General features: G+C 44.6%; 1 protein-coding gene across 1 annotated transcript; it reads right to left on the bottom strand.

The window, feature by feature from the left end:
* Nucleotides 1–25,355: 25,355 nt before the first annotated feature.
* Hs3st2 (heparan sulfate-glucosamine 3-sulfotransferase 2) lies at nt 25,356–142,380 on the bottom strand. Its single transcript, XM_051145161.1, has 2 exons — nt 141,894–142,380; nt 25,356–26,788 (listed from the first exon to the last, which is right to left on the bottom strand). The coding sequence occupies exons 1-2, from the start codon at nt 142,376–142,378 to the stop codon at nt 26,170–26,172; spliced, it is 1,104 nt and encodes a 367-aa protein (XP_051001118.1). The 5' UTR covers nt 142,379–142,380; the 3' UTR covers nt 25,356–26,169.
* Between the last annotated feature and the right edge of the window lie 1,799 nt (nt 142,381–144,179).

The raw sequence follows: 144,179 nt of genomic DNA, 5'->3' as shown, positions 1-144,179 counted from the left end.
TAGAGCATTGGCTCTGTAAGTGTGCGAGCATGGGGTAGCTCCTGAAAGGATGAGTGTGGAGCCAGCACTTCTCAAATGCTCCTGTCTGGCCACCACTTGAAGGTCCTTCTTCTCATGTGCAGGCGGTCACCTTGGAGTTTGGTTGCCTGGGGAGATAATGGTATCAGGGCTGAGGGCAGAAGGATTTCTTGAGGTTTTGGAAATGATTGTTGAGGGTAGGCTTGTAAAAGGAAGCAGAGTGACTTGGAAGACTTGGAAAGAAAGGGAAGTGACTTCCCTTAGACCAGGTAAAAGATGTCTGCTGGGTTAAATTGACACAAGAGAGACATCACTAGGTTCCCATAGCAGTGTGGAGGAAGACAAACCCCGAGGAGAAATGGGTGCACAGCACATCCGTGTGTGCCCATGCAAGATTCTGGAAATATCTTTTGCATTCTAAGAGACTAGAACTTCTCATGGCCCTCACAGCCAGAGTTACCAATACACCCTGAGGTCATTTAGGACTTAAGACTGGAGCTGGGGAGATGCATCAGTGGTTAAGAGCACTGGCTACTCTTACAGAGGACTGGGGTTCAATTCCCAGCACCCACATGGCAGCTCACAACTGTCTGTAAGTACAGTTCCAGGGGATCCAACACCCTGACAAAACATACATATAGGCAGAACACCAACACACATAAAAAAAAAAAAAAAAAAAAAAAAGCCAGGCACAGTGGCGCGTGCCTGTAATCCTAGCACTCAGGGAGGCAGAGGCAGACAGATCTCTGACTTTGAGGGCAGCCTGGTCTACAAAGCAAGTCCTGGACAGCCAAAGCTACACAGAGAAACCCTGTCTCAGAAAAAAGACTTATGACTGCTCCCCTACTTTGGACTAGCCCATGTGTTTGACCTGCCTTTCAGAGAACAATGCAACAGCCAACCTCACTTGCCTTAGATTTCCCTCGGAGCCAACTTTTACAGCCAGAGCTATTGCGTGGCTGCAGACTTATATACTCTCCGATGCTCCTGACTCAGAGGAATGCAGGTGAATCATTGGGAGCGACTTCCTAAAATCTACCAGAAAGGTTGAAGGCATCCATTTACAGATATTGGTTGATAAATCGTGATGCTTGTTGTCTGGGTCAGGTGGAGCCTGTCAGTGACTTAGTCCTTTGCCAAATTCTGTCATGTATCTCATTCTTTCTCCGTGTGATGCTTTCTGTGTTGTTGAATAGATACAGAGTGAAGTTCTTTGTTAGGGACCAACAGTCACACCATTCACAGACACACAGACACACACAGACAGAAACAGACAGACAGACACAGGGACAGACACAGTCTCAACACATAGACACAGACAGACACACATGGACAGACACAGAGACAACAGAGTTTCAGACTCATATAGTAGACAGAGGACAGAAGTCATAGAGAGTGTGAGGTAGGGAATTCAAACCCGGACTTTCTCTTGGTTAAACCCCTCACGGGGAAGTGCTTTTATTTCTTTCCTTAGTGCGACACCGTCGCATTGCTGGTAACCTAGAGTTAACCACTAAAACATACGGTCTGCACATCCATATATGTAAGGCCACAGACACCTGGGTTCCCAGTCTTACTTTTGTCCCAAGCTGTGGGAGAAGTGGCAGACAGAAGCCACAGCTAAGATGGATGATATGAGCTCTCAGAAGTAACTGTCACCCAAGAGTCTCTGCTGTGTGACTGAGCCCCCTCTGTAAGATCCCACAAAGCTGAGCTGAGCTGAGGGGTGCCCTGAGAAGCAGCTGGAAGTCACAGTGAGTGCTGCAAGGCTCAGCATGAGGACTTGTCAGATGTGCCCATGTAGGTACCCTGGCTTTGGGACACAGAGCCACTTCCACTCTGTATAGTGCAGTTGGCTTGAGAATCGAGATAAGAAAGAATCCAGCAACACAGCAACGGTTTCTGGTTGGACAAGATGGGTCTGCTTCTGGGAACCTTGGCTGTTGGGGTGTCCTTAAGACACTCTCCAGATGTTGCTTCTCTCAGACTTCCATATTCATGTGAAGGCAGCAGCCCATGCCTAGCGATACCATAGGCACCGCCACACCTTTTTTTTTTAATGTAAATACTGTTTGATAAAATGAGGTGCGGGCCTGCTGTTGCAAAGAACACTTAGCTGTTAAACACTTCTGCTTTCCACTCCATTGACTTTTCCTATTTATAGCTATTCCAGCAGAGCGGTCTATGTTATATCCATTTCCCGCCAGCTGCTGCTCTCCTCGTCTTAGTTTGGGAGGGAGACCTAGAAGAACCCGGCCCAGGACTGCCTATTCTCCATGACACTGGCCTCTGCTTGGGCCGGAGGTCACTAGTGAGAATGCAGGAGGAGTCTATTATCTCTTCCACCCTGGAGGTGGTCTAGGGTAGACGGTAGCCATTCTGTGACTTGGGTTTACCTGGCCTGAGGTAATGAGGGGTGTGAACAGAGAGGAGAGAGTTTAAAAGTCTGAAGAGGTGTGGAAATAATGAGCCTTGTAAATACTGTAATGAGGATGGGGACATATTAATATTAACACCAATATTAATAGTGATAGTAACGCTGGTAGTTAATCTTTATTGAGCTCATCTCAATGCACAGAGCAAAGTACTAAAATCTTAAATGCATTATGCATTTAACCTCACCCCAGCCCCACGGGGTAAGCGTTGAGTGAACGATATTGATCCAAGGGGAGGGTGCTCATAGGAGGAGTAAGATTGTGGCTGATAAGTAAAAAGTAAAATGAATTATGTGAGTGACTCAGGAGAAACCACCGGCTACATTTTTTTTTCTGTACAAAGACAAAATGAGGAAAAAGGGCAGGTAAGATTGAGGGGTGTTTTCTATTCTTTGAATCCCTGAGAGTGGATTTTTTAAGCAGTAGAACTGATGTCGAAGTAAAGGCTGAATCTGCATAAGCATCACTTCTGGTTGCCCCAGTAACAGGACCCTTAGTTTAGGACAATAATATTATAATTGGAAAATGCAAATGAAGCAAACAGTAATGAGAGAGTTTTGTGTGGCCTAGTTAGCACTGCCTTGGGGGAAAGTAGACAGTAGATGAGGGCAGAAGGGAAACATTTGCGTTATGCTTTAGTTACCTTGAGAGAGCCAGGCATGGCGTGTACCTTTCCCCCAGGGTTGAGCAGAAACTGGAATGGAAAACAAATCATGCCCTCATTGTCCACACTTCCTTGGTCTTTCCTCCACAGTCACAGCCACCTGGGAAAGGATGAAGGACTGACTTTCTGGTGATCAATGTCTGTGACCTTGGCTTCGGTCGCTGGGGTCCAGACCCACCTGGGATCTGAGATAGCCAGGCTCTCAGATGGTTGGGCATGCCCTAAAGGAGTCATGGGAGCAGGATAGAGGCAGTCAATCTTGACACAACTTTAAAGACAAGGAAACTGGGGTTCGGGAAGGCTAAGGAACAAATGTGGGGTTAACCTTTAAATATTTGGTTCTAGTCCAAGCGTGTCAGTGTCATTCACTGCAGCGTCTCATCCAGATTTTACAGACTAAAGACACTTAAAGAGGACAAGAAATGCACACTTTATTGATGTTTCTGCCACTTAGCTTTATGTTACTGTGTCCAAAACACCCAACAGAAGCAACTTAAGGGAGATTGGAGAATTTGGGGATGGGAGACGCAAAAAAGAAGATTCTAAGAAAGGCTTTGAGTTGAATTGGCCTTCAAGTAAGTGTTTCCTCACCACTGTGGCCAGCAGTTCACTATAAAGAGAAATTCTAGTCCTACACTCAGAGAGTGAGGCATCTGCTCTTAAAGGCATCTGAGGGAGAAGGAGGCCCTGCACCAGGATGATGCAAGCTTTGCTGACACATGACCTGTGCTGTGTGACCACAGTCAGGGTGCCTGTGATTGCTGGCTGTCAGTTGACATGGGGCTTGGCTCTTCGTGAGGGAAGACAGGCTGATAGGTTGTGTGTGGCCTGTCAGCTCTTTACAGTAGCACCTGGACAGGTCAGGTTCTAACAGGAAAGACTCGTTTGGGTTGAGATGTTCAGAGTGTCCGACCCTCAAAGTGGATGGAGAGGAAGATGAGGCCGCTCAGGTCGTGGCAGTGGGAATGCGTGTGGAAGTTCCTCACTTCATGGAGGGCTGAGAAGCACAGCAGAAGCCTGGGGCAAAGTGCAACCTTCAAAGGCCTGCCTCTAGAGACCTCCTTTCACCTACTGGTTCACAGTCTTCCCCTCTCCCGATAGTATCACAAGCCAGGATCAAGTGTTCAGAACACTAACCTGTGAGGGCGTTTTAGATTTAAACCACATCCATTGCCCCCAAATGGATACAGTTATTTCCCCCTCCTCTCATACTTTTTTCCTTTCTGATGTGACCCTCAAGGTCCTTCCATTAAAAGGCAGAATTTATGTCCCAGGCCTTGGAATTGGGCTGGCCATTTTCTTGATAAGACATGACATCATGTTGCTTTATCATTTGGAAGCCCAGGGCTCAGGAACTCTGGCTGGACTCTGCCTACTTTCTAGGAACCCAGAGTTCAGGCTAGTCCCATGGAGCTGGAGGGAATATCTGGAGGTGACACAGGTTACAGGCTGGAGGATGAGGTGCCTCAGGAAGTAATGGTCAAAGACAGCAGCTCACTATATACACGAGAGATCAGCAGAAAACAGTCAAGATCAAAGGGTAGTTCCACCATGCCAGGAACTTAGGCAAAATAAGAAATGTTTCTTGCTGCATACCATTTTAGTTACTTTTCTCTTGCTGTGATCAGTTAGTTACTCTGATGAAAGCAACTTGATTGACAGTTCCTGAGGGACTCAGTCCATCATGATGTAGAAGGCATGGCAGACAGCAAGGAGAAGATACAATGGCAGGAGCAGGAAGCTGGCTCATCACATTGCACCTGCACTCAAGAAGCAGAGAGAACAGGAAGTGGGACTGTGATACACGGTTTTAAGGCCCACCCCACAGTGACGCACTTCCTCCAGCTTCATTTCTTAGATCCCACAGCCTTTCCAAACGGCGCCACAACTTGTCAAACCTGTGAGACTGCTTGGGGACATTTTACTTTCAAAAACACTTGGGCACCAATGGTATCTTGTGACTGTTGTTACATAGCATTATGATGGCGAAAGACAGGTAATTCGAAAGGCTATGGATACTCCATAATAGGAAGGTGTACAGTAGAACACCAGGCAGCGGAAAGGGACAGGTGACTTGGTAGGTCACACGGGCTCTCTGAATCCGAATCCCTGTGGGGACTGTGTACTCAGTGAGTGTTAGGATGAACACCCCACAGGGTCAGGTTTTGAAGCCTTTTCCTCAGCTAGTGGTTCTATTTACAGAGGTTCTGGAAACTTTGGGGGGTGAGGTCATGGGACAAGGCTGGAGGAGCGGATCAGTGAGGAGGAAGTCTTTGGGGCATATGTCTCTGCTACTTTGTAGTCCTTTCTCAGCACCCGCCACCGTCTTGTGAAGTGTTTTCTATTCTGGCATGCTAGCCTTCCTGTCACAATCAACTGAACCTTCTGAATCTGTAAGCCAGGAGAAACCCTTCCTCTCTAAAGAAGCCCATGCCATGTGTATGGATCCCAGTGGTAAGATACACATTGATGGATACTAAAACAGATATGAATCTAATACTAAGGCATTGCTCTTAGAGAACGGAAAAAGACACCAACGTTCTGCGCTGAGTTGCTCCTCATAGAGGGAGGGTCACATGGCCGAGACCTGATAGAGAGTGGTTCCCACTCAGGCCTGATGGATTCCAAGATCACTCCTTAATCCACTCCATGCCTTCTCAGGCATTTGTATTAGTTACCTCTTCACCTTGAAGTGATAAAATCCCACAAAAGCATCTCAAGGAAGGAAGGAAGGGTTTACTTTGGTTCACAGTTAGAGTGCAGTCCGTCGTGCCAGCATGAGCAGGAGACAGCTCATCACACTGCGTCTAAGTCAAGAAGCAGAGAGAGATAAACGCTGGTACCGAGCCTACTTTCTCCTTCATAACCAGTCTCGAACCCCAGCTGCAATAGTTCTACCCACATCTAGGGTGGGCCTTCCCACTCTCAGGAACACAGTCTAGAGCCCCTTCCCCCATTGATATGACTAGAAGTTTGTCTCCCTGGCTGATTCTAGATCCAGTCATGTTGACAGCTGATCCTGTGCTGCGCTGGCCTCCATGCTCGCTATGGGCTTTCCTAGGTGGGTTGATGAGACCTGAAAGTCCATGCGAATGAGCGTGTGGTGCTGTGCGATGAGTTTGCTTGCACTATGACATCCTCTCAGAAGACACAGTTCAGTGGCTCCCCTTGGAGTGGGCTTAGCTTCAAGGTGAATGAACTCATGACCACTTCTCCACTGGGTTCCAGGGCATGGTTGCAAAGTGAGTTATAATTAGGCTGTAGTTTAGTGAGGAACTGAACACCCTCAGCAATGTTGGACTCCTCGTCTATCTTTGGATTAGGCAAGGGCCGAACTCAGTGCTGTGTCCCATTAACCTCTGCTCTGGGCCACAAACAGAAAGTGATGCCCTGGCCAACTGCTCTATGTCTATTCTTTATTTTGCATAGTCACCCTCTGGGCTCTCATCTGGGACTCTGGACTGAACACAGAGAAACATTTTTTGTATGGTTTTTCATCTGTTTTCTACTTCCCAAGGTAACGTGTGCACTTGACGAGTTCTGTGTTGCTCCAGGGTCCTAGCATCTAGAAATCTGATGACAGATTCCAAGTATACAATGACAAGCACTTTCCTTCTAGGGCCTCATGGCTGCTGGGTCAATAGAGGCAGGGCCCATTTCTGCGGTGTTTTGGATCTGAATGTCTCCTAATAGGATCATATTTTAGCTTAGCGTTGCTGTTTGGGAAAGTTGTAGAACCCTTAGGAATGAGCCTAGCTGGACAGGAACTTGTCCCTGTCTCTGGTTCGACTCTGCTTCGTGGTCATCCATGATGTGGACAGCCTCTGCTGCAGTCTATTGCCATAAGCGCTGCTACGATGTCCCTAAGGAGATGAGCAGAAATTCCTGAAACTGTGAGCCAAAATAAAGACTTTCTCTCCTAAGTTGTTCCTGTAAAGTATTCTGTCATGTTGACATAAAAGTAACTCTTCTGGTTAGTTTAATTGTGAACTTATCACAACCTAGAGTCACCAAGAAAGAAAGAATCTCAATTGAAATTTTTTTTCTTGATGATATTGACTTGTCATGTCTGAGAGAGACTGTCTTGATTGATGACTGATGTGGAAGCGCCCAGCCCACGGTGGGCAGCACCATCCCCTGGCAAGTGGGCCTGAGCTGTCTTAGAAAGATAGTTGATTGTGAGGCAGAAAGTGAGTCAGTAAGTAGTGTCTCTCCATGGTTTCAGCCTCCAGCTCCCTTTTTTGAGGTCCTTCCCTGACTTCCCTCAATGACAGCATGCTGCCTGTACATGTAAGCCAAACAAGCCCTTTCCTCTCATAATTTGACTTTGATCAGAATGTTTTTAATCACAATGACAGAAGAGCAAGTTAGGACATTAATTAATGTAGGTGTTATCTGAATGAGCCAGAGGTCATTAGGTCGCATGTGTGGGTTCAGCACGGTGCAAAGCAAGCTGGACAAATCTAAGGACCTATGTTCTTGGTCAGAGTTTAATTTTTTAGGTGTTCTCAATGAGAAATGTTGGTACATACTCTATATTTTATGTGTGTATATGTCTGTGGGTATACGAGTGTGTGTGGGTGCGTGTGGAGGCCAGAGACAGCACCATTCTCAGGAACACCACCAGCCTCCATTTGAGCGGGTTATCTTGTTGGCCTGGAACTCACCAATTAGGCTAGCCTGGTTGGACAGAAAGCCCTGGGGATGCTCTTGTCTCTGCTGCCCCACCACTAGGATTACAATTGCAGGCCTAGCATTTGTATGTAGGTTCTGAGGACCAGTCTGAGGTTCTCTTGTCTGCAAGGCAAGCACTTTCCCAACTGAGCCACCACCTCTCCAGGTCAGTACTTACCCTACTTTTGCAGGATCCAGACCAGCTACTAGCTGTATGCTTGCTTATACACACTGAAAAGCCCAGAGGGCCAGAAACCAGTGTACAAAGTAAATTTCAAGATTCTGGGCCAGGGTAGACAGTGCAGACAGGGTGAAGCCACTACTGGAAGCCACACCAAGGAAAGATACAGGAGCAGGGAGATGGGAAATTTAATAATCACATTAAAAAATTAAACACCAGGCCCCAGTGGTTGTCGCTTTCCATCCGCTGAGATTCACACACTTGACATCCAATTATAATTGTGGGTTCCTATAAAACAGCCCATTAACTGCAACCATAAATTATTATTGCTTATGTGGAGTAGGCTGCTGGTTTAGTAGCTGAAAGTGAGGATTATGGAAATTATTAACGAGCAACAGTATCTCTTGGAGTCTTCCTGGTCTGGGGAGGATGTACAGAAGCTGGCGAGTGGAGACAGCTGCTCTGGAGTTTGGCCTGTGTATTCTGCTTTGGATTACAACTTCCTTTGTCTGTCTGTGGTGGCGGGAATTCCTTTCTCAACTGCTCCTCAGATGGAGCTCCTACCCAGTTGTTTTCCAGAGGCAGGAAGAGCAGGGCTGGAGGAAGTGGTGTGTTTTGTGCAGATGATGCCTGCTCCTACACACGCAGCCACAGTTCAGCAGTGTCGGATGCTCACACTTGCTCAGTGATTTGCACATCCCTGACAAAAAGCTGTAACTTCTCAGCAGCTTCGTTGCCTCTTCATATCTTACAGGGGTGAGGGGTGGAGATACCGTTAACCTTGGTTTATAAGTGAGGAAGTGAAGCCCAGGTGTGCTAGCTTAGCTATGGTCAGAGGGCTAGGAAATGGCGGTCTCACGTTAACCTCAGGCACTCTGTTGCTGGGTTGATATCCACTTTCCTGCACTAACACTACATCACACTACACTACACTATCGGATGCACGCACGCAAGCAGGCACGCACACAAGTGTACAAAGGTGCATTGATATACACAGAAGCACACACACATATGCATTGTGCCTCTCTTGCCAACTGCCTCTGACTGTAGGGTGAAATCAATGCTGACTCCATATATATATATGGAAATACTTAAAAACAATCCTGTTTGAAGAGCTTTCTTCACTGTTCAGCAGGCTGCCTTGGCACCTCTGCCCTCTCCAGTGCTCTCTTTCCGGTTTCCTTGAGCTTGTCTTTCAGGGGACCTGTTCACCCTAGTGCAGTGCAGACGTTTTTTTATCAGCTTCCCAGAGGTCTCCAGCCTTAGGCCCACTGGCAATACCTTTCTCCGTTTGCCAGAATCACAGGGGTATTTTGCTTTTTATCCTTTGAGTGGCATAGGGCACATGCATAGAGGGAGTGTGCAGGCCAGACTCCCCTCTAGAAAGAAGCTGTCTGTGCTTTGGAAAATATTTGGCAGTGGCTCTTTTTTTTTTTTTTTTTCACAGCAAAGAGAATATGTTATAGCCAGGTATGCCAGACATGTCTGTAATCTCAGTACTCAGGGGCTGAGGGTGGAAGGTCGGGAACTCAAGGCCAGCCTGGGTTATGTTGTATTACCTCAAAGCAAAGCAAACACGAATATAGAACTATCAACTTTTTGACAAACACTTGATCACATCTAATATGCGCTAGACTTCTATGAGGCAGGAGCTGAAGAAATGGAAGCAGAGAGGCCGTGTCCACGAAATGGACACAGCTAAAAGTATGGAGGAACCAAACCAGAAATCTATAACCAAAATGTGGTTATTGAAACACAAAGGCAGTCCTTTTTAACATAATCTACATCTTGTTTTGACCCAAAATAATTCTCTCTTTCTCTCCCTCCTTTCCTCTTCACTCCCTCCCTTTCTTTCTCCCTTCCTGCTTCCTTCTTTCTTTCCTTCCTTCCTCTCATTCAACATGGTCCCATTCTGTAACTGAGGCTGACCTGGAATTCAATTTTGTAGCTCAGGCTAGCCTCAGCAGCCCCACCTGCCTCAGCCTCTCACATGACTTCATGACCATGCCTGGCACAATACTTCTTAATTGTTCTCTTTTTATAAATGAGAAAACATAGGCTAAATGTAATAGCAAATAGGTGCTCCCGGCCCCCATATTTTTCCTTGGCTTGTGTTTCTGAAGGACCCTTTAGTATAGTGGCTTCTTAAACTCCCTGGTAGACAGGCAAATACTGGGAAAAGAGTAGACTGTGCCAGCCCTTACTGGACTTTTCTGTTTTAGTATTGAGACAATGGAAGACTTGTATTTCTGTCATTTTCTTTTTCTGAATTAGAGTTTTGGTTGTCTCCTTACAGAGATACCTTGTTTGGACTTGTCATGCTGTCTGAGGGACCACACTCTTTGGGCTAGGGTGGATACTGACCATGCCTTATCTTGGTCCTATTCTCTGAGTCCAGGGATATAATGGCTTTAAACAAAATGGCCCCCATAGGTGCACTGGAAGTAGCACCATTAAGGAGGTGTGGCCTTGCAGGGGTAGGTGTGGCTTTGTTGGAGGAAGTGTGTCACTAGGGGTGGACTCTAAGGTTGTGGAAGCTCAAGGCAGGCCTAGTGTCTCACTGCCTCTTCCTGCTGCCTGCAGATCCAGATGTAGAACTCTCCATTCTTTCTCCAGCACCATGTCTGCCTGTGTGCCATCATGCTTCCCACCATGATGATAGTGGACTAAACCTCTGAACTGTGAGCCAGCCCCAGTTAAATGTTTCCCTTTATAAAAATTTCCATGGTCATGGTGTCTCTTCACAATAGGAACCCCAACTACAACAGGGGGTTGCTGTGGTTTGGACGTGAAATGTCCCCCACTGTCCCATGTATTTGAGCAATGGGGCCCCAGCTGATGGTGATGTTTTGGAAGTTTGTGGAGTCTTAGGGGGCAGAGCTTTGCTGGAGGAATTGGGTCCCATGGAGGTGAGGATTGAGACCATTTTCTGTTCTCTCTGCTCTTTCACTGCAGCTGCAATGTAAGCAGTTACCCTATGCTTTTTCCATTTTGCATTCCCTATGGCAATGGACTGTGTGACCTAAAACCGTGAGCTCAAATCAACCCTTCCTCTCTTAAGTTGCTTCTTATCACATATTTGATCACAACAACAAGAAGAATAACTAACAAATCTCCACCCCTACCCCATGTATGAGTGTCTACAAATCTCTTTCCCTCAGTGTGTTGCTGGCTACCTTCTCTGCCTCCGAATACTGATAAGGGTCTTTCTCTACCCACCCACCCATTTCCATCTTTATTTCAGAGACCATTTCAATAAGAATTTATGAAGAAAGAAGAATTAACAGCATGAGCTAAAATGGTGATGATAATAAAAATGCAAATTTAAATTCCCTTCTTAACAAGAAAAAGGACTAAGAGGACAGATACTCAGAGGTATATCTGGGTAGTGGCATTACAAGCAGGTTTTATTCTCTGAAGTTTTTCCTATCTCTATTGGATATCCATTACTTTTACCTTGTATTTTTTTATATCTTCATATAAAAATGTCAAACACGTAGAAAATAATGTAACAGATATCCGTGTGCCCACCATAAAACTTAACACATGTTAACATTTGCCCTATTTAATGATAGATCTATTTCTTTAAGGGTACCAATTTCTTTTATAATCAAAGACGTAAGGATTAGTTACTTCGAGAAAAAGTTCATTTCTTAACAGAAAGAAACCTGGCACTGGAGTGACAGAGTGACTGTCGGGTGCTTTAGAGCACCTGTGCTGTTGGTACACCCATCAAGAAGGAAGTTTGATGGGTGTACATAAGCTCAATGCCTGGAACCACCTACATGGGAGTGCAGACCTGCATCTATGGCAGACTGCCTTCCCTCCCTCAGTAGTGTTTTGGAAATGCATGGAGCTTCCCCCACCACAATACGCTAAAGTTCAGCTTCTCATTGAGCAGGACTCAATGTAGGCCTGGGGTCTTCATCTCAACAAGCTGTCAGGTGATGTAGAGTTGGTTACCAAGATTCCAGAGGACTCTACATTATCCCAGGCATCTTGGTGGTGTATGTCTGGGATCCAGGCACGCTGGTCAGAGCTAGTGTTGCACTGGATTTAACATTTTAAAACATATGATCCTGTTCCTGGAGGAAATGATTGGCTGCTAGAGCCTTTCAGAGGTTGCTCTCAGCTTGGAGTGCTCCAATTATTATCAATTATTGTAATTAACTCTTGGAGTAGAGTACAAAGGGTAAACTCTACAATCTATTCTCAATAGAAAAAAGATAAATGTTTATATATTCGCACATTTTCTACATTCAGCATATCTGAAAACAGATGATTCATCTCACTGTTGGTTTGTAAGAGGATCTCAGCTATTGCATTGATCACATCTTACACCAGATGTGAATATTTGTTGTGTGTAATAATTAATCTTCATTATTAACCTGGCTGTATTTAGAACTTGAAAGTGTCTATGAGGGTGTTTCCAGAACAGGTAACAATGTGGAGAGTCCTACTCCATAGGCTGAGAGCCCAAAAAGAATACTCAGGAAAAGGAAAAGGCTGGCAGGGCACTCCTTCTCCTGGTCTCCAAGAAGCACACTGTGAACTGAGTGCCCCCACCGTGGGACCCTGCTACAGTGAACCAAGCCTTCTCAAGCCGGTAGTCAAAACAGCTCCTTCCTTCCCATAAGGGTTTGTCTTGCTTCTCCACTTGATTGGATCCGGTATTGAGCAAGACTCATAACTCAGGGAGGGTATTTCCTGAGAGGATTAACTGAGGAGGTGACTGTCCCCCAGAGTGGGCAACACCTTCCAGTGGTGGTTCCCATGTGAAGAGTTTTGAGAGGCAAGATGCTGCTTTTGCCTGCCAACTTTCACTCTTTGTTCTAAGTGCATCTACTCTGTTGCTGTCACTGCTGCTGCCATTCTTCACTGATATCAGAACCCAGTTTCTTCAGCCTCCTGGTGTGAACTGAACCAGCAGCTCTTCAGCAATGCCTCAGAAACTCTCCAGCAATCTCTCACCAGATCTCCTGCAAACCCCCATGCTGTGGGTGCAGTGTTGAACTACTGGGCATCTAGTTGTGTTAGCTGAGCAGGTATCCAGTTTGAAGTTCTCTGTCATGCAGACAGCCATTGATGGACTACCCAGCCCACATTGTGTAAAACTGTCTGACACACCCATTGAGAATGAAGTATGTTTATTCTCTCATTCTTATCCCCCTTGAGAACCCTGACTCTTCCCTTACAATTTTTTTTTCTCTTGAGTGTTTTGGTCATAGAGATAACAAAAATGAATAAATTTGGGGTTTGAGAGATCTGATAAGGTACAATTCTGCTTTTCCATGTGAATTCTTAGGTAGCTGGTGGGGCGGGGGGAGAAAGACACGTTTAAAACTGACAAAAGACTGCAGCTGTAGTTGCACCATTGCGATGGTTCAGCTGAGTTCTGACTTTGTGAATCAGGAGTTATTGGTGCTCTCCCACATTGTCCCTCACAGGGAAGCTTCCCTGGGGTACAGTGTGGGTCTGGGGAACACACTCATTTACCCAGGTATTTGCCTGACTCTAGACTGAGACAAGACTAGAATTTTCTGATAAATGAGCTCCTCCCAGGAAGGGAAGAGGTACCAACTGTGCCTGTGAAGATAATAGGTAGGTGATGAAAAGACATCTCAGAAACCAACTCTAGAACAAGGAGGCATTAAGGTTGTGGGGCTTTTGTTTTCTTTTGCTTTCTGTTAGAGTTGATGAAACTAATGTTTCCATTTATTATAAAAATAGAGCTCTCATTGTCAAATAATTGAGGAATAAGAGAAGTGATGACTTAAGGACAAAAAATAAGGTGCCAAAGAGATGGCTGAGTGCCTAAGAGCACTTGCTACTCTTGCAGAGGACCTGAGTTTAGGTCCCAGCACCCTCCTTCAGCCCCAGCTCTGAAGGACTGGATGCCCTCTTCTGGCCTCTGAGGGTAACTGCACACAAGTGCTCACACATAGATAAACATACACACATAAAGTACATAAAAGGAGAACGACTGCATAAATACTATGAACATGTCAAATTGTACTGATCATGTTGGAACAACTCAAATTTGGGACACACCAGCCCAGTTAAGATTCTCTGAAATCTTATCTTTACAAACTGAAGATCAGAGCTTCTTTTCTTTATATTTTTTTCATTAGGGGCAAAAGGATTTAAGTCATTATTCAACCGTTGGCCATGATTTTATTCCAGTTCATTTAATAGAGAATAGTTAGAAAAAAAATTTCAGGCCATTGATGTATGATTTCATATATAAATTTTGATTTCATTTATAAATCATTTATAAGTTGAGTCACACGATCTTATTAGTATTGACCCCGGGCTTTTAATTCTCCTTTCTGTCTCTCATCTTACTGAATCCACCATGAGAATCTGAGTGGGTAGAATGGTAAATTGCTTTTGTTTTAAATGACATGAAAAGAGACTGTGCTCTGTACAGACTTGGTCTAATTTTTTAGTAACAGGAAGCATGTCCTACTGCAGTTACAAGCAAGGCAGACGTCATTTCATCCATTGAATGTCATGGCCACATTTACAGGATCTAGGCAGCATGAAACAATGAATCCCATTGGCTAAATGTGCCAGGTTGAATAGGCAACATAGCATGAGGCCCAAACTAAAAACCTATATTTGACAGAGAACTCTTGGCATCTAAATGGGAAATATCAAATTACTCCACCTGAAATGTTCATTCACTTGGTTACTTGGGAACCATTTTGTTGCCATTTTTCCAAAGGGTTAATTGCTAAACATTTGTGATCAGAAAATTAGAGGTAGTCTACAAATATATTTTATAGAAGGGCTACAACCTTTCTTACCAAGAAAACTCTTCAGAAAAGTCAGGAGTCATTTTACATTTGAATCCTTATAACAATCTCCATATTAAAACATTCTTGAAATTATTTCGCTTTGAGCCATGCCTCACTGGTTACACAGCTTGCAGTGATCTGAGTTGATGCTAATCTTGGGAGTTTATAAAGGTCCTGCATGGACTTGTAACAGAAATGGCAGAGAAATTTAAATCAGTGAAGGCAAAGAAATTGCACCGACATTTGGTCCTCATTCTTGGTGGTGTGAACTTAGAGTGCAAATGCTGGGTGTAAGCAAGCTCTTAGATCTCTGTAACAAGGAAGTCATGGCTCCATTTCCATAGTGGAGCACCAGGGAGGTAAGTGGTCCCAGTGTTCTGGGGATAGGAACATGAGACTGGGAGAAAATCCTCATGGTGCTACTGTCATAGGAGTCTTGTGGGTCTTGTCTTTTTGAAGGAAATACTCAAGTCACGAAATATAAACAGTTTAAGCAGAAGTTTAATGAGCAAAGTCAACACTCCAAAGAGAGACTGGAGTGAGATGGGCCAAAGACGGGGAGCAGCCAGTGGACTCCACATTGTGGATTTAAAGGAATTTCTTATGGATACTTAAGAGGTACATGGTGTACCCATGGGATAAGGTGATCCTTTCTCTTTCAAAGCGTGGTGGACCAGTTTTTCGTTTTAACATATTCTTCCCATGATCCTCTAAAAAACCCCGCAAAACAGGAGGAACATCCAAGCCTCACTTTGAGTGATGTAATGGCATCAGGTCTTGTGGATGTAGCCCTTTCCTTAGCGGGCTGCAGAGAGACATCTGGCCTCCAAGGGACACAGCTATCAGGTACAGCTGCTGCTCCCTTGGTTACCTCAGATCTAACACCTTGCCTACATCAACATCACCACTCAGGGATCTGAACAGAGAAGTGTCCAGAAAACCAAGGCGGAGAGTTTCTAGATGGTGCAGCGCAAGGTCGTTAGTGCCGACACCTCATCGGCGCTTGCTCCCTGAACCAGGGCCAGTTGTGCATCCCTGTATTAATCACTATCTACTGCAAAGAGGAGCTGGTAGGTCCACCGGGCTGCAGTGCATGGCCACACATCTTAGGGCATATGACAGCCTGGAATGGACTTCATGAGAGAGGGGGAAAAAAAGAGGACACAAAGTTTGGTGGGTAGGGTAGGGGGATGAAGAGGGAAGAGAGGATCTTGAAGGAGTTGGGAGAAAGGAAAATACATTGTAAAAACATCTCAAAGAACTAATAAACACATACAGAGGACCTGAAGTTAGAGAAATATGGTGGATTTAATGAGCCTTTTCATAAAGCATGAGCAAGGGAAAAACAACATTTTATATCAGTGTATTTATCCATTTGATGTGATTTTTAAATAGGCCCTGCTCTCTCAAATAAGTCAGACAGGACATGCAGATGGCATCCTGTGCACTCTAATTTCCCAAAAGTTTGTTTGAGGAGGAGACAGGGGATAATGTCATTTTTATACCTCAAAGCAATGAGGTATTGGAAATTTCGTGCCATTCAGTATTTTAAACTTGGGTTGGCAAAACACATTAAAAATACAGCAGATCAGCTGGGCTCAGTGGTGCACACCTGTAATCCCAGCACTCAGGGAGGCAGAGGCAGACAGAATGGGATCGCTGTGAGTTTGAGGCCAGCCTCGTCTACAAAGTGAGTCCAGGACAGCCAAGGCTACACAGAGAAACCCTGTCTTGAAAAACAAAAACAAAAACAAAAACAAAAAGGAAAAAAATATGCCAGATCACCTGGATACAGCAGGCATTTGTGCCACAAGGTGGAACAGAGTCTTAACATTGGGTTCTTGGAATGTTCAAAGGTAGAGTATGGTGCTGTTTTGAAACTTAGTGGACTTAAAACATTGAAATGGCATCTCTCTCTCTCTCTCTCTCTCTCTCTCTCTCTCTCTCTCTCTCTCTCTCTCTCTCTCTCTCTCATCTATCTATTTATCATCTATCTTTGTGTGGAATATGCACCTGCATGTGTTCTTGGGCACTTGAGTGCACAAGTACATGTTATTTGGAGGTCAGACAGGACAACTTTCAGAAGTTGGCCTTCTACTTCCACTATATGAGTCCTGAGGATCGAGCTCAGGTCTCTAGGCAGCAAACCCCTTGACCTTCTGAGCCATCTCACCAGCCTAGTGTCAAGTTTTTTTAATTCCCTGAGAAGCATTATTGGAGACATGCTCCTCTCTGTGTCAGCAGTTTCTGTAGTCACCCTCCTCTCCATAGAACTTTGATTATTAACTGTCTGTTTTTCACTAGGCCTCTTTTCATATGAAGTCATTGGTGACATCAATGGTGAATCATTTGCCCACAACTAACCTAATAAGGTAATCTGTGATTTAGGCTCAAGATGGGAAAAAGTCTGATATTATTCCTCTACCAGTCCAGACTGCTGTTAATTAATAGTTGTTATACCACGCCATCTGGGCCTCCAACAGAAGCACCTGATTTGGGGGTCTCATTGCTGTACAAGGGAAAGGTTAACACGAAGATTGAGGCCAGCCTGGTGTACAGAGTAGATAACCAAGGCTACATAGAGAGACCCTGTCTCAAACAAACAAACAAACAAACAAACAAAATCCAAAACAACTACAAAGACCACCAATAATGAAAAGTGTTCAGAAGCTCAAAGCCATGTTTGAGCTCAGTTATAGGACTTTTTTCACTGTAATGTTTCTTGACATGATTAGAGTGTGTTCCCCCTTCTCTTCCCTCTTCACCTTGTTCACCCACAGCCACCACCATGCCACCTCCTCTTCCTGCTCCTCCTTGTCCTACTCTTCAAGAAGAACTCTTGCCATGCTGCCCAAATTGGCCTAGAATTCATGGCCTTCCTGCCTTCGTCTATGGAGTGCTGGGATTAAACACGTGCATACCCCAATGCCTGAATTTTACGTTCTTCTGGAATTTTGTGTGGACCCTTGGATTAGAAACTCTACTTCTTAGATGTCAGTTTTGATTCAGAAGGAGGCTTAGTTACCCTTGGCCTTGCGCATGTCCTTGTTGTCACAGACGAAGTGCCAGGCTCTGTGTCTGAGGTCTTATTCCTGTCACCACTTCTCAGATATGCCAGAGATTTGACGAGTGCTGTGAACAAATCAGTATGTATCTGCTCTCTCGCCTCAAGTCTAACAAACCTTGGTGATGGCAACTTCTTAGAAGATCATTTAAATGTTTACACTGTAGTACATAGCTCTTCCTTATAAAGACAAGGAATTTAAAGTTAGAAGTAGGTTTGAGTCCTCATTGGGGAACTCAGGTCATGTTAGGTAAATCTCTGGGCTTAAGTTTCTTCCCTCTGCAAAACAGTAATAAAGACCTATTACAAAGTTAAAATAATATGAAGTTATGTGAAAGGATCTCATTACGTCACACCAATGCAAGACTCACATCTTATTATTCAAAGACATGGTTGAACTCCCGTCTAGAATACCTTGGTGCCTTGAATTCTTCACCTCTGCCATTTCATCTTTCTGTCATCATATTATCCAGAATCCTCTTTTCTGAACACTGGGAGCCTCTACCAGGTGTTCCCAGGACTCAGAAAGTGGTAGAAGAGGCCTGTACAGTCCCTGCCAGGAGCCTAGAACTGAGCTCTCTTAAGACATGGTTTGCTTGTGTTCAGTGAGCTGCAGAACCCTACCTGGTCTCTGATACAGCCAAATAGGCAGCTGTATGTTGAAGAATTAGGTCAAGGAATGAGCTGCATCCTATTCTCTCTCTAGGTCTAGGAAGGAACAGAGCCCCTCCCTAGGAGCATGTAGGCAAGATAGCAAGGCGGCCAATAGTGATCCAGTGGTGTTCTCAGATGGGTGCTTTCAGCCAAGCTCCACACTGAAGTGTTCTGGGGCAGACCATGCCTGCAAGTCAGTCATGATCCAATTAGCCAGGTGTCATCAGTCATTTATAGTCAGATGGGCATCAACCAGACACATGCCAGTCATGCAGAGTCAAATAAAGCAGAATTGCTTTTCCCTCTGAGACTGGGTTCCAACGTGAACAGGTTAGATGACAAAGGGACATAAGCAAAATCATCTTGAGACACCCCTTCAATTCAACAGTTACTCTTTCACCTTCTGCTTTAATCTGTTCATGATGCCAAAACAAAAATGCCATGACTGAGTTCTTGGTAAACAATAGAATTTCATCTCATAGTCCTGACTAGAAAGTCCAAAGCCAAAACGATGGCAAGTTCAGCTGGTCTTTGCTTCCAAGACGATGGCTTGTAAATACCCTGTCCTTAGATGACATAATGGACAGAAGGACAAAGGGGACTGCAATCACTCCATTAAGCCTGATGACAGGGGTGTGCTCGGTACCCTAACAGCTGATGTGCCTCCCAAAGGGGCCACCCATTGCTACTTTGCAATGAGGATCAAGCATCCAAAGGAATGTTGGAGAGGACATGTAGTCAAACCATCAGTGGTCCATCAATCACCAGATTTCTGTTCACCTGGTTGGGCATCGGATGCACTGGGTGGCTTTTGTTTAGGCACACTGGAACATAGCAGTAGGTGGTACTCAATGCCAGAGCCCGTTAGTGAAGCAGTGTGCTCAGCGAGAATCACATTCATGGAGGGGAAGGACAAAAGGCCAGGGCCTCCTTCACATCGCTGTTCAGCAGTACGTGTACACTCCATCTACAAAAGTGGAAGATGAAATTGCTGGGCCATTTAAATCCTTTCTCCTTTTTCTTTCACTGACAGAATGGAGTTGAGCTTAGTTGGATCGGAGCTTTATGAAGAGGCGACTCCCCACATCGCCGGCTGAGTTACATCTCACTCAAAGCCAAAAATGCATTTGTCCAGATCCCAGGGCTCTGGTTAATTCTAGGCACCAAGTGCTTGAATACATAACACAACCAGCTGCAGACTTACTCTCTTAGGAGTTCTCTAGCCAGGGAAGCTGGGAGAGAAGCAGTTGGGCAGTGGAGTACCTGAGCTAGCTACTTCTGTCTCCTAGAGTTTGTCTACAACTCCTATCTGTATAGCCAGTCATGCTGCTGTGGTAGCTAGAAACAGTCCACAGTGGGAACATTTACACCAGGGAAACTGACAGATACTACAGCTGATGTGTCCCTTTGTCCTGCCACTACCTCCGAGCTCTGGTTTGCTAGCTTGGAGAAGAAGGTAGAGAAAATTTGGTACTGGGGTCCTCTGCCTTCAGAACTCAAGTGGAAAAGAGGAAACAAATTGGAAATCTCAAGTAGCACCAAGCACGGGGAGCACAGGGTTGTTCCTAGGTCCATTCTGAAGACTGACTGGAAAGTGTTGGTAAGTGGGGACAACTTTTCAAACAATTGGGTTTCTTTGTAACTGAGACTGTTAACTACCTTCCTGTTTCCCTTTCTTCCCAGGTATCAACATCATAGTTTGACATGTGTTCAACAAAGGACTGCATTCCCTGGCTGCAGTGAGAGGTAGCCAAGAGATTATGTGTACGAGTCACGCTTGTTGACCCAAATACAAATATCCCTTTCTGTAGAAGGGTTCTTGGGATGTTCTACAATGCAATGCCCAGGATCTTTGTGTCAAACAATGAATTGAACAAGATAAATATTACTAGGAAATAAAGATCCCTGTTTACAATAGATTAATTCTTTGTTAAACTACTGTTGCCAGCAAAGCAACCAGTTAAGAATACTGGGCTCATGGAGCAAATTTCCATGCTTACTGTACAGGAGCAGTATGCAAGTGAGTGTCAAGGCATTTATGCTTGTTCTCAAGGCCCCCAGAGATAAAAAGCTACATGTTTAGGCTGGGTTTCTTCTGAACCAGTTTTGACTGAGCCACTTGATCCTGGGTTGTAGAAGCAACCTAATTCAAGGTATGTGGGAAGAGACAGGATGAGGGAAATCGCTATGAGCTCAACTTGGTTAGAGTTGCAGGGCATCTTAGTTGGCAGGGATTGAGCAGCCATGGCAGGCCCAGCTGCCAGGGAGCAGATGAATAAGAACAAAGTGAGACCCTAGCATGTGCCAGACACCTAATCTCCACAGAAAACCTCTTACCGTGAGTACAATGTATGTCTTGAGTTGCTGATGATCAAATTGTTCCAGAAAAGAAATAATTTGCCCAAAGTCATACAGCTAAGAAAGAAGAGAGTTTGAATTTGAAGTTGAACCCCGTGGGCTCCCGGAGTGCTGCTTTCTCGTGCCTGCCTCACACAGCTTTTGGGTAGAGGCAGGACAAGGGAAGCAAGGGCTGACCCACATTCCCTTTCATGCTCACAAAACACAGTCCCAGAGCCATAGAAAGCAGCACACACCCAAAGCTTTGCTCTGTTAGGAAGAGTCTGTGTCTGGGACAGGAAGCTGGTCCTCCATACTTCCTGTCCTCTGTTTCCATAACAGACCACGTTACCCATTCCCATCTCCCTGCACCTCAAAATGAGGCCAAAGGATTGAGTTCTACTGAGACGGGAGTGGATGAAAGTAACACTGCAACCCTCAGGAGTACCACTCACAGCACCAGAGGCTGTGCACAGAAAGGATGCTGCAACCTGAAATAGAATTAGGAAGGATGCTATAGCCTCAAATAGAAGAGACACATTTCTCCTGAACCCTCTTGGGCCCTGAGAGAATGGGGTATGAAGCAACAAAGGCCAGCCATTAGGATGGCTGAACTCTGACCCATCGTCTCTGCAGTAACCCACTTGCAACAGTCTGGACCTTGCCAGGACTTGAGAGTTCCCCTTTATCTCTCCTCACTTTCAACTCAACACCAAGCACAGAAAGACAAACCCGACCCTCATACGCGTGTCCTTCCTTCCCTTCCTTCATGGGGAAGCTTTCCCCATGACCTTGAGGTTCTGCCTAATGCAAGAGTCTGTGCTGTGGTGAGCTGAACTCTGAGGCAGTAGGGCTGTTTCTTCTCTTCTAGGGTGGGCTTTATTTCTTGTCCTCTTTTTGTGGAGTGGAATGCAGAAGTCTGTTGAGCCATCTTGAATTCCAGCAGGTTGGAGGACTGCATCTCTGATATTGAAGTCCAGCCAGCCACCTGCTTTGAGGTACTATCAACAGAGAGGCGCTCTCCCTCCGCCTCCCCCTCTCTCTGCTTCTCTCTCTCTCTCTCTCTCTCTCTCTCTCTCTCTGTCTCTCTCTCTCTGTCTGTGTCTCTGTGTCTCTGTCTCTGTGTCTCTGTCTCTGTCTCTCTGTCTCTGTCTGTCTCTGTCTGTCTCTGTCTCTCTGTCTCTCTCTCTCTGTCTCTCTCTCTCTCTGTCTCTCTCTCTCTCTGTCTCTCTGTCTCTCTCTCTCTCTCTCTCTCTCTCTCTCTCTCTCTCTCTCTCTCTCTCTCTCTCTCTCTCTCTCTCTCGTGTGTATGTGTCTGTCTCCCTGAGGAGTCCTTTTGGCCTCAGATGCAACAGTCAGGCTTCATCTATTTAAACCGTACCAATTTGGGATTTTTGCAACTTTGCCCTGGGGCAGCCTGATCGAGAGGGAGCATTTACACTGGATTAAAAATCAGAGCTTGCTGAGCAGACTCCTGTACTCTGGACTTCAGTCATTTAAACTAGGATTTTAAAGGTACTTTAGCACCTTTCATTTGCATACAATGATTGATATGCTAATTACAGTAGACATCCCTATTAATTAAGATGGGACCAACTGCTGCTTAGTCTGGGTGGTCTGTGGATGCTGGCAATGTAGAGGAATGAAGCTTATCCGCACACAATGTTCAATATTTTCACAAATTCTTAGTGAAGTCTCCTCAAGTTGAGATAGACAATCACATTTTATTTCTCTTTATCAGAGGCTTCTTTTATATCCTGGTGAGATTCTGTCTCCCAGTTGCTATGGCTTTGGCCAGAGTGTGGCTTGGGATAACAGGGCTCTAAACATATTTCAATAGGAAATGCTATAGGGTGAATTATTGCTCCTCTCATGCGGCTTGACTGTCTGTTCACCAGAGGCTCAGGGTCCAGGAAGCAATGGCTGCTCATTCTTCCACATTGCATTTTCAGATCCACAGGGGAAACTGCACGGAGAAACTTCTCGGTTCCACAGGCACAGTCACCCACTGTCTGGAAGATGCTTGGTCCACAAGACCTGCCTGTACATTCAGCTAACGCATTAAACTTTTGTGTCCTTGACCCTGGCAAGTCACATTCTGCCTTCCAATGACCAACAGGCACTTTTACTAAAAAGCAGTAACTCTTCATTCAGTCTTGCAAGGCAGGATGGAAACTTGGCATCTCTGCCTTCATTTTGGACCTGGTTCCCTTTCTTGGGGTCACATGCTCACCTCTGCACACAGGCACAATAATCACCCAAGGAATATCTATCCAGAAACACTAGATATCTCGCCTATCTTATTTTCCTTCAAAGCTAAAGGCACAAAAATAAGAATCACAGAGCCTCTTACTGTCAGTGTTTTATAATGTGCTGTTCACGATCCATGAAGGGCATTGCAAGGCTGTAGTCATTGTCTCAAGTCTGCAGTTGCCTCTCATGCCAGGGACAGCAGAGCCTTGCACGAACAGACAACCTCCCAGGTGAGGAGGTTGCCCTGGAGCAGGGGTGATTGCCCCATGGTTGCCAGATTGTTCCTCCTTAGTGATAAAGTCTTCTTTTGACTGTAGTGAAGAGCCAGAACTGGGCAAGAGCATCCAGACCACATCTTGACTAGGGTGGCTTGATTGTGGTTTAGCTTTTGCCTCCTGGTGAAACTCTTCCTCCATTTAAACCCAAAGTTCTAAAGTGCCCTGAAGATGGACTTGGGATCATGTGGTCCCTTTTTCTGTTCCTCTTCCTAATGTAAATATGGACCAAAAGTCCTCTCTCTGATTTTCATCATTATTTATCTTAATTGGTTTTTGGGATAGGAGGCTGAGCATGAGCCTGCTGGGGATTTTGCCCTAAAACTCTGTTAACACTTCTATAAATGTCTAGCAGAGCACATGAATGCAGAGGCCTTTGGAAGTTCTGTAGTGCTCCCTGCCTCCGAGACCATGGAGTCATTCAGGGAACATTCAGCAGCAGTTTACCTCCTTGGCACATCATTATCCAAGGTCCTGTCTTCAGCATCTACCCACACACCTACACATTTGCTGTGAGCCTGCTGAAGGTTAGCATAAAATAGTCTTGATCTTCAGAGAGTTCATGGCATTGTCTATTTTGAAACACATTTAAATGCCTAAGTGTTATCTGGTGTAATAAAATCTGTTACTGACAAACTACCGAATAAAGTCGGAAGAGTGGGAAGATGACGTCAGCAGAGGGAGACTGCCTTACAAATGCCAAGCAAGTGGTACTTGAGTGAAGTCTTGCTGGACCAAGAAGATTATGCATATCAGGGAAGGGGGCTGTGTAGGAACTGGGAAGCCCAATAATGCAGGCCCCACTCAAAAGTGGCCGCCAATTCTTATGGCAGAGTGTTGGTGTCTTGTAGCCAAGTTTTCATTTTTCTTTTTCAAAGCATCACACTGGCCAAGCAAAATCATATCTGATGCTTCCTCAGTCCTTGGCCCTTCAGCTTGATATTTTCAGTTGGAAGTATCTCAGCAGAGATAGGATACAATCAAAATTATGCTTCAGAGATGAGCCTGCATTGCATGGCTTCAACCCCAGATGCTCAGAAAGCTGCAGTGCATGGCTTCAACCCCAGATGCTCGGGAAGCTGCGGTGCATGGCTTCAACCCCGGTTGCTCAGGAAGCTGCAGTGCATGCCTTCAACCCCGGATGCTCAGGAAGCTAAGGCTGCAGGACATTAAGCTCAAGGCTAGCCTGGGCAACTTACTTAAGGAAGCTGTACTCAAAGTGAAAAACTGCAAGGGCAGGGGAGAGAGCAGAGTTAGTAGACCTTCCCGAGGAAGCGTGAGATCCTGGGTTTGGTCACCTGCACCCAAGGTAAAAGTTGGACGTGGTGCCATGTCTTTGCAATCCTTTGGAAGTTCTGTAGTGCTCCCTGGCTCCGAGACCAGGGAGTCATTCAGGGAACATTCTTTGCAATCCTAACACTGGGGGGAAGTGGACACAGGAAGATCCCTGGAATTCTTCCTCAGCCAGCTAAGCCTGACTGGCAAACTCCAGGCCTAAGAGACTCTGCCTCAAACAAACAAACAGACAGACAACAACAACAATCAAAATGTACTGTCTACCTGAGAAACAATATCTTAATTGGTAAGTCTTGAGCTAGTGAGAAACTCTGTCTCAAAAAAGCAGTGTGGGTGGCCTATTTAATGAATGGCCCCTGAGACTGACCTCTGGACTCCGTATGCATGTGCACACTGCAGGTGCATCCACACAAACACACGCACACTCTCCTCCCACGCATGTACACAATGCACTAACACAATAAGAAAATAAATGCAAAACACTTGCCTAGCATGTACAATGGTCTGGATTTAATAGCTAGCACTGAAGATAGATAGATAAATAAATAAATAAATAAGACACATTCCTTACAGATATCTGTGCAGTATGTCTGTACCAGCATCTAACAGCTGGAACACCTCCCCATCTCCACACCTGCTTCTCCCCAACTCAGTCTTCACACTCCCACCCACCCTTAGCTGTCCTCCCAAGTCATTCACATCATTGACTGCCTCTTACACTGGGGTTGACTGGTGAATTGAAGGCCTGGCTTAGAGAGAAAGACTCAACGCTAAGGACACGAGAGAGCCATATTTATTTCACATGGACAAGCATGATTTCGTGCATGCTGAACATGAAAGCTCGTGTGAAGAAAGTACCCGTAACAGCAGAATTATGTGCTTTTTTTTTTTTTTTGTCCACAGGGAGCAGGGAGAGTCACAGAGTGCTTTTCAAAGACAGCATCCTCCAAGCACAGTGGAGACCACTGGCTTTGAAGTCACTGGTGTGTTTCGTCATCACAGAGTCCATCTCCTGGAGTGGCCAGAGAGGTGTTTTTGGCTCTGTACATTGTTGATGAGCTGTGTCCTGAGGAGGATGGAGGGCATTCCCCCATCCCACCAGTTAGGGCTGCTGGGGGAAACTAAGCTCAGGGGGTAGGTACATGCCACTTGGAATTAAGATGCCCATGGTTGATGCACAGTGATGGGACGGTCTGCTGTTTTCACAGCAACAGAACCATCTCCACTCAGAACATCTCCCCAGACACCGGGAGATCCACTCTTCTTACAGCAATTCCCCGAGACCTCTCATGGGCAGGTAAGAGCAGATTCTAGAACTGGATGGGTATGCCTGAAGCAGGTAGACTTTTCCTGGATGGAGCAGGGACCACCAGTCTCTTGGTCTTTGCTTAGCTTCCTGGTTTCAAGATGATCTATCATAGGGTTCAAGACGGGAAGAGGGGCTGGAGGTGAGGATCATGGACTCTGGGAGCAAACGTCGTGGAAGAGACAAGAGTAGAGCCCTTGTACCTCAGAGAATCACTCCCACCGGAAGTCCTGCCCAACGGTTTCATAAAATTTAATGTTATAAGGTCTATAAAATTCCCGGAGCTGGTCTATGACCTCGGGGTCGATCTGTACATGAGTTCTCCCTTTTGATTTGCCCAGGCATCGAGGCAGGAGGGTCGACTCGGGCTTTTTCAAACAAGGGAATCCTTTGGTCTTGTTGAAATAGAAGTGCTTATCTGTGATGAACCTCTTGATGCCCAGGAAGTCCTGAATGCGCCCCATCTCACCAGCCGGGTCGGTGATGAGCCGCTCACCACTGACGAAGTGGATCTGAGCCAGGGGGAAGTAGCGCAGCCAGCTCTCCAGGTGCAGCGCATACATGCCGATGCGGATGGCGTTCCAAGACACGTCCACCAGACCCAGGCTGCGGTTGCGGAAGGACAGGCCCTCAAAGGTGGGGATGTCTGGCTTCTTGGAAAGGGTCTGCGTGTAGTCAGAGATGGCTCGGGTCACCGGGTTCCGCACCACCACGATGAGCTTCGTGTCTCGCGACATGTTGAAGATCCGTCGAGGGGCTTCTTGAGTGACAAAATAGCTGGGTGTCTTCTCTAGTGTGATCTGGGTCTCCAAAGTCCTCGGCATCAGGCTCCTGGGGGCGGGGGGGGAAACAACACATCATCAGAGTGTGGCTGTTTTGGGCACTGTTAGCTCTCTCCACTTGGTGACCCGCGCAGGCCTCTCTCCTACCCCATTTGAGGTTCTTACTTGGTGAGAAACTCACTCCAACTAATGTTGAATCTTTTAAAAATATATTTAACAAGGGGTTCTTTAAGACAGAAACAAACTAAATATCTGTCACTACAGGTTAAAATGAATTGTTTAACCAAACCGTAGAGTCCAGTAAATCTATATGTATTAATATGCAATGATCTCCAGCATACAGTAAGCCTCTGTCTCTATGGGTTCTACAGCCAGAGATTAGACCAGCTGTGGATTGAAAATATTGGGGGAGGCCAGGCAAGTGGGATAGTCTGAGTTTGTGTCCCCAGAATCCATGTAAAGATGAGTATCTATGTGTCTGTAAATACTAGCACTCCTGTGCAAGGTGAGCAGAGATAGGGAATCTGCAGAGGCGCCTAGCCACCTAGCTTGGTATGTACCTAGTGCCGACCTCTCCACTTCACTGGGAACAGGAAGACAGAGACATGAACTTAGCCTACTTTGTTCTAGAACCAAAGAGAACCCAATCCATGGGGCCTCCCTGCACAGAGAAACAAAGAGACGTTGATTCAAACAAGGTGGAAAACAAGGAACAATACCCGAGTCCGTCCTTTCATGTGCACACGCATGACATGCTACACACGCACACACACACAATGCACACACGCAAATTAAAAATATTTTAGGAAAATGTGTATGTACTAAATCTATACAGCTGTTTCTTCGTACACAATATTATTGCATTGTGGACTATAAGCCAGCCATCTAGAGATGATTCAAAGACTACATGAGGGCGACTGTGGTACGCACGCACACACCACACCACCGCATATAAGAGACTTCAACACCCACAGCGTTTGGAACTGTGGGGACTTATTGGTGCTGTAGGGACAAGGATGACCCTAACCTTTATAACGAAGAAAGGCCATCTTACCACAGGAGGGAGACACAGGGCTCTGGTAACCATAGTTAGTGCTGTGGGGAGAACTGTATGTGGGTGGGGAGAGGTAGGCAATCGGGGATAAATGAGAATTACATTTGATTGTATAATCTTTTACGCTGCTTGAAATTTTTAATGTGTTTATTATGTATTCAAAAATACAAAGTAAGCCTTTGAGTATTATCCCGGCTAAAAAAATTTTTTTCTTCAGATATATTAAAATCTTTTTTTTTCCTTGAGAAGCAAAAGACTTGTTTTTTTTTTTTTCAAGAATAGCAACTGTTATAGAAATGAGTTCTGATGTCTTCTGTGTAAAAAAAAAAAAAAAAAAATCTGAATTATATCCTTTGTGTAGGCTGCACGAAACACAGACCTCTCTAGGCTGGTGGCAACCCCAGCCAGAGCCGGGCAATGCAACCCTCTTTCCCTTGCCCCCTTTTTATTTTCTGGCTCTGCTTGGGACTTCAGGGGATGAAGGCAGCAGCTCTGCAATCTCCCTTCCAGATGTCCCTCTCTCCAGCCTTGATGCAGAGCACCCCCTCCTTCCCGTTCCTTGTTGCTACTTTTTTCTGAAGGTCCTGTTTTGTCTTTAATCCAGGACTTCTTATTGCCAGCTGCGCATGGGCACTGCGTAAGGGAGGAATCTTTTCTTTCTTCCTTTCTGGTTCTCTCTTGCTTAGCTTGTTTCTTTCTCTCCTACACTTTTACTTAAATAAAGACCCTAAACTAATCAATTCAAAAATATTTGGGGCTAGGTCTGTTTTGAAGCTTGTTTTAGAAGTTCACACTTAGTTAGGCGAGTCCAAGGAGAAAACGGAGTTAGACAAACTGTGTCCCCAGCTCTGCATCACCATCCCGGAAGCATCGCCCTCACACACTACTGGGACACAGAGTTACCATTCCCAGCATTCTCCCTACGTCCTGGCACCTCCAGCTGGCCCCACCTCCAGCTGGCCCCACCTCCAGCTGGCCCCACCTCCCGCTGGCCCCACCTCCAGCTGGCCCCACCTCCAGCTGGCCCCACTCCACCTGGCCCCACCTCCACCTGGCCCCACCTCCACCTGACCCCACCTCCACCTGGCCCCACCTCCAGCTGGCCCCACCTCCAGCTGGCCCCACTCCACCTGGCCCCACCTCCACCTGGCCCCACCTCCACCTGGCCCCACCTCCACCTGACCCCAGCTCCACCTGGCCTCACAGCTTTCCAGCTTCTGCCCTGCCACCAATTCTTTTCTTTCCTCTTGATACTCTCACTCACAGCCTTGCCATCGACACTGTCAGGACTCTAAACTGTTTTGCCCGACTCTAAACTGTTTTGCCCTGAAACTTATTCTAGGGCCGGGAAACGGGTTTAATGAGGAATCTCCCAAAGACACATCCATGTAGAGCCTTCGAGCGTGGCTTTAGTGGGGAAAGAGCCCATGAGTATGTACAGGTAAAGAAAGTCCCACAACCCGGGTGTGTGGGACTCAAATCCACAGCAGCAACCTTAGACACACAGGGAAGAAGATCCGCCGAGATGTAAAGTAGCAAGCCTGAAAGCCATGAACAACACGGCTGTCACCAGAGGCTATGGGATGGGCACAGAGCGCTGCTCCTTCCTAGCATGCACAGGAGACCAGCCCTGTTAGCAATCTCACCTCCAAAACTGAGGAAAGAATCATCTATTGTTTTAATGGTACCTGTTTCCTGGTCACTTGCTGGGGAAGCCACAGGAAATGACAGATTACGACTCTGACTCTTTTCACCTTTACCACAGTTCCAAACTCACTATTCCTGTCCTCAAATTTATCTACCAGCCTCTTGATTTCGCCTCTTTCCATTTTCTGGACCCAGTGGACAGTAATTTCAACGTCGGCATCATGTGTCACATGGTCTCTCAGCATCTAGCGATGCAGCATCCCAACTATTTATCCTTTCCAATTCTGCACCCGTGTCCACCCAGAAGAGCCCCCCCGCCCGAGACTTCAGACAGTGAGTCTTCAGCTATGTGTTACATCGGAGCCCCCCCCCCCGCCCGAGACTTCAGACAGTGAGTCTTCAGCTATGTGTTACATCGGAGTCCCCCCCCCCCCCCGCCCGACTTCAGACAGTGAGTCTTCAGCTATGTGTTACATCGGAGCCCCCCCCCCCCCCCCCCCCACTATGTGTTACATCGGAGCCCCCCCCCCCCGCCCGAGACTTCAGACAGTGAGTCTTCAGCTATGTGTTACATCGGAGCCCCCCCCCCCCCCCCCGCCCGAGACTTCAGACAGTGAGTCTTCAGCTATGTGTTACATCGGAGCCCCCCCCCCCCCCGCCCGAGACTTCAGACAGTGAGTCTTCAGCTATGTGTTACATCGGAGCCCCCCCCCCCCCGCCCCGCCCGAGACTTCAGACAGTGAGTCTTCAGCTATGTGTTACATCGGAGCCCCCCCCCGCCCGAGACTTCAGACAGTGAGTCTTCAGCTATGTGTTACATCGGTTTTTACAGCACTCCATATTATTCTTCAGGGTTTCACATGCTCGCTGTAGGCTCTCAACACTGCTTCTCTTACCCACCCGTGACGGAGACTAGTCTCCCACACATGAGGGAGGTATAAGCTCTCATATTCTAATTCCTTCAGTTTCCTCCTATTCAGTCTTGAAATTGCCCTTTATCTGAGCCCATCCCCAGGCCCTCTTGCTAGTTTCAGAGAACAGGGTATGCTGGCCTCATGGTCTACCTGTGTGAGAACAGGTGTGCTGGGCTCATGGTTCACCTATGAGAACAAGGTGTGCTGGGCTTATGGTCCACCTGTAAGAACAAGGTGTGCTGGGCTTATGGTCCACCTGTATTAGAACAAGGTGTGCTGGACTCATGGTCCACCTGTGAGGACAAGGTATGCTGGGCTCATGGTCTACCTGTGTGAGAACAGGTGTACTGGGCTCATGGTTCACCTATGAGAACAAGGTGTGCTGGGCTTATGGTCCACCTGTAAGAACAAGGTGTGCTGGGCTCATGTTCCACCTGTAAGAACAAGGTGTGCTGGGCTCATGTTCCACCTGTGTGGGAACAGGTGTGCTGAGCTTATGGTCCACCTATGAGAGCAAGGTCTGATGAACTCATAGTCCACCTGTGTGAGAACAAGGTGTGCTGGGCTTATGGTCCACCTGTGAGAACAAGGTGTGCTGGGCTTATGACCTACCTGTGAGAACAAGGTGTGCTGGACTCATGGTCTACCTGTGTGAGAACAAGTGTGCTGGGCTCCTGGTCCACCTGTGAGGACAAAGTGTGCTGGGCTCATGGTCTACCTGTGTGAGAACAGGTGTGCTGGGCTCATGGTCCACCTGTGAGAAGAAGGTGTGCTGGGCTTATGGTCCACCTGTGAGAACAAGGTGTGCTGGGCTTATGGCCCATCTGTGAGAACAAGGTGTGCTAGGCTTATGGCCCATCTGTGAGAACAAGGTGTGCTGGGCTTATGGTCCACAAGGTGTGATGGACTCATAGTCCACCTGTGTGAGAACAAGGTGTGCTGGGCTTATGGTCCACCTATGTGAGAACAAGGTGTGATGGGCTTATGGTCCACCTGTGTGAGAGCAGATGTGCTGGGCTCATGGTCCACCTGTGCTCAGCTCACTTCCTCAGAATTTTCTGAACACCCATCCTGAGGCTCCACAGTCATTGCACAGTCACCTGATGCAACTGAAATCTTTGTTTCAAAACCCAAGGTCTGTACCACATGGCTCGAGCTGGAAGTTTTAATAGTTGCTCTTAGTATGGAGTGGGCCAGTTTTTAAAATGTGGCATATGAAGCCAGGTGTGGTAGCGTGTCTTTAATCCTAGAACTTGGAAAGCAGAGGCAAGAGTATCATGAATTTGAGGTTGTCCTAGGTTACGTAGTAAGACCTCCACACTGTCTCGAAAGAAGAGAGACAAAGAGAAAGAATGAAAACAGCCCCAAATGCATTTCAGTAGAATTCCTTGGGTAGAGTTTCCTAGGCATAAACTTGGTGTACGTTACAACTAGATCAGTAGGGGTTTAGGATGAGGGTAACACAACTGCATATGTAGAAACCCTCTAACAGTTTTCAAAGCTCAGTGTTATTGCTGCAAAGGTCTTCCCTGCCACAGAGGCTTGGTGCTTGGCTGGCCATCAAATCTACTTCTTTGTAAAAATCCTTTGCTACAATAAGGACTGTTTGAGAGGGGAGCTGTGGAAGCAGCACTTCCCGAGCTTTAGCAGGCCAACTGTGAACGGTCGCCCTCAGCATCCATTAGCATCTTCCCTTTTACTAGTTCGGAAAATTCCGGTCAATTCTGGTGACCTCCAGAGTAGCACAGCATCCCCCAGCTGGACACTAACAAAGGCTCTACCATTCTAATTCCTAATAGGCGCGTCAGCTGCAAAACCAACAGGAGCCGTGCTAAAATAAAGGGACCACATTAAGGGCTGGAGAGGTGGCTCAGTTTGGATTCTGGGAACCACAGAAGTAGCCAGGTGTGCTGAGCATGTGAGTAGCACCAGTGCTAAGACAGGAGGATTGCTGGGGCTTGCTGACTGCCACCCTAGCTCCAAGTGCAGTGAGAGACTCCATCTCAAGGGAATAAGGGGTGAGGTGTATCTGATAGAGCAGGATGCCCAAGGTCCTCCCCTGGCTTTGGCACACACAGACACACACACACACACACACACACACACACACACACACACACACACAAGACTGCGCCTTGAGGGCTCCCTTTCCTCCTTATGTCGCACAGGGAAATTTGCTTGTTTACAGTTGCCAGCAAACACTGCTTTACCCATAATTCGTCTCTCAGTCTCAGTCTCCCAAACCAAACCAAAACTAAAACCCGAGACTATTTATACATTTGCTACTTGGACTTACCCTCCACCCACTGTTTTATCTTGCTTGGCAAGGTTTTTTTTCCTACAGGCAGTCACAGCCTGGATTTTCCTTTGCGGAACTGCCACACTCCTGCTTTGGACAAAGTCATGATGGGTTAAAGACTGCGCATGTGCTGGAAGTCAAGCAAATGAATGCCTGTCTAGTGTCCTAAGATGGAAATTGTGTCATAAGGACTGAGGATAGAGTTCTATGAACCAGACACAGGGATCTTACCATTTCTCAGGTGTGACTTGCACACACTGTGCAAGTAAATAACTGTCTCTTAAGTGACAGGTGGCTCCTGCTGCTTGCAGCCCTGACTTGTAATCAGGCCTCTTCTCCTTTCCATGAAAGCTACCCTGACTCCTTATGATAAACCCCATGAGGGTGGGGTAGGGTGCAGCACATGTGTGGATGTGCCCACCAAGTAATGCACAAGGGACGTCTTCAACATATTCTTAAAAAGAGCCATGTATGTATGTATGTATGTATGTATGTATCTATCTATCTATCTGCCTATGTATTATCTGCCTATTTATTTATTTATTCACTTATTTATTTATATTTGTGTATGTGTTGTCTTCCTGCATGTATGTCTGTGTACTGTTGTTTTCAGTGCCCGTGGGGTCCAAAAGAGGGCATTGGATCCTCTAGAACTGGAGTTGCAGATGGTTAGGAATGCTCATGTGGGTTCTGGTTGAACCTGGGTCCTCTGGAAGAACAGCCAGTGTTCTTAACTGCTGAGCTATCTCTTCAGCCCCTCTCCATATATTTGAGATTTAAATGGAGTCAACAACCCCTCCAATCCAGGTATGCTTTGAATTCCTCAGCTTCTCTCAAATTCTCAACTCTCTGCAATCTATCCTGGATCTTCTCAACAGACTATCTTTTGTTTATCTCCTTCTACACAATCATCCTGAATGACCTACTTCCTCTCCCAGCCTATAGTCATCACCTGGGAAGTTCTTCATACATTGGTAATGGAATCTGTAACTTCAGCTTTCCTGTGTCCTAAACTGCAGTGTCTGACTGTCCGTGGACCAAACATTTCACCTCAACAACTGAAGTCATCATTTTTCTCCTCAAATCATATTGCTGTAAAGACAGCATGTCTGTCATTTTTCCTTGGAACATTTGCCTTCCCAGCCTTCCCAAGCCTCCATTCTTCTCCTACGATGGCTCTCCTACGATGGCTCTCCTACAATGGCTCACCATCTGACATATGTGCTTCCGCTGGCTTCAGTCCCTTCTGCCACCAGGGGAAATGTTCTGAAGCAAATCCAACCAACTCAAGCCCCAGTGGTTCCATAGAGTAAAGCTGGTATTCCATGGAATATGACTTCCCTGCCTACCTTTTCTAGAATCAATCCCCGTCACTCCCTGGTAACCCGATGATCATGCCACACTGAATGTAAAACCTGCTTTCCAAACACAAGTGGTTTTCATATGTGTTTTTCCTTTGCTGAATTTATTTTGGGAGGTACATGTGCATCTGTGTGTGTACACTTGCATGTGGAGGTCAAAAGGCAACCTCAGCTGTTATTCCTCATACATCTGTCTACTTTTTTTTTTTTTTTAAAGACTGGGTCTCTGTCTCTCATTGGCTTAGAGCTTGCCAATTCAGCTAGACTGATGGCCATTGAGCCCTAGGGAGCTGCCATTTTCAGTCTTCCGTGTGGAAGTGACAAGTATGTGCCACCATGCTCAGCTCTCTGTGTAGATTCTGAGGCTGAAACTTCTCTCATGTGTGGCAAGCACTTTGCTGGCTGAGCTCTCTTCACATGTCTAGATTTTTAACATTTCAAGACTTGATACTGGCTTTTGTCTTGCCTGCTCTAATGAATGCTTCCTCATTTTTATAAGTCTAAATTGAAGTCTCACAGTCTGTATCCCTTCCTTGTCGTCTCCTGGTATTTTATTTTTATCAGTATCATCCTATCTTTTGGTAATTATCTTTTATGTCTCTTCTTATTACCAAAGACTATTAGCTGTTTGGACGTGCCTCATGTCTATTTTTGCCTTTGGCATGTAACATGGCCCACCATCGTTGCTCAGTGGGTAGATCCAAAATTCATTCATTCATTAGAAACAGACCTGTTGGGAAGTAGCCTGTGTTAGTTAGCAGTCTGCTGCTGTAACAACAACATGATGCTCTACATAATCACTTATATGGAAACAGGTTTATTTTGGCTCACAGTGTTGTATGACCCAGGCTGGGGCTAACGGCCTCTATTGCTTGGGGCCTGTGGTAAGCGTGTAAGAGAACATGTGGTTGAGGAAGACTTCTACTTCACAGGCAGGAAGCACAAAAGAAGCCAGCTCTAATACTCTCTTCTAATGACCGAAGGGCGTCCCAACTGGGCCTCACCTCTTAAAGGTTCCAACACTTTCTAATAGCACCACAGGCTGGGGACTTAGTTGCTAACATATTGGCCTTCATAGGACATGGTTGCAAACTACAATGTTGCTTGCGAGTCCTCAGGTATCAGCACTGGTATTGTGTAGATGCATTGCCTATCAATTAAAGAAAAATATATGACCTATAGGAAAGGGTATAGTAGAAGGAGACATCTGGCAGGCAGAAAGGATTCTGGGATAGAGCCAGGTGAGGGAGATTCACCTGGGAAGATGTGATGAGGACAGACACATGGTACCTGAACAGAGGTAACCAGTCACTTGGTGGAATTAGTATAAATGGGTTAGTTTAAATTATAAGCTAATCAGAGAAGAGCCTAGCTATATGGCCTATGTATTTGTAAATATATTTTGAGTCTCATGAATCATTATTCTGGGAATTTGAGGCCAGGAGGAAACACATGTACCCTACTACAAAGCTTAGCATTCCTTTAGCATTCTGGCAGATGAAGGCCTTGGCAGAGTGTCATGGAAACAGTATTTTTGTTTTTCTAAAGATGTTATTGTGGCCATAGGTGCCATAGACTGAACAGGAAACCCAAGCTCTGCTCCCATCACACAGGAAGAAAAGAAGGCTTAAAGGAGCACTTCCCACAGTGCTCCAGGGTTGCTTTCTCCATTTGATCCCTAGCTCAAGGCTCAGGTACCTGGTGACCACCCTGGGAGTTCCTGAAGAAGTACTTCACCTACACCCCAAGCTAGACTAATTTACCAGAGTCCCTGAGCATGGGGCCTAGGAGCCTCTGTGTGACTGCTGATTTTTCTAGTGAGCAAGAAAGGATCATATAGAACAGTGGTTCTCAACCTTCCCAATGCTGCAGCACTTTAATATAGTTCCTCATGTTGTGGTGACCCCAACTATAAAATTATTTTGTTGCTACTTGACAACTGTAATTTTGCTACAGTTATGAATCATAACGAAAATATCTGTGTTTTCTAATGGTCTTAGGCAACCCCAGTGAAAAGGTTCTTTGACCCCCCCCTCCAAAAGGAGGGGGGTTGAGAACTGCTGGTATAGATTATGTGTTCTTGTGCCCCACAGCCTTCACTAGAGCTGTTCATGAGTCATGTCCACAATGTGCCCCTGGTGCTCCTCATACATTCCTACTCAGTGGGATTTTGGTAAGGGTCTATATAAATAGGTATTTTCAGTTTTGTTTTGTATTTTGACAGTCTCATGTATTTCAGGCTGGCCTCAAATTTGCTTTGTAGTTAAGGCTGACCTTGAACTTCTAATTTTCTTGCCTCTACCTCACAAGTTTAGGGATCACAAGTTTGTGCTATCATGTGAGTTTTTGTGATTCTGGGGATCAAACCCAGGGTGTGCACACTAGGCAAGCATTCTGTCAACTGAGTCATATGAGCTCTAGTCCCCAGCTCATTTCTAATAGTGTGTTTAGAGTCCCTACCACCATGATAGGGCTGTAAACACTCAGAGTTGGCATTGCTGTCTTTGTCCACTGTTGTATTCTCAGCACTGGGAAGGAGGTGACTCTTAGTGGGTTTCTGAAAATATCCATTGAGGAGAACAAGAGGCAGGGAGGGCTTTCATGTGGGGGGAATGAGGCAGGAGGATCACGGATTATGACATTGTCCCACACCTCAGAATTCTGTGCTGTGTCATCTAAAGGGAAAAGTCACATTTTCCACAGAGCTTACTGGAGAGGAACAAATCTAAATGTCCCCCCCCCTTTTTTTTACAGACATGAAAAGATGTTCAGGAGACCACCTTAAGGTGACGAGAAAGGGGTTATTTTAGCTCATGGTTATAGAGGGTCCAGTGTGTGGCCAGCTGGCTCCACTCTTCCTGTGCCTATGTTGAAGCAGAGCCACTATGGTGGGAGGTGGACACAGGGCAGAGCTGATCAACAGCTGAGCGGCTAGGGACCTCGAAGACCTATAGGAAACTAGACTCAGGCGTAGACCTCTCTGCTGGAGCAGGAAGCCACCAGTGTTTGTGGGAAGCTGAGTTTAGGTGCAAATCCCAACATGGGAAATGGGAGACTTCATTGGCCCACAAAGCTGCTAACACCTTGAAGAAGTAAGGCACCTTACATATATTAATATCCTTAGCATATAATAGGTGCTAAATAAATGCCTCCCCAATGAATATATAAATGTAGAGGGGGCTGCAGGGACAAGATATGATCTTCAAAATTAAGACCCCAGTGAGGAGGGCTGGAGAGATGGCTCAGAGGTTAAGAGCACTGGCTGTTCTTCCCAAGGTCCTGAGTTTAGTTCCCAGCAACCACATGGTGTCTCACAACCATCTATAATGAGATCTGGTGGCTTCTTCTGGTGTATATGCAGGCAGAACACTGTGTATATATGATAGATAAATAAATCTTTTTTAAAAAGACCCCAGTGAGGTAGTTTCCCCCAACAAGGTCCCCCATCTTCCCAGCCATTCTGTGTGAACGCAACAATGAATTCACAAACTCCCTGATGACAGAAGTGCCACTTTTACTCTGTGTCCACTCTGTAGCATGACAGTCTGCAGACCAGGCCCTCAACATGTTAGCCTCTCCAGGATAATTCCTATCCAAACCATGAGAGGTTTTCAGCATCCTGGGGCTCTCTGGAAATTATGTTTCTGACTCACGTTGGCTACCTTGTGGAACACAGAAGGCTCCCGCAGCCTCCACTGTCCACACAAGGTACATCTCACGCACACAGGAGGCCTACTGGAGCTGGGCATTATTGGGAACACAGAGTGGGCACGCCTCTGATTGTTACAGACAGAGTCTCTGGAAGGCTTCTTTTTGTGTGTTCTGCAAATTGCATTCTGGAAGGCCCAGCTGCCTGGGGGACTTTGTGATTTATTAGCTCCTAAGTGGGCAACGAGGCTCCTTGAAAAGTACCACAGTCTCCAGAGGGATAATTAGCAGTCAAGGTGGAGGAAAGAGGCCTCTTTGCAAAGAGCTGATTCTGAAAGCAAACCCTCTAAATCTCCGTGCTGGGCCAAACTCCTGACACCTGTGGCCATTTACCCTTTGGCTGAGGTAGGTCCAGTCTGGGTCAAGAGGCCCCTTCCTTCTGTGTCTACAGCAGTAAACCCTTACTAATAAGTGACCCAGGAGTAAAATACTAAATTCCAGTTTAAGCTCCACCAGTTGTGCGCTATTGACCACACAGTATTGAACTGGACAGCGCGTCTGTGGCCACTGCTTGGCCACGGCCAGAGTGGACTATTCAAAGTCCAGTCCATGCTTCCCTGGGCTGTTTCATGCTCAGTGGACTCTGATATGTGTCCTCTACAGGAAACATTTCTTGACCTGTCTAGCAGCTTGTTGCCTCTACCATGAAGCCTTTCCTGATTTATCTGCATTTCCTTTGCCTAGAGGAGTGAGGCATTTGTTTTTTATTTTTTTATGATTGCATGGTATCCAATATAGACACGACCCATTTTTAACACATTTCCCGAGTCGAGCATCCCCTAGTGTCATATTCCCTAAAGGCAGGAGCCTTGCCAGGGACTTTTCTGTATCAATCTGGCCTGGTCCTGTGGCTGGTATGCATTCAGGTAGTCACTGATTAAATAGGCATTTGTTTAGCACCTGTGGTATTCCAGGGATACAAAGATATGTCAAACGTACTTTTTTCCCCTTGAGTTAACAGCTTTGTAGGCAAACTGGGATCGGAGAGGGGGCTGCATAAGATCTTAGCTTCCCCCCAAAACTGGCCACTTTATTCTCTGGCAGAAGGGCCTATGTCTGAAACTAGTTTCCTGTAGGTCCCCAAAGTCCCCAAATCACTCTTGTTGGCACTCAACCAGCCATCTGATTACCTCTAAGCTGACAAGGCTGCTCTCTTCATTTGCCCTAATGACAGGATGTCTATGATGATCAGCACACGGACTCACAGGTGGCCATGACACAGTGAATAAGAGACTATGGGATGCTCAGCCCTAAGAGGAACATGTATACCTTGCCCCTTCCTACAAAGGCTCAGGGATCATGTCAGAACAGGGGCAGAAAAAGTATAAGAGCCAGAGACAGTGGGCGACCCCAAGGAAACAGTGTTTTCCAGACACAGCAGAGTGGCTGCACACATGACTTCACAGTGGTTGTACAGCAAGCGTGGGACCTAAGCAAGCCCATGCCAGACCAAGTCCCAGCATGGGGCGGGGGCTGGGCGTGAAGCCCCATGCCAGCTGTGGAGCTATTAGCAATTGTTGGCAGCAGGAAAGAGAGAGTTTTCTCTAAGAGTGCAGGCCCTGGAAAGTCAGCTACTCTTAAGTGGGAGATCACACACCCAAGAATATTTGGGCAGAACAAAGTAGCCTCGATAGGGGAAAAAGGGGCACAAAGCTGGGTGGGAAAGGAAGGGAGTGGGTTAGAAGGGTTAGAAGAAGAGTGACTATGACAAGCATACTGTACGGAATTCTCAAAGAACCATTACATTTTTTAAAAGAAAGAAAGCTGGTGGAGGTGTGGAGGGAAGGGATCCATCTTTCCCTGGGCTAAAACCCTGGGAGATCCGGCCCTTGGCAGACTGCTCCTAGTTATTGGGAGAAGACAGCCATGCCTAGTCTTTCTGTACTCGCTCTCAGATTCTAAAGGTCCCTAGTAAATCTATACCTTGAGCATTGTGGGACTTGTCTTGGGATCTGTTGTGCAGGTAGATACCACGTAACACAGCCATACAGGGAACCGTGGGTTTTATCTCTTTAATTTAAAAAGATTTATCCATTTTTCAAATGTGGCTCAGTTATGGATTTGTTTAGTTTTATGTTCATTTTTCACTTTAATGACCAGTCATGCATATATTTTAGAATCCAGTGGACTTTTAAATTTTATTTTTACAAAGTTTCCATAACTTATTCATAATAAAGAGTGGGTACACAGCAGATATCAGCCACGTACATGGCCAGACAAGAACAAGCCGATAGCTGACACTCAGCATACTGTGTCTTAGTCAATATCTGTTCTAAGCTCAAGGACAGAATCATCTCACTCCAACTTCAGAATAAGCCTACCTACAGGCTCTCACAGTTCCTGTTTGGGGCTGTGGAAAGTAGGGCAGCAAGAACTGAGGGAAATCACCAACGCAACACTGTCTGGCTTCAAGTGTGGCTGCAGCACTGGAGGAAAACGTGAGAACATGAAAAATTCATCTTGGCACCAGGACAGCCTTTCTAGGCATGAGACAAAACCATGGGAAAATGAAAGCACACTAGTAAAATATGTCTCTGCAATGGGAAAGCATCATGAGTGAAAGGAACATAGCATGTCACCTCGGAACACGGAGGGCCGGCTTCATCTTTTTTCATTAACATATTTTATTATTTTTTTCTGACTTCTCACAAAAAAAGAAGTATTAGAGAAACATCTAGTAGAACAAAGGGGCACAGGTCATGAGAAAAGAACTAATAGAAAAGGCCACAGATGGAAAATAAATACATGAAAATAATCTCTCGATACACTCATTTAAAGGAATGCAAATTAAAATCCTGATGAGATCCTAATTCACCTATAACATGGATCATTTATTTACTTATAATACAGTGTGTGTGTGAGTGTGTGTGTGTGTGTGTGTGTGTGTGTGTGTGTGTGTAGAAGGGGAGAGAGAGAGAAAGGGGAAAGAGAGAGAGAGAGCGAACACATGCATACATGCATGTCAGGATATATTTGTGGCAGTCAGAGGACAACCTCAGTCCTCACTTCCGTCTTGCCTGAGATGAGATCTCTTGTTCACAGCTGTATGGCAGACTAGCTGTCTTGCTTCTGGGGAGTCTTTTGTCTTCACTTTCCTTCTTTCCCAGTAGGAGTACCAGGGTTACAGATGCACTCTGCCGTGCCTGCTTCTGGCTTTGTGTGGGCTCTGAGGGTCTAAAGTCAGGGCCTTGCACTTGCTCAACACCTGCTGAGCCATCTCCCCAGCCTTAGGATATATAAATGGTGATACATTTTAACAAGAGTGTGTGAAGAATGAAAGCCTTCTTGACATGGCAGGAGCACAGATCCATGCGCCCTTGGGAGGGCAGTTAGGCGTTACCTATCATGTCTGAAATGCACATCCTCTGGGCACGGCCATCGCACTTCTGGGAATGTATCTGCACAAACGTGTAGAGACTTGTGTGGGGGATGGGGATGCTCTCTGAAGTAATTGTAGAGATGGAGAGGCATCCAACAGAGATCCCCTCTCCTCACTTCTTGGGGACCTCCTCCTTTCTGTGACCCTATTTGTACTGTTTCCACAGCTCCACAAGGTCTTGCTTTCTCCTTACCACACCCAATTGAAGACAGTGACTTGGTCTTGACAGGAAGAGTGGGTGGAGAGAAGATACATTGTTTCAAGGCCCAGGTGATAATACAATGGTCCCACCCTGTTCCCTGTCTTTACTGGTGCAGAAGATTCTGTGGCTCTTCAGTAAGTACAAGAAAGGATGGGGGTGGTCTCCTGCAACTGGGAAACACCCCCCTTGCCTCCCCTGTGAGCCAGGAACAAGCATTTGTGTGTTTGTTTGCTGTTATAGTATTATTATAGCTGCAATCAAGAACCTAACTATCACACATCTTGTGGCAAAGACTAGGACCAAGCCACGTGGCCATTAGTAGGATGTGGTTTAAGTAAATTCTAACAAGGCTGTGCCATGGGTTATAAAGCGGCCCTTAAAAGCAAGACGGATCTATTTAAAGATAGACATGGGAAGTGAGCCCAGGGTGTATTATTAAGTGAGAGAGGTAAGTTGCAGTCAGGTTAACGTGACCCTATTTGCGTTCAGAATCTATACACATATGCTGGAGGGTCTATGCTTGCACCTCTGCTGGAAGGAAGCACAGGATGGTGTTAGCACTGCTTACATTCTGGGAATGACCTTGGGAGCTCTGCAGTGGAAGGCGCTGTACAACAGGAATTTATTTTCACATTGAGCTTCATGTGCGTATGGACTTGCTTCTTTTCTTGACCCTGAGCACATGTTCTTGGTCATTAAGAAACTGTCGTTTATTAAAAACTATTTATAAAAGTCTCCATTGATGTTATTATTTTTTTTTTTTTAGGAAGATGGCTGCACTGCACTGCAGTCTGAGGGACGGAAGGTTGTTTGGAGTGGCTGAAGTGTGGGTGGGTGGCAAGGACACGGCAGGCATCTTTTCTCTGGATGTTGGTGTGGATGGGAGGCTGAGGGACCGTGGGTGTTGAGTGTTTTTGCAACTGCTTGAGCAGCCCTGAGAAATTTCCTGGCAAGTGAACCTCAATTTCTCAGGCTCCATCTGTGACTGAGCTTGGGGACACCAGGGGGAAGTAACTGCATATCTGTCTGTCTCCTCTGGGTTTATCTTCTCACCCCCCAACCCCACCCCTGCAGCCTTCCCTCCGCCCCTCCCCCTGCCACCCCCATCCTCCCATCCCTCATCCCCCCACCCCAGCCTCTGCTCTTCTTCCTGGGTTAAGCCAGTAAAATCCAGGCCACTGTGATTCAACAGTGTTCAAACTCAGTAGATGTCAGGAAGGGGCCAAGAGTCTGCATATATCTCTGACTTCCTGGGAAGCTGACTTGCTGTTCTTTGCCATTGGCCCCTCCTCCTGTCCTCTTCCCATGGAAAGGCAGGTCATCTGTAAAGACCGAAGGAGACCAGCATCATGTACCTTGCAAGTGGCAACTGGGGCCTGAAGCTGACTGCCCTCATCCTCTCCCCATCTAAAAAGGAGGTCTGTCCAAAAGCACCTTAGTCACCAGGTGCCTTCCACCAGAGACTCCTGGCTGCCAACACGAAGGACATTAGCACACACACGGCTAGTCTGCCATGCTCGTCTGGCCAACTGACTCTCCCCCTCCACACAAATGTGACTTTAGCCCTTTCCCATGCTTTTCAAATCACTAAAGCCTACCCATTGCAGAAGAGCTTGGATCATACTCCAGAGGGAGTGGAAAACACTGGGGTCAGGTAAAAATGGAGCAGCTTTGGCTACCACTCTATTTAGCCTGAGCATCCTTAACTTCACCACATTGTGTCTCCTACCTGAGATGCCCATACAACCTCCTACTGTGTGTGCTCAGATCCACTGCATAAGGACCAATCAGTACCCAAGAACTCTGAATGCTACCCAAGCACTCGCAAGCTCTCCAACCAATGACTAGACGAACCATTAAGTTTAGGATTTTTTTTTTTTTTTTTGCCCTCCCCCTCCCCAAGCTTTACAGTCTCACACAGTGTCGCCAGAGATATAAATGGATTTACAAGGATGAGGTCTGCAAGCAGGTCCAACTGTCTGCAGCCCAACAGTGCCCCCTAGTGGGGAGTGGTGCTGCTACAGCTGATGGAGTAGACACAGGGAAGGAAGTGTCTCAGGTGCCAGTGCCTGCTTTGGGAGAAGTTGACTGCTAATAAAGCAAGAGTCTTTCTCTCTCTCTCTCGTGTTTCTCAAAAGTTGTAGGTACATCAACTCATGAATTAACTTCATGGTTACAAAGGCCATCAGAGGCTGGCTTTCTGGTCATGTAGGAAGCAAGGAGAGTAGTTATTGCTGCTGCGCCCACTGAGCCGTCACTCCCCCACACAGTCCAGGCTCTGATGCTGCACATGTTGGCTGTTGGGTCTCCAGAGCTTTCTGCTGAGCTCAAGGCTTGCCTACACTGAACAAGTATGGATTCCCAGATAGCTTTGGTGTAGAACAACTCCCCTTGCTTTTTGTTGTTGTTCTAGAAGGCACTCAGCAAATGCACTAAGCAGGCTCAGATACCTCTTCTCTCAAATCCTCCAGTCTTGTCCAACATATCCCTAAGACTTCAGTATTATTTCTGTCTGGGACAGGTAACCCTATCTCTTTCCCTGGCTTACCCTTTCTCATCTTCATATCAAACGTCACCATGTTTCAATGTGGCTTTCTAGTCCCACAGTTGCTTTCTCTCATAGCTGTAAGCATGGGCATGCAAGGACTTTGCATATCTGTTTATATACTGCCTTTCTCCTCAGTGAGTCCCCTTCCCACTAAACCTAGTGTCAGCCTCGTCTCTGTGTATCTTTAATCCTTGTCCCAGAACCAATCTCATCATAGGCAAGCAAACGGGCATGAGTTACAGCCACCCAACATCTAGCTTGTCAAAAGAATAGGATGGGAAGGAATCAAGACCTAAATCAAAGATGACATGGGCTCCTGGAGGAAAGAGGTCTGCTGAAGATCTTTACAAGGGATTTCCCAAAGGGTGTTCATATGTCAGCACACAATTGATTCAGGCATGAGGTGGACTGGGTTTTTGTTTTGCTTTGTTTTGCAGTTAGGTGTCTATTTTAGCATATTCTAGGAAATTGCCAGAACATTGTAAGGAAGATACATCGTAATATTCATGCAATAGTCATTTACTGAACACCCACTGTCTGCCAGCAGCTCTGAGGTAAATAGCTGTAAATAAAACAGACATAGGACTTGCCCTTGTGAAGCTACAGGTTTGGTGGAGGTCCTAAAGTGCAAAAGAAAATATTTCATCACAACTTGTGAAAAAGGAAAAAGAGGAAACATGTAATGAAGTACTCAGAGAAACACATGCTTAGATGCAGACATCCAGATGAGAAAGATGAGAGGATAAGAAAGTGCAGGGTAGGCTATGGAGATGGTCCAATGGGCAAAGTGCTTGCTGTGTAAGCATCCGAGACCCCATGTGAAAGCCAGTCTTGGTGGTGTATGTCAGTAATCCCAGCTCTCCTGTGTCCTCCTACATTTCCACGTCCACCTAAGACATGAACCATTGCAGTGATTATGTTTCAAAGGCAAGCCAATTCAAAAGGATTTTTTTTTGTCCTTTCCAAGAGAGGAGCCCTCTTCCCAACCTAGCAGAAATGGTTATTAAATACTCTTGGAATGGTTAACTTTACTTAGTATGCCTCTTTTGGACCAACCGCATCCAGGACGCCCTGGACCAGCTAACTTGGCATATCTAGTGATGAGCAACAAGCATTGGGAGGTGAGGACTGACATCTGATGTTGTCCTGACCTCCACACACATGTCATGTCACGGACAAGGAACGCTCCTGGACACACACACACACACACACACACACACACACACACACACACACACACACACGGGGTTGGGGGCAATGAGGTAAGACATCACTGTAGAAAATCTAAAAGTTCCCAAGCACCCAAATCCATAGCCATCAAGAGCAGTGTTAGTGATACAAAAATTAAAATAAGAACAAACTTGAACCTGATATTTTAATTCTAGTGTCACAGTCTACAACAGTCTACAAAAGAACTGACCTGAGAGGCTTTGCTGCAGGAGACAAAGTACAAAGTAGTTGCAACAATGCATAATATGTGGGTAGAATTAAAAAAGAGGCAAAAAAAAAAAAAAAAAAAAAAAAAAAAAAAAAAAAAAAAAAAGAAAGAAAGAAAGAAAAAAGAAAAGAAAAGAAAGAAAGAAAAGAGAGACCTCAAACAAATTGGCCAGAAGTGTCAGGACATATTTCATAAGCAGACATTTCCAGGGAGATAAAATGGCTACATGGGGAGACAGAAAGGCTGCTAACTTACTCCTAATGAAATAAGCCACACAAACACAAATTTACGCACCCACATACCCACCTATCCACCCAACCATCATCTATCCTATAGAAACACATTGGTTCAAACATCTTAAATGACAAGTAAAAGCCAAGTGTTTTTGCAAGCATTACAGGCATATGTAAAAGTTTCTACAAAGACAAGCTGGATATGAACATCTTAGCTGCATCAAATTCTGAAAACAACAAAACAACACACAGATTACAGCCTGCAAAAGTTTATAGGGAAAATTACTCCTAATATTTATTATTTTGTCAGTTTGCTTATGAGAGCAAAAGAAAAGCATTGTAGGATGTTCAACAGCTAAAATCATCACATCCCACCCTCCAAAGCATACCCTGGAAAGAACAACAGCTGCCCAAGTGGCAGGGTGACAAAGTTTGAGACTACAGAAATTTTGCATAAAAGGACAGTAATTAGGGTTAAACTGTACTGAGGCCAATAAGTAATGCTTTTAGCTTCCACTGTCAAAATTATTCTTCTAACAAATGCCATATGCTCTCATTTACATGTCAAGCTGAAAACTAGCCCGTCTTGTAGAGGCAAAGAGCAGAATAGGGGGAACCAAACAGAGGCATGGGGGATGGGGGAGAGGGTGGCTGGTGATACAGGGATGTGATTGGACAGGAGGGGTAGAGGCTCCTCTGCTTTGAAGTGAGGATGACCAAGGATGGCAGCAATCTGCTGTGTGTTTTTAAAGGTACTATGGAGGCTTCAAATAAGGGGAGAGGAGCTCGTTCTTTGCAGTAGTGAGCAGGATCTCTAGACTCAAAGACACTGGGCACAGAAATTAGGAACCAAGACACTGGCAGGCATATAGGTATATCTAGTTGGGGTGACAAATAGAGAATTTCCCTCAAAGAACTCCTTAAATACAAAGAAATTAATATAAGTAGATGGTTAAGACTTGAGTGGCTTTAGAAGGGGTGGCAATAATGAAGGGAACTCCAACCCAAAGAGGTCAACTACACTCAAGAAAACCAAGGTACAGATAACTTCACAACAGGAAAACCAAAAGAAGACAAGCATATAAACACACCATCATCACACCACCATAATAACTAGCAATCATTGGTCACTAAAAAATTATCAACATCAATGAACTCAACTCTCCAACAAGAATACACAGGCTAAAAGAATAGATGAGTAAACAGGATTCAATATTCTTCTGCATACAAGAAACCCACCCCAGCAACAAAGATAGGCGTTATCTCAGAGTAAAAGGCTGGAAAAAGGTTTTCCAAGCAAATAGCCTCAAGAAGCAAGATGGAGTAGCCATCCTAATATCTACTAAAGTAGACTTTCAACCGAAATTAATCAAAAGAAATGAGGAAGAACTTCATTCTCAAATGGATCTAATAGATGTCTACAGAACTTTTCACCAAAACACAAAAGAATATACTTTTTTTCCCCAGCACCACACAGAAACTTTTCCAAAACTGACCATATAGTTGGTCACAAAGCAAACCTTAATTGAGACAAGAAAGTTGAATTAACGCATTGCTTTTTATCAAATCACCATGGATTAAAGCTGGACCTCAACAGAAATAACAAGAAGACTATACACTCATTGGAAACTGAAACACTCCCTGCTCAATGACCACTGAGTCAGGGAAGAAATAAAGAAAGAAATTAAAGACTTTCTAAAATTCAATGAAAATGAAAGCACAACATACCCAAACTTATGGGGTACCATGAAAACAGTGCTAAGAAATTTCATAGCACAAAGAGCCTTCACAAAGAAATTGGAGAGATCCCATACACCTGAAAACTTCAGAAAAAAGAAGCAAATACACTCAAGAGGAGTGAGTAGATGGTAGAAAATAATCAAACTAAGGTCTAAAATAAATAAATAAATAAATAAATAAATAAATAAATAAATAAATAAATAAATTAGAAACAAAGAGTATAATACAAAGAATCAATGAAACCAAGAATTGGTTCTTTGAGAAAACCAAGAAGATAGGCAAACCCCTAGCCAAACTAAAAGGCAGAGACACAGTACCAAAATTAACAAAATCAGAAATGAAAAGGGGGAAATAACAATAGACACTGAGAAAATCCAAAGAAGCATTAGGTCTTACTTCAAAGGCCTGATTCCACAACATTGGAAATTTTAAGAGAAATGAACAGTTTTCTTGATAGATTAAACCTACAAAAATTAAATCAAGGTCACACAAATGGTTTAAACAGTCCTGTATCGCCTAAGGAAATTGCATCAGTCATCAAAATTCTCCCAATCAAAAAAGCCCAGGGCCAGATGGATTCAGCACAGAACTCTACCAGACTTTCAAAGAAGAGCTAATACTGATACTCCTAAAACTATTCCACATAACAGAAACAGAAGGAACATTGCCAAACTCATTGTATGAGTTTGTCTAAAACACACAAAGAGACAACGAAGAAAGAGGATTTCAGACAATTTTGCTCATGAACAAAATACTCAATAAAATACTCACAAACTGAATCCAAAAACATATCAAAGACAACATCTACCATGATCAAATAAGCTTCATTCCAGGGATGCAGGGATGGTTCAACATATGAAAATCCACCAACATAAGCCACCATATAAACAAACTGAAAGAAAAAAATTACATGATTATCTCATTAGATACAGAAAAAGCCTTTGCCAAAATCCAATGACAAAATCTCCTTTATGATAAAAGTCTTAGAAAGATCAGGGATACAAGGCCCATACCTAAATACAATAAAGGCTATATACAGCAAGCTGATATCCAACATCAAATTAAATGGAAAGAATCTCAAAGCAATACTACTAAAATCAGGGACAAGACAAGGCTGCCCACTCTCTCCATATCTCTTCAATATAGTACTAGAAGTTCTAGCTAGAGAAATAAGACAACTAAAGGAAATCAAGGGGATACAAACTGGAAGGGAAGAAGTCAAAGTATTGCTATTCACAGATGATATGATAGTGTACATAAGTGACCCAAAACTTCTACCAGAGAACTCCTACAGCTGATAAACACCTTCAGCAAAGTGGCTGCATACAAGATAAATTTTAAAAAATCAGTAGCCCTCCTGTATACTAATGACGAATGGGCTGAGAAAGAAATGTAGGAAATCACACCCTTCACAATAGCCACAAATAATATAAAGTATCTTGGTGTAACTCTAACCAAGCAAGTCAAAGACATGTATGAAAAAAAACTTCAAGTCTATGAAGAAAGAAACTGAAGAAGATATCAGAAGATGGAAAGATCTCACATGTTCATGAATTGGTAGGATTAACATAATAAAATTGGCCATCTTATCAAAAGCAATCTATAATTTCAATGCAATCCCCATCAAAATACCTACACACTTTTTACAGATCTAGAAAGAACAATTCTAAACTTCACATGGAAAAACAAAAATCTCAGAATAGCTAAAACAGTCCTATACAATAATATAACTTCAGGAGGTATCTCTATCCCTGACTTCAAGCTATACTGCAGAGAAATAGTAATAAAAACTGCATAGTACTGGCATAGAAACAGACTGATTGATCAATAGAATCAAATCAAAGACCCAGAAATAAACCCACACACTTATGGATGCTTGATTTTTGATAAAGGAGTCAAAACCATACAATGGAAAAAAGACAGCATCTTGAACAAATAGTGCTGGTCTAACTGGATGTCTACATGTAGAAAAATACAAATAGATCTAATATTTATACCCTGCACAAAACTCAAGTCCAAGTGGATCAAAGACCTACCATAAAACCAGTTATACTAAATCTATTAGAAGAAAAAATGGGGGAAGAGCCTTGAGCTCATTGGCATAGGAGACAAATTCCTGAACAGAAAACCAACAGCTCAGGCTCTAAGATCAGCAATTAATAAATGGGACCTCATAAAACTGAAAAGCATCTGTAAGGTGAAGGACACTGTCAATAAAACGAAAAGGTAGTCTATAGATTAGAAAAAGATCGTCACCAACCCTACATCCGATAAAGGGTTAATATCGAAAATATATAAAGAACTCAAAAAAGGAAACATCAACAAATAAAATAACCCAATTAAGAAGTGGGCACAGAGCTAAACAGAGAATTCTCAGCAGAAGAATATTGAATGGCCGAGGAACACTTAAATAAATGCTCAGTGTCCTTAGTAATCAGGGAAATGCAAATCAAAACAACTCTGAGATTCTATCTTACACCTGTCAGAATGGCTAAGACAAAAAAACTCAAGTGACAGCACATGCTGGCAAGGATGCAGAGAAAGGGGAACACTCCTCCATTGCAGATGGTAGTGCAAACTGGTACAACCACTTTGGAAATCACTCTGGCAGTTTTACAGAAAATTGGGCATAATGCTACTTCACGACCCAGCTATACCACTCCTGGGCATACACCCAAAAGATGATCCATCATACCACAATGACATTTGCTTAACCATCTTCATAGCAGCTTTATTTGTAATAGCCAGAAACTGGAAACCATCCAGATATCTCTCAGCCAAAGAATGGATAAAGAAACTCATACATTTACACAGTGGAATACTACTCAGTAATTGAAACAAAGAAATCATGAAATTTGTAGGCAAATGGAAGGAAATAGGTAATATCATCCTGAGTGAGGTAATCCAGACACAGGAAGACACACATGGTATGTACTCACTTATAAGAGGATTTTAGCCATATAGTACAGGATTATCATACTGCAATGCACAGGCCCAAAGAAGACAAGTAACAAGGAAGATCCAAGGGAAGATGCTTAAATGTCAGTCAGAAGGGGAAATAGAATGGATGTAGGTAGTGGTTGAAGAGAGAGAATAAGGTATCAGAGGGAGCACAGAGAGAAATAAGGGTAGAGATCAGACCTGAGGAGAGTGGGTTGGGGGTGGGAGGATGTAAGTCCTGCAGAGAAAAGAGAAACTGTGGGTGGGGGCATCTCTGTGACAAGTCAACGTAGACCTCTGGGAGGATATAAGGGATACTATAGCTGAGATTCCTAGTAGCAGGGGCTATAGAGACTGACGAGGACACCCTCCAACTAGACAGGACTCCTAGCGGAAGAAGAACACCAATACACCTACAAAAACTTTGATCCAAAACTTACCCTGCCAACAAGAACAGATAGAGCAGAGATTGATGGAATGTTCAGCTAATGCCTGGCCCAATCCAAGACCCACCCCAAGGAAGAAGGCCAACCCCTGACACTATTAACAATGCTTGCTAGGCTTGCAGACAGGAGCCTATCAAGAGTTGTCCCCTGAGAGGCCCTAGGAAGAAGCAGTTTGAAACAGATGCTGTGACTCACAACCAAACATTGGGCAAAGCTTAGTGGAAGAGTGAAGGGGAAGGATAAAAGGACCTAGCTATGCCAAGAGCTCCACAAGAAGACAGCAGAGCCAACTAACCAGGCATCAGAGGGGCTGGTATGGACTGGACCTAGGTCCTCCACATAGATGTAGCCAATGGGCAACTCAGGCTTCATGTGGGTCCACTAGTAAGTGGACTAGGGGGGATGTTTCTGATATGAACTCTGTTGTCTGCTTTTTGATCACTTCCTCCTGATGGGACTGCCTTGCCAGGCCACAGGAGAAGAGGAGGAACTCAGTCCTGATGTGATTTGATGAACTGGCATGGGAGCCTCCCCTTTTCTGAGGAATAGGGGAAGGGGGAGGGAGGAAGAGGTGAGGGAGGGTAGGACTAGGAGGAGAGAAGGGAGGGGGTATGACTGAGATGTAAAATGAATAAGTAAATTAGTAAAAATATAACAAGGAGAAAATATATTCTTCTTTTCTCTTTTCTTCCTTTTTTTTTTCTTTCTTGTCCATCATTCATTTTGGTTTGGTGGCGCTGTGCCTCATGCTTGCTAGGCATGGAGCACCAAGCTACATTGCCAGCAGCAAATGGGTTCTGACACAGTCTGCAGAAGCTTAGGATCAAGGCAGCAGGGACCACCTGTCGGGACAGACAATGGGAGCTTGTCCTCTAAGGATGAGAAACAGGGCTGCCAGATTCAATGACACTGGGCTGGGCACTGATGATGGCAGCAGGCAGGTCGATCTACTTGGGGTGACAGGGGAGGACCCTCCCTCAAAACAAACCGGCTGACAAATCCTACCGCTCAAAGCATGTCTTAAAAACGGAACAGTCATAGGGGAGGGGAACAAGGGGGAAATGGGAGGGAGGGAAGAATGGGAGGGTACAAGGGATGGGATAACCATTGAGATGTAACAAGAATAAATTAATGAAAAATTAAAAAATAAAAAATAAAAGAAAGAAACTAAAAAAAAAAAAAAAAAAGCTTCCGGGCTGCAATGAGTTCAGTATCATTCCATTAAACACCGAGTTATAACTCAGTGTAGAAATAGGTCAAAAGAAAATTAACATCTCCATAGATTAGTACATAGTAAATTTAACGCCCATTACTAATTAAGAAAAAAATAAGCTTAAAAAGGCAGAAAGCTACATCTTCAACAACAATAACAACAACAAAGCAAAGTGCCCATCTTAACGCCTAGACACTGGAGCAGGAAGACACTGAGATTCAATCCACAGCTGGCAGTTCCTGGGAAGTTCATGGCAGGTGTAACTCCACACTCACCTCACACGAGCTAGTTCATTTAAATCTCTCAGCCGCACCAGGTATGTGTCACTATTAACTTGTGACCTTATTTTTCACTTAGGAAATTAGGTGCACAAGAAGAACCCGCCTAAGGTACTGGAAAGTGGAAGCAGCAACAGGGACTCCAGCATTTCCACTCAATGCCTCATTGCAGCCCCTCCAGGCTGGGAGCCTCATTAAAGCCAGGCAAGACAAAGATGCCCACTAACACAATTAATATTTAACACTGCTCTATAATTTATGGACAACTCAATTAAAACTTTAATAAATGGAGAGATGGGAGCTCGTAATGTTAGTAAGACATCAATTCTTCTCAAATGAACCTATAAGTCAAGTGTAATTCCAACCCAAATCCCAAAAGGACTGAAAAATTGAATTTGACAAAATAATTATAAAGTTTCTATTGGATTAATAAATTAATAAAAAGAGCCAGTTCATTTTATTAGAAGTAAGGATGATAGAGGCAGAAAATTGCCACCTCCCATATGAATACATGTATGAAAGCTGTCGTAATTAAAACAGTGTGGCTGTGGCTCGGGAGCGTATAAACGGAGTGTGAGTAAAACCAATTCAGAAATACACAGCTGTGGAAAAACAGCCCGAAACTTTGCTTCAATAGCCCTCTTTCCCTTCTTTCTTTTTCTCACTTCCTTTCTTTATGTAGTCTGTCTCTTTTCTCCTCTTTTTCTTTCCTTTCCTTTTTTTTTTTTTTTCTTATTGCAGTGTTGGAAGTCAAAACCAGGGTCTTGTGCATACAAGGCAAGCACTCCATGACTGAACTACATTCCCAGCCCCAGGGGTAGAGGTTCCAATTACCTGAGAAAATCCGGGTGATTGGGTATTTTGGTAGGCAATTAGTTAATAGTTTATGGTGTGGTGGGCTTAGATTTCTTTATTCACAGCTCATCTCAGTAGTACCCTCAAAATGAGCAGAATAATTCAATAGTAAGAAGAAAACAGTGAGATAGGTCAGTAGGTAAAGGCGCTTGCTGCCAAGTCTGATGATCTGAGTTTAATTCCTACAATCTGCATGGTGGAAGGAGAAAACTGACAACTGACTCCCACAAGTTACAAGTTACCCTCTGACATCCACATATGATGGAGCATACCCTCTCCAACACATCACACACACACACACACACACACACACACACACACACACACGCATAAACAATCAGTGAACTGGAAAAGACTTATAACCAGACTATGTGAGAAAAAAGCAAAAAGGGGGACTTTGGTTCTGACCACAACATTTCCACGTTTTACAGTAGAAAACCGCAATAATAAGTGACAAAAAACCTGAAGAGGAGGAAAGTGCAGAAGACAAGCAGGTATACAGCTCAGCTAATGTTAGCACACAATATCTTTATAAATAATTAAGAGAAACACCCTAAGTGTCGGAGAGATGGCTCAGCTGTTAAGAACACTGGCTGCTCTTGCAGAAGACCTGGGTTCGGTTCCCAGCTCCAACACAACTCACTATAACTCGAGCCCTGGGGCCTCCAACACCCTCTTCTGGCCTTCCAAGGCACTGAACACACAAGATGCATAGCCATACACCCATACACATAAAATAAAATGTGAAGAAAAAAACACCTTACTAGAAAACTGAAGAAAAATATAATTATTCAAAGATGATATAAAATTGGTAAAACATTCAAATTCAGTAGCTATCAAATACAAAATAAATGCAAACAAGATAATGTTTTGACTTCTCAGAATGTTAAAAAGTATTTATTGTGCTCTATATAATTATTAGGGGCTGCAAACACATTCAAATGTTATGGAAGGCACCCACTGAATGTATCGTGTCAAAATACTGAGACAGTCGTGGAAAAGTGTTCAAGGCCACTTAGCACACGTAAGTGGTAAAAATAATAAAGGTAACCTAAGTGTATCCAATCCTGGTGTGATTGTTTTAATGAAGTGTCATGCTAGGATTGCAAACTGCACTTTAGCGGATGTTTCAGATGGGAAGAGGCTGGTGTTTGGTAGATTTGAAGAATGATTTAGGAAATATTTTCTACCTACTCCCCCACGTGTAGTTGGATATCCAAAGAAAGGAGCTAATTTACCCCATGAGAGTCTAGCCTCACATCCTCTCCCCCCCGCTGCAGAACATGCTGCTCCTTGCCTGATATATAAACTTCCACACTTCCTCACTCCCAACACACTTATAAATTCTAAATAAAAAACAGTTATAGTCCATTTCTGCCAAACAAGTTATAACAACAACTTCAAAGAGAAAATAAGGTGTAGATGCTAAAATATATTGGATGAGATGCAAGGAGACATTAGGGTGAGCCTCCGGGAAGGAAAATTGGAGGCTCGCACGTGGAAGGAGACTTGTTTCTCATCATGAAGTATGATTCCTGAATGATCTAAACTCAGCACATTACTCAAATTTATTAGATACAAAGAGATATAATTTAAATCCCTTGTAATTTAAATTTTATAGTTAAATTTAAACTAGTTGAGTTAAAAATCAATTTAATTTAAAATCAACACTTTGTGCTTTTACCTTTGTAATACAGATTATATCTTTTTATACCTTAAATTTTTTTTTCTTCAAATACCCTCTTTCCCCCAAATGAATGTAGAAATTGAAAGTTTGAGTCCCAGTCTTGATATGTAACATTGTGTAGTCACTGGCAAGCCACTTCGCCCCCAAGCCTCAGTTTCCCCATTGAAAAGAATTAAATAAAACAGACTCTACAGAACTGTGGGAAGGATTGGGAGCAATGTGTAGAGGTGTCCCATATGTTTCTGTGCTTAGAGGGCTTCTGTTAGCTGCAGTTACTATCAGTCACCTTGTACCTCCCCGGGGCTGGCGGGAGGACCAAGCAGAATGCAGGTATCCACACTGGAGCAAAGCCAGGATACCTGCGCTGCAAAACACACAACCGACTGCTCAACCAAGACACCAGTGTATGCACAGGCGGGGGCATGGCCACGCTGCCCTTGGGCTTGGGATGCAAAATGCATTTCACATGGCACCTCTGCTTGTTCTTAAAAAAAGGTTCCACAACTAATTAACCAGTCTTCTCACCAGCCACGTCCATGTGAATTAACTAAACATCAGGCTTTTTCCTATTAAACACCGGTGATTTCTACTACATAACAGTGCCCCTGGCAAGACACCAAGTGCCAGGGAATTGGACAGTTAAAGGTAACTTTTACTTAGCCCTCTTGACAGGCGTTTCTGATATAGTAGGTCAGTTTGATGGCTCTTTAAATCAGGAAGGCACAGTATACTGCACATATTTTATACAGATTCAGAGATATGTCTGACATAGCTTCCAATCCTGCTTGTTCACATCCCGGCTGAGTAATCACATGTAAGTTATTTAACCTCAGACTCAGATTTCCCATTTACTAAACAGAGAGGTTGCAGTGACTGATGTGCGTAATAATAGATGTAAGGAGGGTGAGAGCTACCTGAGGAAAGGTAGTTTGTGTAGTCCGTGGGGACAGGAGCAAGCAGAGCCAGTCAGTTGGAAGGCTATGGAGAGGCAGGAGGGCCCCAAGTTCAAGGCCTGCCTGGGTGAATTCAAGACATGCTTGGCAGGTTATTGTGACAGTCACAAACTCAACAATAGAAAGAGGTATAGCTCAGCCATAGAGCACTTGCTTGTGTCTCCCTCTCACTCTGAGAGAGAGAGAGAGAGAGAGAGAGAGAGAGAGAGAGAGAGAGAGAGAGAGAGAGAGAGAGAGAATGATTGAGACAGAGACAGACAGACAGAGGGACAGAGACAGAGACAGACAGAGACAGACAGACAGAGATAGACCGGGCCGGCGGGGGGGGGGGGGGGGGGGACAGACAGACAGACAGAGCGACAGAGAGAAAGGAAGAAAAGAAGAAACTGCTTTGCACTTGCCACTGCTGAGGCAAAACGGAACCAAACCCAAAGATACTCATATGTTTGCCTGTCTCTCCATAGCCTTCCAACTGACCGTCTGGCAAGAAGACCTGAAGGATACTTGAAAAATGTCCTCATGAAGATGATCTAGAGAGAAGGATCTAGAAATGGGTTGCAGAAAGATGCATGTAGCCGAGATCTGTCTGTATGGATGGGGTTGTCTCGTGTGTGTGTGTGTGTGTGTGTGTGTGTGTGTGTGTGTGTGTGTGTGTGTGTGTGTTCATGTGTGAATGCACATGCATTCACAGGTGCTTTTGCTCCTGCAGGTGTGCATGTGGAGGCCACAGACTGACATCAGGATGTCTTCCTCAGCCGGGTCTCTCGTGTCTGGAGCTTGTCAGTGAGGATCAGGCTTTGCCTGTGTCGAGCCTTGCCCTAACACAGGCTACCACTCCCAGCTTCTACATGTGTGTCTGGATCCGAGCTCAAGTCCTCATGCTTGCCCAGTGAGCACTTTACTCGTGGAGCCATCCCCCCAGCCCTGTACTGAGATTTCTTTAAGAAACTTTAACAACCAGGAAAAAAAAAGGCAAAGGATGTCGATGTTGTCCTTTGTGTTAGCATATAAAAAACTGGTTTATTAGATATTCTGAAACAGAAATGTAAAAAGAACTATTAAAAAGTACAGTTCTATTAAGGTAAAAAAACATTTCAATGGGTTTCACAAAAAATAAATACATGAATTCTCTTTTAGGCAGGGATTTTCTTTAGAACCCCCACACCTGGTGTAGTTGCTGTAGATGGAGTTGCAGAGGTCCAGTTTTTCCAGAGCTCTCATATAAATGTAAGCAGGTCTTATCTACCCCTAACTCCTTGTATAGAAAGTCATTTCTGATTAGCTAGGATGTCAGAGGAGGGAGATTTGCTTCTCTTCTTGTTGTGCAAGAAGGGCCTGCAAGAACCCTGGGCTCTTCCTCATTGGATCAAAACTCTTAAAACTATTACTACTGAACAACTGCTGACTCGTCAGTCAGCCTCAAGAACAAGCACTGCCTTTCTCTCAAAAACCCACTAGTTTCCAGAAACTGACAGGTGGCTCACCAAATCTCAAGCTTCACCTCACCTCCTAATCGTGGTTAAAAACAAACAAACAAACAAACAAACAAAAAACAAAAAAGCAGTCAGGTGTGTTTATGCATAACCCCCACTACACTGTTTAAGTGTGTGGAAAGCGGCCCCGAGCTGTGATCCAGTCTCCATCACTCAACTATTAGGGTACTCGGTAAGTCTCACTCTCTCTGGGTCTCAGCTCCCATGCTTGTGAGACGAAGAAAGGAAAATACACTCTGCAAGCATTCGCAAGGGTTAAATAAAATGCATAGGCGATATCAGCACACTGCCCTGCACAAGGATGACGGAATGACGCCCTGTACTGGCCTCCATCTCTTCTTGTTGTCATGGCAACCAAGTTGGGTTTTGATTGTACATTTATCACCAAAATTCTTGAGTCAGAAGGTTCTGTTGTTCTCAGAGGTTACTGCTCTGTTTCATTCCAAGAATTTATACAATGATTTGGATTGTGTATATATCCACATTTTTGCTTTTGTCTTTTCAGCTGGCCATATCCTCATGTAGCCAGAACATAGAGGAAGGTGGGTTGGTATTGATTTTCACGATGCAGTGGCTACTGTACAATGTTGTCAACTGATTCACTAGATGGTATATGCTGTACCTTGGTGATGAAACCAAGTATTTTAAAGCCTCTTCTCTAACAGAGAAGACAAGTGTCTGCAAAGGAAGGAGAAATGCTAAAAATGGAGATTCATTCAAGGTAGTCACCTAACTTGATTCCAGAGAGTGCCAGGCTATGTTCATGAATCCAGTATTACTCAGATAAGTATGTATCTTAACACCGTGAAGTAGAAATGAGAATGTGTTTGCCAGCATGCACCAGAACTGTCAATGGCGTCTGATGCAGCAGACAAGCTAAAGGCTCTCGACAACTGGCCCTGTGTCGATGAGATCATGGGCAGTCCTGGATAAGGAAATGAGGGTAAGGGTTCAGATTTGAGCATCAGCACTGACAGAGAAAGAGAGAGAGAGAGAGAGAGAGAGAGAGAGAGAGAGAGAGAGAGAGAGAGAGAGAGAGAGAGAGAGAGAGAGAAATATGACCAGGAATTGGTGTGGAGTCTAGATTTTGCCCCCTCCTCCAAGAAGCAGACTCCAAGATGGGATTTCCATGCAATCGCTTATTTGGAAGGTGCTTTTAGAAAACAGCAGAAGGTGTGGACAGAAAGGAAGCCTGTCACAGCTGTGTAAGCAAGCCAGTTACCACTGGGAGAAGTGAAGGTCAAGAGAAAGCACAGAGCAAAAGTGAGAGCTGTCTCAACCAAGTCTAGTTTGGGTACCCACAAGCCCTTGCCTACACTCGGTTAAAGGAAGTTTCTAGAGATATGAACTCCCTAGAACTTTGGCCAAGATTGTTACTGTCAAATGACATCCACCAGCATGTAGGGGTGAGGACTGAGGCATCTCTGAGCTGGAACACTTGGGTCCTGCAATGGGTCCATGCATATGTGTGTGCAGGTTGGGATGCACTGTGTGTTGAAGGTTTGTGTTGCTCCAGAGCACTGGTCCTGAAATGAGCCTCCATTTTGATGGCAAGTGGAGGTGGGGATGGAGAAGTGACTGGGTTACAAGGTCAAAGCCCTAGTGACTTGGATTACTGTCTTTACCGGGGTCTTTCCAGAACCCCCTCATCTGTTATACCATGGGAGGCCCCAGTGAGAATACAGATCTATAGGTTGGGAGCTGTCACTCTGATTTTAGACTTGGGTCCCACTGTGAGCAATGGCCACAACTCATCCAGTTTATGGTACTTTGTTGTATCAATTTGAATAGATTATGATATTGGCTAGTGACGTGTTTATAGAGCAAGGTTACTTGTTAAAGGGCTTCCAAGAATGGCCCCAAATATTTAAGGTGAAATAAATGGTTTTAACGATGCCAGTGGAAGAATAGAAGTGTGCACACTTCACACACACACACACACACACACACACACACACACACACACACACACACACACACACGAACACCAGGGACTCGGGTGAATTGAGCCTACTTGTTTCAATGTGAGAGCCGTGCTGCAGTGTAACTGTCAGGTACAAACAAGCCAAGGGGAGTGAGTCTACTGGCACCCTCTGAAGGTCCTTCAGCCTGCGTGATTTATTTTCAACTCTACGAAGCTGGGGCTGATTTTTGTGTGTTGGAATGTGGCTCAGGGGTGTCCTTGCCTAGCATATGCTGTGCCCTGAGTCTGGCCCATTGCACTCCAAAAGGTTTTAAAAAAAACCAACAACAACAAAAAACAAAACAACAAAAAAACAAAAAAACCTTCCTTGGGCTCTCTATTTAAAGTTGTATGGACTGTCTTTTATCCAGATGCAGCCAAGAAAAAAAAATGGAGCGCAAATCAAATGTCCATTGAGTTTGCCTGGGCTGGGCTTGCCCAGGAGTGACACATTTTTCTGTCCTACACAAGGCTAGCAGTAGCCCTGGGTTTCATATGATGGTTGCTTTACTGGAGTTTGGGACAAGGTGGGGCTTCTGAAGGCTCCATGTGCAGTGGAGTGATCTAGGTGCACAGTCACCTTACAGTACATTGTCCCTAAGTTGTACTTCCTGGGAAGGCTCTGTGCTGCAAGTACCAAGAAGAGAAACACAAAGCTGTATATCAATTTGTTTACTGCAGGAAGCATCTGCTACTTTGCTATGTTTTGCAAGGAAACTTGGCATCTCATATTCATAAACACGTTGCTTTGAGTTTAATTGTACAGCTAACTGGAGCTATAAAGCAGAATTCGTGGCTGTCTGGAGAGGAGTTTGAGGGAGAAGCAAGTGAGCCCACAGGACTACTTTGCTTCGAGGAAAATCCAAGTGTTAAGCATACCCCCCAAAAGCAACACACGTTCAGCCATCAGTCTTGGGATGTGAGGGAGTGTATGCCTACTATAGGTGCCGGTAAAGGAAGGCTGCGCTCTTTCTTTCCCTCTCTCCCTCATCCCTACTCTCTTTTTCTCCTACATTCCCTCCCACTCTCTCTCCCTGTCCTTCTCTCTCCCTCCCCACTCCGCATCCCCTCCCTCTCCCTCTGCCTCTCTTTCTTGCACATGTTTCTCTCAAGACAGGGTCTTGCTGTGTAGCCAAACTGGCCTGAATTTACAATCTTTCTGCTTCTTCCTCCCAAGTAAGTAAGTGCTAGGATTACGGGCTTGTACCATCACAGCAGACATGGAAGACTGGTTTCTCTATGTGTGTGGACTCATGTGCACATGAACAGAGGCCAGAGACTGACATTGGATATATTCCACAACTACTACTCATCTTATTTTTCTAAGACTAAACTTGAATGGCTGGCCAGCAAGCCCCAGGGATCTTTCTGCCTCCATCTCCCCAGGGCTGGTATTACAGGTCTGTGATGTCATTCTTGTCTCCTGTGTTGGTGCTGGGGATCCAAGCTTAGGACTTTGTGCTTGAGCAGCAAGAACTACACCAACTGAGCATCTCTCCAGCCCTAAATATTGATTCCTGATGTGTTCACTCTCAGAACCCACATTTTCCCTGGTAGAGGGGCATTTCTGGCATTAAAAAGAACTAGAACAGTAAAGAATTCACAAGGACACATGCTGAGGCCACTCTAGGAGGAAGTGAGATTTGAGAGCCGTAGTTCCAATCTCAAATGCTCTCTTCTTCCAAGTGTCTTCATGACTCCTTTCAACTGCATCTCCAAAGACTATGGGTTTCCTTAGTGGCTGGGCGGTCTTCCTGTATTGGAGGCTTGAGGGAGTGTAGGCTGAGAAGCCTTCTTCTTCCAGTCCATCCCTGAGGGAGCTTTTGCTCTGTTTGTTATAAGATTTGTAAGGTCAGATGTGTGTAGTCTGAGAGTGAAAAGATGCAATGGTTTGGGACAGAAGACTTATCTGGCAACAAGGAGTGATGGTTGAGGTAGGTGCCTAGGTGGGATCAAAACCTGCCTGGCTTCATAGGGGATAAAGGTGACCATAAATATATCCTCCCTCCATTTTGCAGAAGGAAAAACTGATGTTAAGGGAGGTATCCAAGGTTATCCCAACTTAAACGTGACCAAGTAGAGGTTCAAACCATCAGGCTGCTTCTGTAGTGCCTGTGTTGGAATTTGACACTCCAGAATGATCGCCAGGACCCAGGGAAAACCATGGTGTGAGGATGCTTCCACCACACAGTCCTGTGACGACAGGGTGTAAGGATCTGGGTCAGCATTTGCATATTCCTCGAACACTATTGAGGTTGAAGCATTGTTCTTCCTTCTTTTCCATCCTGAGGCAAATGAACCTGCATTTGAAGGCTTGTTCATCCCCCTCCCAGTGTGCTCTTAGGCAAGCTGCTGCAGCTTCTGTTCCTTGGGTCTCCTGTCTATAAAATGGAGACATTGATAGTACCACTTCGTGGGGCTGATGCAAAGACTACAGTGCTATGAAGCTTTTAGAATGATCCATGAAACAGAATAAGCATGATGCCAGTGTTAGATGTCAAAGCTAGCGGTGTGGCATCTGGGCCAAGAGCGTCTTTGCTTCTTATTGATGCTCTACTTTCTTCCTCTTTCTCTCTGTCTCTGTGACTTGACCATCACAGCAAAGTTATGGCCCTTCTAGAGCCTCTGAAAGTCACCTTCTGACATCCTTTCATTAGATCTTAAAGCCAGTCTGATGCTCTCTTGTGACCGGCTAGGTTGGTGCTCCAGCTTTCTCATGGTCTGATGTCTGCCTGTGTGGGTTCCCATGGTCTGGTGTCACTGCCTGGGTGAATGCCCCTACTTTCCTACAGTCTGATCTCTCCCTGTGACTGGATGGGTATGTCCCTCAATTTCCTGCAAAAACAGGACCCAGCATCACTGTAGGCTTATATTCAAGACCATGGTTCAGTCTAGTATGACCACAAATACAAACAGAAGTAACATTTCAATTTCTCCCTGTATCTATACATTTTCCTTAATTTTATTTATTTATTTAATTTTTAAATTTTATTAATTTATTCATATTACATCTCAATGGTTATCCCCTCCCTTGTATCCTCCCATTCCTTCCTCCTTCCCATTTTCCCCTTACTCCCCTCCCCTATGACTGTGACTGAGGGGAACTTCCTCCCCCTATATATGCTTATAGGGTATAAAGTCTCTTCTTGGTAGCCTGTTATCCTTAATTTTAAATTTAGAACCAGGAAGTGAGAAGGGTTGTAATTAATTGCTCACCACAGGAGAAGGGAATAAGGATACAGTTCAGCCAAACGAGCGAAACAACAGATACCCAAACAAACCCCCAAACTCATGCAGGTTGCTATGACTAGTATCTCTGTTTAATTTTTTTCTGTTGCATATTTATCTAGCTATTGTCTGTGGAAGGGGTGCGTGTGCGTGGGTTCCTGTATGCCAAGGCATGTGCTCGGAGGCCAGTGGGCAACCTGCAGGAGTCAGTTCCTTCCTACCACTACATGGGACCAAACTCAGCTTGTCAGGCTTGGTAATAAGCACCTTCACCTGCTGAGCCAACCTGCTGCCCCCACAGTGTGGTGCCTTTCTAAGCACGTTCCATTTGTTTGGATAGGGCTGTCTCTGATTCCCCAGACTTCCAATTCACTCTACACAGTGCAGACCTTCCACCTTAGCTAGTGCCTATCCAGGCAGAACAGCTGCTATTCCTTCAGGCAATTTCTTTAATTTCCTTGGCCTCTCCAGTCTCTCTGACCTTCTTTTAAGGGGCATTGGGTTTTCAGGTTGCGTTGTTGTCGGATGCCTGTTGCAGGTACTGCTTGGCTAGTGAGACTCCGAGTTCCTCAGCTGTCACCTTCTGCCCCGTGGCTGTCAGAGATGGGACTTCAGTGTGCTCTGAAGCTGGAGTCCATTAAGTTGATAATACTCTCATTAAGAAATCTAGATTTTCCCCAAATGGAGCATATGGATCTCTGGGATATTGCTGTGGTCTGAGAAATTCAGTGCAGCTAAGTTCACCTCCCTTGCTTATCCCATAGGATCTCCTTGGAAATCTCCATGTATGCTGGTTTTTAAAACATGAAATTGGAAAGAAAGATTTTCCCATGCAGAATTTCTGTTTTAAAATCATCATCATCATCATCATCATCTTCTTCTTCTTCTTCTTCTTCTTCTTCTTCTTCTTCTTCTTCTTCTTCTTTTCTTCTCTTCTTCTTCTCCTTCTTCTTCTTCTTCTTCTTCTTCTTCTTCTTCTTCTTCTTCTTCTTCTTCTTCTTCTTCTTCTCCTCCTCCTCCTCCTCCTCCTCCTCCTCCTCCTCCTCCTCCTTCTTCTTCTTCTTCTTCTTCTTCTTCTTCTTCTTCTTCTTCTTAATACTAAGAACTACCAGACACATGATGAGGCTCAAGTGAGCCATGTCTTGGTTGTTGCATTCCACTGGCTGCCAGTAAGCAGCCTGCATGTCTATGGCATCATATTTATTTCTTTTTCTTCTACTGATGTTTATTAATGACTATTAAAGTGCAAGAGACTTGAGGAGATTCTTCAAGAAGAACAAGCAGGAGATCCACAGTGCTTGCTCCCAAAGAGCTTGCAAACAAATGGGGCTGAGAACTGTTGGCATACAGTCCTCCCTCCTCTTCTCATCCCTTTCCTTCCTTCCTTCCCCTTCCTCCCCTCCCCCTCTATCTTTCCTTCTTCTTCTTCCTCTTACTGAGTATGTGCGGAGTCCTGAGGTGGCCACCAATTATTTTCTTCAACCACTTCTCCATCTTATTTATTAAATGTTTAGCTTTATTTTGAATTAGCATCCAGGGTATTAAATATCATTATGACATTTTAGACTGTATTTTAGTAATCCCCTTCCTCCTCTTTGTCTCTCCCATCCCCATCACCCCTGTAACCTAACCCCAGCCTCATTTTCTCTTTCCTGTCACCTGTGTCCTTTGGCTTTCTTTCTACCGACCCTTCCTTAGCATCTGTTGAGACCAAGTATGAAGACTAATTTTGTTTAAATATCAAATAAAATGAAACCCAAGCAACTGGTCAAGCCTGTGAAGGATTTTATTGATTGGATCACTTGAGGTAAGAAGACACACCCTAAATCAGAGCTACACTTTCTGATGGCAGCCCACATAAAAAGACAAGGAAGAAGGAAGCGTCTTCCCTTTGCCTACTTGCTTTCATTATTGCTGGCAAGTTCATTTGTCTAGCCACTGAGTCATCCTTTGCTGATATTAAAACCTACTGTTGTTTTGTTTTGTTGGATTCTAGCATAGATCGAAGACTGGTGGCTCTCTAGGGCATTCTGGGGATTCCCGCACCAGGTAGGGATTGCTGAAATGTCCAGTCTTGTAACCTGAACAACCCCAGACTCTTGGCCTTGGTCTCCACAGGGAGACAACCATTGCTAGACTACTCTGACCACAGCCTGTAAGATATTCTAATAAATCATATATCATTCTATCAGTCCTGTTTCTTCAGAGAACACTGAATAATACACAAGGTCTCTCCCTTAACCTGGAGCCTGCCAGTTTGGTATCCTGGCTGGCCAGCAAGCCCTATGGATCTTCCACCTCCCCGGCACTGGGATTACAGGCTTGAGCTGCCACCCCTGGCTTCTTATGTGGGTTCTTGGGTGTCATGTTTTCATGGGGACATTACACTGGCTGAGACATCTTTTCAGGAAACATATTTTTTTTTTAACCCTATGAAGCATCTTCTCCAGCTTCCCAAGGCCATTGGAAACCTTTGTGTCCAGTTTTGTCAAGGAAGTTGGGTTCTGTCAGAGACATCAAACATTTTTCCATTCTACTCCACAATTTACAATCCATTCCATCCACTTGTTCCTAACCCCATCAACAACTGGTGGGCTCTGGCTTCTCTCAGTTGGCCTCCTTTAGGTCTTACAATTCCAACATGGCAGATGCAATGTCACATGTGAGCACTGAGGGCTTCTCTAGAGAATGGAGTGGCTGGTGGATGAAGGGAGGGGAAATCAGAAAATGAGAGAAAGTGCAAAAAGCAAGATCTGAGAGTAGGCTTTGGAGCTTGCTGTGTTTACATGGATTCTACTCTATCTTCTCCCAACAGTACCCAACATTTACACCAGCCATAGAGAGGCACAGGGAAGGAAGAGGTTGAGCCTGTCCCTGAGCATGTGTTCAGGTCAAGAGATGGCCAGGTGCATCTACAGGTGCTCTTGTCAGTCTTCTCATCAGCCTCTCAAGATATGCGCTATTATTCTGGCAGATTTTCCCAAGACCATAGAACCAGCAGATGGTAGAGATAGAGTTAGAGTGAGTTTAGCTATGTGGTCTTAAGTGACAGAAACTCAACCACAGGGGAATTGATGGTCGCACCCTGGAAGCTCAGGGATTCATTTGGCTCCTTTGGAGCCAGGGATCAAACAGTGTCCTTGGTGTCCTCTGTCTTTATCAGTTAGTGGTCCTCCTCTGCTCCTCTCTTTTTCTGTATAGCACCAGGTATGTACCCCAGGCCCATGTACAATGTCATCAAATACTGAGCTACATTCCCAGCCAGCCCCTTTGTATTTTGAGACAAAGTCTCACTAAATTGTTCTGATTAGCCTTGGACTCACTATGTCACCTAGACTGCTTTTGAATTTGTGATCACTTGCTGCTTTCACACAGATTCTACTGTGTCTTCTTCCAACAGTACCAGTGTCTGAACCAGCCAGAGAGGGGGCATGACCAGCTTGTCACTAAGCAGGCCTTTCACTTTCTTAGCAACAATAAGATCCTGGGGTCTATATTAGCACCACACAGAAGGAGGAGCAGTAGTGAGAGGACCACCTAGTGCTGCAGCCTCACGGATGTCGCCACCACACTTGCCTGGTTCTGCTGTGCTCTGTGTCTTGGCCTTACTTTTAAGACCATTTCCTTGGTGTGTTTGGCAAAGATGTCAGTCTGCATTTTATTACATAATATTTACAGCTTGAGATGTCAGGGAGAAAGCAATTTACTTCTACCAGCATGCCTACTCCAAATGTTAGGGACTAAAGGGTTAACCAGGCTTGAGTCACATGCCATCTCTGAACAAATCACAATGACTAGCAAACAGAAAGTTTCTTGATAGGTCAGCCCAGGCTACAGGTTCACCTTCATGGAAGCAGTGCAATTTGATGCATGCCTCAGCCAGGACTACAAATCACAGAAGCTGTTTCACAGTGGGAAAAAGGGGGTAGGGGAGGGAGCTAGTACCAGCCAAAATGGTAATGAATGCTGAGTAGGTGAAACCAACAGATACTATCTATGTTTTGCAATGTCAAATTATTTTTCTCCACATCACTATTGAAGAAAAGAAAACCAAGATAGAATAGGTAGCAAACATGAGTGACGTCTTAAGTCATTTGAATGCTCTCTTATACCTACCTCAGAAGAGAGTCCTTAAACAGTTCCACAGGCTGGACTCCATGCCTCACACAGCTTTGTGGGCCACTGGAGACTTCCTACCCTTTCTTATCATGACTCACTAAGTCCCTGGTTGACAATTAGGGATTTCTTCCCAAGCCAATGAATGGCCCCTGAGCCTTGTCTGGGTTTGTGACCATGGAAAAATCCCATGCTTTAATGGTAGGAAGCCAATCGAGTGCCTCATTCTCTCCACAAGTTCAGAGCAGGAAGAATTTGGAGGTGGAGTTGCTACTTTCAGATTAATTTACACCACAGCAGTCCACAGAGGAGCCAACAGACTGATGGATGACAATGCCTGCTGGGTGTACAGCCACATTAATGCCACCATGGTCTCAGCTCATTAGCTCTAAGTCATCCCCCTTCCCTCATCACACCATAGACAGAGCTAATCTCATGTAAAATGGGGCCAGATCACCTGGGCCATGTGTTCATGATGTCAGGTCCCTGGGGTGGCTTTCCAACAGGGTTGTCAACCCAGAAGAGGGTACTGAACTCCCTGTCTTGTCTGCCATCTGTCTTTGCCCTTTCAAGGACACAGGACACCTGACAAGGACACAGTTCACAAAGGGGCTCAATTGTTTTCTGATGGGACTCCGTAACAGTGTCGAAGACATGAGGGCTCACTGCAATAGCAGTCCTTCCTGCAGGACATTAGGTATATGAAATCTCTGGAGGTGATCTACAAGGCACCAAAACATGTAATGGATTCATAGGAATCCAAGAGGGCAATCATTCAAACTGTTCAGCTACTCAGAAAGCAGAGCCTGCATTGGCGTTATCCTGGCATTGAATTTGCAGTCAGAACCCAAGTATCCGTACTTCCAGTGGCTCTACCATCTTCCCTAGCTTCCGTAACCTGGTGTCAAAGTCAAGGATGTGGTCTCTGGAGCAAGGCACATGGATAGACCTTCACTGTTTTCTCTCCATCCACTCTTCCATGCATATGAGAAGCTTCCATGGGTAACAACAACAACAACAACAACAACAACAACAACAACAACAACTATAAATAGCAATAACAACACAAACCTCACAGAGTTCAGTACTTAGTGTTAGGGTATATAATAAGTGCTCTCTCAGTGTTGATTGCTGCTTCAGGCAGGATAGCTCTGCAGGCTTGATCCCCCCCCCAGCCTCTTATAGTCAATTTGGTATGATCCTAAAATTCTAAGCCTCGTTGCAGTTATAAGTCCATACCACTAAGGTAAAGCAACTCTGAGGGAGCCAGACAGGGTGCTGTAGCCCCTAGTGTATTCCTGTAGCGCAGAAGGATATGACAAGTTCCAATCTTCTCAGATTCAAAAGGCTAGAAGCTTAAGGCTTAAGTTTTGAGAAATTGGAAGACACAGAACACTGGCCGCTTTTGGAACCAGTGACAGAACCAGGAACCAGAAGAAAGGTCCCAGGAGAGGCAGGGGACCTGTCATTAGTTCATCTGTTTCAGCTTCCTGGGGCCTAGAGGTACACTGAGTCCTGACAGGTTCCAGCCTCAGCAGATGTCTCTGCTGGTTCTCAACAATGAGGCTTCAGTGAGCGATGGCTTTTCTCAGACAGCATCTGGTACTGGCAGAGTCTGGTGTTCTAGAGACACAGACTCACAGCTATATGGGCCTGCTGCCTAATCTGCCGTGGTCAAGTCAGGCCATACCAGAAAGCAAGGGTTGGAGGGCTTAGGTGGAATCTCTGTATATAGGCTGGAGAAGAGCCAAGCTCTGGTCTTTCTGGAGAAAACTCCTTACCAGTCCCCAAATTTGCAAGTGGTGTGTGGAGAAGGACAACTCACTGCTGGATCTTGGAAGTTTCTTAACTTAGCTTACAGTTGCAGTAGGGTCCAACACTTGCAAAAATGTCTAAAGAAATGCCCCTTTCTACTGCTGACCCCTCAATGGTGCCTTCTCACAACGACTCAAACTTTGGCCATATGACTTGCTTTGACCAACAGATCATAACACATGTAACACATGTAAACACTTGAAGCACTCTTGGGTACCAAAACTTGCCCTTCTGTGGGCCCTGAACCCCTTGGCTACCAATGAGTAAGATCAAAATCTTACAGGAGAATGGTTGACCATACCATGTGGGGACATGGCTCCCATGATTTCTAGACCAAGTTTCCACATGTCAATTAGACCCAGTTGACCAGAAAGATGGCCACAGATGCAGGGATGAGTCCAACAGAGCTCAGCTAAGGCTGACTCAGACTGGAAGAACCACCCAGGTGACCTAGAACCAAAACAGCAGTCTGGAGAGTGGTTAGATTCAATGCCTGGTGATTGCTTTAAGCTAAGTGTTACAATGGCTTGGTATATGAAAGCCAACTAGAGTGCATGACTTTTTAATGCAACAAGACTTGGATAACTGTCTACAGCCTCCCACAGTGTTAATAAATACATTTATTAATAAGGTGTTTGCTTCAAAGAGAGTAATTAATTATATGTTCAAAATTAGCTGTGCCAAGACAAAGCATCTGTCTCCCACTGTTCTCTTCCAGCCTGGGATATTTGTCTCCTAATGTTTTCAGATGGATATTTAGTAGAGGTCAACAGAAAAGTGGTCCAAGAAACTTACCACGAAAGTGAGACAAGACTTAATGAATATTTAAATATCTGCTGTGTTCCAGGTCTTGAATTTGCTGTTTTAGAGGTTGTTGGTCTTGTTTGCCTCCAACTTTTCCATTCCATGGTCTATGGCATAGATTCTGCTTGTGGACTTGAGGGAGTCAAGCCACAGAAGAAGCAAAGACTCCAGGCTTTGAACTCCATTCTGCTAGCTCAGCAGCTCCCCCTTCTCTCCTCCCCATTCTTTTCTTCCTTCCTCCATCCCTTCCTCCTCTTTCTTCTCCTGAGACAAGATTTCACTGTGAGTCCCAGGCTAGCCTGGGACTCACAATCCTCCTGCCTCAGCTTCTTAAGTTCTGAGGTCACAAGTGCATCCAGCTTTTGAAGTCTTTATATAAGTGTCTCCTTTGCAGCTGAGTGTGGTGGTATGTATCCATAATTCCAACACTGACAAGGCAGCAGTGAGAGGATCCAAAGTTTGAGGCTAGCCTGGGCTATCTAGTGAGTTTCAGGCCATTCTGGTCTACACAGTGAGCAATTATCTCAAAACATTAAATTAAAATTAAAAGACTTCCTTCCCATTTTGCCCTTAATACGGTTTTAGCCACATGTTTGAACTACCTGGAGCAGACTGTTCAACAGGTTCATCTTTGCGCTTCAGGCAAACAGTTGGAAAACTCCCATATTGTGGGACCCAGGGCTGCTCCCTCCTTCTCAGAAGAATAGATACCACCTAAGGGTAGAAGCCAAGTTTGCTAGTTCAAGTATTTGTGTGATTACGCAGGCAGTGATGAGTATAGTGGGCTGAGCAGCGTAGGTGAGAACCCCCAAAATACCCACTCCATTTCAGAGGAACCCCACGGTTTACCAGGTAACTGTTTAACAAACAAGAATAAGGGCCCAATGCTGCCCAAACCTCCCATTTTCAGAAAAAAAGCCATATGTGTTTTGGTTGTGTTTTTGCTTTGGTATGATTTCATTTTTAAGTAAGCATCCAATATTTTTTCCCTCAAAATACCATGTGAGCCAAACAAAATTTGTGGAGCAACAGCAGCCCAGGAGCAGCATTGACTGTACTTGACACAGGAGATGAAGCATAGGGCAAATGACAATAAAAATCAGGATACGTTTAAGGAGGAACTTATCTCCTGGAAAATAAGTCGGAAGTCATCATCTTTCGAGTTAATATGAGAAGTGAAGGGCAGATTATTAAGTCATTCCTTCCTGGGTTTATCTCCAGGCTGCTACTTGCCATCCGGACGCTCTACTCACAGATCACAGGGCTGTCCCCTTTCTGTGCAGAGAGATTTACAGGCCAGCTTCTGAAACATTCATCTCAGAGTGTCTGCTCTGCTGCTGGCTTGTTTGGGCAACTAAAGTACACAGATCTCATTTCCATCAACAATAAGTAGTCTGGAGAAGAGGGGCCATCTGCAGTTGTTGTAGCTGGTACCCGAGCAAGTGTTTACATGCCTGGTCACTTCCCCATGGGGCAATTTCAGACTATTCACACCTCCAAGCTGGGCCTACCTTGGCCCCTTGGCCCTGCCAACATCAGTGCCTGACCTATGCTCACTGGTAGCCCATAAACCAAAAGTGTAGCAGCTGCTACTGTTGTAGTCTTACACAGTTCCCTAGGACTTTGGTCCCCAAACCCCTGACCCCTGTGGATAAAAGGGGGTGGGGTTAAGCCATACATTTATCAAATATTTATTGAGCATCTACTATGTGCTTGGTGCTGGTACAAAGCCCAAACATAGATTGTTTGGCTGAAAAAGCCAAAGTCTCTGTGGTGCAGGGTGGGGGCACAGGATGTGTTTGACAAGTAAGCCATCTTAGAGGGCCCAAGTCCTGAACAGGAAACTGAACCAGAGAAGAGGGGGACAAAGGACTAAGGAGGCTGAGATTTTGAGAAAGGTGCCAGAGAAGACCCCATTCCAGAGCTGTTGGAGTAAAGATATACAGGGGGCTGGGGAGGGGATGGTGCTGGTCTGAATAGATGTGCAATACCCCAAAATATGTCCCAGCATGTTTCCCCACTAACAAGGAAGCCACTGTTGCTGGGAAGGACAGAAAAGAGGGTTGTAGGAGAGATTTAAAAAGAGAAATAAAAAGACAGCGTTTATGTCAAATGTGACAGGAAACAGAGGTGGGTTGGAATCTAGTCTTTTCCGTGTATGTCTTACAGATAGCTACAGTGGGACACTGTGTGGAGAAGGATAGAAGTTAGGTTAGGACAGAAGGAAGAATGGGTTAGGAGGCTTTGACCACCATCACTAAACTCTGGACTATCACTGCCATAATGTTATTGTCTTGGCCTTCCTGGGAAGCCATGCATTAGCTACCTGTCTAGTTTTGCAACAAAATGAAGGACAAAAACAGTTTAACAGACAGAGGGTTTGTTTTCTCAAGAGTCAAGTCCATCCCTGCAGGACAGGCATACAGGTACAGGAGCACCAAGTGGCTGGTCCCATTGTGTCCACAGTGCAGGCAGGGAGCAGAGACGGTTAGATGCTGGTGCTCGGCTCATTTTCTTCTTTTCACTCAGTCCAGGACCTCAGTCCAGTTAACGTGGGTCTTTCCAGCTTGTTGACTCAGTCTATCTACATAACCAGTTACAGGCCTCTCTTCTAGGTGGTCATGGAACCTGAAAGGCTGACAATCAATATTAACCATTACAGGCTTCATGGCAGTTCTGTGATGTCTATGGCTCATATGTGAGCCGGTCAGCCCAGGGCACAATACTCCTGAAGTCAATAGTCACGTGGTACAGTCAAGTGACTCAAGTTCATTTCATGTTGGCGTGAGCTCTCTGTAAGCACAGACAATATTTCAGAGCTCCTAGAACTCCTCAGTTTCCCCACCTACAAGTTCAGGAAGGGTCACAATCATACAGCTTTGTAAGTCAGTTGCTAGCGTTTCAGGTTATGACTGTGTGGCACCTCCTGATAGGGTGGGCGGTGTACATGGCTGTTTTTATACTGTCTTCTCAAGGAGGATGTCTCCTCTGTTTCTAAAACAACAACAAAATCCTGCCCCCCAATTAAGAATCTGGGGTTCTTGGGGAAGGGAACTTGAACTCACAGAGACCTAATGCCAATACCACATCTCGAATCATGACAATGGAGTTGTCTCCTAGATGTGCTGGAAGATAGGCGTGGAGACTGATCTAGCAGCCCAGCTGAGGAGGGATCTGTCAGAGTCAGCTCTGTCTCCTAGGACCAGGCTTACAGAGGCCTCTGTTTCCAGCTCGGCTTGGCATCTGGGCTGTTCGTGCAGCACTTGAGTTGGCACGTACCTCTTAGTAAGACGCTAATTTCATTGTTGGTCCCACTGCTGTTCAGATGTTCACAAACAGGTCCATCATAAATCCTCCAGGGACGGCATTTATAGGCAATTTTCCCCCACTGAGTCTAGCATCAGAGGTTCCTAAGGCTGCTGTTTCATTAATGGGCCATCTTCATACTTGTTAATGTCTAATTACTGACACTAATGGGTCCATGTATTTTAAAAATGAAATTATAAGTTATATTCAATTAGGAAAAACACTTGAGAAATCATGAAATAAATCTGGAGAGGGACAGAAAGAACTGGGAGTTAAGCATGTGCCCCAGCTCCAGGGGCCTGAGTGAGCTGCAGGAGCAAAATTAACTCCAAGAAGGAACAGATCGATGCCTGAACATGGAAGATGGAGCACGGGTGTGTATGAACTCATCGGAGATTAACAGCATCCTGGCTTGGAAATAGATCTTAGACTTAAGCACTGTAGACTTTAAGTATTTCCCAACTTTGCCTTCTCTGGTTAGTATGCACAGAAACAACACATCAAAAAAAGAGTAAGAGGGAAAAGGGACCTTACATAACTCTCACACGCAGAGATAAACACTATTAACTGTGTGTTGTATACCCTTCCGGACATTTATGTTTCCATTTGTGAATGTGATTTGGCACCCAAGCAGTAATTTTTAAAACAGAACCAGAGTCAAACCAAACAGTTTTTATATTCTATAATCATTTTGAATGTGATCACGTACTGTGGATAATATTCTTTCTTGCTTTTTAAACAGCTGTATAGTATTCCAGGCCCATCTCTCATATCAGCATCTATTTGTGTTTTTAATGTTCAGCAAAGCTGTACTAAACAGTGCTAGGGTTAAGCACTGTTATTGTCAAAGAATTTTTAAAATAAATTTAAAAAATCTTCAAATGCCATATTCTGTAGGTCTCTGAGGTTTTTGAAGACATTATCTAACTATTTTACCTCATCTAGCTATAGACTCATGTCTATCTGTTAAACCTAGGATGTATAGTCTTGTGATAAAAATAAACTAGTAATTGACATGACCATGATTTGATCAACTAACAATTAGTTTGTATTACTTAATTATCCTAAGCAGCTTGCAATAGCACTTTTAAAGTACTGAAAGTAAAACTTTGTATTATAGTTGAGTATGGTTACAATACTTCATATTAGAGTAGAAAATATATGTGTGTGAATAATAATCTTAAATTTAAATTCTATACCAATGTATCAAAATTAAACTTACTTTGCATCAATATACAAAATTCTATACCAGTGAATTAACAATTAACCAGTGAGTAACAATTAAGGCATTAATTTGGGGAGTAGATTCAATAATCTACCTTTTGTTATGCCATACCTATATATTTCTATATTACCCCTTCTTTCTTTTCAACCTCTATCTCCAGACCTAAGAAAGAAAGATAAAGGAAACGAGAGATATCCCTCAGTCCAACCTGAGGACTAGGAAAAGGAGGGAGAGGGGATATGAGAGGGAGGGGGAGCAGGAGGTGATGTGAGAGGGGTCTACAATCAGGATGTCAAGAATTCAAACTGCAGAACGAGCAGGTAACTTATACTGCTAATCCCATTACATGCTAATAATACCTGGCATAGACAATGCTTCTTGCTGGTTACAGAATCCCTGTGATTTATTTTTAGATTCATTCTTCATATGGCATGAACGAAGATTTACAGATGTCTTTCTTATGTTCATACAAAAAGTGGAGTACCAGCATCACACACACCTTATACGTTTATAATTTTAGGACTGTACAATGCTTGTGAGAAATTATATGTTTCCAGAACAAAAGAACCAGACACTGACATTGGATCAGGCCTGATAGGAGTCATTCCTCACAGCATGCTGGACACCGACATCCTGCATCCTTCATGTTCCAGCACCAAGTGCTTCAGTTGCTGTTCCTCATCAGAACAAGACAGCTCCCAGGACAGCGTCGTTGAAAGCTTCCATTCCCAATTGGTCCAGCAATTCAGACTGTCCCACTCAGGACTTTAACTAAACCTGGAATTTCTCAACATTTAGAAACTGGACCACAAATGCTAGTCCTAACTTGTTTAACCATTTTCCCCGATTTTATTTGGACCCTGACAAAGGTATTATTCATCCCAAATCAGCTGGAAGAAGCCTTAAGATAATGATGCCCCCTTTCCCTTAAGGGGATTGAGTAGATTTTTGGTTGCTTCCTTGGACTGTAAATGTTTATTTTTCATTGGGAGTTGGTTATAAGATGCCCCATGTTTAAAGAGATGATATAGTTCTACTTACCTGGCCCAATTTCTTAGGTTTTTTTTTTTTTTTCTTCATATATCATGTCATGGGCACTGTACTTACATTTTCCCCACCATACTGTTGATGTAAAATGGTTTTATTTTTAACGTGTAAATCTGCAATCACTTTAAGATTAATTTTCAGTATACATGAGGAAGGATTCTTTCACCTAATGGCTAGACAGTTGTCTCAGCATTACCAACTAAATAAGCTTGTCCTACTAATTTAGATGAAACCATATTGCATATTAATTCCAAACATGTTAATGTATTCTCTTATTCATTGTTTTTTCTTCTAATGGCACTATTTTTAATTATTATATATTTCTTTTTGGGGGGGTTTAATTTTATTTTTAGTTTTAATTTTATTTTATTTTTTAATTTTTTATTATTAATTTATTCTTGTTACATCTCACTGGTTATCCCATCCCTTGTGTCCTCCCATTCTTTCCCTCCCTCCCCTTTTCCCCTTATTCCCCTCCCCTATGACTGTTCCTGAGGGGGATTACCTCCCCCTGTATATGCTCATAGGGTATCAAGTCTCTTCTCGGTAATCTGCTGTCCTTCCTCTGAGTGCCCCCATGTCTCCCCCTCCAGGGGACATGGTCAAATGTGAGGCACCAGAGTACGTGAGAAAGTCATATCCCACGCTCCACTCAAGTGTGAAGACTGTTCTGACCATTGGCTAGATCTGGGTAGGGGTTTAAAGTTTACCTCCTGTATTGTCCTTGGCTGGTGCCTTAGTTTGAGCGGGACCCCTGGGCCCAAATCTGCCTATCATAATGTTCTACTTGTAGGTTTCTAGGACCCTCTGGATCCTTCTACTTTGCTATTCTCCCATGCTTCTCTCATCTAGAGTCCCAATAGGATGTCCTCCCCTCTGTCCCAGTTTCCTGGTAAGTGAAGGCTTTCGTGGGACATGCCCTTTGGGCTAGTATGCAGATATAAGTGAGTATATACCATTTAAGTCTTTCTGCTTCTGGGTTAACTCACTCATTATGATCATTTCTAGCTCAATCCATTTATCCACAAATTTTGGGAATTCCTTGTTTTTAATAGCTGAGTAGTATTCCATAGTGTATATGTGCCACAGTTTCTTTATCCATTCTTCTACTGAGGGACACTTAGGCTGTTGCCATGTTCTGGCTATTATGAATAAGGTTGCTATGAACATGGTTGAGAAAATTTTCTTGTTGTGTGCTGGAGCATCTTCTGGGTATATTCCAAGGAGTGAATAGCTGGGTCTTGAGGAAGCCCTATTCCCAGTTTTCTGAGATAGCACCAGATAGATTTCCAAAGTGGCTGTACTAGTTTGCATCCCCACCAGAAATGAAGGAGTGTTCCTCTCTCTCCACATCCTCGCCAGCATGTGGTGTCACCTGAGTTTTTGATCTTAGCCATTCTGATGGGTGTAAGATGGAATCTCAGAGTTGTTTTGATTTGCATTTCCCTGATGACTAAGGAGGTTATTATATATTTCTATTGAATTTAATGCAGTATTATTATTTTTGTTTGTTTTTCAAGACAGGGTTTCCCTGTATAGCTCTGGCTGTCCTGGAACTTGCTCTGTAGAGCAGGCTGGCCATGAACTCATGGAGATCTGTCTGCCTCTGCCTCCTGAGTGCTGGGATTAAAGATGTGCACCTCCACTACACAGAGCATTCAATGGAATAGTCTTAATCTCTGTGTCCAAATAAATATGTAATGTTATTCTAATTGAGCCTCAAATGAACTTAAAACTTTCCTTCTAACAGAGCAAAAGAAATAGACGACTTTGAAGATTACTAATATCCAGGGATGCGTCTCACCTTCACCACCCAGGTGTTTTGTGTGTATACCATCTAGCGACAGTTTAGACTTTTCTTCATATAAATTCCTTCTAAAAAATACTTGTACTTTCTGTACTTGTTATATTTTTGTGCCCCTCCCCACATTGTGTGTGTGTGTGTGTGTGTGTGTGTGTCCATCTGTCTGTCCATCCTTCCCTCTAGTTCATTTCCTTAAGATTTTGAGCAGACAATACTACCCTCTGGTAGTCATGGACAAACACAGCTCATTCCAGAATTCATATAGCCTCTCTCTCTCTCTCTCTCTCTCTCTCTCTCTCTCTCTCTCTCTCTCTCTCTCTCTCTCTCTCTCCGATCTTCTTGCATAGGCTATACCTTCCACAGCAGCACTAAAGAATTATTGGCATTTCCAGGATCTAAATTCTGTACTAAGGAAACTACAAGCAGGTAGCAAGATGTCCTCTATAATATGAAAGCCTACCCTGCAATCCCAGTTACGATTTTTGTTTTTAGATGTGACCACTGACATCCATCAGTGCCTGATTTAGAAGCTCTCTAGCTGACAGTGCACTTTCCCTTCTCCTGGCCACTGTAGTTATTTAATTGCATTATCAGGCTTCCTAAAAGCAAAACACTGGCTTTGCCAGGCCACAGAGGAAGAGGATGCAGGCAGTCCTGAAGAGACTTGATAGTCCCGGACCAGTGGCAAGGGAGGAGGGTCCCCCATTTCTGAGGACTAGGGGACAGGGATGGGGGGGACAGGGAAAGTGAAACTGGGAGGAGATGAGGGAGGGGGCTACAATCAGGATGTAAAGTGAATAAACTAAGTTTTTTAAGCAAAAAAAAAAAAAAAAAAAAAGAAAAAGAAAAACATTCTTGGAAGAAATTTTACTTGGTTTGGTGGAGCACATTTCCCTTAAATTCTCTAGATGTTTATTTCCTTTTGCTAAATTTGCTAAATATTGAACTTCTATATTATTCAGTTTCCCTGTCTTATAATCAGTGTAATACAGTTGCCTGATAGCCAAATAAAAAAACAGGGAAGATTTTTTTAAATGTCTAAAACAGTATGCACAGCCTAGATCCTTGAAGGTATGACTGAACTCTGTCACAAAACCTTTTGGGCCTATCAGGTTTTTAAAAAATATTTCCATCATTGTTGGGATGTTACTTTTATTACCTTTTCTTGTAAGTTTCTCTAGAAACTATTTCTTGAGTATTATTTTGCTGCTTTGTAAACATAATTTTAAAAATATTTTGCAATTTTGTCTTTCTAACATTAAATGTTTGAATTTACCCTTCTTCTCTCTCTCCCTCCCTCCCGCTCTCCCTCCCTCCCGCGCTCCCTCCCTCTGTCTCCTTCACACTCCCTCTCTTCCTTCCTTTTATTTGCCAAGGCAGAGATCTGTTTACTTTATTTTCTGAAAACAGCCCTTCTTAGGGGAATCTGTCTGTCTGTCTGTCTGTCTGTCTGTATGTATGTATGCATGTATGTATGTCTTGAGGGTCATAGACCTCGAAGCATAGTAAATATGTGACTTGTGTGTAGTCATTCATTCATATGGGTTTATTCTGAGGCTGTCAGGCCCACTTCCTGTGTGAAGCCCTGTTGCCCACAGGAGTATCCCCTGAGCCACACTTCTACCAAACAACCTAAAAGTTCTGACATGAACTAGCTCATCTGTGGACACTTCCCTCACACCATACCAGCCAAAGCATTTCTCCTTGTGACTTGGCATTTAGAATCAGAGATGATAATTGAATGTGTCCATTTTTTTCCTCAAATGGATGATTACCAACTTGGTTCCTGTCTACAGCTCTGTAAGAGGGCTGAAATTTCCTCTACTTTGTGAAATGGCCTCATAACTTTGTAGCAAATCCACGTATCCTTATGTAGATGATTTGAATATGTCCCTGCTATTCATAATCAGATGATACTTAAATGAGACAGTTACTGAGGGCTAGGCAGTCATCATATCACCATGCCCAGGATGTGACAGTGCCATGTTGTCATAGTTTCAACCAATGAAACCACAAGGGCTATGTGAATGCCAGTCCCTCTGCTACCTTGAAATTTAAATCTCCCCATAACTGCCATGAAAACTTCTGTTTTGTACATCAGAAGTGACTCTGGTCATATGAGCACCAGACTAGGATCTTTCAGACAGTGTAAACTCAACAAGGGAAGAAACTGTGGACCACTGGGCGCTGGGCGCTGCACAAGAGTGAAGGGTGGAAGCTAGCCACATCATCACTGAGCCTTCTAGATATTTCATGTATGCAAGTCCTGTGAGCTGAGGTGATTTGCCATGGCAGGAGACTTTAGGGGGAAACAAAATAAAAGTCCTATGTGTGTACATGCGTATGCATGCAGTGCTCATGGATGCCAGAAGAGATCATCAGATATCTTGCATCTACAGTGATGAGGCAGCCTACATGAATGTTGAGAACTGAACTTAGGTCCTCTGGGAGAGCAACAAGTGCTTAACCAGCCTCTAGGTCAGAACTTTTTTTTTTTTTTTTTTTTTTTGAGAAAAAAAGTGCTATTGAATCTGGAGATGTGTGTAAAATGACTACAGCAAGTGGAATGCCTAATTTTAATGGATGCATCCATGAGCACAAGAACTGTCCTATGGCCCCGAGGGGACAAGTTGGCAATGACGTTTATGATAGCCAGCTCAGAGGGCAAGATTCTAGGGTCTAGCGTTCTCAAACACTCAGTCTGAGTTCTGTGCTTCTGGAGGGCCCCATGAGGCAGACAACCCAGAAGATGCTCCCTTTCCACTTCTAGTGCAACTCCTGCCCCCAGCATGATAAAGAAGTCTGTATACAATTGCTGGGGTGCTGGCCCAATGCACTGTGTTTTAACCCCTGATAGCTGTGTCTTCTTTGAGAGAAAGTCTTTGCAGGTGCGTTGGAGTCTTCAGTGGCCGCTTGGTTGTAACCTCTGCTGGATGCTAAGGGTACAAGCAGCAGGCGGATAAAACAGGCCTGGCTCACCTCTCATGGGATGCTTTTGGCTATTCCTGGGGGAGACTTCATCCTTTACCCTAGGCTTCTTCCCTCTTGGTTTTTGGCCTTGGTTTCCCTCTCCAGAACCATTTAGCCACATCTTATCTAATCCCCTGGGCCTGGAGATGTTTGTACGCATGTCCAGGACTGCCCTCCTGGGTGAGTGAGAAGGCTGATTCTTTAGCCAGATCCCCATGAATGGACTGAAAAGGTTGGAAAAAAACCATAGCTTTGTTCTGCGTTCTGATGGTTTCAGGTCCAGAGTCGACAAGCTGAAATGCTACAGGAGCAGAGATGTGTGTGAAGGGGGTGGTAGGGGCTGCAAGCTTAACAGGTGCCTCTAGACCACTATGGGTGCCAATCAAGCCTTTCCCAGATACCTGCTGGCTCCTGGAGCCCAGAGCCTCCCAGTTTGCAGTCTTTGCTCTGATTCTCTTCAAAGCCTGCCTTGTGAAGGAAACACCCACACAGTTGCCTTTGGATCCTAATACAGCAGCAACGCCTAGTGGCTTTTTGGTGCCTTTATTGATTTATTCATTCAATAAATGTATAGTGAGCACCTAGGCAATGCAGGGTACTGTGTTCCTCAGTATTGAAGCTACATTGGTAAGTGAACCTGGGAAGGGTAGCCATGTTCACACAAAGCACACACTTTCCCAAAGTGGCAAGGGAGCAAGACATTTGTCATCTCACTACAGAGGAAGGATGCAGGAAACGGCTATTTCAGACAGGAAAGGTCTTGTCCTGAACACACTGGGCTGAGGTTTGAATGAAGAGAAAGACAAGCCTAGGCAACAGAGAATTCTAGGAAAACAAGTGAAGAGGCCACAAGGTAGATTCAAGAGGCAGAGAGTTCCATGGGTGAGTCTAAAGTGGCTATTACAAACAGTCATAGAGGCCACTGTTGGAGTCTTTGTGTTTTTTTATTCTGTTGTTGGTGTGTGTGTGTGTGTGTGTGTGTGTGTGTGTGTGTGTGTGTGTGTGTGCATGTTCCTAGGTTGAAATCAGGAGTCATCCTTGATCAGTCTTCCATTTTACTCACCGATGCTGCATCTCAGTCAAACTCGGAGCTCACTGAAAAGGAGATCCTCTGTCTCCACATTGAGGCTGGGACTGCAGGTGGGCCTCCATGCTCAAGGGGGCATTTCTGTGAGTACCAATGCATGTACAGCAAGCCCCTAACCTCTGATCTATCTCTGCAGCTCCATTTTATAGAGTTATAGTCACCCATGAGTCTACAAAGTGTCCCCAACTCCATCTTTGGGTTAGACGATATACTTCTGGTGTTGTTCCAAAAAATTTCTTGTTGCCAAGGTCTTTGTGTATTATTTACTGTTTAGGTGATGGCTGAGGCCTATGGGGGGAGGAGAGGACAAGGCTAAAGCTGGTCCTGGGACTGGCTCTTCGGTGTCTTATCACCTGATATGCATGCCTGAAATGCAGATGAGTTCTAATTAGACTTCTGTTGTGGCAACAAACACCATGACCAAAAGCAACATGGGAAGGAAAAGGTTTATTTCAGCTTATAGCTTACGGTCCATCATCAAGGGACTGCAGAACAGGAGCTCAAGGTGGGAGAAGGAAGCCACAGACAAAGGCTGTTTACTGTCCTGCTCTCACACTTATGTTGAGCGGATACCACCAGGCCTGCCTGGTTAGGGGTGGCACTGCCCGCAGTGGGCCAGGTCCTTTCACATCAATCATGTGAGACAAATAAATCAAGACTATGCCCCACAGACACGCCACGAGCCATGTGATAGAGGCAACTTCTCACCTGAGATTTCCCCTTCCTGGATGTTCGCGTCCTAATAGCAAATGTATGTGTTATACCTCATAGTCACGTATGCCATATAGTCCTGAGGAGCCATGATGTATAAAAGCAAGCTGTAAGTACAGGACACGGGTGTTTAATTTTCTTCCTTCTGCAGACATTTCTTCAGAGCCTACGGTAGCCTGAAATGGCCGTGGGTGCCAAGGGTTCCACTAGTGAATGAAATAGAAGCTTGTCTGGGGTGGGGTGGGAAGTGCTGAAGCCCCACAAAAAAAGCAAATGCTACAGGTGGAGGAAACTGCTGCACCAATAGGGGCCAAGGAAATTAAAATACCCAAGGGAGGCGGGGTTCTGGTGTGTATGGGCAGGGGATGACAGTGGCAATTTTAAGTAGGATGGTTAGGTAGGCACTGAAACAGGGGTTTTGTAACCCAGGGGAGTAATAAGCCGTGGTAGTAACTGGGGGGTGGGGGGCGGAGCCTAGCAAGACACGTACATGCAGGTACAGAAGCTTCAAGGCGGTGTGCCGAGGAAAGGTGTTATGTCTACCCAATCCCCCCTCCCCTTGGGCCTCAGCTCTACTGCCACCTTCCTCTGGGAAACACTCTCAGGCCAGACCAGCGTGAGCACGAGCACGCAGCCTCCACCCTCAGCAGTGTGCTTGTGACCGGCGTCCTTATTTGTCTCTCAGTGCTGCTGGAGACCAATGTGTGTGGGTTTCACTGAGTGGAAATCATGGGCTGCAGTTTCTGGGTTTCCCATCAAGGCTAAGAGTAGAGATTCTGATGGCAAAGAGTTCCTCAAGGATAGGCCAGGGAGTGACTGCTTCAGGCGGGCCCCGTCTGGCCCAATGAGGGGGACTTAGAGACCATTGGTGGTCTGGGTACAGGCTTGATGTGGGTCCCATTTTGTGGAAAACAGTATTAGAGGAATAGCTTTCATATATTCAATAAATTTGTTCTTGAAGTGAGGTGGGGGCTGAGGCTGGCATGCCAGAATGAAAGTGGGCAGCAAATTATTGACATTTCCTGTGAATACTGACACAACACACACACCTCTCAGTTATCTCGCCTTCTGCAAACTGGGGGTGGGGGGGTCCCCTGGCACCTTCCCCTCTGTATTGAGAATGACTACAGGCAGTTTGCATTGTTTGCAAGCAAGAAACAGTTTACACGGTGGGTACTTTGAAATACTCCACATTTGCTGCCTTTGTGAAGGTGCTGATCAGCCTACTGTGGGCGATACTGAGAGAACCCAGAGGAGACTGGATCAGAGAAACAAGGCCAACATGGCCATGTGATACTTCAGATGAGTAATGGTTTGAATTTTCTCTGCTGCTGGTAGGAGTGCTTGGTCACCCACCTGGTGAGTTCACACACGGGATCCCAGAGATGCCCAGTGAAGAGTCATTCCCCAACATTAAAAGAAATAGGCGCAGAGACGTGGATCGATTTGTATAAGGTCATACAGTGCAAAAGCTGGGACTTGTAACCTGGATGTCTGCTGCAAGTTCAGCACTTTCTTCTCAGACCTCCTTATTGAATTAACTGCCTCCCCAGAATAGCTCACTCACCCTCCAAAAAAAAAAAAAAAAAAAAAAAAAAAAAAAAAAAAAAAAAAAAAAAAAAAACTGGCCCCACACAGGCTTTCCCTAGGATTGTGTTTGTGATAACGTAGTCATCTAAATATCCCATTCTTCATCATTCGAGAACAGAAAACATTTGGGCTGTCGAAGCAGCTGAAGTTGGCTGCCAGCACACAAGCACAGACCACACCACAAATGTGTGCACGTGTGCTTGTGCATCTGCCTCCGCACATAGCCAAGGGCTCTCTGCGAAGGCATGCGCTTCCCCGTTACCTTTGGGTCTAGTGAGGCTCCTGCATTCTGTAGACACAAGTAAAGGTTTGTAAAAATGAATGAATGAACAGGCGCTGAAAGAGCGGTGCTCCCGAGGACTGCCTCCCATCTCTCCTTCAGCTCCCCTCCAGTGCACTGAGGGGCTTATTAATTATGGATGAAGCTGGAAGCTCTGAAACAGAAGCTGATGTGGGTATAATCACACCCTGTGTTTGCATGATCATAAGTAGATTATTAAAAATGGATAAGGCAGACATAATTGGGCTCCAGCCTACCAGAAATCTTAGAGGAAGCAGATGGAGCATTTGGGCATTTTCTGTGCTTTAATCTAAACCAGCAGGAAAAAAAGAGGAATTGATTAGAAGATTGTCTTTCACATTCCATTATTGATGCCAGCGCTGTCATTAGCAAAGGGGTCGCTGGGAGGGCTCCCCCCAGCACAGAACCGGGAGGAATACGGGGGATTTTATGTAGAGAGTGTTCAACTTTGTTCACTTTGTCAGGCTCCTTTCTGCGCTCGGGCATCTGGCCAAACTTGTAAGTGAATTTTTTTTCCCTAAACACATTTTCCCTTTCATTTTGCAATGGGGCTGGAAAAGAAATTATATTAACAAATTTTCCACTGTTTGTGCTTTAAAAACCACCTCAAATACCCATCAAGGGGCTATGGATGGGAGCAGTCTCTTTAAAGCAACCGTCTGATGCCTTCTCACTTGAAAGAGGAAGGTGGTGCTACACAGGCCTGCAGAAAGACACAGGGGACCTCCTGTGAAACAACCTGACATCATCCTTCCCCCAGAAGATGTTAAAAATGTGGAAATGCACAACATTATCTTCATCTCCCTACTCATCACGAACTCTCTAGTCTTGTCAGGAGAGTGAGGCCCTGATTTATTCATCTATTCATTCGTTTGTTTGTTTGAGGGGAGGATCTCCTGCAACCCAGGTGGGCCACATCTCATGGAAATCCTCCTGCCTCAGACTCCTGAGTACTTGGTTTCAGGGCATGCACCACCATTCTCAGCAATGTGTGTGTGTGTGTGTGTGTGTGTGTGTGTGTGTGTGTGTGTGTAAGAGAGAGAGAGGTGTCCTGAAAACTCAAAGGCCAGTTCCACTCCTGTCCTTCAGCAATGTGCTCCGAAGGCAGCTGGGCCTTGGCAGTGGTCAGCAGGAAGGTGAAAAGGCTTCTCCTCAACAGTGGGTGTCACAGGAGCAGGCAAGAATATGCCATACCACTAGGTGTGGACACTTGGAGTATTTGAAACTGCTATGGTGGCCTTACCACTGTGAAGGATTAACCCAGAGCCAAGGGTGACACTAACTTCACCTTCTGAGCCTCAGTCTCTATATTAATTACTCATAAAATGGCATGACTGGAAACAACTTAAGGGGGAAGGGGTTTATTTGGGCTTGTGAATCCAGAGGGACAGAGTCCACCATGGCAGGGAACGCATCACCTCCTCAAACAGCGCTGCCACCAAGTGGGTCCAAGTGTTCAAATACCTGAGCTTGTGGGGGACATTTTCACTCAAACCACCACAGTCTCTAAATTGGGAAATCTCTCACATGAAGGCCCATGTGTAGAGAACTGACAGAAAATTCTACTGGGGAGGAAAATGGGCTGGAGCGATGGTTCAGTGGCTAAGAGTACTTGTTGCTTTGGCAGAGGAGACAGGTTCAGCTTCCAGCACCCATGTGGAGATTAGCAGCTGTCTGTAGCTCCAGTCCCAGGAGACCTGATACCCCGCCTGACCTCTGCAGTCACTACATGCAAATAGTATATATGCATACAACAAGGCACATGCGTGCACACATGCACACACACACACACACACACACACACACACACACACAAATAAATATTTTTAAAAAGAAAAAAAAATTACCAGACCTAAATGGAAGTTTCATCAGCTGAAAACAACAGAAAGGGAAAAAAGGGAAGTCTGTGAAAAATGTCTGTCATAAAAGGGAAGAGGAAAAATGTTCTTCCCAGAACAATCTACTGCAGGAAGCAGAAACAAATTCCAACATCACTTCTTTGTACTATCAAAAAAATTGCTTTGAGAAATGCAGACTCTAAGAAACTAAAATATGGATGTGAGGAGAAGGCAAAGAAAAAATAATTATGCTTTTAAGGCAGAGAGAAATTGGACTATTTAAAATGCGTTTGATACAGTAACAGCTAAATTAGCAAAGTAGAAAAGTGTCTCAGAGCATGTTAGCCTACTGAAACAAGTGCCACAGGACTAGAGGGACGGACGGGGACAAGAGGACATGTTGAAGACCGACGGTGTGATACAGCAGAAGAAGTGTGCATTTGTAGTTGGGTTTGGTGGCACAGGGTTGTAATGTGCCTGTAACCACAGCACTGGGGAAGCGGAGGCAAAAGAAATCATCTGGTGTTCAAAGTCATATGGAAACTCACTACTGTAGAAGCTGTCTAAAAATTACATATATGTATAGTAACACACATATAATATATTAATATAATGTATATTCCCCTATAAGGTAAGACGATGATTCCCATAGACACCATAGGCTAACAGACAAAAATCCCAGGGCCAAAAATGGGTTACCTCTATTGGAGATGCTGGCCAGTGATGCCCCAACACTATAGGCTACTTATCCTCTGGCTTAAACTTTAGAGCTTGCTGTCACACCTGAGCGCTGAAGATCACCATACTTGAGTCAGAACTTTGAGAGATCAAGCTGGTATGCACATGGAAGCTTCGTCCCTTCTGGGTAGCTTTCATGGTGCGCGAAGGCACGGTGTATACTATGAGAGGAGAAAAATAATCATCAGTCTTACCTGACTGCGAACCTAGTGAGCGACGGTAACCACCATCCTGGCAAGACATGCCCAGTGGTGTAATAGTGACATGGATGCTGTGGCAATAGCCGGCCACTTCCTGATTGAACTTAAGCCCCACAAGAAGGAACTCATACCGTGCACCATTGTCAGGGCCAAGACGTAAGACCCACTCCACAAGAAGGAACTCATACCGTGCACCATTGTCAGGGCCAAGACGTAAGACCCACTCCACAAGAAGGAACTCATACCGTGCACCATTGTCAGGGCCAAGACATATGTCTAGACAGGTCATAGGTCCTAAAGGAGAACCTGCCACTGTTGTTCTGCTATGTAGACGAAACAGCAAAACACCTGTTAATAACTTAATACTCACAGGTCAGTACACCTGTCACTACTCAGTGGACAAGGCTCTTTTTGCGGTACCTGGGAGTTAACACAGAGATCGACAACGGCTCAGAGTACAGAGAATGAGAGATTGCAGAGTTCTCAGACTTAAACTGGACATCTATACACACCAGTCTCCCAAGGATCATTTCAGAAGAGGGGGTGGAAAGACTGTAAGAGCCAGAGCCAGAAGTGGAGGATGACTGCAACAAAACTGCTCTTCAGACCTAGCAGGGCGCTTGCACATAGGAACTCACAGCAGTCGTGACCGCATGTGCAAGACTTGTGCAAGCTCAAACCAGACACAATCTCAGCATGGAGGAGGGAGGTGGGCATGAAGTCCTGCTCCTAGCCCAGGGGCCAGTGGAAGCTGACAGAGAAACTGGGAGAGGGAAGAAGGAGAGGGAAAGGGAGGGGGAGAGGGAGGGGAGGAAGGAGGGGGAGGGGGAAGAGGAGACAGAGAGGAAGAGAGGGGAGAGGAAGGGGGAGAGAAAGAGGAAGGGGGAGGGGAAAGGGAGGGGGAGAGGCAGTTCTCTGAAGGGTGTGGTCCCTGCTGAGTTGACCATGCTTCAGCAGACAGCCCTATACCTGAAAGTATACTGGCAGCACCAATTGTACTCCATAGGTGTTTTGTCTGTTGTTTAGTTTGGGGGAGTACACAAGTTGGGTGGGTGAGGAAGAGAAGTAGATGAGGGAGGACTGAGGGGAGGGGGTGAATATGATCAAAATATAATGTATGAAAATTTCAAAGAATTATTAAAAATAAATCACAAAAACATAAAAAAGTTACCCTAGGACTTGCTGGACATGTGCAAGCCCCTGGGTTTGAACCCCAGGAGAAAGGAAGAAATGAGGGATAGGGCACACGGGGGGGGGGGGGGGGGGAGGGAGAGGGGGGAAATGTATGCTTTGTGTAAGAATGAGATGAAGTAGATGTAACAGAAATAATAATATTCAATATGAGGGGAAAATGTTTCTGAGTTAAACAAAAACCTGGGTCTGTGTTTCAGAATACAAATCAAATCAGAAAAAAAAAATTCATAAAAAGAGACATGCATTCTGGTGAAGCGCTGACTTCAAGGGAAAGATCTCTATAAATACCCAGGGGGAAGCTTATAAAGGAGAGGGGGCCGCCCAGCCTCACATCCCACATCGTGGCGGGAAACATCAAAGACAACAGCAGGATTTGAGGGTTCTGAAGCCTGTACCCCAGGGCTCTGCACACACAGCCCAACTGCCGTTCCACGCACTCCAGCAACGGGAGGGCATTCACTAGGCTTCAGGAGCCCCGAAACCCCAATACTCTCATGCTACAGGATTGAAATCAGATGGCTGCTGTCCCTCAGCTGGTTCAAAGCACGGCTGTGAGACTGCGTGCTCACAGTTTAAATTGAAAACCTGGGTGCTTTTCTAGAGGGAAAAAAAAAAAAAAAAAAAAAAACTCATCAAAACTGACTAATGAAGAATTAACCTACTTAGACCAGTAACTGTGCCAGACTTCTTGCGTGATCAGACAACCAGCCTTGGAGGAAGCCTCATCTCAGAGCGGGTTATTTATTTTGGCTTCTGGCACTGGGAACTGTTGCTGGGGGCGGGGTTGGGGGGGGCTTTCCATAATTGTATGTGTGGCAGCCTTCCTGTGTTGGAGGAAGCCCAGTCACCTGCTTTAGTACCTCTGCCTGCCCTGTGTTCATTCAGGCTGCGGGGGCTGGGGGGGGGGTGCCGCGGGGTTGGGGAGCATGTTGGCGGTGGGGGTGGGCTCTGGGTGAGGAGTTGTGTCTCTGACTGTGGCAGATTTAGACTCTCACGGGTCTAGCACAAATTCCTTGACCTTTCTTAATCCTCCTGCCTCAGCATCTTGCCTAGCTGGGATTGCAGCTGCGCACCACAGCACCTAGGTAGGCTGAAAATGACTGGCATGCAGGTAGCACCATGCTTAGTACAAGTACCTTATGGAAAGTACTGGGGACCAGTAATATATCAGATTCTTAATTTTTTGTTATGGAACATTTGCACACATATAATGAGATATTTTATAGACAGGGCCCAAGTTTAAGCACAGTATAATAAATTTCACACACACCTTACTGCAAAACAGGAAGGTAATCTCATAGAGTATTTTCAGTGGATCAGTGCTTCGACTATGAGCCATAATATAAGATCACATATGTAATTTTCCATCTGTAGCATGGATTCAGCCTTCAAACAGTTTTGGATCTTGCAGCATTTGGAATTTGGGACACTTGGATTAGGAATGCCCAAACTATGTCTACACCCCTATGCACAATGCCCTCCTGCCAGGCTGTGTTGATTCTTATTGAGGGGTGACAGGAGGTGGAGGGATCAGTCAGATGTCTGTGTCAAATGGTTAATTCTTCTCAGAAGTCCTTAAGTCCTCTTTTCATCTATCCACGGGCTCATGAGCTAGCAATGGTAGAAATATTTCCCCTTCTCTGCGGAAGAAGCCATTTAGAACTCTTCAATGCACAGTCCTATCAACATAGATGTTTTAAAACATGTTCAGGGGGAAAAAAACCAAAGCGAATGAGGACACCATGGATGATTTATTACAGACACACCCTATGCGATGTTCAACAGCAGGCAAAATTAACCATTGTTGGTTACTATGCTTGGATCTGAATATCCCCAGAAGGGCCATGGATTGAAGGCTCAGCCCACCTGGGCAGCAGGAGACTGTTAATCAGCTGATTATAAGTGGATGGGGTGTTGAGAGGCACTGGAAACTTTGTGATGGTGGGGCCCGTTGGAGGGAGTGAGATATCGAGGGTTTACCCCGGAAGAGTATGTGTTCTCTCACCCATTCACCCACCCGTCCTCTGTGTCTCCCTGGTCCTCTCTCTTCCTCTCTCCCCTCCCCCATGCCTAACTGTCAGAAGTTGAATGGCTTTGGTCCACCACATGCTTCCGACAGCCCCTGAAATCACAAGATGAGATAGTTTTCCTCTTTAGTTTGTTTAACTCAGGTATTTTCTCACAGCATCAGAAAGCTAATAGTGATAGAAGGTATAATAGAGATTGCCTTTGTCAGGACCGTGATGTTGTGGAAATGGCTACAAGGGATCTTTAGAGGCAGTAGAATATTCTAGTAATGGATAATGGATCCACTGAGAAGCCATTACACAGATGTAAGAATTTATCAAGTTTTCATGCTTCAGATTTCTGCATTTTACAAATTGAAATTTTACACATATGTTTAAATAAATATATATTTCTTTTTTTGAGAATTTTACACATATGTACAGTGTCTTTTCATCACATTTACCTCTCTCTCCAACACCCAGGTTCCCCACCAATCACCAACCCTGATATCTCTCTCCCTTTCTCTCTGTCTCTCTTCTCTCTCTCTCTCATTAAAAATATAGTCCCAGCCAGTGGCACATGCTTGTAATCCCAGCACTCAGGGAGGCAGAGGCAGGCAGATCTCTATGTGTTTGAGGCCACCCAGGTCTACAAGGTGAGTCCAGGACAACCAAGGCTACAAAGAGAAACCCTGTCTTGAAAATTCAAACACACACACACACACACACACACACACACACACACACACACACACACAGAGTCCCAAATATGAGGCCATTCATAGGAACATAGTTGATCCACCAGGATCCACATCCTCAAAGAAAATTGACTCTCCTTCCTCAGAAGCCATCAGCTGCCACCAGCTCCTCAGCCAGGAGTGGGGCCTCATGAGCTCCTTCCTCCTCCGTGCTGGCCTTGACTGGCTTCATTTTGTACAGGTCTTGTGCAGGCAATGCAGATGCCATGGGTTCAGGTGTGCAGTAGTCCTGCCGTGTCCAGAGAAACTGCTTCATGCCAGTCCTTCTGACCTCCGGCCGTTATAATCTTTCACCCCCTCATCAAGGATGGTCCCTGAGCTTTAGTGGGAGGGGTGTGATACTGATGTCCCATTAGTGGCTGAGCGGTTCACAGACACTTATTCTCTGTACTTTGAACAGTTATGTGTCAATTTAAAAAAATCTTCCACAATGTATGAAGGCATATCTGACATAAAATACAATGGCATGTTAAGTACATTTTTTGAAAATTCTATAATTGTGTGTGTGTGTGTGTGTGTGTGTGTGTGTGTGTGTGTGTGAATTAGTCAAAATCTGATTCTTTTCTCAATTTGGGAACTAAGATGCTACAAAGTATGGAAAGCTTGTGGGGATTTTATGAAGGAGCACTAGGAACATTTGTCATCTGGTCTGGAAAAATACAGAATGGATTAGGTTCCTTTGGGAACACCATTACCACTGCAGCAGGTGGTCCTCAGTGCAGGAGAGTCTGGGCTGCAGGGAGGAGAGAGTATGTGATGTTTTCTGCAGGAGAAAAACCATCATTCTACCATCTGGAGGGAAATCTTAAATAGAATGTGATAGAGAGGAGGACGAGGCTCATTAAGGGCTCACGGTGGTTACAGTTAGCTGTCACCTTGACAGAACATAGAATCGCTTAGCAGATGAACCTCTGGGAATCCCTATAGGAGATTATCTGGATTGTGTTCCTTGAGGTGGGAAGACTGGCCCACCATGGGCAGCATCATTCCCTGGCGAGGATCCTGGACTGTGTGACTGGAGAAAGGGGGCTGAGCCACAGTGTGCATCCATCACTTGGTTTACAGTTTGGGGTGGGTTTGACAAGTTGCTTCCAGTACCTGCCGCTTTGGCTTCCCTGCCAAGATGGACTGTGTCCTTGAGCTGCGAGCCAGAATAAACCCTTTCTCCGTTAAGCTGGTTTTCTTTTCCAGGATATTTCTTTTGTCATGGCAAATGAGAAAAGTAACTAAGACAAGGCTTCATAAGGCAAGAGAGAGGACATAACATATGAAGGAGAAAACTAAGAGGTGTCCTCTCCCAGGAGACTATGAACTACAGAGAATCCTCAGGCCTCCCCCTTCTCAGAGAGAATGACCTGGCACCAGGGCCAGCAAAGAGAATACAAAGTTAAGCTGGAAAGAATGCTTTACTGATCTCGCCTCATAAAGCATGGTTCTCACAGTTGCCATTACTGCTGCCATTTATTACCACAATCATGCTGCATTGAAAACCTCTCACAAAACTCAGGCTTCCAACAGCAATCGCTTCCTTGTCCTCGTGTGTCTCTAGGCAGACTGCAGTTTCATTGGAGTGTCTCACCCTCAGCACCACTGACATTTGATTTTTGTTTGCACGTGTGTGTGCATGTCCACATGTGTGCCGGTGTGCATATTAGTGTTCATGCATGTGGGGGACAGAGGACAATGTTGGGTATTGCTCTTCAGGCAGCATCCAGCCTTGCTTTTCTTTGATGCAGAGTCTCTCACTGGCCTGGAACTCAGTAAGTAGGTAAGGCTGTCCGGCCAGTGATGTCAAGGGATCTGCCTGGTTCCATTTTCCGGCCAGTGATGTCAAGGGATCTGCCTGGTTCCGTTTCTCCAAAGCTTGGATTACAACCATGCATCACCCTACCCAGATTTTTTTAAATGCAGATGCTGAGAATTGAACTTGGGTCCTTGTGCTTGCATGGTAAGCACCTTTACCGGCTGAGGCATTCCCCCATTCCTACTACTGCATCTGAGGTCAGATACTTATTCATTGTGGATTTGTCCTGCACAGTGGAGGATACTTACCAGCATCCCTGACTTCAACACACTAGGTGCCTATAGTAGCTACCAAAGGTTGTGGCTGTGGCAACCAAAGGCAGTTGTGGACACTGTCACATATTTCCTAATAAGAAAAAAAAAATCACATTTGGCTGACAGCCACTGGTGTGACAGGCTAAGCTTGGCATGAGCTCCTGTGGGCTAAGGTTGTTTCCAGTGTTTTATCATGCTTTGAACTAACTAGTTACCTGGATGTGCTTTTCTCATGGGCAACTTCAGTCAGAGGCCTCAGAGAAATCTTCTCCGTAGACATAGTATATAGATCATTGATTATGATCAGCCATCATCATTTAAATGAAGTATGCCACATGGTCAATGCCCGTACTCATGAAGGAAGCACATTACAGGCCTCAGGAGAGTGAATAGGGACCTGCCAATACTGCTGGATAATGATAAGATCATCAGAATTATAATTGACCTTAAATTACACTGGTCTGGGTAGTTCTTTATCTATAATCTTAAACCATGGTAGCGAGAACTCAAGAAACATAATATATCACACAGAGGATGGAAAGCTTGTCACAGCAGTGAAGGCTTCTAAGTCCAGTGCTTAGAGGTGAGGACAGGCTGATCTCTAGGGTCCCTAGCCAGCCAGCCAAGCCTGAGGTGAGTAACAGGCCTGCGAGAGAGACCCTGCTTCTAAAAACAAGGTTGATGGCTCTTGAAAAGACCTCTAGCCTACACACACACACACACACACACACACACACACACACACACACCATGCATGCTCACTCATTTACGCACACACACATACACACTACTCTGACACACACAAAAGAAAAGTAAGGGGTGTGTAACTCCTGTGAATCAGGAAAATGGAGGCCATATTGGAGAGTTCAGGTGTTTATAGCCCCAGCTAACATCTGACTGCAGTGGTAGGAGAGACACTATGCAAAAACTAACTGCCCAGATGAGCTCACACACTCCTCAGAGGCATGAGAGATAATGAATTATTGGTTTGCTTAGCTGAATTTTGAGGCAGCTTGGTGTTTGGTAACCAGAACACTGCCATGCCATTGTCAACTATTATTTCTAGGACCTGGTCACACCTGGGAGGAATATCATGTCTTTTCATCCTCGGCGTGAACACCTGCGCTCTGTGCTGCTCAGATACAGCTCCTCCATCTCTGAATACGGCATCTGTCCTAATTCGCATTCTATTGCTATGATAAGTGTCAAGACCAAAGGCAGCTTTTGGAGGAAATAATGTGTTTGGCTTGCATGCCCATCACAGGGGGAAGACAAGGCAGGGACTAACCTGGAGATGAACTGGGCCAAGGACAAAGATTGCTTATGGTTTGCTCCTTGTGACTTTCTTAGCGTTTTGTACAACCCAGGACCACCTGCCCAGGGGTGGCACGGCCCACAGTGATCTGGACTCTCCCATAGCAATCCTTAATCAAGAAAATGCTCCACAAGCAGGCAACCTGATGGAAGTTTCCTCGGCTGAGTTTCCTCTTCCCATCTGACTCTCGGATGTGTCAAGTTGGAGAATCCAGCCTTTCCCTGCATGCGGTTTGGACATAGATTCCAGTCAGGAGTTGCCTTTTTGTTTCAAATAAAATTATAGAATACCCAGCTAAATTTGAATTTAAGAGAAGCAATAGATTTTTAGTGTAAGTATAACACACGAAAAAAACTTGAACTTAACTAAATAATACACTAAAAGGTATTTAGAACATTGGCTGTTCTTCCAGAGGTCCTGACTTCAGTTCCCAGCAACCACGAGGTGGCTCATAGACATCTATAGTGAGGATCTGGTGCCCTCTTCTGGCATGCATGCAGAACATTGTATACCTAATAAATACATCTCTAAAAATTTTAAATTTTTGTTATTATTTTCTTAGCTAATTTTCACACTGCTATGACAAAGTACCCAATAAAAGCAATTATGGAAGGAGGGCCTATCTGGGCTCACAACTGGAGTCCATCATGGTCGGGAGTCATGGTGGCTGATCACATTGCAGATGCACTCAGGGAGCAGAGAGAGGTGAATGCTGTGCTCCATTTCTTTTCTCTTTTTGATTCATCGGGAATCCCAGACTAGGAGATGGTGCCACCCACATTCTTCGTGGGTCTTCCTACCTTAATTAACTTTTCCTAGGAAACCCTTCAAAGACACACCCAGAGGCTGGTCTTCTAGGTGATGCTAAATCCTGTCAAATTGGAAATTAGAATGAATCATCACCCTACAAACATATTATTAATTGGACTGATGAATGGGATTCCCAATGAGATTTCCATATGGACGTACAAGGTGCACTGGCCATGTCTAGCCACTCTGTATCCAAACTCATCTCTCAGCATACTCTACATCTACCCCCCCCCCACACACACACACATCACATTCCAAAACCTTTCCTAGTCCCCAGTAATCCCTCTTCTGTTTCTAAGCCAACCTTTCTTTCTTCTTTCTTCGCTTTCTCTTTTATTTTCATTTATTATGGTTTGTTTTTTGCTTTTTATTTTGTTTTTACATCTAACTCCTTTTGGCTGAACACTACTTTCTATAGATTACATATAATCTCTCTCTCTCTCTCTCTCTCTCTCTCTCTCTCTCTCTCTCTCTCACACACACACACACACACACACACACACACACACACACACACAGGCCATATTGAAATCCAACTTAATAGGCAATCTACACTTTATTGTATAGGAACAACTCTACTTCCAAGAGTGGGGATGAGTTATACTAAGCCAATAAAGCATTGTATTCCCTGATCCATAACCATCACTTCAAAATGTCCAGGATGCTGAAAACTCTGAATTTACATGGGTTTCTACATAGCCACATCTCTGGAAATTCCCACAACCTCCCCAAAACGGCGCCACCAACTGGGCACCAAATCAAACCCTAGGAAATCATTCAAAGACAGCAAGAGGATGCTAGATCCTGCCAAATTGGAAGTTAAAACGAACCACAAGCAGTGTGTTTCTGTAATTTATGCTCTCAGATTCTGATCGGGATGGCTGATTTTTTTTCCTTTTTCTTTTTTCTTTTGTTATTAATTTATTCATATTACATCTCAGTTGTTAGCCCATCCCTTGTATCCTCCCATTCCTCCCTCCCTCCTGCTTCCCCCCCTACTCCCCTCCCCTATGTCTGTGACTGAGGGGGACCTCCTCCCCCTGTATATGCTCATAGGGTATCGAGTCTCTTCTTGGTGACCTATTATCCTTCCTCTGAGTGCCACCAGGCCTCCCCATCCAAGGGACATGGTCAAATATGGGGCACCCGAGTTTGTGTGAAAGTCAGATCTCCTTCTCCACTTAATGTTGGAGAATGTCCTGTCCATCGGCTAGTCTGGGTAGGGGTTCGAAGTTTGTTGCCTATATTTTCCTTGGCTGGTGCCATAGTTTGAGGAGGACCCCCAGGCCCAGACCTGCCTGTAGTTTTCCAGGACCCTCTGGATCCTTCTATTTCCTCATTCCCCCAGGCTTCTCACACCTAAAGTCTCAATAGGATGTCCTCCCCTCTGACCCACTTTCCTGGTAGGTAAAGTTTTTCATGGGGACGTACCTCTTGGACTAGTGTCTCGATATAAGTGAGTATATACCATTTAACTCTTTTTGCTTCTGGGTGAACTCACTCATTATGATAATTTCTAGTTCAATCCATTTGTCCACAAATTTCGGGAATTCCTTGTTTTTAATAGCTGAGTAGTATTCCATAGTGTAAATGTACCACAGTTTCTTTATCCATTCTTCTACTGAGGGACACTTAGGCTATTTCCATGTTCTGGCTATTATGAATAAGGCTGCTATGAACATGGTTGAGCATATGTCCCTGTTGTGTGGTAGTGCATCTTCTGGGTATATTCCAAGGAGTGGAATAGCTGGGTCTTGAGAAAGCCTTATTCCCATTTTTCTGAGAAAGCGCCAGATAGATTTCCAAAGTGGCTGTACTAGTTTGCATTCCCACCAGCAATGAAGGAGTGTTCCTCTCTCCCCACATCCTCGCCAGCATGTGGTGTCGCTTGAGTTTTTGATCTTAGCCATTCTGATGGGTGTAAGATGGAATCTCAGAGTTGTTTTGATTTGCATTTCCCTGATGACTAAGGAGGTTGAGCATTTCTTTAAGTGTTTCTCAGCCATTTGATGTTCCTCTGTTGAGAATTCTCTGTTTAGTTCCAAGCCCCATTTCTCAATTGGGTTATTTGGTTTGGTGGTGTTTAATTTCTTGAGTTCTTTATGTATTTTGGATATTAGACCTTTGTCAGATGAAGGGTTGGTGAAGATCTTTTCCCAGTCTGTAGGCTGTTGCTTTGTTCTGTTGACAGTGTCTCCTGCCTTACAGAAACTTCTCAGCCTCATGAGGTCCCATTTATTAATTGTTGACGTTAAGGCCTGGGCTGTTGGTGTTCTGTTCAAGAAGTTGTCTCCTGTGCCTGTTTGTTCCAGATTCTTCCCCACTTTTTCCTCTAACTGGATTAATGTCTCTGGTTTTAGATTGAGGTCTTTAATCCACTTGGACTTGAGTTTTGTGCATGGTGACAAATAGGGGTCTAATTGCATTTTTCTACATGTAGACATCCAGTTAGACCAGCACCATTTGTTGAAGATGCTATCCTTTTTCCATTGAATGGATTTGGCTTCTTTGTCAAAAATCAAGTGACCAAATGTGTGTGGATTCATCTCTGGGTCTTCAGTTCCATTCCATTGATCCACTGGCCTGTTGCTGTGCCAGTACCATGCTGTTTTAATTACTGTTGCTCTATAGTACAGCTTGAGATCCTCCAGAGGATCTTTTATTGTATAGGATTGTTTTTGCTATTCTGGGCTTTTTGTTTCTCCATATGAAGTTGAGAATTGTTCTTTCAATATCTTTAAAATATTTCGTAGGTATTCTGATAGGGATTGCATTGAATCTGTAAATTGCTTTTGGTAAGATGGCCATTTTTACTATGTTAATTCTCCTGATCCACGAACAAGGTAGATACCACCATCTTCTGATGTCATTTTCAATCTCTTTCTTCAGAGATTTAAAGTTTTTTTCAAATAAGTCCTTCACTTGCTTGGTTAGGGTTATTCCTAGATATTTTATATTGCTTGTGGCTATTGTGAAGGGAGTAATTTTTCTAATTTCTTCCTCTGCCTGTTTGTCATTTGTATATAGGAAAGCTACTGACTTTTCTTGAGTTTATTTTGTATCCTGGAATGGCTGATTTTTAAAGAGAAGGTTGGCTGGATTCTCTCAGAGGTAAGAACAGGAGTAACAAAGAGGAAGTCTTCCCTAGGAGGTGGGAGAGCCAATTCTGCCTATATGTGGCTACATGTGCAAACCCAGTTATTTAGAACCATTACCTGCTCTCCTGCCCTCTGGGTGTTTAAATACACCGTGCTAAAGATCATTCCCGTTTCCTAGATGAGAAAAGCAAGGCTCTAAATGTGGTGAGGCAGTTGCATTGTCCAAATCTGCTGGTATTGAAAACGTTCAAAACGTGAAAGCTTTTAAAGACTCTCAGGTTGAATGGGAGATTTCAGGGAACAGCTGGATAATTTTATACTGTGTATAACCTGCTGTTAAGATGAATGCAATCAATCTAAAGGCCTCAGAAAATCACCACCGTCCATGTGACGATGTCAGGGTTTCTTCACTTGCAGCAGGCGTGGGAATAATCACACAGCCTGGTGTAAGCCATGGTCTCTCTAACAGACAGCAGAGAACAAAAGCAAGAGAGAAATCAACTTGAGTACTGAGGGGACTTCTCCCTGAGAGGGGGGAGGTGAGTGAGAAGTCACAGAGTCCTCTAGAAGGGAGGCAGAAAAACTGCTGGGAGGGGATGGCAGAGGCCTGCGCTAAAAGCAACAAGTCCTTCTTAAAGGTATTCATGGGCACTCAGAAACAACCTTGGTGCTTCAGAAAAATTCTCTGTGGAAGTTCTTTTTTTTATTATTTAAAACTAGAGCCAACAACAGCACCTTTTGCTCCAGTTTATGGTGAAAAAAACCAGCGAATTTCCACTCAAGAAATCTTGACTGAACACTATGGTCTGAGACCATGGGCAATACAACCAAGGAGAGGACAGGCATGCTTGTGGACTGTTACACTCACCACAGTCCTGCACAAAATTTGTAATTCCCCATTTCACTCCTGTAACAATCCTCGTGGGTCTTGGCCCTTTAGAAATGAGGAAACTGAGGCCCAGAAGATGAAGTGATCTGGCATCCAAGATCAAATAACCAAGGAGTAGAAAGTGCTCATCTGCATCTGGCCCCCAAATCACAATCTGTTACATCTGGCTGTAGCCAACTAGTCATGAATATGATACTAATTAATAAGAAAGTACTGAAGGCTGTATTTAAACACCCAGAGGGCAGGAGAGCAGATAATGGTTCTAAATAACTGGGTCTCTTCGTCCTTTTATGTTATTGTTATCTGTTGTTGTTCCTTTTGATTATGATGATGATGATTTTGTGGTGGTGCAGCTCAGTCTGGCATCAAACTCTTGGCCTCCTGCCTCAGTCTTCCAGGCATTGAGTCACTGGTGTGCATCACCATACCTGGCCTCCTTCTCCTTAGTTTTTCAACATCATGTATTTGAAGTTAACTGTCCTCCTGACTCTGGCTTGTCATCAACATTGGTCTTTTCTCAGCATCTCTCTTCTGTGTTTATTTATTAATGTGTTGTCTATGTCCTCCCCCTCTCCCACAGGGAATCTATTCTCACATATTTAATGTTTATCTTTTGGCTGGATCTCTTCTTGCAATATGTATATTGTTCTGCATGTGGGTTCAAAAAAATCTACATAAGTATTATTGTGCTAAAGCTCTCCCTTGCTTACATTTTTAAACTCACTGCTGTGCTTTTACAGTCTTTCCTTGTTCTCTGTGCTCTAGCCTACCAATTCTAGGAGCTCCCGAGAATTCAGGGCTGTGTTTTGCCCACCGATTGCTGGAGATGAGCATCAAGATGATCCACAATATCCTCTCCCTTTATCATGACTGCCCTACAATGGTTGTCTTTGTCCATGAGGATGCTGTATTATTAGTGGAGGGATCTCTAGAGGAACAGAATCTAGAGTGTGTGCATGTGTGTGGGGGTGGGTGGTTAAAAGGACACTTATTATAATAATTTACAGGCCGTAGTGTGGTCAGAATGTTGGTTTCTTTAAACGTTCATATGTGAATATGTTTTAATTATAATCCCAGGTGCGGGATATGGGGCTGTTTCACAGCCACTAACTATGATTTATCTCATCTCTAGGAGGGGTGTGATTTTGTCAGCTGTGGATAGTTTATGTTTGGGATTCTGGGGACTCTTGAGGGAGTATAATTTTGAGAGCCCCAGAGAAGGCCTATGGTGGCAGCTGCTGCCTGCTGCTGCTGCATTTGCTGTTGCTGGATTGCTGGAATGCTGGATTGCAGGATTGCTGCATTGCTGCATTGCTGGATTATTGGTTTGCTGGATTGCTGGATTGCAGGATTGCTGGATTGCTGGATTGCAGGATTGCTGCATTGCTGCATTGCTGGATTATTGGTTTGCAGGATTGCTGGATTGCAGGATTGCTAGATTGCTGGATTGCTGGATTGCAGGATTGCTGGAATGTTGGATTGCTGGATTGCTGGTAATCTGATGACAAAGACTGGATTTGCTCCAAGGAAATTGACATCCCTAATCAACAGGAAGCAGTCTAAAGGAGTCTATGCCCCCTTTCCTCTTTAACCTTCTGTCTTGTCTACCTAGTGTTGGGGGGTTAGAAGGGATTGGGGTGGAGAAGAATGGTAGATACAGGAACCCGAATAAAATAGCCAAAAGGGCTGGCTACACTGTGGTCCTGCTAGTCCAGCAATGGCTGCCTCTCAATGACAAGGACAAGAATCCTATAGTTGTTCGGTCCGTGAGGTGGCATGCCTCAGCAGCAGGATAGCTGAGCTTACTAGAAAGAGTAAGGGAAAGGAGGCAAAATGCAAAAGCTTCCTTTTTCCATGTCCTTTTATGTGGACCACTGGAAGGTGTATCCTAGAATCAGGGTGGATCCTCCCACCTCAAATGATCCAGCCAAGAAATGATCCATCCCAGATGCTTGGTTCTAGTTGATTTCAGAAGTCGTCAAGTAGAAAAACAAGATCAGGTATTACAGATGCCTTGGGTTGCCCAGCCAAGAAGAGAATTCTGAGATTTGATAGCCTAGTTAAGACAGTACATCCATCTCATCAGCACTGCATGTCAGTTCTTTAACCCTCTCATCACCAAGCACCGAGCTCTGCCTGCCAAATAGGTATGAAACAACATCCCAGACCATGGTCAATTTAATATCCCTGGTATATAGATTGTTAGTGTGCCTACTGTGTACTTGATAGCATGGGTGATTACAAGGCAAGTCATCTGCCCTCAGGGAGTTTACAGGAGGAAACAAAGTAACCAAATTATAACACAGGGGGACATGAAAGATGAGGCCACACACAGGGCTCGCAGTGAGACCTGCTGGTAACATCATTATGCATAGATTAAGATGATGCCTGTGTTAACTGGTCCAACACAGCAACAGTCTAAAGGACCAACTCCTGTCTGTATACCGGGAATGACATTAGACTATAAGAATCTTTTGTTAAGGAAAGCAAAACTCAAATTGCAAAGACTGGAACTTCACTAAAAGCTGCAACTTACATTTACCATCTTGCTAAATTGTCTATTGTGCCACAAAACACAAGTGACCATGAATAAAGAGACGTATAAAGCCCCCAGAAACATAACCCTAGCTATTTCCATGGACTGATAGGAAAGAGATTGACATTTATAACAACTTTTATAAAACATCACATTCTGTGCTGGATCTCAATCTCAGGTAATCTCGCAAAAGCCCATGTCACACTCTCATTCCTTCTGGTAACACTGTAACTCCATCCAGTGAATCAAGCTATGGCTGCAGTGCTGTTTCCTCTGGTTGATCTTTGATTTTTAAATGATGGTATTGGGGGTGGGGAGATTGAGTACCTGAAAGGGATTAATGTCTTTCTAAGTGAGTACGTTATGCCAGGTGGTGGTGGTGCATGACTTTAATCCCAGCACTTGGGAGGCAGAGGCAGGCTGATCTCTGAGTTCGAGGCCAGCCTGGTCTACAGAGTGAGTACAGGACAGCCAAGGCTACACAAAGAAACCCGGTCTCAAAAAAAAAGTAGGTTGTTATAATTCAAGGATTATAGAAATGACAAATACAATATCACAGGAAAAACACATATATAAGTTCACAGAAAAAGGAAAAGAAATTCTTGAACACTCAAAATAATGAGAACATTGGTAGTTGGAATTCTGCCACCACACCCTACATAGACTTTATATAGACCCTGTTACTTTTTTTTCTGTTGCCATTACAGAACACATGAGATTAGTTCATTTATAAAGACTCAGTCATAAGTCTGAGAGTTGAAGTTTCAAGACTGATCAGCTCCATCTAGCCAGAGTACCCTGCTTCATCCTAACAGAGGCAGGCAGGAGAAGAACACAGAGGCTGTCTTTGCCTTGTAGCGGTCCACTCAGTGGTCACTCACCCAGGCCTGCAGAAGGGGCTTAATCCCTTTCACATGCTGATCCACCTCCAAAAGGTTCTACCTCCCATCACTCTCACACTAGCAAACGAGTTTTCACGTGAACTTCAGCTAGGACAAGAGGTAGCGCAGGCCTTTGTGGGTAAAGTTATAATGCTGCAGAGGGACAGATGGTGTGGTCCTGTGTGCACATGAAGCCTTGTCTGGAACTGAGACCCAGTGTAGAGCTAGGAAACTTATACCAGTTATAGCTCTAGAAGAGGAAAACTAGAGAAATTCTTTCCCAACAACCTGGGAAACGATAAGGAACTCGGAGCTCAAAGGGAAAACTTAGGCAATAAAATAAAACCCAGAGGTCACACATATGGTACATGAATTGTAAAGCAAGAAAGGAGCACAATTAACCAGGCTTGAACCACATGCCTACAGTCCTAATGCTCAGGAGACTGGGTCGTTAGGCTCTCAAGCTTGAAGCTAGTCTTTATTACACGAAAGGTTGAAACCCAGATTGGGTTCCATATCAAGACTCTGTCTCAAAAGAGGGAAGAGAAATGAACAGAGAGGGGAAGGGAAAACAATCGTGTCTCAGTACAGCAGGGAGAAATGCAAAGCCACTCTGGCTTCCACACCCGAGTCAGCATGGCATCATTAAGGCAAAAGCAACCACAGCTAAAACAAACTCAAAATATTAAAAAATAATATTAAAACACACCAAAGATCATTCACCATAATAGACAGTAAGGGCATATGGCAAAAAGGGCACAAGCTTCCCAAGACTCCATACAAGAAAGCAATTTGAAAGAACAAAGCCAATAAGAACAATTTACACAGAAATTGCTTAACATAATTGAAGAAGCTCAAAGAAATTGAAGCACTTAGAAAAGCATCGTGGGGAAACAGGTAACAGTGGCTCATCTCAGTCCTTTCGGACTGGGCTTTTCTCTTGTCAGTGGCATCCTGAGCACATGAAGAAACACGGAAGAAGTTTTCTATAGGTCAGCAAAGAGAAGTTGAAGGAATAAAAAAGAAGAAGAAGAAGTGACCAGAGATAGGAGAAATAGATCCAATGGTACAACTTGTGTCTAACAGGAGGCCCTATAAGGAGGGTGTAGAATGGAAAAGAAGTATTCAGAAATGGTGACTGGAAAAAAAAAAAAGAAAAAGAAAAAGAAAAAGAAAAAGAAATGGTGGCTGAGAATGTTTCCGGAGTGATAAAAGACATGTAGAAGCAACATGAGCCCTGATCAAAAAATAAATAAGGGAAATGGTGGCTAACTAGAGTCTGGGGCTAGATATGGAGCTAGGGGTACACACTTTCAGTAAAGTCTAGAAGGCACCGGAATAGAATTCTGTCCTTAAGTAACCTTCACTGAAGTGAGCAACAAACAGAAAGTTTATTTGTTGGGTGCTGAGCTTTTAACTAAGGAACTTGCACTGTCCCACTGAGCTACATCCTCAGTCCAAGACAGAGACAACAGGCAAATGAAACTCAGCAGGATGTCACTGAAAGAAGCCTTAGTGACCGGTGGCATTAGGAAAGCTTCTGACCAACTTTAGACATGTTTTCTGTATTAGCCCTCTTTAGGCGATGGATGGCTCATTTTGACTTACTGTTCAGAGGACCACCGCCCAACCAGGATGGGGAAGGCATGCTGGTGGGAGCCACTTGCCTCATGGCACCAGCCAGGAAGCAGAGAAAGGGGAAAACCAGCCCTTAGACTGCTTTCTCCTTTCTCCCCTTTTATTCAGCCTAGCGTCCCAGCCCATGGTGACATTAGCATTCATGCTGGGCGCTCCCACCTCAGTCAATTTTCTTTGGAGACACCATCACAGACACACCCAGAGATATCCACCACAAACGCAGTAAGTGTTTCTCAGTCCAGTCACTTTGGCGACTGAAATTAACCATCACAAGTCTCCCCCTCGCCAATCTCACACCCAAACATGTTACTTAACCATTACATTCCCCCCACCCCGGTCCCCTTAGCCTCATGGCCAGCTCATAAGTTCAAAAGTCTTCATTGTCTAAACAGTTTTAGCACTTCTAAAAAGTCCAGTCTCCTTTCAGACTCAAGGCAATTTCTTAACTGTGAGCACCTATAAAATAAATATCAAGAACAACAATTTATATGCTTTCAGTGTACAATGTCACACATCCCCATCACAAAAGGGAGGAAAGGAGGTCGAATGTGGTGGTGCACACCTTTAATCCCAGCACTTGAGAGGCAGAGGCAGGCAGATCTCTGTGAGTTCAAGGCCAGCCTGGTCTACAAAGTGAGTCCAGGACAGCCAGGTCTACACAGAGAAACCCTGTCTTGAAAAACAAAAACAAAAACAAAAAACAACAACAACAACAACAAAAGGAAGAAACAGGGCACAGCAAGGAATAAAGGGAGCAAAGCAAGGAAAATGCCCGATCCTGCAACTCCGTATCTGGCTTCTGGGACCCTTGGTGCCATTCTTGCTGTTTTTAAAACAGAACAAATGGTGATCATGTGATTTGTATTGCAGCACCCATGATGTAACTCAAATACCAGATAGTTACCTGGTGAGGGGCGGGAGCTGGTGATGAGTACTCTTGTGTGAAACTACCATGTTTTTCAGGAAAAAGATAAAATTTTGATCCTTTCTAGATCAAATCAACTTCACTGTAGAAAAGACAGACAGCATATTTCCAAAGCCCACGCGGCTGGTGAGCTGGCTTGTGGCTCCTAGCAGAGGACAACAGTCAACAGGGCTGCTGTGAGATGCTGTGAAATGTGTCCTCTTTGCTAGGAGAAGCTTATTTTCTCCTATTGGTGATGGATCATGGGGAAATTATCTCGATGCCTTGCACTCTAGCATGCTGCTAGATGCACTGTTTCCATCTTCCAGTGGGACCATTTTCTCTTCTTATGTGCAAACTGACCACCAGATTTTGTAAGCTTCTTCTTGTGGTGAACTGCAAAAAGCAAGTGACGCCTCTGAAGTAATAAAGGTTCTCAGCCAGGCACAGGGTATGCAGATGAGCTTGGCCTTCCTGGTGAGAAAGTCCAAGTGCATGATGGGATATGAACTTCACTGGAGGAGCAGAGGAAAATTATGTTACCTCTGACTTCAGGCGAGCCTTATTGTGTAAAGCTGCCCATAGCATATGAACATTTCTGCTTCATCTGCTTCAGTTTACCTTTGTGGCTGGGTACCCATCCAAATCAACGTCCACGGCTGTCAAAGACCGTGTAAGCTGCACAGCACAACTACGGGATTATTAAAATTTCTTCCCATGTTAAAGCTAGTTTTTGTCTTAGGTTGCACAATTTCAAGTTTATATATTTGCCCAGAAAAATTATCATTTATTTTCACATTCGGAAGTTGAAGTAAGAAAGCCTAATTCTTCTTTATTAAAAATCACATCCATATTACATGGCCTTGACGTACCCACTGAAATCAGATGAGCTCTGGGAAAACTGTGGTATGCGTGGATCTGGGAACTTGAGGGGTGGGGCTAGTTTCCATCACATTCTCAGAAAAGCTTTTGAACAAAAAAATGAGAGCAAGAGGCCAGCAAGAGTGGGGACGGTGAGGGAAGAGGAGGCGTATCAGAATCACAGCTGAAAATGGGAGGAGATTACGTGTCTTCTTAAGAGAAAATACAATCTGCTGCCTTGAACTGAGAAAATGCATGAGCTTACAGCTACCAAGGAAGGAAAGTCCCCACAAGTCACAGAAGTTACCTATACTTCAGCTTTTGTGCCAAGAAGAAAACACATTAAAAAGTGCTGCTTAAAGGCATGATTTAATTTATCAAGAGTGATTGACAGATCATTCAAAATTACAACCATTTCAAAGCTCCAGGCAGGAAGGAACATTGTTATGTTCCCTCCTTCACTCTCCACACTTTTGTTCTCTCCAAGAGCTCCTTCCGGGTTTCCTGAGCATAGCTCTACTCTCTCTCTCTGCAAATTTGCAGCCAGGAGCCAACAGTCCAAAGGGCCTTCAGTGGTGCCCACGAGTTTTTCTCAGCCCTGATCTCGTGCATTCATTCAACAAGCATTTATTAATCTTATTATGAGCCCAGATACTTCGTGAGGCTCGTGGGAGACAGAAGCACCGACAAGGACGCGCTTCCGTTCACAGCCACACACAGATGTTTGGGAAAGTTCAGTACAATGAGGCATGTCTTACACAGGTTTGCCAAAGGTTACGACAGATGTACCATGTTAATCACTGGTCAGTGCAGTTTATAACTGAGGAAGCAACAGTTGTTTGTGTTCTGCAGGCTGAGTTCAGCTGAGCTGTACAGACTGGACCTTTGAGGCTGGGTAAGAAAAGGCAGCATGAACCAGGACTGAAATGGCTTGATGCAAGTGAGGCATTGAGGACATTCCCGGAACCCACATAAATGCTAGAGGACATGACAGCCTCCCTGTAATCCCAGAACTCAGGGCGGGTGGAGATTGGTGATCCCCAGATCAAGTTGGCTAGCTAGACTAGTCAAATTAGAGCAAGCTCTGGGTTCAAGTGAGAGACTCTTCCTTAGTCTGTTAGGTGAAAAGCGAGCAGGAAGACTCTCAACATCAACATCTCACACCCACATGTTCACAGTACTACACACACATGCACACTTACACACATGAGAATACACATGCACACATGCCTCCCCACCCATGTAAACAAAAAGGAACACAAGGCTGGGGAGAGATTAATTGGTAAAGTGCTTGTCTTTCAAGCACAAAGATCCGAGTTGGCTCTCCAGAGCGCATGTAGGAAACCCAGATGTGGTTGCTCATACTTGCAATCCCAGTGCAAGAGAGGTGGAAACAGGTGGGTCCTCGGGTTAGCCGGCTAGCCTAAGCTAGTCATTTAGTTCCAGGCCAATGAAAGACTTTGTCTCCCTATGATTCCTAGCGATATTCTGCTACACTCATAGATTGGTGCTGTGTCCAGTCATTATCAGAGATGCTTCCTCTGACAGAAGAAGGGAGTGTGTGCAGAGACCCACAGCCAGACATTGTGCCGAGAGTCTAAATTGGAGGTCCCCATTGGGTCCCTCCCGTCAGAGATCAGACATCCTGCAGAAGAGGAGGAGGAAAGATTATAGAAGTGAGATGGGATGGAGGACACAGGGGGAACCAGGTCCATCAAATCAGCTAAGCAAAGCTCACGTGGCCTCACAAAGACTGAAACGGCAAGCTTCGGGCCTGCACGGGTTTGCTTGCACCAGGTCCTCTGCATATATATATTACGGCAGTTAGCTTGGTGTTTTTGTGGGACTCCTCCCAGTGGGAGTGGGTGTGTCTCTGGCTCTCTTTCTTGCTCTTGAGACTCTTCCTCCTGTCGGGTTGCCTTGTCCAGCCTCAATATGAGACATTTTGGGTTGTCTTGTTGTTTCCTGTTTTGTCCTGGTTGGCTGTTGTCTTTTGGAGGCCTTGCTCTTTTCTGAAAAGGAAGCAGAGGATGTGTGGACCTGGGGGAGAGAGGGATGTAAGAGTGAAGAGAAAGAAAACTACAGTTGGGGCGTATTGTATGAGATAAGAATATATTTTTTAAAAACACACAAGGAAACAAACAAAACAAGTAAGTGGCACCCAAGGAATGACCGCCAAGTTGTCCTCTGGCCTTTGCATGCATGTGCAAACACATGTACTTGTCTCTACATGATCACATGGCAGACACATACACACACAATATAAAAACAGAAAATACTGATAGTCAAAGAAAGATTTCCCAGGAAAGATACAGCATCTGCAGATGCTTCTTCTGTCTGCAAGAAGGAGAAAGATGCACCCAGTGGATGCGTGAAGGCCTGCCCCAGCAGTGCAGGAGGAGTTGAGCCCAGGTCTGCCTGCCTTCACATGCCATTGTCCTTTAAACAAATCACCCCCTCATTTCCTCACATCCTTGCCCTTCTCCATGACCCCGCCCTCTCATAAATGCAGCTCCAGAAGCTTCTGCCACCAAGCTTCAGCAACTGTGGACACCTAATCAATAGCTCTTCATAATGATTTTCTCCCCAGCCCGGACTCTGGACCAACTATTCGGCCACAACACACCTGGGCTGCACTAAGCAAGGATGTCGAGGCAGCCACAGAAGCAATTTGTCATTTATGATTCTTTTTCTAAGCACTTGCTCTATGGCTGCCTTAGGAGAGAGGCCCCCACCAACCACCAGAAAAGCTTCCTTGATGATGCAGTGTCCCAGAAAGACCACACCGGAAGGATGCTGCCCCCACAACACCAGCTATGAGCTTACTCCAGAAGGATTCCAAAAAATGATCCTTCAAAACCCTGAGCCATTCCACCCTGACTGTGTGGATGACTTCGCCTTCAAGAGATTCTAAAGCAAGATGAAGCTCACTTACCCCCAGTTAAGCATTCACACGCATCTCTCCAAATTCCGCATTTTTGCAGTTTTCCCCTTTGGATTTCTCTTTAAATCAGTGTTTAGTTAGGTAAGTTGGCTCTTTTTTTTTTTCCTCCTAAAACTCTTCTGGGTGGTCTAACTAGAAACCCAGCACCTCTTGCCTTCAACAGTAGGTAAAGGAAGTGAATGCAGAGAGACTGCAAAGGTTAAACACCAACCAGGCTGCTACTCTTCCTGTCGAAGAGCTATCAGTGGATCCTTCTAATTCTATAAATGCAAGGGGACAAAGATTCTACAAAAAAATATACAAGTTACTGGCCAAACATCAAAGCCAAGTTGATGGCCTTTCTGGAACTAGAGTGAAGGTTTCCCGACTCAGGACCAGAGCTCTTGCACTTGACCTCTCCACCTGACACAGACTCCCTGAGCGTTGGGAGAAGCAGGCTGAGGTCATCAGTGTGCTGAGACTCTGCTGTCTCTCATACCTCTGTGACAGCTCTCCTCAGCATTGTTGAGTGCCAGTGCACTAGAAATGGCAGGCGGCTGGCTGTAGCAGGTGCTTCTAGATTTCCTATTCTGAAGAAGAGGGCCTGATCTGAAGAATTCAGAGCAAACTAAGGCCCGTTAGGCACATGTCAACCAAGAAAACAAGAACAGAACTAAAAACTGGAGTTAAGATGCTGGATCCAGACAAGGTCAACAGAAGCAAGCAAAGGTCATGGCTGTTACCCGTACTGGGAAGTGGATCAGATTGTGGGTGGGAGGCTTAGTCCCTGGTGCTTATCTCATCCCAGTGACAGGGTTCTAGGAGAGGACGTGGCCGGCCAGAAAATGATACTTCTTTTTAAGCTCCTGACCAAGAAAACTCTTGAACAATAAGGAACAGACACACTATGTGCTCTGTTTACTTCCAGCTTAGTCCACTTTCAATTCCAGTGATCCCCAATTGCACCCCTCAAAATTCCATGGGGTTTCTTCATTGTCCAGGGCTTTTTCTAAAGTGGAGACACTTGATTTTTTTTCCTCTAATGTAGGTAGACTTGAAGTGTGGGAAGGAAGGTAAATATCCTCCACCAAGAGGTCCTCAGATGGGATGATTCTGAGGCGACTCTGAGATACAGGATCTCCTGGGTTCCCCAGCAGGATTGAGTCTAACTCACTGGACTTACGAGTAGCTGCCTCTAACTCGTTTTTCTTGGTTGCTCTGAGGAACCACCTCCTAAATAAACAGCCTGAAGGCATCTGTGTACCCTTGGCTCAACAATGTAAGAAAATTAAATATGTCAGTATCTCATGAGATTTAGATATATCCCCGAGACATGCACTATTGAAAGGGTTACAGTATTAGGGACTGACTAGAAGGGACAAGATCTTGTCCTTTTGGACAAGGGGGTGCCCTACCTTGGAGAGAAAACATCTAATGCACAGCAATGTAGAAGAATGAAGAGGAACAAATCACAGACCGAGGAAGAAGGCTAGATTTAAAATCTAGGTTCCACTCTGAAGAAACCTCTCAGTTCCAGGCGGTGAACCATGATAATAAAGTTGATGCAAGAGCAGGGATACAGCTTGACTCACAGAGTGCTTGACTGGCATGCATGAAGCATTGGGTTTGAGACCCAGCACCATGTAAACTGGACATACTCATCCATATGTGCAATCCCAGCCCTTGGGAGGTAGAGGCAGGAGACCACCCTCAGCTACATGTGGAGTTCAAAGCCAACCTAGACTACATGAAACTGTGTCTTAAACAAGCAAAAAGGCCAGCTCCAGATTAAAAGGGCTCCTTGAACCCACAGCCTTCTGGGTCCCTTTTAGTAGTGACAAGTAGAAGTCTGTGTCTGTGCTGGGGACTAGAGATGCTTCAAGCTGACGTACCATAAGCAGAGTGATTTCTCAAAGATGAAGATGAAACCTGAGTGAAGACCCAGCCAACCTGAGAATTGCAACATGGCTGTCACAGTGTGCCTGAGGTGTGTGAGAAGGCTTCAACAGGATCAGAGAGAGGGCACTCCTGGAGTCAAAACCAGGCTGAGGGAAGGGCTCTCTGAGCACAGATTGGGGTTGTACAAATTTCAGTCTTATGATATCCAGATAGCAGAAGCCTCAAAGAACAAAGATCTCACAAAAATACTTATCGCACCAAGTCCAGAGACAGCCATCTGTCATGTGTCCCAAAAGCAAAAAGAGAAAGCCAATTTGGGAGGTAATATGCTTACAGGGAACTATGGGAAATTCCATGATAGGTGCTGGAAACCATGACTACTTATAGAGGAAATACAATCAATAGCAATATAGGGCCTAAATATTTAGTAACAGTGATTACAATGATAAAATAATATTAAAGTAGAAATCCCTGTGTAGTCCTTGCTGTGGGCTTGGTTCTGTTTGTAAGCACTGTGCACACATTAATTCAAGCTGGGCCTCATACTGTCCCTATGCAGCCAGTATATACGTCACAAGTGTGGCAGCCAGGAGAGACTATGGTACAGAGCAGGGAAGTGAGCTTCACAAAGGGACACAACCTGTGAGTAGAGGAGTCTGGACTTGGACCAAGGGCAGCGTGGCTTGAAGACTTTTTTTAATTTAAGTAAAAGAAAAATTATGTAAGCATCTTAGGCAAAGAGAAAGAAGTGTGCCTACAAAGAGAAAAGGAATCCAGATGACATCAGATTTTCCTCTGCTACACACACACACACACACACACACACACACACACACACACACACACATGCGCGCGCGCCTTGTGACAATCAGATCATATTTTCAGAGATGTTAAAAAAGATTTTTGCCCTAAGAATTCCAAGCCAGGAAAGCTATCATATGGAAAAGAAACAGAAAAACATTTTTTTTTCAGTCTGCAAGAGGCTCAGGTTAAAACACTAACATGGTGCTGGAGAAAGAGAGCTCAGCTGTGAAGATGGCTGCTCATGCAGAGGACCTGGGCTTAGTTCCCAGCACCCACACTGAATGGCTCCAGTTCCAGGGTATCAAATGCTCTCTCTGGCCTCTGAGGCACCTGCATTCCCATAGTGCATATAAACTTATAAAGATGCGCGCGCGCGCGCACACACACACACACACACACACACACACACACACACACACACACACCTTTTAAAAATTGTGGATTAGAAGAAAAAGTCAAGAATCAAAGCCAATAAAGAAACGGAGTGGCTAGTAACAGTCACAGAGGGTCCATCTATGGCTCAGGTCGTAGAGTGAGGAAGCCCTGGTCCAATCCTCAGCACTACAGAAACCCAGTGTGGTCACCGACACCTGCAATCCTAGTGTGCAGGACGCAGGGACAGGAGGTGCAGACGTTCAAGGTCATTCTTGGCTACATCCTGAGCTATGTAAGGCCTTGGCTCAAAAACCAAACAACAACCTAACCAAACCAAACCAAACCAAAACCAAAAATCAATAAAATAAAAACATGGTTGTGGAGTAAGGGGCCACTTCAAATTTGAAACAGAAAACCAGTGACAGGAGATGTCAGTAGTTTCCCAAAGAAGTGGTAATCTCAGATGACTACTGAATTTTACCCCCTGCTCTCTACGGACTCCTCTTTCTTTAGTTCTGGGTCAAGACTTCTGTGTTTATTTGTTATAGTGCATTGGTTCTCATCTCTAATGCACACGTCAGCACTTCTGTGTGTTTATTTGTTTGTTTGTTTGTTTGTTTATTCACTCTACATCCAAATCATAACCCCCTCCTCTCCTCCTGGTCCCATCCTTCCTTCCTCTTCTCCCCTCCCTCCCCTACTCCTCAGAAAAAGGGATTCTCCCACCTACCTACCCATCCCAGTACATCAAGTCACATCAGGACTGAGCACAGCCTCTTCCTCTGTTGCCTAGTGAGGCAGCCCCGATTCGGGGGGGGGGGGGTGATAAAAAAGCAGGCAACAGAGACCATGTCAGAGACAACCTCCTGCTTCCATTACAAGGAAACCCACATGAAGCCTGAGCTGCCCATCTGCTACATTGCTACATCTGTGGGGGTCTAGGTGCAGTTCATATATGGTCTTGGTTGGTGCTTCAGTCACTGAAAGGCCCCTGGGCCTTGGTTAGTTGGCTCTGTTGGTCTTCTTGTGGTGCTCCTGTCCCCTCAGGGTCCTTCTGTCCTTCCTCCCACTGTCTCACCAGACTCCTTACACTCCACTCAATTGGCCTTGAGTCTCAGCAACTGTTTTGGTCTGGTGATGGGTGGAGCCTCTCAGAGAACATCTCTCTTTAGGCTTCTATTTGCAAGCTTAGCAAAGTATCATTAATAGTGTCAGGAGTTGGTTCTCTACTATGGGGTGGGTCTTAGGTTGGGCCAGGTATTTGTTGGACATTCCCTCAATCTCTGCCCTATTTTTATCCCTGCACATCTTGTAGGCATGGTAAATTTTGGGTCAAACTTTTTGTGGGTGGGTTAGTGTTCCCCTTCCTCGACTAGAAGTCCTGTCTAGTTAGAGGGTGGCCTCTTCAGTCTTCCTGATCCAACAAGGAGTTTTAGCTAGAGTTGCCCCTATATCCTCCCAATAGCTTACTCTGTTGTAGGTTTCAGCTTGTCACAGAGTTGCCTTTGCCCATGGTTTTTCTTCTCTCTGTTAGCCCTCTGTCCCTCCGGCCCCTGCTCTCCCCAGGTCAGATTTCCACCCTTATTTCTCTCTACACTCCCTCTCCTACCCTCTTCCCTCTTTTCATCTACTTCCACTGTCTATTCTATTTGCCCCTTCTGAATGAGATTTAGGCATCCTCTCTTGGGTCTTCCTTGTTACTTATCTTCTTTGGGTCTGTGAATTGTACTATGCTGTACTATTTCACAAAATCTGTTTATAAGTGAGTACATACCATGTGTATCTTTCTGAGTCTGGGTTACCTCAATTCAGGATGATACTTTCTAGTCACCCTGACACCTAAATCACATAAGGATCGAACAAAGAAAGAGAATTTCAGGACAATTTTCCTTATGAACATTGCTGCAAAAATACTCAACAAAATACTCAGAAACAAAATCCAAGAAAACATCAAAAATATCATCCACCATGATCAAGTAGGATTTATCCCAGGCATGCAGGAGTGCTTCAATATATGAAAATCTATCGATGTGATCCACCATATAAACACACTAAAAGGAAAAAACCACAGAATCATCTCATTAGATGCAAGAAAAAGTCTTTGACAAAACACAATGTCCCTTCGTGATGAAAGTCTTGGAGAGACCAGTGATACAAGGTCCATACCCAAACACAATAAAGGTTATATACGGCAAGCCAATAGCCAACATCAAATTAAATGGAGAGAAATTTAAAGCAATCCCACTGAAATCAGGGATAAGACAAGGCTGCCCACCTACTCTGTATCTCTTCAATAAAGTACTTGAAGTCCTCCCCAGAACAATAATACAACTAAAGGAGACAAAGGAGGTACAAATTAGCAAGAAGTCAAAGTATCTCTATTTGTAGATGATGTAATATTACACATAAGTGAGTCCAACAATTCTAGAACTCCTACAGCTGATAAACACCTTCAAGAAAGTGGCTAGATACAAAATTAAAAAAAAAATCAGTAGCCTCCTGTACACAAATGACAAATGGGCTGAGAAAGAAATCAGGGAAACAACACCCTTCACAATAGCCACAAGTAATATAAAGTATCTTGGTTAACTGTAGCCAAGCAAGTGAAAGACTTGTAGGACAAGAACATCAAGTCTCTGAAGAAAGAAAAAGAAGAAGATATCAGAAGATGGAGAGATCTCGTATTCATGGATTGGTAGGATTAGCATAGTAAAAATGGCCATCTACCAAAAGCAATCCCCAGATCCAATGCAATTCCCATTAAAACACCAACACAATTCTTTACAGACCTTGAAAGAACAATTCTAAATTTCATATGGGAAAACAAACAAAAAACCCAGAATTGCTAAAACAATCCTATATAACAAAAGAACTTCTAAAAGTATTTCCACCCCAGATTTCAAGGTGTACTACAGAGCAATAGTGATAAAAACTGCGTGGCACATCTGTAGTATATCAGGACAGTTTGTGGGGAGGTGTCACTCACATCAGTTCAGATCATACCCATGTCTCTCTTCACCGAAAATTGTTTTTGAAACTATATTTATAAAATATCTTTAGGAGATGCTTCAAGAGGATTAAACGTTTGATTTTACCCAGTTCTTTTTCAGTATCATAAAGCTTGAGCCTTTCACAAATTTTTTTTGTGTTTTTTGAGACAGGGATTCTTTCTGTACCCTTGGGTGTCCTGGACTCACTTTGTAGACCAAGCTGGCCTCAAACTCACAGTGATCCACCTGCCTCTGCCTTCCGAGTGCTGGGATTAAAGGTGTGCACCACCATATATATTTTTTTTTAATCAATGCTACTGGTTTTATTCATTTGTTAATTTCTTTGCCTCTCTGAATGAGTTTCTTGTTTTATTAAGCTGTCTCTTCTTTCCTCTAACACCTGGGTTGGATTCTTACTAATATCTTTTCTCTAGTTAATAACAACGCCCAGCTGCTGTTAAGTGGTGCTTTGGCCACATCTGTCTGGTTTCTGCAGACATTGTATTTATTACCATTTCTTGCTACATATTATGCAGTTATGACACTGATTTTTTTAACTGAGTGACTATCAGGTGCTGCCTTAATTCCTAAGGTTAGCCTTTGTATGATTTATATGACACAGCCACATAAACACATCATTTAGTAGTATTCAGAACCTAGTGGTAGCAAGCTAGAAGAATCATAAACTGATTGCTTCCATAGCCAGAAATCAGAATCCACAGAAGTCAGGCTGCTGTTGCCTAGTAAGCATCACAACAAGAATCATGGCATTGTTTAACTGTTTGAACCATGTAGACACAATGTTAACATCACAAAAACAAAGTGGAGTCAAATGCCTGGCTATGGACAGGGTAGGGGATGCACTGATTTGCATTCACTGCTCTGAATTACTCTTTAGTAAGTGTTTGATCAGCTATAAAGTCACTTATTGAAAACTGAGATATGGATAACACAACTTTCACTCCAGAAGAAGAAAGGAAACCTCAGTAACTTGGAGATGCTGGAGGATAAGGGGAGGGGCAGCTGTAAAAACTGAAATAGGGGCATCCATGTAATCCCAGCACTAGGGAGACTGGGGATGGAAGATCTCTGTGAAGCTAAGCCTAGCCTGGGCTACATACAAAATCCTGTCTCAAAACAAACAAGGACAAAGAACACAATGAGAGAATTTTTCAAAGTCCAGCTATTTTAATCAGTAGAACACACAAAACTTAAAGCTTTTATATTTGAAGCTGAAAATGATCAAGATGGAGCCACACCTGCAGACATGGAGCTAGAATTCCAGCTACCTTCAGGAAGCTGAAGAAGGAGGATCACAGGTTTAAGGCCTCCCAATACTATACAGCAAGTCCAAGGCCAGCACAGACAATTTAATGAGACTCTCAAACTAAAGAGTAAAAATTTCTGAGGCTGCAGCTCAGTGACAGAGTGCCTTCCAAGCAGACCCCAGGCCCTGAGTTCAATCCACAACACCACACAATTTTTTTAAATTAAGGAAAAAGAAAATCAGAATTCCAAGATGACAGCACCTATCATGCACTATATCTGATCTATCACATGGAGACCAGGGACCACATGGAGCCACAGACTGCAAGAATTTGAGAACACTAGACCACTGAAAGATGCCAGAAGCTACCTCCTAACATCAGAGACAACAAGATGACCAAACGCCAGCATAAGAACGCAAACAACAAAACCCAAAACAACTCGGCATCTTCAGATTCCAGCTATCCAAAAGAAAGTAACCCCAAGAACTCAAACACAATTGAAATACAATAAAATGACCTCAAATACTTAGTAATGAAGATGATAATGGAAGAAACGAATAAAATCCATAAACAAATGCAGGAGGATACAGCCAAACAGGTTGAAGTCATACAGGAGGCCTATAAAGAGACACTGGAAGAAATTCAGGAAAATGCAATCAGATGAAGGAAATCAATAAAACAGTTCAAGACCTGAAGATGAAAATGGAAATAATGATAAAGGCACACACAGAAAAAAGACAGGAATGAGAGACCTTAGAGAAGAAAGCAAGCAACATAGAGGTGAGCTTCTATAACAGAATCCAAGAAATGGAGGAATGAATCTCTGGACTTGAAGATACAATCATAGAGCTCGAAGCAACCATCAAAGTGACTGCTAAATATGAAAAATTCATGACACAAAACATCCAAGAAATCAAAGACACCATGAAAAGATGAAACCTGAGGATAACAGGCATTTAGGAAAGAGAAGACGCCTGACTCCAAGGCCCAGAAAATATCTTCAACAAAATCATAGAAAAATGTCCCCAATTTAAAGGAGGGGATACATATAAACATATAAGAGGCCTACAGAACACCAAATAGAATAGACCAGAAAAGAAAATCTTCCCATCACATAATAATCAAAACACAAAATACACAAAACAAAGAAAAAATATTAAAAGTGACAAGAGAAAAAGACCAAGTAACATATAACGGCAAGCCTATCAGAATTACACCCGACTTCTCAGCAAAGACCATAGAAGCCAGAAGGGCCTGGACAGAGGTCTTGCAAACACTAAGAGACCACAGGTGCCAGGCCAGACTACTATGCCCAGCAATACTATCAATAACCATTGATGGATAAAACAAGATATTCCACGACAAAAACCAATTCAAACAGTTCCTTTCCACAAATTTGACCTTACAGAAGTTACTAGAAGGAAACCTCCAACCCAAAGTGACAAGCTACAGCCAAAGTTACACGGGAAATAGACAACTACGCCAATCACAAAAACACAACTACACAAACACTCTAGGGCAACAACATCAAAATCAAGAGACTTCTCAGTCACTGGTCATTAATATCTCTCAACATCAATGGTCTCAATTCTCCAATAAAAAGACACAGACTAACTGAATGGATGCATAAACAAGATCCAACATTCCTTTGCATTCAAGAAACACATCTCACCCATAATGAAAGGCATTACTTCAGGGTAAAAGGCTGGAAAAGGGTATTCCAAGCAAATGAACACAAGAAGCAAGCTGAGGTAGCCATTTTAATATCTAATAAAATAGACTTCTAAGTAAAATTAATCAAAAGAGATGAAGATGGTCACTTCATACTCATCAAAGGTTAAGTCAACCAAGATGACATCACAATTCTAAACATCTTCCCTCCCAATACAAGGGCACCCACATTTGTAAAAGAACTACTAACAAAGCTTAAACAACACATCAATACCCACACATTAATAGTGAGAGACTTCAACACTCCACTTTCACCAAAGGATTGGTCATTGAAACAGAAACTAAACTGAGAAATAATGACACTGACCAATATCATGAATCAAATGAATCTAACAGATATCTACAGAACTTTTCACCCAAACACAAAGGATTATAGCTTCTTCTCAGCACCCCATGGAACTTTCTCCAAAATTGATCACATAGTAAGTCACAAAGCAAGCCTCAACAGATACAAGAAGATTGAAATAGTACCTTGTATCTTATCAGATCACCATGGTCTAAAGCTGGACTTCAACAACAACAGAAATAACAAAAAGCCTACACATACATGGAAACTAAACGACTCTTACTTAATGACAACTGGGTCAGGGAAGAAATTAAGGACTTTCTGAAATACAATGAAAATGAAAGAACAACATACCCAAATTTGTAGGACATACTGAAAGCAGTGCTAAGAGGAAAATTCAAAGCACTAAGCCCCTTTATAAAGAAATTGGAAACATTCCACATAAGCAAGTTAATGACACATCTGGAAGCCCTAGGAAAAAAAGAAACAGAAACACCCAAGAGGAGTCGACATCTGGAAATAATCAAACTCCAGGCTGAAATCAATAAATTAGAAACAAAGAGAACATTTCAAAGAATCAACAAAACCAGGATCTGGTTTTTTAAGAAAAACAACAAGATTGACAAACTTTTAGCCAAACTAACTAAAAGGCAGAGAGACACTATCCAAATTAACAAAATCGGAAATGAAAAGGGAGACACAACAACAGACGCTGAAGAAATACAAAGAATTATAAGATCCTACTTTAAAGGCATATATGCCACAAAATTTGAAAATCTAAGGGAAATGAAGAATTTTCTTGATTGATTCCACTTGCCAAAATTGAATCAACATTTGATAAAAAAATTAAATAATCCTATTTCTCCAACAGAAATTGAAGCTGTCATTAATAGTCTCCCAACCAAAAAGAGCCCAGGGCCAGATGGTTTCAGCGCAGAATTCCACCATACCTTCAAAGTGGAGCTAATACCAATACTCTTCAAGCTACTTCAAAAGACAGAAATGGATGGAACATTGCCAAATTCTTTCTATGAGGCCACAGTTATGTTGATACCTAAACCTCACAAAGACCTAAGAAAGAAAGGTAATTTTAGACCAATTTCTCTGATGAACATTGATGCAAAAATACTCAATAAAATACTTGTAACCCAAATACAAGCACATATCAAAGTGTCATTCACCACGACCAGGTAGGCTTCATTCCCGACATGCAGGGATGGTTTAATATATGGAAATCCATCAATGTAATCATCATTTAAACAAACTGAAAATAAAAACCCACATGATCATCTCCTTAGATGCAGAAAAAGCATTTGATAAAATCCAACACCCATTCATGTTTAAAGTTTTGGAGAGATCAGGGATACAAGGCACATACTTAAACATAATAAAGGCTATATATAGCAAATCAATAACCAGCATCAAATTAAATGGAGAGATACACAAGGAAATTCACTTAAAATCGGGGATCAGGCAAGGCTGTCCATTTTCTCCATATCTCTTCAATATAGTTCTTGAAGTTCTAGCCAGAGCAATAAGACAACAAAGGGAGATTAAGGAGATCCAAATGGGAAAGTAGGAAGTCAAAATATCCCTATTTGCAGATGATATGAAAGTGTACATGAGTGATCCCGAAAATTCCACCAGAGAACTACTACAGCTGATAAACACCTTCAGCAAAATGGCTGGATACAAAATTAACTCAAAAAAGTCAGTAGTCTTCCTATATACAAATGACTATCAAGCAGAGGAAGAAATTAGGGAAACTACACCCTTCCCAATAGCCACAAGCAATATAAAATATCTAGGAGTAACTCTAACCAAGCAAGTGAAGGACTTGTTTGAAAAAAAAACTTCCAATCTCTGAAGAAAGAGATTGAAGATGACATCAGAAGATGGAATGATCTCTCTTGTTCATGGATTGGGAGAATTAACATAGTAAAAATGGCCATCTTACCAAAAGCAATTTACAGATTCAATGCAATCCCCATCAGAATACCTACACAATTTTTTAAAGACATGGAAAGATCAATTCTCAACTCCATATGGAAAAACAAAAAAACCAGAATAGCTAAAATAATCCTGTACAATAAAGGATCCTCTGGAGGAATCTCCATACCTGATCTCAAGCTGTACTATAGAGCAACAGTAATTAAAACAGCATGGTACTGGCACAGCAATAGGCTGGTTGATCAATGGATTCTAATTGAAGACCCAGGAATGAATCCACACACATTTGGTCACTTGATTTTTGACAAAGAAGCCAAATCTAGTCAATGGAAAAAAGATAGCATCTTCAATAAATGGTGCTGGTATAACTAGATGTCTACATGTAGAAAAATGCAATTAGACCCACGTTTGTTACCATGCACAAAACTCAAGTCCAAGTGGATCAAAGACCTCAACATAAAACCAGAGACACTAAATTGGTTAGAAGAAAAAGTGGGGAAGAACCTGGAACACATTGGCATAGGAGACAATTTCCTGAACAGAATGCCAACAGTCAAGGTCTTAAGGTCAACAATTAATAAATGGGACCTCATGAGGCCAAGAAGCTTCTGTAATGCAGAAGACATTGTTAACAGAATAAAGTGACAGCCTTCAGACTGGAAAAAGATCTTCACCAACCCTACATCTGACAAAGGTCTAATATCCAAAATATAGAAAGAACTCAAGAAATTAAACACCACCAAACCAAACAACCCAATTGAGAAATGGGGTTCAGAATTAAACAGAGAATTCTCAACAGAGAAGTAATGAATGGCTGAGAAACACTTAAAGAAATGGTCAACATCCTTAGTCATCAGAGAAATGCAAATCGAAACGACTCTGAGATTCCATCTTACACCCATCAGAATGGCTAAGATCAAAAACTCAAGTGAAACCACATTCTGTCAAGGATGTGAAGAAAGGGGAACACTCCTTCATTGCTGGTGGGAATGCAAATTTGTACAACCACTTTGGAAATCTATCTGGTACTTTCTCAAAAAATGGGAATAGGGTTACCTCAAGACCCAGCTATTCTACTCCTTGGAATATACCCAGAAGATGCTCCACCACACAACAGGGACATATGCTCAACATGTTCATAGCAGCCCTATTCATAATAACCAGAACCTGGAAACAACCTAAATGTCCCTCAGTCGAAGAATAGATAAATAAACCGTGGTACATTTACACTATGGAATACTACCCAGCTATTAAAAACAAGGAAATCCCAAAATTTGTGGACAAATGGATGGGATTAGAAATGATCATACTGAGTGAGTTAACACAGAAGCAGAAAGACTCACATGGAATATACTCACTTATACTTGGACACTAGCCCAAAAGGGATGTCCCATGAAAGTCTTCACTTACCAGGAGATTGGGATAGATGTGAGGACATCCTATTGTGACCTTAGGTGAGAGAAGTATGGAACAATAGGAAAATAGAAGGACCCAGAGGGTCCTAGAAGCCCACAAGAGGAACATCATGATGGTTGGATCTAGACCCAGGTCAGTCTGCTCAAACTACTGCACCAACCAAGTGTAATACATGCAGTAAACATTGAACCCCTACTCAGATCTAGCCAATGGATAGGACATTCTCTACTGTTATGTAGAGAGTGGGGACTGACTGACATGAACTCTGGTGCCCCATATTTGTCCACTTCCCCTTGGTGAGGAGGCCTGGTGGCACTCAGAGAAAGGAGAAGCAGGCTACAAAGATGAGACTTGATAGCCTATGACCATATAGTTGGGGAGGAGATCTCCCTTGGTCATAGACCTAGAGGAGGGGAATAATAGGGTGAAAATGGGAAGGAGGGTGGATACAAGTGGGGGGAAAGCAATTGAGATATAATCTGAATAAATTAATTAAATAATGGAAAATTTAAAAAAAATCATCATCAGGCTTAATATAGACAAAGCATTCAGATTCAACTATGAGGAACACATTGAGAACTAAAGTCAGCTCAGAGGCAAGCCTAGCATGAAGGGTCAAGTCTCTTCTCTCAAGCCAGATGAAGAGATATCAAATGGAGAAAAATAAACATTTTTTTTAAAGATGCAAATGACTAAAACACTTTTAGTGTATTTGAAAAAAAAATCCAAATTGAAAGGACATAGTTTCACACATTGGATTTGCAAAGATCAACTAGATTGGCAATTTTGTTGACAAAGTAAAACTCGCTCTTTGACATAGAGCAAAAACCTTTAGATGCCCAGGGAAGAAATGTACCTCTCCTGAGGTGTGGGGCCTGGGATGAGAAAGAACTGGAAATTTATACTAAAACTGATGTCTCATGTTTTCAGCTTACTTATTTTCAAAGTAAATCAACCCCCCAAAAGAGATTTTTATCTTGAGAGGGAACTGGGTAAAGAGGCTTCTGCTGCCCTTGTATTAAAATTCCCAGTAACAAAAGGTGGGAGGTTATTGAAGAGCTTCTCCATAGTTTGTTTAAGTAGGCGACACTCTAGGTGCACAACCAAATCCTGCCCGGGCATTTAATGTGGCTGTATAGCTCTATACTTCCCGGCATGAAGAAAACCACATCACAATGGTAAATGAAACTGCAATTTATAAAATGGCCTATGACGCCCAATACTGTGCTATATACATGGAAGTGTGTGTGTGTGTGTGTGTGTGTGTGTGTGTGTGTACATGCACACACATGAACATGTATGTGCATTGTGTGTAAAATGGTATATACACAATGATTTATCCAGAATAGTAAGTAAAAAGCAACATTCTAATAGTAATCAGAGCCCTGATGACTGTATGAATGACTTTTATCCCTTTATCAGTTTCCTATTTTTTTCCCACAGCACACAATTTTCATGTTAGTTCTTCAAAGGCTGAAATCATACAGCATAAATCATACAAAAGGTTAATCAAAAGTCTCTCCTCTATCCACATTCCCCATGCACGCAATTTTATCCCTAGGAAGCTGTTGTTAGTGTGCTGAAATTTTTCCTATAGCCATTCATAATTTATGCATAAATAAGAACACTAGAATACGTTATCCCCCTTTCTTCTTTTATACGAAAGATAACATGTTTTTCACTTTGCTGCTCTGGGATGCATGTGTGCACGTCAGTGGGGATTGAGCCCAGGGTCTTGTGTGCACTAAGCAAGCACACTACTGCTGAGTTACACCCGCAAGCCATGCTGTTCTAGTAATTAAGCAACATATCTGAGAAGGCTTGTGAATTGTCTTTACCTGGTGTACTGAACTCTAGCTGGATGCCCCTTTCTTTGTTTATTTGTTTACTTATAAGATCAATTTCCCTTTAACCCATGTAAATAAAAATAGTTCTTTGTTGGGGACAGTGATGTGAGCAACTGGGCTCAAATGTCTTGATACCTGGTATGGCCATCATTTTTGAAATTTGCAAACCCCAAGCTGATCCTACAGAGCACAGATTACAAAGTAGGTGAGTCAGCACAGGGGATGGCAAAGTGAAAATCTATGGTGCCTTTCCATAGGCACTCACGTGGGACAAATATGCTGAGGAGGCGGGTACACCACCATCCCCGGCCACCTACAGACTGCTCCTCTGTATTCTGGGAAGTGACATCATCTTCATGGCCCCGCCCATCCATCCCTTATTTTACTTCATGATACACCCTACCTACCTTGCCCTTCTTTTCTGTACACACTCCTGGGACAGCGCAGCAAGTTTCTTAAGTAACTATCAGCTATAGGATGTGGCACTTTTTGGGGGGAGCCTCTGGTCTAGGTAGTTTGAGCACAGCCACTTCACAGGGGAGGGGGGCAACAATAATATGAATGGTGACTTAGTTTTTTAAGGAAAAGCAAACTGTTTCAATGAAGCCAATTGATAGACAGAACCCTGAACAGGTGCAGGAGCACCTTGTAGAGCACTTTAAAGGTAGGCTCTGCAGGCTTCATGTGGCCACTGGGTCTAGTTCCGGATGTTGTGAAAGCGAGAACATGGCTGGTGGCCTGTAATTAACAGTGTCTGAGAAGTAATGTGGCCCTCAGGGCTCTAGGAAGGTTGGACCGAACCATGTGTGGTGAACTGTGGGCATCTACACTCCAAAATCAGTGTTCTTCCTGGCCCTGGGTGCTTTGACCAGGGCTTGCGTTATAGAGGGTTTGTGGATTCATGACAGAAGGTAGGGTGAGCAAGAGGATGCTTCTGGCTCAGCCATTAGGCTCTCTGCTGGGGAGGCTTCACCACAATAGATTCACCTCAGCCTTGGCCTCACAGCTATGTGGAAGACTTAAATGCCACCTGCAGCCTCGATGCTAATAGACAAGGATGAAAGTTAGCAAAGCCTGGAAACCAAAAGGAAAAAAAGAGTGACCTCACTGATTATTGGGACTCCCATGCTCCTGAGTATGGAGTGTCCACCAATCCCTGAGTCCTAGAGTTAGGGATGTTTCCAATATTTCTTTTATATTTTTATCTTTGAAACTACCATACTGTAAAGTGGGCTTTTGTGGGTGTTCTATGCTATGATTTTTGTTTGTTTATTTTATGGTGCTAAATTCAAACCCAAGGCTTCATGCATGCCAGCTCAAGCTTATCCACTGAGCTATAATCTGGGCCTTGCTATTTGCATTTTGATATAGTTTTTAATTTACTGTTTGACATATCACACACGTGTGCAATGTGTTTTTTATCACACCCACCTCCACTCCCTTCCATCCACAGTTCCCCAAACCCTTACTTGTCCCTCTCAACTTCACTTTCCCTTTCTCTGGACCTACATAGACCTCCTACCTCAGCTTCCATCACACATGCACAAATTCCAATTCATGTATTGGTTTGACTACCACCCTAGTCAGAGGACAGACAGAGCTCTTAGGGCAGTGCTTCTGAACCAGTGGGACATGCCCCTCCAGAGGTCCAACAACCCTTTCATAGGGGAGGCATATCAGACATCCTCCATATCAAATATTTACACTATAATTCATAACAGTAGCAAAATTACAGTTATGAAGTAGCAACAAAAATAATTAGATGGCTGGGCGTCTCCACAATATGAGGAATTACATTAAAGGGTCACAGCATAAGGAAGATTGAGAACCACTGTCTCAGGTCAAGCCTACAGAATGTTTCTCAGCATGACTGTTTCTCAGCTACCCTCTCTACTGTCCTAAGCCCTGGCATGCACTAAGTTTTTCTCTAGCACGTTGGTGTGCCTGTTTGAAAGTGTCACGTATAATTGGAAACACACAGTACGTAACCTTCTCATTCGTCATGGCGTGACGCCTTTGAGCCCTGTCCAAGTCACTGTGTTTTTAAGGAACGTTGCACAAAGGTTTTACACAGGTGATCTCACACTACATTGGAAGGAAAACCTGAGTTAGACCTTGGTGAACGTACTTGCGGTTAAAGATCAGAACTGTCCAGATACAGATTATGCAAAACTGATCAGGGGGGAGATCTAAAAATACTACTGAGCTGGATCTTTTCCTCCTATTTTTCACGTCTGTGTTCTCTTTCCCATGATGCCCCATCCATTTGCAATTTAAATCAGAATCACAGCTTTTTAAACCACTCAGACTTGGTAATGTCAGCCCGTCCCTCCCGAGCTGTTGATGGACCATGACAACTAAAGATGATACAGTAATATGGTGACACCAAAGCCAGAGAGGTGGGGGTTGGTCAGAACTTTCCAAAGTGTGGGAGATGGGCTCCAATGCTTAAAAAAAGAGGTGGCACACACAGCCACTTTACCACCACTGAGTTGTGCCATTAGCAAATAACTAGTTTTCCCATTTGACTACATTTGAGTCTCTTACTTCCATCATGGAGAAAGTCTTAGAATGCTGTTGATAGCTGAGAGAGAGAGAGAGAGAGAGAGAGAGAGAGAGAGAGAGAGAGAGAGAGAGAGAGACAGAGAGAGACAGAGAGAGACAGAGAGAGAGAGAGACAGAGAGACAGACAGAGAGACAGAGAGACAGAGAGAGAGAGAGAGAGAGAGAGAGAGAGAGAGAGAGAGACAGAGACAGAGACAGAGACAGAGACAGAGACAGAGACAGAAACAGAGACAGAGAGAACACATGCATGTTCTGGGAACTAAACTTAGTTAAGGCCTTCCATGCAGTAGGCAAGCACTCTGCCATTGAGCTATATTCCCAGATCTTCAATTGTTTTTTTAATTTTCCTCCTAAACAGAGAAGGGCTGCCTCAGTCAGAGCATGGTGGCCAACAGAGCGTGGCAGCCAACAGTGTTGGAATAACACTGAGCTCACTATTTGGTGATGACTGTGTTTGTTTTCTTGATTACTTTCTATTTCTGGCAAAAAGCAAAGAAGGTCATTAAGGATGGTGATATAATGTTTGTGTGTATGTGTATGTGTGTGTATGTATATGTGTATGTGTGTGTGTATGTGTGTTTATGTGTGTGCATGTGTGTGTGTTTATGTGTGTGTGTGTATGTTCATGTGTGTGTTTATGTGTGTGTTTATGTGTGTGTTTATGTGTGTGTTTATGTGTGTGTTTATGTGTGTATGTGTTTATGTGTATGTATGTGTGTGCATGTGTGTGTGTTTATGTGTGTATGTGTGTATATGTGTGTGTATGTGTGTGTATGTGTGTGTTTATGTGTGTATGTGTGTATATGTGTGTGTATGTGTGTATATGTGTGTGTATGTGTGTGTATGTGTGTGTTTATGTGTGTATGTGTGTATATGTGTGTATATGTGTGTGTATGTGTGTGTTTATGTGTGTGTATGTGTGTGTTTATGTGTGTGTTTGTGTGTGTATGTGTGTATATGTGAGTCCAGGGGCATGTGCATTTATATTCACATGCATGTAGAAGCCAGATGTCAATGCCATGCATATTTCTCAATTGTTCTCCACCTTACTAGTTTTTAAAGACTTATTATCGTTATTTATGTGTATGGGTGTTGCTTGCATGCATGTCTGTGCACCCTGTTCATGTCTGGTGCCCACAGAGGCTAGAAGAGGCCATCAGATCCTCTGGAACTAGAGTCATAGATGGTTCTGAGTTGCCATGTGGGTGCTGGGAATCAAATCTGGATCCTCTGGGGGAGCAGCAGCCAGTGCTCTTAACCACTGGGCCACCTCTCCAGCCCTTACCTTGGTTTTTGAGGCAACATGACTAACAAAGAGAGAGATCTAGCCAAGTTACCTAGGATTTAACTGAGATGTTTGTGCTAGAGAAATATGAGAAAGGCCCCCAGAGCGGGGCTGGCGCCACTACAGAACTCTGCAGCGACTTAAGTCATTTTTCACAGAATTAATAATTCAGATCCCACACCATTCCGGTGAGAAGTGGCTATAACTGCAGGGAGTTTAACCCTAACCACTTCTGAAGATGGGGATTGATCCTGGGATACGCTGCCTCCACTTTAAGCCATCTCGCCTGAGCAAAATGAAAGCTGTTAGGTGATTTCATATCTTCATTAAAGCCATCAAAGCAGAAACACATTGCAAAGAGGCTGCCAAGGCAGAGAGCATGCCCTATGCTTCAGCAGCCTGAGAGCGGTCCTGGAGAGCTGGAGCCCAGCTCTCTTACAGCCATGCTAGTGCTCAGTTATTCCAGAAAAAAATCACAGGATTCATCTCCAATCTGGTAATGTCATCAAGACAGCTACCTTGCTGTGTCTGTGGGAAGGGCTAGAGCAGCGGAGAAGTTGGGTGACACACACAAGTGACATGTGCCTTTTTAGGGCTGAACATGATCCTGCAAAGAACACCGGGATGTTATCCAAACACTCTTTTGTTTTAAAATGGGCCTCAAAGACCCCTAGGAATGGGCGGGCTGCCATCGTCCACCTATTTGGGAATGAAGAATCCAGGTTACGGTTGCACGTCATGCTCTTTGGTTAGTTCATCCATCCACACCCGTGGGTGGATGTTTGAAAAGTCAGGCCCAGGATTGGTTGTGGAATGGTGAGGCTCAAACTTCAGCCTCATTTGCAACGGATTTTAAAAGTTTAACAGAGAGAAGACATAAATTCCCAGCAGCTCAGCCACTGTGTCGAACAGCATCATGACCTTCACCACCCTCAATGTCACAGCCATCATCTTCCTAGATTCGTCCCACACACCTTGCCCTCATCAAGCAATCTTGCAATCACATTTTCAGACCATATTGGGCATCTGCCGCCATCGCAGCAGCCTCCTTTCCTGTTCCAACCTTGCCCTTTCTACAGAGCAGCTCAGCAGAACCTGTTTAAACAAGGCAGGAGACAGGGATATAACGCAGTTGTTAGAGTGCTTGTCCAGTATGGACAAAGCTCTGGTTCTGCCTTCAACAAACGTGATGGTCTTTTAACCCCAGTACTCAGAAAATGGAGGTAGGAGGATCCAAAGTACCGTATTTTTTCAGACTATAAGACTCACCTGACCATAAGACGCACCTAGTTTTTAGAACAGTAAAACAATAAAAACAGTAAAAACAGCAATCAGATCATAAGGTGCACCCTAATTCCCCCACATCCACATTTGGGAGGGGAAGTGCATCTTACAGTCCAAAACATACAGTACATAGCAAGTTTAAAGCTAGACTGAGATACATGAGAATCTGTCTGAGCAAAATCAAACAGAAGTCAGATCTCAGGATTCCAGAGCTCCAGCCATGCCTGCTCTTTCGCTTTGACTCAGAGCAGAAGTCAAGGCACTTGTGGGAGTCTCTAAGACCCTGTTTGATCTGCCCTCAGCAGCTCCCTGAATTGATTATATTTTATTCCTCTTTTCTGGTCCCACTCCGGCCATGCTGGTCTTCAGGTCCTGAGGGTTATCGCTGTTACTCCACTGACCCCACACCATCAGAAGCTTCGCATTTGTTTTTCTCTTTGCTAGAGGTTCTTTCTACTAAATTACAGTATCCTTTGTCCCAGGGCCTACTTCAGGTTTTAGCTCAAATATTACCATCTCAGAGAGTCTTGTTCTAGCCATTAACCTTTGACAACTTCGATACTTTGCCCCCACCAACACCTTTCTAACCTTCTTCCACATATTTTCTCGGTCGGTCGCACTTACCATCATCTGACACAGACACATCTTATTTATTGACTGTAGAGGATCTCTCTCTCTCTCTCTCTCTCTCTCTCTCTCTCTCTCTCTCTCTCTCTCTCTCTCTCTCTCTCTCTTACCTCCCCCCCTTTCCTGTGACTACTACAGAGCCTGGTACATAATAGATATTCAAAAGCCATCTTATAACATAATGATACAGTCCCAAACATACAAATTCTGTATTATCCCAGTCTGTCAGAGCCCAGAAGGTAATCCAAATAAAAAGATGTAGATTGCTAGTGGCTTCAGAACAAACTCATGAGCTCAGCCATGCTGCATACCTGAGAATATTAACTCAACTAATGTTTTTTTAGGACCTATTGTGTGCCAGGCTCCGCTCTGAGCTCTGGGGATGCCAGCATAAAGGAAACAGGCACGGTCTCTGCACCTAGGGAGCTGTCAAAGTTAGAAGAGTGATCAAGATACAGTTGATTAGTAGCAAGAAACAGGAAGTAGATAAAAATAAGGCACTGAAGAAAGTCACAGAAAGGTGAAGAGGGTCAGCTGGCTTCTCATATGTGGCAAAAGGAGGGTTGTGTTTTCTTTGCTTTTGCTTTTGAAGAGGTGACATGTGTGTCAACTGAGACCTGTGTTACAGAAAGAATCAAATCTGGTAGCTACTGGAAAAGGAAGAATCTGAATAGAGGCAGTAGCAGCTGCAAGCGCCCTCAAGCTTAGGCCTCAGTTGGAAAGCTGCTAACTGCCCTTCCCTGAATGGGGGCCTCTCCCCTGTGATCACAAGGTTCTGGGAGTTTCTGTTGCTCAGCTCTTCCTGACTTGCCTTTCCCAGTCAGTTCCTTAAAGCAAGACCCTCTTTCTGAGGCTTCGTGTGTGTTTAACACATAAGAATTGATCAATCACTCAGTGGGTGGCACCTAAATTGTGATTTCGTTGTCTCCGGAAGACAACTTGTGTGGTGGGTATGTTTAGACACAACATCTCAATAGGGACACCTCTCCATCAGTGGGCAGGACAGCATCCCTGGCTATCTGCTCTTTGGGGCTCACATCACACCATCTCTTCCAGAAAGCCTTCCTCGGGATAAATTCCATCTCTATTCCATTCTACTCTTGTTCTCCTAGTGCCACTATTGTGGTGGTCTCTCTCTGACTTGTGTATGGAAGTGTCATGAGCATCTCAAAAACCCACCAACACAGGAGAAGCCCAGAGGCAGGACTCACAATCTGTTCATATTTATGTCATCACTGTTGAAATCAATAAAAGCTCAATGGTCAATAATTACGGTTAATACTTGTTGGACACATTTTGTATAAGAAATGCTCAGAGTGCTTTTATTGCCCATTGAATCCTCATTGCTGTCCTACCAGACATCAGTATGATTGAGCCCCAGGGTGCAAAAGAACCGCTGTGCCGAAGTGAAGCAACTGGCTGGTGGACACAGACTTGGCAAGTGGTGGAGCAGAGATACCAACACTGTCGTCCGGATTTCAGGGTCTGAGTTTTTCATTACTATTTACAGCTAACCACGCCCTATGTCTACAGTTAAGCTTTCTGCAGTTTGTGGTGCAGTATACTTCAAACTTATTGAAAAAGAAATCCAAGAATAAAAGAATTTGTTGGAAAAAAAAGAATTTGTTGGTTTCCATTGTTTGTTGCAATGAATAACATTATAGCATTTGAACCCTGATGCATTTTACCTTGGAAGGGAATCATGCCTTTATGCAGAGCATCCACATGATATATGGTACCCACCCATTACTCAGGAGCTGCCTCATTATCAAGTGAACTATCATAAAGTTACTATTTGACTATTAAGTGCCTCCCATGGGTTCAGATGTTGAATGCTTAGAGTTCATCTGGTGGCACTAATGTGGCAGGTCTGGAGGCTGTAGGGAGCAAAGCCTAGCTGCCAGAAATAGATCCTCAGGGGTAGTTATTTGGGGGAAATCTTGTTCCTAGATCTTCCTGCTTCTTCTCCTCCCCTCTTCTTTCCCCATTTCTTCTTCCCCTCTTTCCATCTTTCTCCCCTCTTCACTCCCTCCCTCCCAGCTTTCTTATTCCATGAGGTAGGAAATCCCTCTGTCCCACCCGTGCTCTCATCACCATGATGCTCTACCCAGACACATGGGACGAACGACCTCTAAAACCAATTAGGCTCATCTCTCTGTACTTTGTCACAGTCATAGGAAAAGTAACCAGTGCACACAGTTGTTCAGCGCCTCTGTCCAATAACCCCTATTGTGCTTAACCATAGCCCCAGAGTCCAGAGGAAGTGGTGCTGGAGGTTTGGAGACACCAAGGAGAAGCTGTTAAGTGATTCCTTAAATGAAAAACAGAAAATGCAAAAGGAAGGAGAGGAGAGAGAGAGAGAGAGAGAGAGAGAGAGAGAGAGAGAGAGAGAGAGAACACAACTTACAGTAGTACATTGTTACAGATGCTCTGTTTTCATGGTTACTGCTGTTCATCTCTTACTGTGTCTAATTTATATATCAAATTTTATTATATGTGTGTGTAACAAACAATAGTGTGTATGTTTACATTACCAATGGTTTTAGGCATCTAGTAAGTGTGTTAGAAAAGCTGTTAAGGGGACCCATTGTAGTTTCTGTTCCCTTCTTGCTTTTAAGTTCATCCCATGTGCCCTTTGAATCTGGTCCTCTCTCTCTCTCTCTCTCTCTCTCTCTCTCTCTCTCTCTCTCTCTCTCTCTCTCTCTCTCTCACTCACTCACACACACACACACACACACACACACACACACAATCTCTCTTTTTATTCTTTTTTGAGGCTCCCAGCTTAACCAGGAGGCATAACTCTATTGTCCATTTATTTGACTCCAGCCTTACAGTGGATTCAGGGCTCTTAGCCTGGCAATGGGCAGAGAGGAGGGAAACACTCAGTAGCAAGAAGCCATTTCCACAGCTGTACTGGCGACTACTTCTCTATTAAAGGCAGGACCAGGGAGTCTTGCCATAGACACCCTGTAAACGTCTTTGTTGACAACACAGGCAAAGTCCCAGGGACTGTTTTCTCCAGGGAGTCAACACTCTCTTCCACTCTGGGGAGAGCAGACTGGGGAAGCAGAACTCACTCTCTGCTCTCCCTCACATACAGTCTTCATGAGTTATTTACTCCCTCTTCGCCGTGACCAAAATGATCTACAGGAACAGCGTTTAGTCTGTCATGGCAGAGGTGGGGTGAGGGAGTGCGTGGCAGCGGGAGGCCGGAGCAGCAGCTGTTCTTCTGTTCTTACTGCCCTGGACCTGGAAGCTGGGTATGGGATCAAAACTGGGAGTGGGTGACCACCAACAGCCCCTCCTCACCCACCCCTACCAGCTAAGCTCACCTCCTCAAGACTCCATGGTCCCCAAACCAGCAGTACCAGCCGGGACTGAGTGCTCCGAGCAGGAATCATGGGAAACTTTTCAAACTCAAACTCTAAGAGTCACTCATAGCAGAGTGGAAGAGGCAGAACTCTGCACACAGAAGGGTTTTTTTTTTTTTTTTGTGGGTGTGCAAACATAAGTGCATGCCTATGTGTGGAGATCAGAGATCAGCTTTGGTGGTGTTACTCTTGGGGAGTATTTTCTGAGTTAGGGTGTCTCACTGGGATCTAGGGCTCACAAAGCAAGCTAGGTTGCCTGGCCAATGAGGCCCAGGGAGTCCCCCTGTCCCTGCCTTTCAGCACTGGGATTACAAAAGTGTTACCACATCTGGCTTTTTACCTGCAAACTGGGACTTCAGATCAGGACTTTACTGACTAAGCCATCTCCCCAGCCACAGAGATGTATTTTAAAGAGACACCCTGTCTCGTGAAAACCTCAAAATAGATACAGAATCAGTCTCAAGCCCGATTCTGCAGGTTTCTGATTTCCTCTAAAAAAAAAAAAAAAACCCCGTCTTTTCTCTGATTTTTATGCTGACAACTGCAGTTATGCCCAAAGTGGGTTGAAGTGACAGTCGTGTGTGTGTGTGTGTGTGTGTGTGTGTGTGTGTGTGTGTGTGTGTGTGTGTGTGTGATGAGGAGGCGACTTTGGTTTATTCCCCAATAGTGAGAATAACAAGGAAACCTTGTGGTTTAATATGTTTTCCCTTTAAATGTCTACCACACACTCTCTTGGGGGACTCTTGGCTCTTCCAAAGCCTAGATGCCCTTGTGGACACTGCACACTGCAACACTTCTCTTAACACTTGCATTTGTTCTGAGCTTTCTTTTGCTCTTCGGTCCCAATCATTAACACATTAAAGGAACCCAAGAAGTCCAGAGCCACCGGTGCATTCACTTAAGCTGCGTTTTTTGGAAATTCCAGCCAAGTCCTGTGTGTCCCTCAGAGACTCTGTAAAATATCACTGCATCACCAAAGAGACATTTACCATCGTTTTTAACTGTGGGTCTGCCGCTGCTGCTTAGGCAAAGGATGAAAGTCTCAGCTTGATACCAATATTTCCTTAGCCCATTAGCTTCTCCTGATATCCCCTGCTAGAGACAGGATGCTGTGGGCCTGGAACATTCCAGTGTGCTCTTTGGTAAAAACCTCAGTAACACTGCTTTGTTTTCAGTCTGTCTGTTTTGAGATTACTTTCAGAAAGCAATGCTGCTTTCCATTTTAAGAATTTAAATGAAGCCGCTTTGTAAATGTATTTGTTTGAAATGTATTTGCATTCAATGTGTTAGCTTCACAAACGGGTGACACTGTCAGTCCAAAGGAGTCACAGAACAGGGACTTCTCTCTCAAAAGAGGAACTCTGTGACTGAAGGATGAAGAATCTAAGACTCCCCTTTACCATTTTTGATCTGCATTGCATACACATATTAGAGCATGCTATTTACTGCAAAATTGGAACTTTAAAAAAATGAAGCCTTTTTCTTTATGAAATTTTATAATTTTCTTTTCTCTAATTCTCCTTTTATTCATGTATACAATAAATGTGATCATATCCCCTCCTTATTTCCCTCCTCCAACTCCCTCCACAACTCCCTACCATGTAAGGTTATATAATTTTTAAATTAAATTTATTTTTTAATTGATGCATAAAATGATTTTAAGTGGAGATATATATATATATATATATATATCAGCATGATTTGGATCTAAAAACTGCTACTCAAAGGCTGTGTATCCAAGGCTTGGCATTTCTGGAGGTGATGGAGACTTTAAGAGGAAGGGTCCTACAGGGCCCAGACAGAGACCCTTGAGCTGGAACCGACCTAAAAGCGTTCTGCAGAGGACTACCTTCCATGGTTCCAGGAAGCACAAAGCAAGGTTCCAAAGGAGGGAAACAACCAACAGTCTGACCCAGAAATGATGGCTATGAACCACATCAAGGCCCGCAAACCAAGAGTGCAATAGTGGCATTCATAACTCGGTGGTAACCAGTAGCTCTCTAATTAGACTTAGGACCCACTCAACAATAGGCAGATTGCACCTGTTACTGAAAGCCTAGCCAACTGTCCAGGGCTACTGTTGGGTGTTGGTCTGGTGATACGTGTTCCAATGCTAATTACTGGCTCCCAAGGTCTCGTTGCTATCCAGACAGGAACATCCTCACACATACCTGCCATTGTTGTGTAAACCTTGCCTAAGAAATTATCCCTGTTTGACCAACAAAAAGCAGATAGCTGGGCAGGGCTGGAGAAAAGTAGGCATGGTGAAGGTTCACGAGCTTGGGGAAGAGAAGGATCTTGGGAAGGAGAAGCAGACAGGTATCGGAGAAAGAAGAAAGCCGAACCACTGCAATGGGTTATCGTGGAGAGAAACGCATGACCGGATCAGCATGGATGCAGGAAAGCAGCCCAGAATTAGCAAGTATTTGTGGAATTATGGATGGGAGGAAGAAGGCCAGGTATCAGAGGAGGAAGAAAGCAGAGCCAGCATGATGGGTTAGCACGGAGAGGAGACATGGCAGGATCAGCCTGGATGGAGGAAAGTGGATAGGAATAAGCAGGTATTTATGGAATTATGGATGGGAGGTAGCACAGATCGGAAGGATTAAAGCAGATGGCACAGGATAGAGGGTAGGAGATAAAGGAAGGTAGTTTTAGGGGGTTAACATCTACCATGGCCCAGGCAAAAGAAGGCTGTTCTGAAATCTATCAGGTGTGTGTGTCTTTATTGATTGTGAAAGTGGGTTAATAATACCACCATAATAATTATAAGTCTAATAATAAACATTTATTAGGCCATACCTTTACATTAACAACAACAGGCTAGTGAAGTCATGGATCTTGGAGGAGAACCTGCAACTTCCACAGCACAGTCCCAAACTACATTATAAATATCGGTCCTTACACTCACCTCTCAAGGAAACTTCTCTTTGCGGCAGACCTCAAAAAACCATCACAGAAAGCCTCAACCAATCAAAATGCAGAGTTGTGGCTCCTGGTCCCAATAGATACATCTACCAAACACTCTTTCACCTAAAGCTCGGGAAACATTGTAGAAGAGGCAATGGAAAGACTGTAAGCACATGGAGTTTACTGTGAGATTATGTCTCCTAATAACACCCATGAAATCTAACCAACATGACATGACCAAGGACAACACCATAGACATGCTAACACAGATGGGGGTGGGGTGAACCCAGGAAGCCTCAATTCTACACAAAGCATTACAGATAACTAAAGAATGCTGAAAAATAGTCTTCCCCCAGGAAAAACACGTTTTGTTTTCCAATACCAAATGGTGAGCTATGAAAACATAACACAAGTAACATTATAACATTATACAGACTGTGTAGTTTATATTTATGTATTTAGGAATAGATGTGTTTATACATATATGTATGTAACAACAAATCATGAAAAAGGAGACTGTGAATTTGAAAGAGAGCAAGGCATGTATATGAGGGTGTTTGGAGGGAGAAAAGAAAAAGTGGAAATGATATAATTATAGATTAATCTCAAAATTATGAAAGAAAAAATTTTAAAGGTTGGGTTCTGTGGAAGGTCCCTGCCATTGCTGCCATGTGTCCCAGCCATGAGGTGAGGGCTTCCCCCACCTTCCCCATTCCTTAAGAATGGAACAATAGTGAGCTGAAACATCTAAAACTATGAGCCAAAATAATTTTTTTTTTTTTTTTTTTTTTTTTTTTTTTTTTTTTTTTTAGTTTTTCAAGACAAGATTTCCATGTGTAGCCTTGGCTATTCTGGACTTACTTTGTAGACCAGGCTGACCTCCAACTCACAGAGATCTGCCTGCCTCTGCCTCCCTGAGTGCTGGGATTAAAGGCCACCCCACGTCCGGCTATCATTTTCCTTTTTAAAGTTGCTTATCTCTGGTATTTTGGTACAGTAGTCAAAGCCTAACGTAAGTAATTAATTACCACCTGATATTTCAACACACATATACAGTGAGTCACATGCATGTCAAGTTAATATGTCTGTCTCCTCAAACACTTATCAGTTCTTTATAGTGGAGCATTCGAAGTTCTCCTTTTTTTTTCCCCTGTTATCTTCATTCACTCTACAGTGCATTGGCTCATCAGAACCTTGTGCTCCTATCTATGACTTAGTGCTCTTCGATCCAACCTCCCTCATCTGCACTACACCTGGCCTCAGCTAAACATCCTTACGATCTTAAATGATATTGCTGAAACACAAATATTAAGAAATGATAGTAGAAGTTGTACATTGTAGTGACTGAAGTCTAGAAAATGCTGGATTCATCCCTCTAAAATGGGAGCGCTGCTATGACTTGGAAGAGAGTAGTGGGGAATCCCTGTAGACTCAACCTAGAGCAGAGACGACGGGAGCTGTGAGCACTGAGCAGCAACCATTGTCAGATCCTGTGGTTGGAAGTTTGAGAAGACACAACAGCTAATGTGTACCTAGGAACCCTACATGATGCCAAATCCCCCTTGACCAAACCAGCCCATCTGCCCGTGTCTCCTGGGAGGACGTGCTCATGCAGAGCCCTCGGCTCCTCACCCTGTCCCATCATCCCACAGAGAAAGCCTTGGGGAGTGAAGCATTGGACCAACAGCCCAGCTGTGTAGCCTGACAGGCAGCAATTACCTCTGAAATGCTAAGTTATTTCCACTCACTGGTGGCTTTTGCCCACCTTGTCAAGCTGCTCATGGACTACAAAGCACTTCAGCCCATCAGTGCAGCCCATTAGGAGAAAAGAGTGGCAGCAGAGCCAGCCCACAGCAGCCTGGCACTGAGCCTGGCCAATGGTGGGCGTTTGACAAATAAATGGATTAACCCACCTCAGAGTTAGCTCTGGGGGAAATGGTGGGTGCCACAGACTTAGCTTGCCTGCGTGACCTTTTAGAACCCTCTGGCCTGACTCACAGCCCTAGTGTCTGCTTCTTTGCTTTCCTCTTCCTTGCCCACTGGCTGTGAGCCATCACACAGAGAGCTGGCCTCCCCTCCGAGTCCTCCAGCAGATCCGGATCAATAGGGAGCTGTGTGCTTCCGCCCCTCCACACCCACTCTGTCACTCAATCATTCAGAAATGACTCATGGAGGGCTAACCAAGGGGAGAAAGCTATTCAACACTGCCGAGCACTGGATGCGGAGAACATTAACAATACCTCCCTCAGGAAATGGCACCTATTGGCACTGAGTGTACACCAGAATGGATAAGAGCTCTTGGGACGAGCCTACCAATCTACGTAAGGACATGCCTCTTTACAGATGTCCGTGGAACACATCGCAGGAGCAGCTCATCTCTGGTGGGCATCTGCCCCACACCTTCCGAAGTAGTAAAAAAAAAAAAGATGCATTCAAGGAGATGGCATGGGCAACCCTTGAAACTTCAAAATGGGTACAGCTCCTAACAGAGAGCCCCTGCTGCTGGTTATGAAGATGCCGTGTTGGGGATGTTTCTATGTAGTCAGTGGTTCTTTGGAAGATTAATAAATCTCAAGGTGACTGGTGAAGCCACACTCTCAAGGTGAAAAGGCAGCCACCAAGGTGGAAACAGAATGTTTCATGGAAGCCAGGACATCCATCATTCATCGCAAGACATTCTAATCTCAGAAAAGTTTTTTTTAAAGCTATGCTTCTTACTTTCTTTCTCTATTAAGTGATATTTTTCTATTTTAACACCACAAACAATATTAACAGTGTGAACTCAGTGAAAATCTCAGGGCCTGTCGGGGTCTTCTTTACTTCCCAAGCTCCAGCAAAGGCTTTGAAAGAAATCCCATTCTTTGTTTCCAGCTGGTCCACTCTCTCAAAGCTCCAGAGAGAAGTGAGACCAGCATCCCCCCCCCAAGCAACAACAGTTCTGCTGGCCCATTTTGAATGTTCCTCAGTGACTGAGAAGAACGGTACAATATGATGGAACTAACCAATATACTTCCTGAGTGCTGCGAGGATGACAGATGGGGGATTTCCAGACTCAATGGCTTCATTTAACCAGAATGTGTCACACTCCCCTGGACCCATGCAAGAAAACTCTTTACAAGGATGTGTCTGCAAAAAGGATGTGCAGGAGACCTCACATGTTGGGGAAGGGGGGTCAGGGATCACTTGTAGACACAGTGAGCATAGGTCAGTTTGTTTTGCATGTTAATCAGTGTGTTCTAAGATGTCAAAGGCTTCTGTGTTCTCTCTTCCTCATGCAGAAGGCCCCTGTCTCCTGCCTGTGGGCTTCCTTTTAAGGCTTGCTGTGCCAGAGTTTGGCTTTGCTGTTACATATGAGTCACTGATTTAGATGAGCTTGATAATGTGGTAGATTTCATTCTGTGCTCTCCCTTCTCTGTCTTACAGAGACCGTTGCCTCTGAGGCAAATCCTGTGCCTGCTTGTCTTATGCAGTCCCAAGAGCACACTAATGCTGAGCAAGAAAATAGGCAGAGATGTGAGATGGGGTCTAAAATTTGGACACCAGAGCAGGGTAAATGATCATGTATTAGCTCGCTCCTGTTGGCGTCTTAAGGCATTTATAAAAGAGTCCCTTCCCCATGACACATGCACCCGGCCAAGCCTCAGTGATGGCAAAACTGATACACTTGGAACAAAACTCTCCTCCCTCCTGAACCCTAAAGACCCCTGAATGAAATACTGCTTACATTTCTCTATAAATGGTGAGCATACCAAATAGGCTATGTCTGGGGTAAACTTTGGTTAAAAAAAACAGTATCGTATATGAAATCTTAGGTATGTTGAGTGTTTCCACATAAGGTATCATACATGGTTTTTATATGATGTAAAAGAGCAGGTCAGGCATCATTCTCATTTTCAAAGGTGGGTAAATAGAGATGCAGAAATATAAGGTGAAATTTTATCAATCCAAGTTAGAAAAGAGAAGATGACAGGGAGGGAGAGAGAGCAAGAAGCAAGGAAGAGAGTGAGGGAAGAAAGGAGTGCAGAAAGGAAGTCAGATGAAGGAAAATGTTGGGATGAGCAGGTGGCTGAGTTTCTAAAGTGCTTGTAGTGCACACAAGCATGAGGGTCCTTAGTTCAGGTCCCCAATAGCAAGTGCCTATCGTTTCTTTGCTGGGAGCATTTCTCTGGAGCTTGCTGCTCACCCTCCCTAGTGGAATTGGTGAGGTTCAGTGAGAGTCCCTATTTTCAAAAAACAAAAAGGAAAACAACTCAAATTCTGTCTTCCACACGTGTACTCACATGTATATATAGACCCCCCACACACACACACAGAGACCACACACAGGCAAAAGGGGAAGTTTGAGACTATTTCCTTAGCATTGTATTTCCCAGCCCCATTTGGCGGCGGCTGTGTAGCAGGCTCAGCTCTAACAGTTGTGTTAGCAAGAGCATTAATGGCAATAACAGGAGTGTTGGTAGCAAAACAGCAGTAATTGTGGCAACGGTACTAACATCGTTGGCTTATCTTTATATACCAAATATTTTTCCCCATGGCATTTTCATGTGCAATATTTCATGCTTTCTTCAAGCCCAGGAAAATTATTATGGGCTTCATTCCACGAGAAGGCAACTGAGACTAAGGTGATCACCTTCTTCCAAAATGCACAGCATCTAAAGAGGTCATCTCTGGTCTTTGACACAGTAGGTTCCGCCCTGTGACCATCACCAACCTAATATCACTTTTCCTCTTCCAAGCAGCTAGTGGCTCCCACCCTGCATCCCCATGGGTCCATATTCTGCCTCTTGGAAGAAATTTGAAGAGATGGACTCAGATCAGACACACAGGTGAGGTAAGCGCCAGAAATGAGCTCACAGAAGGTCTCAGGGATTTCCCTGCGGAGAGAGCTGGGCTCTCTGAGGGTGCCTGGCTCAGTGGCTCCCAAGAAGGGATTAGGATCCAGGAACAAAGAAGATGAGGGCTCTGTAGGGTTGTCCCTTTTGCTGATGGTGTCTCTCTGGCTATATCAACTCTGCCTTCATGGAGAAGTCTCACCTGTGGATGGACGGTGGTGATTCTTATTTTCCCACTGTCTATCTGCATTTAGACCATCTGGTCTAAAAAGTGCTCCAGGGATTCAACATGGGCACGGTATCAAGGACTCCACTACATTTGCGCAGCTCCACCCTGGGAAGCTCAGGCCACAACAGTGGGTGGAAGCCTTCTTGAACACACACCGTCAAGAATCCCAGGAATCCTCATAGTTTCTGCAATTGCTACACGTTACTCAAGTGATGATAAAGCATAAAACGGAGAGAAACAGTGCCCAAGTAGAGGAGCATATTACCGTTTGTGGAAACAGCAATCCTCCTGTGAAATACTTGCCCACGGAGGGTACTGGCTTGCAGCCTCTCCCTGCCTCACCTCCTAGAGAATAAAATACACAGCCCTTTCCTGGGTCCTGTGGACTTCCCAGCCTTCCTGAGAAAGTGATGGGTGTCATAGTTATGACCAGACCTCCATGCTAATCTTGCCTTTAGAAATATTGAGAAGGAAAGGGGAGAGAGGGAGGGGAAGAGAAAGAAGTGGAGCTGTCAATGTGCTTCATTTTAAATAAAACCTACCAAGATTCAGCTGAGAATTTTAGCAGAATCCAAATGTGCTAGGGAAAAAAAAGCATGGCTCCCATCTCCAAGGTTCACAGCTAAGCTGGCTTAGAATCACACATGCCAAGGTTAAAAATAAAAAGCAGTCATCCCTGAATGACACAGGCTCCAGAAAGGAATCCTGAGGTGTGCTGTTTGGTGGAAGAGGGAGGAAAAGGGAAGGAGAGCCTGGGCTCAACATAGAGGTGTTTATGAGGGGGTGGGGAGGTGCATTACCTAAAAGCTGGATGCTCAGAATTTTGCTGTTTTGCACTTAACAAGCCCTTCACACTGGCAAAGGGTTCCATGAGGATTTTCATATTTTCCATCGAGGAAACCCTGGAGTGCAATGAGCGTGGCTGTGGCTGACCTCGAGCAGGGCGCTGGTGTGCAATGCTTCTGCGGTCCATACCCTGGAGTCTGCTTCAGACAGCGTTTGCACGTAACTAGATGGAACACCCATGGCTCACAACTTGGAAAGCATGGTGGGCCATCAGCGTTGGCATGAAGCCACACCTGACTGTGTGCCAACCGTCCCTCCACTACAGACAATGTGTCTGCCTCTTGGGGACAGCACATGTCCCATCCCTTGCTCCTAACAGACATAGCTACTGCTAGGCCAGGCTAGCTGGAATGGGTGACATGGATTCCTGTGGATCCCCCTTCTTTGGAAATTCAGAACTCCTGGTTATGCGTCCATTAGGGTGATCTTTGTAATGAAATTATCCTTTGTCCAGTACACTTATGACTTGGCTGACTAAAGGTTCTCCTTTTATATGAAAAATAAAAGAAGTCACCCCTGCAACTGTGGCAGCTACTGTGGCATCCCTCCACACTTCCCTTACCGTACAGAACTGTCTAGATTGTCTTCAGGTAGATCCTGTGACACCTCTGAGGTTCTGACTCAGACCCTCTGTGGACCTATCTTGCACTTCAGCACCCCACAGGGTGGGAAGACTAATGGACACTGAAGGCACCTGAGAGTGAAGGCTGCCGCCTCATGAAGCCTCGCTGTGTGTCCAGACACCATCCACTGAGCTGGTGGCACTCTCATTGGCAGAAGTCCAAGCCATGAATGCCATTCTGGGCATGTCTAGACTTCCCTTAAAGTTCCGGCCTGTCTTCCAAATATCTCCTGTTGGCTACTATTTTAAAAAACACCCCCAATACTGAGTGTCACGTTTTACATCTTTCAAACACTTTGAACAAGCCTTGGCAAGCAAACAGGGCAAGAACTATTTTCCTGCCTCTTGTAGTGGATGGGGAAAAGGAGGCTGGCAGAGTTTGGGGAACTTGCTCAGGCTAAGTGGCAGAGGCACGACTAAAATCCAGGGTTCCTTCCTCTACTTCAACCTCACTAACCCAGGACTAGAAAGGCTGAGGGAACCCCAAAATAGTAGTGGATATCTGTAGCTGAGATTGGCACTCTCGAAGGGTCAGATCTTGTTCCCTTTTCTCACTGCAAGAACTATGGGCACACTCTCGTCCTAAGTATGGGAACCTATCCAGGCCAAAACAAAAACAAAAACAAAAAACCACCGCAGAGGGTCTTTGTGATGGCTTCCCTTTCTCAGCGTCAGGTGCCACAGGCCAGCTTAGGGTCAGATCAAAGTAGTTCTGTGGTCAGACAACCCCTTGTCTTGGACAAGCAGTCCCATCCGCCCTGAAACCTGGACACAGAAGCCAGCCCTCCAGCCAGCACCTACATTTGACTGGAAATGTCCCCTACCTTCCAGGGACGAGAAGGATCCCAGGAATAAGAGTGAATGCCCATTCCTTTTGCTCTTCAACGAACCTCATGAATAACTAGTCTCTGGGAGTTCTGGTAATCACCCCACACCCGACTTGCCCACTTAAGAAAGGAAAGAGATGGCTCCAGAGATGGAGCGGACTCATTGCGCAGAGTGGCCCTCTTACCTGTACCAGTCCAACCCTCGGCCGTAGTTCCTATCGAAGAAGTGCGGCTCGGTGCCCAAGGCCCGCACGTCCGGGTGCACGCGGATAAACTCCAGCACCGCCCGAGTTCCCCCTTTCTTGACGCCTACAATGAGGGCTTGGGGCAGCCGTTTGGTGCCCAGCTTAGGGGAACCTGAGTGGTTGGAACCGGAGAGGCGCGGTGCTGGCGCGGCGGCGGCGGGCGCGCTGGGAGCGCTGGACTCACTGGGCGTCGGTCCCGGGGGATCACACGGGCGGGACTTCGAGAGAAGTTTCTGGCCGCTTGCACTGGGGCCGCTGAGGCAGCGCGGCGCGCCAAGCAGGCGACTCTGGCCCAGACCGTCGCAGCAGCACAGGAAGCTGTAACACAGGTAAGTGCAGGACAAGGACAGGGTGAAGGCGAAGAGCAGCCTGCGCGCTCTCCGCGGCTGAGGTGGCCCCGCGCGGCCCAGGACCCTATAGGCCATAGCTCCATGGGCCCGCGCCGGGGGTCATGGTTTCAGAGGTAGCACCTGCGGAGGAGATGCTGCGTGGCCCTGCGATTGCCTAGAGGGCTCGCGTGGCGCTGTTCCCTCCGTGTGGGTCGGGCGTAGGGGATGCCGTCTCCTCTGGGGGCAGCTGGCCTTGGCAAGCACCGTGCCCAGGGGTCCCGGGAACCGCGGCTCCTCTGGGACCCGGTGGGTGCATTGCCAGCATCTCTCAGTGCTAAATGGTGGGGACTTCGGGCCGCCGGGCGGCTCCCGGCACTCTTCGGCTCTCACTCGCGTTGGGTTCGGAGTGCGCCCAGCGCCCGAAGCCCCATTCCGGATGCTCGGTGCGCCTTTCAGGGGACGCTCTGTGGCCGCGCGGCTGTGCGGGTGGGAGGATGCGCGGACCGGACGGTGGCGCTGGCGCCAGCCGCGTTCTGGCTCTTCGGGAAATGCCGAGTGGAGCGCGCTGCCGGCTCTATTTAAGGAGTCGCCTGACGTCAGCCGCGCGGGTCCCCCGAGCCCGCGCCGCGCCCGGGGACCTGGCCCGCCCCTTGCACCCCCACTCTCTTATTCCTCTCAGGTTCAACACCGCCCCGATCCTCCCCATGCGGAGTGCTTCCTACGGAGCCTTAGCCAGTTTGGGGCGGCAAGAGGAGGGTGGCCAGGTACATCGTAAACTCCTGTGGGAGACAGGACACCCCCATCACTCTGGTCTCTGAACACCTGAGTCGAGATTATGCCAACACCCACCTCAGGCATAGACACGGGTGCTGATGCAAGCACCCAAGTCTGATACTCGGTTCCACTACACTCATCCACACATGCACTAGCACAGGAGCAAGCTCACTCTCATCCAGACTCACCCCAATACCCCACAGAGGGTGGGGAGAAGACTACTCCTGACCCGAGGATAGGAATACAACAAGGACACACCCCAACGCCAGCCACCTCTCCGAACCAATACACACAGGCTGGAATCTGACACCATGCAGTGTGCGCACACCCCTGGTATGCGGGCGCACATTGTAAAATGGATGGGTGGAGGAACGAAGCGAAAGTGAGATTCCGTGACTAGTTACCAAGCCCCCTAGCACCCGCGCGCTGACTCACACCCAGGAGGCTCGCTCTGTCTCGCACCCACGGAGCACAAACCTCCACCTGATTCGCACATCACCTCATCGCCCCCTCCCCACTGGGCCTGGAAGGAAATCTAGCCCCAGAGCAACAGATTTATTCATCTCTTGGCTGCCGCCCCCTAGCGGTAGACTGCTCCCCAGGGAGCTGTCCAGGGTACTAGACGCTCCAAGGGCCAGGGTGTAGTTGGTTTCTCACAGCGACAAGGCAGGGAGAAATAAAGGACAGAGCACTTCCACATCTAATGATTGCCAATAGGCTATCGGAAGAACAGCTCCCAGTGAGTGACTATCCACAGAACATGCTTGCACGAGGAACCCGTGCTGTCCTTAGAGATCACACTAGTTTCTGGTTAGAACCCTGCATCCCAGGTAGGAATGCCATCCCATATCACCTGGACCCCTGTTCTCAGAGTGAGGACGCTCACCAGATGGCTGGATGACCCCACTACCACCCTCACCTTGAGCTGGGATGACTTCAGGACAAGGTCTGTGTAGTCTTGCTCAAACTAGGAAATACATTCTGTTTCCAAGCCAAGTTCTTAGAAAACGTAGACTAATCTCTACTGTAGGCACTAGCTACTAGTTAGTTAATAGGTGTTAAATTGTTTAGTAATTGTTAATGCCTACCATATCATTACCATTTCCCACACTTCTTTGGATTA

Source organism: Acomys russatus, chromosome 5 (genome assembly GCF_903995435.1).
Source record: "Acomys russatus chromosome 5, mAcoRus1.1, whole genome shotgun sequence".
Classification (NCBI taxonomy): Eukaryota; Metazoa; Chordata; class Mammalia; order Rodentia; family Muridae; genus Acomys; species Acomys russatus.
The sequence above is the reverse complement of the archived record's forward strand: the minus strand, read 5'-3'. Positions and strand labels throughout refer to the sequence as shown.

What these genes read in the sequence shown, in the direction of transcription:
- Hs3st2 (XM_051145161.1), bottom strand. Translation starts at nt 142,378, where the DNA reads ATGGCCTATAGGGTCCTGGGCCGCGCGGGGCCACCTCAGCCGCGGAGA. An exon ending in CGAGGGTTGGACTGGTACAG is followed by an intron (nt 26,789 to 141,893) that starts GTAAGAGGGCCA and finishes CCCCGCCCCCAG; the next exon opens with GAGCCTGATGCCGAGGACTT.